Source organism: Helianthus annuus, chromosome 14 (assembly GCF_002127325.2).
Source record: "Helianthus annuus cultivar XRQ/B chromosome 14, HanXRQr2.0-SUNRISE, whole genome shotgun sequence".
NCBI classification, from domain to species: domain Eukaryota; kingdom Viridiplantae; phylum Streptophyta; class Magnoliopsida; order Asterales; family Asteraceae; genus Helianthus; species Helianthus annuus.
Genome location: NC_035446.2, coordinates 54,670,672 through 54,814,850, shown reverse-complemented (window position 1 = coordinate 54,814,850; position 144,179 = coordinate 54,670,672). Strand labels below are relative to the sequence as shown.

At 38.4% G+C, this 144,179-nt stretch overlaps 3 protein-coding genes and 1 non-coding gene across 7 annotated transcripts; 2 read left to right on the top strand and 2 right to left on the bottom strand.

Annotated features, from left to right (window-relative positions):
• The first annotated feature begins 61,164 nt into the window (after positions 1 to 61,164).
• On the top strand, positions 61,165 to 65,214 carry LOC110906677. 4 transcript variants are annotated; one of them, XR_004879260.1, is made up of 7 exons: positions 61,165 to 61,312; positions 61,483 to 61,558; positions 61,839 to 62,047; positions 62,220 to 62,341; positions 64,373 to 64,438; positions 64,548 to 64,642; positions 64,718 to 65,214. It is a non-coding gene; the product is annotated as an uncharacterized LOC110906677 (transcript). The 4 variants fall into 4 exon arrangements; XR_004879259.1 differs by having other exon boundaries at positions 61,167 to 61,345; XR_004879257.1 differs by having other exon boundaries at positions 61,168 to 61,320.
• Positions 65,215 to 101,432: 36,218 nt separating this feature from the next.
• On the top strand, positions 101,433 to 103,518 carry LOC110908378 (cucumber peeling cupredoxin). The gene is made up of 2 exons (XM_022153311.2): positions 101,433 to 101,711; positions 102,885 to 103,518. Exons 1-2 carry the CDS (start codon positions 101,528 to 101,530, stop codon positions 103,385 to 103,387), a joined length of 687 nt encoding a protein of 228 aa, XP_022009003.1. The 5' UTR covers positions 101,433 to 101,527; the 3' UTR covers positions 103,388 to 103,518.
• On the bottom strand, positions 103,443 to 114,445 carry LOC110908377 (chaperone protein DnaJ). Its single transcript, XM_022153310.2, has 11 exons — positions 114,168 to 114,445; positions 112,741 to 112,809; positions 112,371 to 112,466; positions 112,173 to 112,297; positions 110,944 to 111,139; positions 110,571 to 110,746; positions 106,065 to 106,194; positions 105,788 to 105,948; positions 105,099 to 105,157; positions 104,428 to 104,521; positions 103,443 to 103,659 (listed from the first exon to the last, which is right to left on the bottom strand). The coding sequence occupies exons 1-11, from the start codon at positions 114,363 to 114,365 to the stop codon at positions 103,500 to 103,502; spliced, it is 1,464 nt and encodes a 487-aa protein (XP_022009002.1). The 5' UTR covers positions 114,366 to 114,445; the 3' UTR covers positions 103,443 to 103,499.
• Positions 114,446 to 130,969: 16,524 nt separating this feature from the next.
• Positions 130,970 to 133,661, bottom strand: LOC110908379 (pentatricopeptide repeat-containing protein At3g26540). Its single transcript, XM_022153312.1, has one exon. The coding sequence runs from the start codon at positions 133,634 to 133,636 to the stop codon at positions 131,570 to 131,572; it is 2,067 nt and encodes a 688-aa protein (XP_022009004.1). The 5' UTR covers positions 133,637 to 133,661; the 3' UTR covers positions 130,970 to 131,569.
• Positions 133,662 to 144,179: the final 10,518 nt, after the last annotated feature.

Below are 144,179 nucleotides of genomic sequence, written 5' to 3'. Positions count from 1 at the left end.
CAAACTTTACCATGTCTCTCTCTGCATAACCACTGATGTCCACCACGGTGTCCATCTCGTCGAACCAAGTCATACAATCTACCGCGCCCTTCTCCCCAGTGAAGTCTCGGGGTTTACAAGATACGAAATACTTGTAGGTGCAACCCCTGGCGCGAGATGCATCGGTAAACACTTTTTCCTTAGGACGAACACTGTTTTCATTGGATGAGTGCTTATCATCGTCCTTTTTAGGCTTAGACGGGGTCGAGGGTGGTTTGCTGTGATATTTTGAGTGGGTTTTTGGCTTTGAGTGTGGTTTAGATATGGTTCTGCTCCGGGACTCGGTGTATTCTTCATACTGTCGATCCAAGGCTGCCTTAACAGCACCGTCGACAAGAGCTTTCAATTCCGCGCCCGTTAAATGAATCTGGGCATTATCATTTTCATCTTCTTTCGAATGACTATTCACTTCATTTGGATCAGCCATTGTAACTTGAATCTGCTACAGAAGATAATTACAAAGCTTTATTTAGGAGTTTATTATGGAATTGTCTTTTATGGCAATTCATTAACCATGGTAACATAGACCATATCTGGTTAATTTGTTTCTCACTTTTATTTAGGATTTGAATATAACTTATCCTAATTACAAACAATATTGTTAGTGGCACAGAAGCCTAGTCACAAGGACGTTTTTATAATATAAGCCGGGATTACAGAGAATCAAGGCATGAAGGTTTGAACCGTAGTCCTTTTACCTTTTCTGACAGGGAGTCATAGACTACAACTGTCTTTTGTCTTATATGACAATAAGTATGGCCCGTAGGCACTACATCACTAATGGATGTTTAATAAGTTTGGCCCGTAGGCACTACATCGCTAATAGATGTTTAATAAATGATCATCTTTATTGACGATTTAACCCATGATTTATAAATCATTACTTTGGGCTTTGGAATCCTTAGAAGGATTCTTATATACGAATGACGCGTGCGATTTTAACGAATCACATCTGCCAAGAACGTTAACATGTTTACAGCGGTTAACTGGAAATCTGAATCTTTTAATTAGGTCTTACCATCTTGGCCGGGTCTTATAATGACACCTGGCTAGGTTTCACCATTAAGATTCTTTATTTAGGCAGATTATTTTAAAAGGAATGATTTTTGATTTATTTCATATATAATAACAAAAATGAAATTTATAACATAACATTCCATTAATTATAATAATGATTACACGCTGCCCTAAACGGGACTTTTGAAACAAATAAATATCTACGCAGAGGTTTACAGAAAACAAGTCCACGCAGGGACCAAATACATAGATAGATGTCCGCACAGGGACTAAAAGATAAGTCCACGCAGGAACTGAAAGTAATTGTCCGCGTAGGGACTAAACACGTTAAATGTCCACGCAAGGACTAAATTGCAATAGAAAATACAACAATACATAAGGAGGCTAATGATCTCGTTTCTTCCTCCCTTTCAGTAGGTTTGCTAGGCCTTTGAGGAATCCACGATTACTCTTACGTTCTTGTTCGAAGTCTCGTTCCACTCGGTTTAGACGGTGGAGGATTTCTTCTTGCTCCGGTGGAGAAAAACGTGGCTGCTGCGACGGTTGCTGAACCGGAGGTCTAGGAGGTATTGGATACCCATGAGCTGAGTAATCTGGTCTCCAAGAGGTTCCATGGAGAGCATTGTAATTAGCCGCTACCACGTATGGATTGGGATCATAGTTATAGTTGTAGTGCGTGTGAGTCGGCTGCTCAAACGGATTGTATGCGGTGGAGCCGCCGTACGCTAGTATCGGATTGTCATATCCGAATGGTGGCGGAGGTGGTGCAACTGGTGCAGAATTCACCTCTGCAGGGTGACCCGAAGGTTCCCCTAGTTGTGGTTCTTTAGGCACTGGCGGAAAGTGACTCGCACTCGAGTGGCGAGGGGTGCTGAAATGGAATTCCCATCCTCGGGTGGACATCCGCGCGCCTGATCTCCTACGCCTTGGCGGATCAGGAAGTACTTGTTGAACTGGTGGCGGAGGCGGTGGAGTAACTGACACGAACCGCGAATCCTCGGAAGGATCCTGTTGTTGTTGATCATGAGGCGAGAAATGATGGGAAGGTGTGAAGTACCAATCACATTGGTCAAACCTCGCCTGATAACTGGCGGGACCTTGATAGGGTGTTCCATGAAAGGATGACCCATCAGAGATCTCGATTGGATGGTTGGGAGTACCCCTAGCAGGCTCGACGGGATCTGTATCCTCGTCCATATCTACCACATTATCTTCAGAAAAGTGATCCTCTGGTCCTAAAGGGTTGTACCCTATTGGTTCTTGGACATAATCCGCCGGGTTAAATCGGCCTTGAAAGAAAGGTGTAGGATCGCCATAGGAACGGTGCGATGCAATTCGCTGGAGAGGTATAAACGAAGGTTGATGGTTATTGGGTTCATTTTCTGAGTTTGGTCCAAAAGAATGACGGTATGAAGGTGTCGAACTGTGCGAGGTAGAATGTCTTGCAGGCTCAAAGAGGTTTCTTCTACGTCTCTGAGGTCTTCACTCCTTGTACTGGAAGGAGCTCGCATGTTCGAAGGTCCGGCCTCGTGATCATTGTGAGTAGTGATCGGCCCTTTGCCTCTTCCTCCTCTTCCTCTTCTAATTGCTGGCGGCATATTTCCTGCTTTCAAAACTTTAAATCACAATAAACAATAAAAGACAAACTGGAATAACAAGTTCGAATTTGTCCTATGTTCTTGTCTAGACTCAAGTATTCGCAATTGTGTCATTGAGATTAAAAACTTAAGGATAGTGTTTAATTCACTCAATGTTGGCTCTGATACCAACCTGTCACACCCTATTTCCATGTGTCTCACCGGTGGGCCCGGTGGGGGATTACCGTGACGTAGTTGGCAACAATATAGTCAAACCACATAATTATATGAATGCACAGCGGAAGCATAAAGATAAATATATTTCAACATTTAATGTAATATCAAAGTATCACCATTGTTGAAATAAAATCCACATGGGATCAATAAAATGATAAAAATAATTGTTCAACAGACGTAGGCATCTTAAGCTTGCGAGGCCCTTTATTGATGCTAAGGAGAAATATCCAGCCGATTACGCTTAGTACCTGCATTTAGTCTTTTTGGGAAAATACGTCAGTTTACACTGGTAAATACATTCAACCGACACTTTGGTAAAATGTTTAATAAAATTGATTTGAATGCACAAGGCACAAACTCTTTATAACTTGGGATAATTTATAATTAAATCTTGTAAAGAATTACATATTTACTATGCGTTCGGTCGCCCGGGTCGTGTCGGGTTAAAGATTAATTGACACACCACATAGCATAAAACCGTGGCGGGAAAACCAACGGCTATACCTTCATAATTATGGACATAATGCCGGGTGTACGCCTACACCCGGATGTCAAGGTCGTGGCCATTTCGTAAAATGCTGCCAAGGATATCCAGGACATGGTCATTAAGTTCCCAAAGGCGTAAAGCCAACAAAACAAACTTTAAACGGGTCACATTGATAATACCCAACTACAAATGAGTTGGGGTCAATTGCCCGACCAAGCGGTAATTTAAATACCGTAACCCAAGCCCGTATAACGGAAAACAAGTTAAAAGTATTTACCTTTGCAAGTTTAAATCCTTATTTGAATAAATGCAAATATCTTTTACTGGCCTCCTATTCTGGAATGAAGGTTTTAAAACAACCTATTAGAATCCTAACAGGTCTTTAATTTAGCCGTAGCTTAGACCGGTCAGTTTCAAAGGATAGTTACGGTTTAATCGCGTAAAAGGCGAAAACCGGGAATGGAATGTGATTTGGACCCAACAAGTTTGAAGACTTGTTTTATACGGGTATAATAACCACACTCTGGATTTTGGGGTCAAAACAATATGGTTTGACCCGTTTCGGCTAGTTTATGTAAACTAGTTACATAAACCGAACTGTGCGCGCTAAAGGCGTAACGGGTAACCGTAAGAGTCCTACACTGGTTTCCTAAGTCAATATGCTTTAAAGTGGTTGTGGTATCAGTAGGATACCTTCCATAATGCCCGTAACGAGTTTAAGTTCATATTATGCCTCGTCGGGGTATTTCGGTCTTTTTAAAGATTATAAAAGAGGTTTCTGAGTTCTATAGGAAATCTGAGGTTTTCGAATAGTTTATAAAGTTCAAAATACTCTATTTATTATTTAAAATCAGTAGCAACTGGAATCGGGTCAAAAGACCTTGTAGAACTCAAGTTATGTCCGAAAAGGGTATATTCGGTAATTACCGAACCGATGCCATAACCGCAGGTCATGAGCAGGCTAAAAATAATTAAAAATCTTTAAAAATCCCAAAATATTATTTTACATCAGTGTGTAAAAGGTTGGTGTCAAAATCTGGGTTTTGATAGGCGTTATGCTAACTGCGCTATTTAATTACTAAAGTTTCCGTAATTTGCGCTATTTAGCATAACTCCTATTCTGGACCTCGGATTGACGTGAAATTTTAGGGACATGTTTAGAAATCAGTAACTAAGGTTATGGTCCTTTCACATGTCCGAAATTCTCGTTTTATATTAAAAAGGGCGTTACGGTCAACTTTTAAGCATTTAACGGAAAGGTGTAAAAGACTCGGACAAACAACGAACCGGTCACAGAGGGTCATACCATCATGTAACCTGGTCCTAAGAGAGTCCTAAGGCATATCTATATCACACCATAACGGGTCAGAACTGAAGTCAAAGCAAAAGTCAAAGTTTTGCGACTTTCGGCTCCGAACCGGGTCAAAACAGTAAATGGTCGGATCAAACAAGCGTAGACTAGTTAATATACTTATTATCAGGTTTTATGAGTGTTAAAACAGGTTACACACCATCTACATTACTGATTATGCATAAAATCGCAAAATAGCATTTATGTTGACTTTTTCTAAGCACGTTTGACTCGACATTCGGACTAGTTAGAGTGGGAATCAGAGGGTGCCCTTTTAGGGGTTTAAAGCCCACATGATTACCAACATATAACTACCTTTGATTCGACAAACCACTGGACCATTTGTGATTTATCGCAAAGTCAATCGTTAATTACGACGGATTGACTTTTAAGCTAAACTATGCAAAAACTAAGCCACAAAGGGTTGGGCATACTTACAGAAGCTTGGTGCACGACTAGTGATGTTAGAAGAATGCTTGAGAGCTCCAGAAGTGAACTAGAAAGCAAGTTTGAGGTGTGTTTCAAATGTGTGCAATGCATTGCCTTTTATAGTGAAAATTTTGGCATAAGATCATTACAACTCACCCTATAATTGCTTATGGATGATCAGCAGGTGTCCCTGAGTGCTAGGGGACATATAGGGGGCGCCCATGCTTCAATTAATGCATCCAAGATCGTTCACAATCTCAAACAGTGAATCTGTCCAAGTTTTCTGCATCTGGGACTGTCACGCGGCCCGCATTAAGATTCAGGCTTGGCTAACGCGGGCCGCCTGAATCCTAATGTCAGTAACCGTATCTACAGATGGCGCGCGGCCCGCCTGAACTTCCTTGTTTCGCTAATGCGGGCCGCCTAAGGCCTGTAATTCAAGATTTTCAAATCTTTTGTAATCATTAACCTGACCTTTCGGTTTCGAAGGGGTAACTTTGCGATTTGGCCCTCGATTATTTACGAATAAGGGCCTCGTGACTATTACCCGCATTGTTAAGCCCCCGATTAGTTTAATTACTATCTGAGAAGCCTTAACTTTTATTGTTGACGCTTTTAACCCCTCGCATACGAATTTGATCATAACTTTCTCGTTTTGAAATGGAACTTCGCGAAATTTATATCGTATATTCTAGTGAGCGTATTTTACTGTTACAAAGCCTCGGGTTCGTCAAAGGGTCACTCAGAGGTATAAATTAAGCATGTTGACACAATTAACCCCTGTAGTTTGTAATCTCTCACTTTCTTCCGCATTTCGCTCCGTACGATCCATGATTTATTCGTCTGAAGGTACGAGCATCATTTAGGGTTACTATACAGTATATTTACCCCTCGTTGACATTTTTAACCCTCGAATTTACATACTTTCAAGGTTTGTCAACTTCAGTCCTTTATTTAATATTTAATGCCTCGTGTAACTCATGACAAAGTGTCAACACATTATTGGACACAAAATTTCGAGGTGTTACAAAAGGTGACGTTACCCTCGGCTAAGTGGTTTGAGTCAGCAGGGATACAATCCCAAGAAGCCGGGTTAACGTATTAATAGTAGTTTACATATGAGGGGATCAAGCCATTCACACCCCCGCCATCCAATACTAGTGGGTATTGAAGGAGGTCCAAGTAAGCTTGACCAGGTCCTTGCAGGATCTATACACTGATCAAGGCAAAAACCTTACTAAACCATTCCCTTAACCTCCGACCAGGTAGCCAACATATCTCTATATAGACTATAGAGATATGAATGGAGAAAATCTTTTACTTTATATAGACAGTAAAGTAATGCCAAGACACCACGGACAAATGATAAAGAAGTTTCACCTTCAACATAAGAAACTAGTTATTAAAGTCATTAATACAAAACCAAATAAAAAGTGCGAAAAGATTAAAAATAAAAAGTAATGCATTAAATGCTTGTCTTCACCAAGTGATGTAAGAGACTTAGCCACACATGGCCTTTGATTGACAAGATCTCTAACGATCAATCTTGGATCCCGAGACTACTACACACACTCTAAGGTGGATGATGGATGATGGTGGTGGATGTGGGTGTTGTAGTGGTGGTGGAGTGGTGGTGAAGTGGGAGAGATGTGGTTTGCCAAGGGATGCCTTTGAAGTGAACCAAGCACCCCTATTTATAGCCTGAACAGTAACCCGGCCACGGCCCCGTGTCCGCTGGACACGCCCCCGTGGCCATCTCCTTTCTCTTTCTTCATTAATTTCAATTGTCTGCATTAGGCTCCACACGGCCCCGTGTTCGCTGGGCACGACCCCGTGTGAAGAAGCGTATTTGTACTATCAAGATTTGCAAGATTCTGCGAATCTTAGCGTTGACCACGCCCCGTGCTGAGTTGGGCACGCCCCCGTGGTGGGAATAGAAGCTTCTACAGCTTTATCCCACTCTGCAGATACCTGACCACGCCCCCGTGTCCAGTGGGCATGGGCCATGGTCAGCCTTCTGTTCCTTGTTTTTTATTGGGGAGATGCTGTCGAGGGGTCGGGCATGCCACATTTATTCATTTTCTTTGTATTTATGTTAGTTTTTGCTGCATATTTGTTCCTTTTGTTCATTTAAGCTCATTTGGTCCTAAAAATACAAAAGGAAGACAAAAGCACACTTTTTCCCACATTAGTACTAAAAAAGGGTTAGTTTTACGCCTCATTTGATGTAATTTATATGTTGCATTTTACACACATCAAATACCCCCACACTCAAGTAAAACTCTTTATTATGTGGCTTACACACCCAAATGCATAGGGTAGAAGAGAAGTTTTGGGCTTGTCTTGAGTGTCGGGAATCCAAGATCTTTATTGGGTTTTATTTTTATACTATTTACAATCCTATCCGTTATGATTTATTTAGAACGTTTCATAAGAGAAATTACTTATTTGGGCATAACATGCCTTTTTAAAATTCCATTTATATACAAGTTCGCATACCTCACGGGAGATTACTCAACACTCGGCCGAAAATGTATTTTTGTGAAACACTCGAGACCGGCATGGAACTTACTTCTACCATATGCTATCCAAGCTTTTAATCCTCCTCCTTTTTAACTATAAACCTTTGTAAATATCAAGAGGACTTGGGGAAGGGTTAGGCTTGGGCTAAAGGTAGGTGGTTTTGGGTTAGTGGGCTAAAAGCGTAAAAAGCGTCGGTCATCGTTAAACTTTTTGTTTTTGTGACCTTTATTCAAACTAAGCATTTTTAAACAAAGTTTCTTTGAGGAACTTGTTTGTTTATTGCTAGACCTTCATTTTTCTTATAAGGAAACGTCACAAGAAATCTGAGTTTTTTACTAAAATAAAGGGCTTAAAAAGAAAAAGGTTTTGGTGGATAAAGGGTGTCTGTTTTGTGGGTTTAGAAATGAAAAGGTTTAGGCTCAAAGGGGTTAACTAGGGGGATTTTGGGTAGGTGGTAAAGAAAATGAAAAATAATGGTGTTGAAAGGAAAATGGGTTAGTCCTAATGCCTCTATCATTTACTTACTTGGGTTTAAGTGGGTAAGGGCCGTGAATGTATCGTCGTGGCAAGTTCTAGAGTCTTAAGAACCAAGCGGCTACTCACACAAGAAACGAAAAATGAGCATTTAGTTTAAAGATGTATGCTTGTATGCTCAATAAAGGCTCAAAACTCACTTATTTGGGGTGATTAGCGGTTCCAATAGAGTTTTGTGTAAGGCTTGTTATTAGGACTTGCAAAATTCAAGGTTTTAGCGTCCCCCACACTTAAATTACACATTGTCCTTAATGTGTCCTAAAAATAACTTTTTAGGTTGATTGAATGTGTAAAAAGGGTAAAAAAAAAATAAGGTTTGGTATTACTGGGCATCTGGCCACGGCCTCGTGCTAGGTGAGCATGGCCCCGTGGTCAGAGTGCCGGTAACAAAAACTTACAGAAGGTGGCCATGGGGGCATGCCTAGTGGACACGGCCCCGTGGCAGACATTTTTAAGGTAATCAGCAAGTGCAGGGTGGTGGACACGGGGCATGCTGGCTGAGCACGACCCAGTGGGGATAGTCTGCAAACAATGAAAACAGGTTTTTGGCTTTTGGTTCTGGTTTTCGGGCTCATGTAGCACTAATACTTAGTGCCTCCAAGCTTCCTGGGTACCTGTTTTGCTTAAATACCACACCACATAACAAATAACAAACATCCTAACATACCAACGTTATCATCCACATCACAAACTAAAAAAAAAAAACAAAGTGCAGAAAAGTAAAAGTGTTAAAGGAAGTAAATTGTTCAAACTTTGGCACGCAGGCCAGATGATTGTTCATGAGAATAAGGGTTAACCTGGTAGAAGCCGCAACCGTGTCACATCACCTCCGACGCCTTTGCCTCAATCCATTTCTTCATCTTCATCATCTCCTCCTCAGACCTTTACGAAATCCACCTTGCCCGACCATGGACCTTTACGAAAAGATTTTGGCATTCTTTGAACAAAATTCTTGTAAAGGCGGTAAATCCATCCCCCAAAGAAGATAGGTGTCAGGGGATTGGCCAGTTGGTTCAGATGCATGTTTCGGAGGAGCAGGTGTGGGACATCAAAAGGGACACAATTGTGGATGTAGTATAAGACAGTTAGATCACGTAGGCCAACAACACCGGTACTGTCACGCCTTTGGTTGAGGGAGTTGCTAAGGATCCTATGAATGTAGCGGTATATGTGACATCTGTGTTTGTAATCATTGTACAAACATTGAATAGTTCAATTATCAATAAAACAATGTGCTTTGGCCCCAATGTTTATTTACGTTTGACAATTTGCATGTTTCGATTTTTATTCAATTTCAAACTCGATATCGCTTTCTTGAAAGTTATACGCAAACTGGTGCGTAAACGTAATCAGTTTAATGCAACAAACACTCCGGAACATCAACATATGCTTAACATACCTTAAATAACCTTTGCATAACCTAGAAATAAGTTTGAAGGGTTTAGTATGGCAAATTCAAGTTTATTCGCTTACATGGACTATTTACATCAAACTGCGAAACTATGCCGATTCGTATAGTAACGAACATTATGGAACTTGATCATAAGCAAAACATACCCTAAATATCCTTTACATATCTTAGAAATAGGCTTTGAGAGGTTCGGTATGCTCAAAAAACTTATTGGTCAATCAGGGACTAAAAGCGTCAAAAAGTGTATAAGTTTGCATTTACGCGCATATCATATGTTCTGAACATATCCGGACATCCAAAAATTTTTGAAATCATTAAAATATTCTATTTTAGTGATTGGAATGTTAAAATTCCATTCGTCGCACAATTTGGATCGTTTTTCGCGTCCGTTCGTGTTTCGTCATAATTAACCGAATATTGCAACCGTACGACCAAACGAACCGACATCCGTGATATTTTCAAGCATATTTCATGCCTCCTATACTTTGACATCATTATTGAGCCTTGAAAATGGGTTAACTAGGCTTAAACGTGTCAAAAATCAAATTTTAAGCTTTAGGGGCCTGTTCTGCCAATTTTTGAAAGTTGCTGATCTGGAAGTCTAGGAGGGGCGCGTAAGAGTAGGCTCCAGCCGACGCGGCCTGTGACAGACCCCCAGTTCTGCAAAAACCCGTTTTCTACAAACAGCAGCTGGTTTCTGGCTTTTGTACATGGTTTAATCAATCAATGAGCTGGTTTTGGACACCTGGTTTTGGACACCTGGTTTTGGACACCCATAGCATTGTAAAACAATGGGTAACACATGGAGGGTTAGGATTGAAGCTTGAAATCCAAGAAACGATCCTAACGGTTGTCCAAAATTTATAAATACCCATAAGATTTTCATTCCAGCTTGCTCAAATCTGATCTTTCTCTCATTTCTGGACAATTGGGACTATCCCTTCTGGTTAAAGGTCCCAATCTTCAAGTTTTCTTCTTATTTCTTCAAGCATTGGACCTCTTGTAAGTTTCTTTCATGCTTTTATGCATTTTTATGCATGAAAGTCAAATAGTTTTTGACTTTCTTCTTTAACCAATCTTTGGTCAACACAAAGTTTGTTTAAGCTTTGCAACGTGAGCGTAATCACGATGGTTATAGTCCCTTGTGACTATACCTACTGATTACCACGTTGATTAGGTGTAGTGACAAGTCATAGTTTCGGTCAAAATACGTGTTTATGCGTATTTTGCAACGAAGCTATCTTTGGGTATCAAAACACTTTGTTTTGATATCAAACTTGTTTTCTAACTTAGTTAAACATGTTTTAACATGTTTAACTCATCACTTTTAGTTTACTGCTTATATTGGGTCGTAAGATAAGTGGTCTAAACAACCGCTTAGACTTTCGAACCCGACCCATTTGGTCGATCATTAGGATCCGAACCAAACACATTTTGTGACCACAGTTGTATAGGGAATAACCTTCCGAGGTTATAGCTTATTGTCACTTCGTTTAGTTAGTTGTATGATAGGTAGTTTATATGCCTTAGGAAAATAACCAAAATGCCCTTTTTACGCATAATTTCATTTTAAGCATATGTAACCTAAATTTTGACATCTAAACTAATTAGGCAATATTATTAGACATGTTAAGGCATATAATACTTAACATAGGACTAGTTAGGCGGTCCAAACGCGTTTTGCACGAATGACGCGTTAAAGTAGCGTAAGCTACCTAAACGAGTCGTAATGGGTCGTAAGCACTTAGGATAGGTTCCGATTTAGAATGTAGGCTTTGTTAAACCATGTCACATAAGTTCCAATACTCATTTGGTTTACGAAACCTCATTTTATCCGATCTTCTGATTTAGGACCGGTTTATTAATGTAGTTACCTATATTAGGTGCCGATTGATTCCGTGATCCTTCTAGCTTTACTTGATTGTTATTCAAAGACTATTGAGCATTATCAAGTGAGTACATAGTCCCCTATTTTACAGTTTTCAAATATTTTGGGGTGATACACATGTGCCTACTTGTTTACTTTCGTGCTTTTCATGCTTTTATAACATATACTTGCTATGTTCATATAGTACACGTATAGTACATGATTTCATCCATGTTTATGCTATGTATGTTTAATTAACATGCTAGTACACTGATTTCATAAACACATTTATTTCATATGTTTATTTCAGCGTATGTACACATTGATTTACATTACATTTTTGCTATGTATGTTCATTTTGCATACTTAGTACATTGTTTTCACATAACATGCTTACATTGGGTATGACATTTGGTTTATTTAACGGCTCAAAAATACGTTCATTAACATTGATCACGCCGCTCGGTAGTATGTAGTGGTACCATAGGAATTGACAACTCCCATTCCCAGCTTCCTAGGTTTGTTTGGAAGTAAGGAATGACGGAATCCGATATACATAATTTTGATAAACCTTTAATTTGTTTAAGGGTTTGTCTCCACAGTCGCAAGGCTAGAATGTATGCGATAAACATTACCGCATAGATGTTTGTATCGATAAACCATTGATTTTACAAAACATAACTTCTGATTTAAACTATGATTTACTCAAATACATTGTTTTATACATTTTACATATGGTTTGAGTAGATACTTTTTATTTGCCATACATAACATTTGATTATACATGAACATTTTTACATTGGTTTAAACAACACATTTCGGTGGTTTATTTTGGTAAGTGACTTAAATAACGAGGCAACGTGTAATATGATAAAAGCATGGTGGATACACCGCTGGTACTTCCTATATATAAGTGCTTTTATGATATTACATATCGTAGCGTTATTTAAACCACTTCAATTTATACCAAAACATGATGCATCTCACATAAATGACATAATTTGTGCAAATCCTTTCTACTTGGTTATTCATTTAACTTCACACCTTTCTTTTATAACATCTAATTTCCTTATCAAGTTTCATATGATTTATAAAAGAAAACACTTTTAATAAGATTCATGACTAACTTTTTGTTAAACATTTCTTTCAACTACAAGTCATGAATCCTAAATCAATAAACCTATGTATCTCACAGGCATTTTTATGCTGACATACCTATTTCCACATGTGTTTTCAGGAGCTGATGCATAGGGTTGTTCAAGATACACTTAGGCGGACTTGGGCCTTAGTGACAATAAAAGAAGCAAGAATAGTTTAATTACGTTGTGTACTCTTTGTTTTCTTTGTTTTCTTTGTTTTAAGACAATGTAACCACTTTGTTAATAAATAAAATGAAACTTTAAATACCATGGTTGTGAAACAATAATTCTGCCACTCCACTCCCCGACGTTTCTGCCGCGGATTGTTGTTTTACGCGGTCGGGGTGTGACAGAAGAGTTGGTATCAGAGCCAATGGTTATAGGGAATTAGGTTATTAGTAATGCTTTGACCTAGACTATAACTTTTCTAGGACCCTAACACAAGTTTTCTTGTGTTTAGATCTTAAAACAATTTTCCAAAACGATTTTGAAAATCAATCATCTATTCTTAGATGATTTATTATAAGGTTTTGAACCCTCCAATTTTCCAAAACGATTATGAAAATAATTACCCACCCTTTTGTAACACCTCGAAAAATTTCGTCCAATAATGTCTTGACACGTGTCATAAGGTTCCGGAATGTGAAAACAAACTTTAGAGGGACTAAAAGTGACAAACAATGAAAACTATGGAACGTAAGGGTCCAAAGTGTCAACAATGGATAAATAGACTCTATGATAACCCTACATAATGTTTATAACCTTAAACGGATGGTTCATGGATCATACGACGCGGAAATTGCACAAAAGTGAGGAATTACAAACTATAGGGGCCAAAAGTGTCAACATGTTGAATTTATACCTCTGAGTGAACTTTTGGCAGACCCGAAGCTTTTTAATGCTGAAATATACTCATTAGAATGTGTGGTAAAAATTTCGTGAAGTTTCGTTAACGTATGAGAAAGTTATGGCCAAAACCGTACTTGAAGGACTAAAAGCGTCAACGTCGAATTTCATGGCTTTTCGGTTGAGCGCAAAGTTATCCGAGGACATTACCATGTTGGTAAATGTCCCAAGGTTCTTAAAAACCAAGTTTGGGGGTTTACGAGTCAAAATAACTAGCCGAAACCTCGTATACGAAGACCAAGGACCAAAACTTCAATATTAAAGAGATTTGAGGATCAGATGGGGCTAGGTGTCACACCTAGGACCCTAGGCGTGACGCGAGACCTGCCCAGGTCCAGAATTCGCGAAAATTGCATTTTGGGTCCGAATTTGAAGTGCATAACAGCTGCCATCACCTCCTTTTGCTCCAATTAAATCCCATGCATGCCTAGTGCAACAGTGTGCTACCTCCAACCTCTGAATTCATCTTTAAATCAGATCAAAAGCTCCTTTCTTGGGCATTTGCATTGTGATCAAGAAGCTCTCAACTCTCAAGAACACTCTCAAGACTTTCTGGAGCAAATCTGAACGACAAGGCCACCTCCAAGCGTTAGCTAAGCTTCATTAGGACCTTGGTAATCCGTTATATCAACCTCTAATTCGTTCTAGCATAGATTAATTGCTAAAAGTCAAACTGTTGTTCTTATACTTTGACTTTTCGATTAAACGAGTTTTACTCAGTCATTTCTCCAATTGAAACCACAAATATGTTGGTATTTATGTGGGAAACAAACCCTCAAAAGGGTATTCTCTGATTCCCACTTTATGCATGCTAATTGTCGAGTCAAACTTGTTTCTAAAAAGTCAATAGAAGTTGTTTTTGCAAAAATAAGATTAAATGGTAATGTAGATGACATGCAATCCGTTTGATCATCAAAAATAACTTATAATGGATATAAGAATGTGTTTTATCATCATCAACTCGACAATCTTTAGTATAAATACGAATCGGAACCGAAAGTCTTGTAAAACGACTTTTTCGTAGACTATCGATTCGGATTCGTACATGCATGTTTGAGATCTGTATTAGAGAGTATTTTTGACCATTTTTATTTTGGTTAAACTTTCTGGAATTTTTATTGCTTGAGTCTATGTTTAGCCGATTCATTTGCATGTTTCCGATTTATGCTTAAAGTTGACTATTTTGCCCTTTTTGATATAAAACGTGATTTTTGGAAAGGTAAGAGAGTAGAAATCTTTATATCTAATATATAAACTTGCACCGAAAATTTGAGATCAGTTAGTGGTCCAGATTTTGAGTTATGGCCGATATCGTAAAACTATATCTTAAAGTTACATAAACGGCGCATTTCGCGTATAACCTATTTCAGGCCACGTTTTGATACAAAACTTTTTACCCACTGATGTTATATAATATTTTGGGATTTTTGATGATTTTTATTTAATTTTTGGCTGATCGTATCTTAGATCGCTTAGTCGATTCGGTTAATGCCGGTTTTGACCGTTTAAGCCATAAAATGAGTTTTATACATCCTTTTGACCCGAAACCTTTTTCCACTGATTTTATATGTTAAATAAATTATTTTGAGCATTCTGGAAATATAAAAATCTCAGCTTTCTTTTGAAAACCCGGAAACGGCCCTAGATCGCATTTTTAGCTTTTCTAACGCATAGTAAGCGTTATACTCATTTTAAACATATAAAACTCATACCTACTGATGTAATTAGTATATTTTCATATAATAACAGTAAGTATAAATGTTTGAACTCAGATTTCCAGTTTTGGCAGTTTTAGCCCTTGTGAAATTACTAAAATACCCCTACGGTGCATAATTTGATTTTAAATGATAAGTTTGGTATATGGGTCATACCCTACTGTTATAATATGTTAAATGAAGTATATTTACTGTATAAACCAGACCCGAAACTCAGATTTCTAAATTGACTCTTTTATAATCTTTTAGATGACCAAAATGCCCTTCTAAGGCATAAATTGAGTTTGAAATTATTCGGGGCATAATAGAACATAACTTACTGATATTATATCATATTTAAAGCATATTATCTCAGGGAACTTGCATTTGGCTCTTTTGGCTACCCGTAACGCCCTTTTAGCATTCGGTTCGGTTTACGTAACTAGTTTGCGTAAATTGACCGAAACGGGTCAAACGTTATCATTTTTGTCTCAAAATCCAGAATGTATTTAGTATACCCATATTACACAAGTATTCAAACTTGTCGGGTCTAAATCACATTCTATCCGGTCTTTCGCTTAATCGTGCGCTTGTACCGTATCATCCTTAAAACTAACCGGTCAAAGCTTAAGCTTAAATAAAAGACCCGTTAGGAATCTAATAGGTTATTATAAACCTTTGTTCCAGATTAGGAGGCCCAGTAAAAGCTACCTACACTTACCATTTGTGATTCATACTTGCTCAGGTAAATACATTTTGACTTATTTTCCCTATACGGGCTTGGGGTACGGTATTTAAAATACCGCTTGATCGAGCGCACAAATCCTGCACCCTATGGGTGTACAGTCTTGAATAGTTTGTGCGACTCGTTTAAACAGTCTTGTTCTTACTTTAGGCTTTGGGGGGTTATTGACCGTGTCCCAGATATCCTTGGCATTATCTTACGAGATGGCCACGACCAGAGCACGGGGTGTAGGCGTACACCCGGCGTGTATAACTCTTTAATGTGGTGTGTCATTTAATCTTTAGCCCGAACAGCAGATCCCGGGCCACCAAATGTACGAGTAACATGTAATTCGTTCACAAGTTTATATTGCATAATTATCCCAAGTTAATAAAAATATTTATGCCATGTGCATTTAAATCAATTTTCAATCATTTTCAAAATGAGTCAGTCGATTTGTATTTACCAGTGTAAACTGACGTATTTTCCCAAAAGGTTAAGTGCAGGTACTATACGAACTAGGCTGGCTGTTTCCTAAGAGCGTCCACTATAGTCTCGCAAGCTCGGACGACAAAATAAACTGCTGAACAATTTTATCTTATTTTTATTTGATCCGCCTATGGATTCGTTTCAACTACTTATGATGTTATTATTACATTTAATTAAAGTTGAAATGTATCTATTCTGCTTCCGCTGTGCATTATTATATTGTGTTGTTTGTCTATGACGATGCCAACCACGTCACTGTACCCCACACCGGGCCCACCGGTGACACGTGGAGATCGGGTGTGACAGGTTGGTATCAGAGCCAACGCTGAGTGAATTAAACACTAGTCCTTTGTGTTTAATCTCAGTTACACAATTGCACAATCCTCGATTTTCGAGTCTAGACAAAGAACTTAGGAAATGCTCGACGTTTCGTTTATTTTATCTTTATTTTTATTAGCTTTGTCTTATATATTTTGTTGTGCAACTTGTTTAATTTTTGACAGGTTCATCATGCCGCCACGTATGCGAGGACGAGGAGCATTCGCCACATCACATGACCACGAGGCAGGACCCTCACACAGGCGAGCCCCATCAGCTTCGCACAACACTGCAGCCCATGATCTTTGGAGATCATTCGCCGAGCCAGCCAGGCACTCGGTATCTTTGAGCACCTCGCCATCCCTACCTCACTCCTTTGGGCCACATTCTGAAAATGGGCCCCATGACTCCCATGGATCTTTCATTCCACTACACCAGTCACCACACCACTACCCAGCACCAGTTTATCCGGGCCTGTATAACCCTGATGCCTATTTGGATGAACCAGTGGGTCATAACCCACTAGGACCTGAAGACCACTTCTCTGGTGGTAACGAGATGGAGGTCGACGAGGACACTGACCCTTCCCTGCCACCGTCCGGCACGCCTAACCATCCCATTGAGATATCGGATGGGTCACCATACAGGGGATCACCATTCAATGGTGTTAACAGCTACGAGGAGAGGTTTAAACAGCATGATTGGTTTTACACCCCCAGCCATCACAACTCTCCCATGCACCAGTCTTACCACGGTTCTCCCGTGCATTCGCAGCACCACTCTCAGCAGCAGCAGCTTCAGCAGCCGCCTTTGCAGCAGGACCCATCTGAGGCCTTCTGGCGCGACGTGATCACTCCGTCGCCACCACCACCACCGGTTTTGCCTCCTCCGCCTCAGAGGCCAAGGAGGAACGCGCGTATGTCTACGCGAGGAAGGATTCGCATTGCCACCCCTCGACATTCAGGTAGCGGCCGCTACTCGCCGCTCCACGAGGAGTCAGAGATGGGAGAGTCTCAGCATCCCGTCTCAGAGGTTACTTCTGCGACTATTGCACCACTACCACCGCAGAACTTTGGAGAGCCCATCCCTGCGTATGCTAGCGCAGCACAGTTCAACCCTTTCGAGCCGACTTTTCCTCCCGGTTATGATTATACGGGAGATCCCTACTGGTTAGCTTCAGGCTACAACCCTCTCAATCAGGAGAGTACTTTTGGAGGTCCCTGGGTTACGGGACAATCAGCTTTTGGATTCCCACCGCAGGGATACCAGCAGCCGCAGCCTCCACAGCCACCGCAGTATCAGCCACCGCCGCCGGCGCCGATGATGTCGCCACCGCAAGTCCAAGAAATCCTGCAAGGGATACATGACGTGCGACGGGAATTGCAAAATGATCGCCGACACAACCGCGGTATGTTCAAGAAGATGGTTGACTTGATTAAGGGTAAGAGTAAGAAGGATTATTGAATCCTGTGTTGTTAGCTCTTTTACTCATGTCCCTGCGTGGACATTTATTCCTGTATTCTACCCCTGCGTGGGTATATTTCTCTTATTCTACCCCTGCGTGGGTATGTTGTTCTGTTAACCCCTGCGTGGGTTTGCTTTGTTTTATTTGTTGTTGTTGTTATTGGTTTAGCCCCTGCGCGGGCATGTTATTCACGTTTTTTGAATTAAAGTCCCGTTTAGGGAAAAGATGTACTAATTACTTTATTTAAAATTTAAAATGGTTAATTAGAATTTCTCGTTTTATTTATGTGCATGAATATAATATTCAAATAAATGGAAAATATCAAATTTTATTTGATTTGCCATTCTAATAAGAATCTTAGTAAGGTAAAACCTAGCTTGAATGTCTTATTAACAGACCTGGCCAATATGGTAAAACCTGGTTGAAAAGATTCAAATCTCTGTTAACATCTGTAAACATGTTAACATTCCTGGCTAAACGTGATCTGTAGAATCACACAAGCCACCCTTTTTAATAAATTATCTACAGATTATATCTGTATACAAGTCTGGTAATGACTTGATACCTACGGGTTATGACTATGTCATATAGTGGCAGTTGTGGTTTATGACTCCCTGCCTAGTAAAGGATTATTTGTTTAATTATACAATTTCTAATCCAATAAAAATCTAAATTTATAATTTAGTAATTGTCCGAAGTGACTAGGCCTATTGTGCCAATATACATTTCATTCCATAATATAGTTGTTAATAAAAGCCCTGAATGAAATTAAATAAATTAACTATTATGGTTCTTAATACCATGGTTAATAAATCGTCTAGAACGATAATATTGTTAGGTTTCTAAATAAGACCTTGTCCTTTTATGTAGCTTAAAGCTACATGGCCAAATCGGAGGAGACCAACAGTCATTCTGGAGAACACCCAGATAATACCAGGATTCACGTCACTGGTGAAGAATTGCAAGCACTGATAGATAACGCTGTTGCCAAAGCTATGGATAGGCAATTCAGGGAATCTAGCGGTACTCGGAGTAGGACCCGAACAGTATCGCACGTAAAGCCTACCACAGTTCGTCAGGCAGTTGAGTTGGCTGCGACTTTAACTGAGTCGCAAATTAGAAAGGATAAGCTTCATAGGAAGGGTGATAAGAAACAATCGTCTGAGAAGAGTGAAAACAAGAAGGGTAAGAAAGTTGGATCTTCAAAGAGGTCTAAGAAGCGCAAGGCTTCTCAGAATTTCGTTGTTACCGTGCAAGCCAATCAGGCAGCTCCCAACCAACCTGCACAATCACCAGCAAAGAAACAGTATGCTGGCAAAGCACCATTGTGCAACAGATGCAATAGTCACCATCAACCGCAAGTTCAGTGTTGTGTTTGTGCTAACTGTGGAAAATCGGGTCATCTTGCCGACGTTTGTCTCTTTGCTCATAATCAAGCTGCACAAAACCCAGCTCAGCACGCTGCCCAACAGCCTGCTCAACAACAAGCTCAAGTTGCATGACCTCACTATCCGCCTGGATCTTGCTACAATTCTGGGGATCTGACCCACTACAGAAATCAGTGTCCAAGGTTGGTTAATGCAAATCAGGTGCAAGCTCGTGGTCGAGTCTTTAACATGAACGCAAATGAGGCGCGTGCAGACAACGAAGTGGTCAATGGTACGTTCTTTGTTAACAATCAGCCTGCATCTGTTCTTTTTTATTCGGGTGCCGATAAGAGTTTTGTGACATTATCTTTTGAACCTTTGCTTCGCATGTCTAGAACGAAACTAGGAAAGCCCTTGACAGTAGAGGTAGCTAGTGGTGAACCCATTGTTCTCGATTCTGTTCTTTGAAATTGCCAGTTGAACCTTAATAACCATCTTTTTCCCATCGACCTCACACCGATGCAACTTGGAAGTTTTGACATTGTAGTGGGAATGGATTGGTTAGCCAAATACCATGCAGAGGTAGTTTGTTTTGAGATAATTGTTTGTATACCGCTTTCGTCTGGTGAGATCTTAGAGGTTCGTGGTGAGAAACCTGCTAGTAGTCTCAAACTCATGTCTTGTACTCAAGCTCAGAAGTATCTGCGAAAGAACTATGTGGCCTTCTTGGCACATGTTGTAGAGGAGAAAGGCAAAGGTAAGTCTATTCAAGATATCCATGTTGTTCGGGATTATCCTGAAGTGTTTCGTGAAGAATTACCTGGTTTACCCCCAGCACGCCAAGTCGAGTTTCGTATTGATCTTGTACCTGGTGCAAATCCTATCGCTAGATCTCCATATCGTCTTGCACCGTCTGAGATGCAAGAGTTATCTAAGCAGCTTCAAGAGCTTTCTGACAAGGGTTTTATTCGTCCTAGTTTTTCACCTTGGGGTGCTCCTATTCTTTTTGTCAAGAAAAAAGATGGCTCTCTCAGGATGTGTATCGATTATCGTGAGCTTAACAAGCTTACCATCAAGAATCGATATCCCCTACCTCGTATTGATGATCTCTTTGATCAGTTACAGGGTGCTACTTGTTTTTCAAAGATTAATCTACGTTCTGGGTATCATCAACTTCGTGTGCTTGAAGAAGATATTCCCAAGATTGCTTTCCGCACAAGATATGGGCATTATGAGTTCACAGTTATGCCATTCCGTTTGACTAATGCTCCTACTGTTTTCATGGACTTGATGAATAGGGTTTGTAAGCCTTATCTAGATAAGTTCATCATCGTTTTCATCGACGACATTTTGGTTTATTCTAAGACGCGAGCAGATCATGAACAACATTTCCGTCTTACTATGGAACTCCTAAAGAAAGAACAACCTTTTGCCAAATTCTCCAAGTGTGAATTTTGGCTTAAGGAAGTTTAATTTTTGGGACATATCGTAGACGAACAAGGTATTCATGTAGATCCCGCCAAAATCAGCGCAATAAAGGATTGGGATACGCCTACTACTCCTACTGAAGTTCGTTCATTTCTTGGTCTCGCAGGTTATTACCGCCGCTTCATCAAAAAGTTCTCTAAGATTGCAGTTCCTCTAACTGCCCTAACTCAGAAGAATAAGCCCTTCGAATGGGGATCCAAATAGGAAGAAGCTTTTTAGACCTTGAAACAGAAACTGTGTGATGCGCCTATTCTATCTTTACCTGAGGGCAATGATGATTTTGTCGTGTATTGTGATGTATCCAAATTGGGTCTTGGCGGTGTTCTCATGCAACGGAACAAAGTCATAGCTTATGCATCAAGGCAGTTAAAGATTCACGAGAAGAACTACACGACTCATGATCTTGAGTTAGGTGCAGTTGTATTCGGTCTCAAAATCTGGAGACATTATCTCTATGGTACAAAATGTGTGGTTTTCACTGACCACAAAAGTCTCCAGCACATCTTCAATTAGAAAGAACTTAACATGACGCAACGACGTTGGGTTGAACTTCTAAACGACTATGATTGCGAAATTCGCTACCATCCTTGTAAGGCGAATGTCGTGGCTGACAGATTGGGTCTTAAAGAGCGTGTCAAGCTTCACTGTGTTCAAGTTCGATCTGATATTCAAACCCGCATTTCTCAGGCTCAACATACTTGCGTTACACAAGACTTTATGTGTAAGGAGTTACCATATCATATTAAGCCTGATCTTGAACTGAAGGACAATGGATCATACTATTTCATGGACCGTTTGTGGGTCCCAAGTCAAGACAATCTTCGCACCTTGCTTATGGATGAAGCTCATAAGTCTCGTTATTCTATTCATCCTGGTGCAGATAAAATTTATAAGGATCTTCGAACCCAGTATTGGTGGCCCTGTATGAAGAAAGACATTGCCTTATACGTATCCAAATGCCTTACTTGTCTTAAGGTTAAGGCTGAACATCAACATCCCTCTGGATTATTGGAGCAACTAGATATTCCAGTTTGGAAATGGGAAAACATTGCTATGGATCTTATTACCAAACTTCCACGCACTAAGATAGGTCATGATGCCATCTGGGTAGTTGTTGATCGTCTTACAAAGTCAGCACATTTCTTGCCGATCCGTGAGGATATGTCTGCTGACAAGCTGGCTAAAATCTATGTGGATGAGATTTTATCCCGTCATGGCGTTCCTTTAAACATTATATCTAACAGAGATGCTCGATTCTCATCTCGTTTTTGGAGAACCATGCAATCTGCTATGGGAACCCAAATTCATTTGAGCACAGCTTATCATCCGCAAACGGATGGTCAATCTGAAAGAGCAATCCAGACATTGGAGAATATGCTTAGAGCTTGTGTGATCGATTTTGGTGGTAGTTGGGATTCGTATCTTCCGTTGATTGAATTCTCCTACAATAATAGTTATCACTCCAGCATCAACATGGCTCCTTTCGAGGCTTTATATGGTCAAAAATGTCATTCCCCAGTCTGCTGGAATGAGATCGGTGAGGCTCAGCTTACTGGACCTGACATCATTCTAGAGACAACAGATAAGGTTAAGAAAATTCACGACAACCTTCAGACAGCTAGAAGCCGTCAAAAGAGTTACGCGGATCGATGACGCAAGCCCTTGGAATTCCAAGTCGGTGATCACGTTCTAGTTAAGGTTTCACCTTGTATAGGTGTGATCAGATTTGGAAAGACAGGAAAACTTGCACCTAGATATGTTGGACCATTCAAGATCGTCGAAAGAATCGAAAAGGTAGCCTACAGACTTGAGTTACCTCCTGAACTTGGAAATGTTCATCCAACCTTCCACGTGTCTAATCTCAAAAATTGCTTAGCTGATGAGAACCTCCACATACCACTTGATGAAATTCGTCTTGATGACACGATGCACTTTGTTGAGAAGCCTATGGAAATCATGGACCGTGAAGTCAAACGGCTCAAATGCAAGCGCATCCCACTTGTCAAAGTTCGCTGGGAATCTAAACGTGGTCCAGAATTTACTTGGGAACGTGAAGATCAAATGAAGGCAAAATATCCACATCTATTCTCACAAGTTTCCTATAAATAAATTTCGGGACGAAATTTCCACAAGTAGGGGAGACTGTGACATCTGTGTTTGTAATCATTGTACAAACTTTGAATAGTTCAATTATCAATAAAACAATGTGATTTGGCCCCAATGTTTGTTTTTTATGTTTGACATTTTGCACGTTTCAGTTTTTATTCAATTTCAAACTCTATATCGCTTTCTGGAAAGTTATACGCAAACTGTTGCGTAAACGTAATCGGTTTAATGCAACAAACACTCCAAAAACATCAAAATATGCTTAACATACCTTAAATAACCTTTACATAACTTAGAAATAAGTTTTCAAGGGTTTAGTATGCCAAAATCAAGTTTATTCGCTTACAGGGACTATTTACGTCAAACTGTGAAACTATGCCGATTCGTATAGTAACGAACATTCCAGAACTTGATCATAAACTAAACATACCCTAAATATCCTTTACATAGCTTAGAAATAGGCTTTGAGGGGTTCGGTATGCTAAAATAAACTTATTGGTCAATCAGGGACTAAAAGCGTCAAAAAGTGCATAAGTTTGCATTTACGCGCATATCTTACGTTCTGAACATATCCGGACATCCAAAAATTTTTGTAATCATTAAAATATTCTATTTTAGTGATTGACATGTGAAAATTCCATTCGTCGCACAATTTGGATCGTTTTTCGCGTCCATTCGTGTTTCGTCGTAATTAACCGAATATTGCAACCGTACGACCAAACGAACCGACATCCGTGATATTTTCAAGCATATTTCATGCCTCCTATACTTTGACATCATTATTGAGCCTTGAAAATGGGTTAACGGGGCTTAAACGTGTCAAGAGTAGGCTCCAGCCAATTTTTGAAAGTTGCTGATCTGGAAGTCTAGGAGGGGCGCATAAGAGTAGGCTCCAGCCTATGCGGCCCGCGACAGACCCCCAGTTCTGCAAAAACTAGTTTTCTGCAAACAGCAAATGGTTTCTTGCTTTTGTACATGGTTTAATCAATCAATGAGCTGGTTTTGGACACCCATAGCATTGTAAAACAATGGGTAACACATGGAGGGTCAGGATTGAAGCTCGAAATCCAAGCAACGATCCTAACGGTTGTCCGAAATCTATAAATACCCATAAGATTTTCATTCCACCTTGCTCAAATCTGATCTTTCTCTCATTTCTGGACAATTGGGACTATCCATTCTGGTTGAAGGTCCCAATCTTCAAGTTTTCTTCTTCTTTCTTCAAGCATTGGACCTCTTGTAAGCTTCTTTCATGCTTTTATGCATTTTTAAGCATGAAAGTCAAACAGTGTTTGACTTTCTGCTTTGACCAGTCTTTGGTCAACACAAAGTTCGTTTGAACTTTGCAACGTGAGCGTAATCACGATGGTTATAGTCCCTTTTGACTATACCTACTGATTACCACGTTGATTAGGCGTAGTGACGAGTCATAGTTTCGGTCAAAATAAGTGTTTATCCGTATTTTGCAACGAAGCTATCTTTGGGTATCAAAACACTTTGTTTTGGGTGTTTTGATATCAAACTTGTTTTCTAACTTAGTTAAACATGTTTTAACATGTTTAACTCATCACTTTTAGTTTAGTGCTTATATAGAGTCGTAAGATAAGCGGTCTAAACAACCGCTTAGACTTTCGAACCCGACCCGTTTGGTCGATCATTAGGATCCGACCAAACACATTTTGTGACCATAGTTGTATAGGGAATAACCTTCCGAGGTTATACCTTATGGTCACTTCGTTTAGTTAGTTCTATGATAGGTAGTTTATATGCCTTAGGAAAATGACCAAAATGCCCTTTTTACGCATAATTTCATTTTAAGCATATCTAACCTAAATTTTGACATCTAAACTGATTAGGCAATATTATTAGACATGTTAAGGCATATAATACTTATCATAGGACTAGTTAGGCGGTCCGAACGCGTTTTGCGTGAATGACGCGTTAAAGTAGCGTAATCTACCTAAACGAGTCGTAATGGGTCGTAAGCACTTAGGATAGGTTCCTATTTAGAATGTAGGCTTTGTTAAACCATGTCACATGAGTTCCAATACTCATTTGGGTTACGAAACCTCATTTTATCCGATCTTCCGATTTAGGACCGGTTTATTAACGTAGTTACCTATATTAGGTGTCGATTGATTCTGTGATCCTTCTAGCTTTACTTGGTTGTTATTCAAAGACTATTGAGCATTATCAAGTGAGTACATAGTCCCCTCTTTTACTGTTTTCAAATATTTTAGGGTGATACACATGTGCCTACTTGTTTACTTTCATGCTTTTCATGCTTTTATAACATATACTTGCTATGTTCATATAGTACACGTATAGTACATGATTTCATCCATGTTTATGCTATGTATGTTTAATTAACATGCTAGTACATTGATTTCATAAACACATTTATTTCATATGTTTATTTCAGCGTATGTACACATTGATTTACATCACATTTTTGCTATGTATGTTCATTTTGCATACTTAGTACATTGTTTTCACATAACATGCTTACATTGGGTATGAAATTTGGTTTGTTTACTGGATCAAAAATACGTTCATTAACATTGATCACGCCGCTCGGTAGTATGTAGTGGTACCATAGGAATTGACAAATCCCATTCCCAGCTTTCTAGGTTTGTTTGTAAGTAAGGAATGACTGAATCCGATATACAAAATTTTGATAAACCTTTAATTTGTTTAAGGGTTTGTCTCCACAGTCGCAAGGCTTGAATGTATGCGATAAACATTACCGTATAGATGTTTGTATCAATAAACCATTGATTTTACAACACATAACTTTTGATTTAAACTATGATTTATTCAAATACATTGTTTTGTACATTTTACATATGGTTTGAGTAGATACTTTTTATTTGCCAGACATAACATGATTATACATGAACATTTTTACATTGGTTTAAACAACACATTTTGGTGGTTTATTTTGGTAAGTGACTTAAATAACGAGGCGACGTGTAATATGATAAAAGCATAGTGGATACGCCGCTGGTACTTCCTATATATAAGTGCTTTTATGATATTACATATCGTAGCGTTATTTAAACCACTTCAATTTATACCAAAACATGATGCATCTCACATAAATGACATAATTTATGCAAATCCTTTCTCCTTGGTTATTCATTTAACCTCACACCTTTCTTTTACCACATCTGATTTCCTTATCAAGTTTCGTATGATTTATAAAAGAAAACACTTTTAATAAGATTCATGACTAACTTTTTGTTAAACATTTCTTTCAACTACAAGTCATGAATCCTAAATCAATAAACCTATGTATCTCACATGCATTTTTATGCTGACGTACCTATTTTCACATGTGTTTTCAGGAGTTGATGCATAGGGTTGTTCAAGATACACTTAGGTGGACTTGGGCCTTAGTGACAATAAAAGAAGCAAGAATAGTTTAATTACATTATGTACTCTTTGTTTTCTTTGTTTTAAGACAATGTAACCACTTTGTTAATAAATAGAATGAAACTTTAAATACCATGGTTGTGAAATAATAATTTTGCCACTCCACTCCCCGACGTTTTCGTCGTGGTTTGTTGTTTTACGCGGTCGGGGTGTGAGAGTATAGAGGGTCCCGCAACTGAGAGCTCTCTTGGTTTGGCTTGGATCATATGGTCCTTCCCCGATTTAAGACCACACCGATTGACGCATGTTTTGCCAGATTTCACAGAGACCTCCTGTGTTTTCTTCGTCTCCTGCGTCCTCTTCGGAAAACAATCCAATAATCGCCCCAAACCGTGCAATGGAGATTGAAAGTACATTTCCAACACAGCAAAACTCAACCCCCTCCTCATCAAATGGCTCTGCTTTAGCTTTGAAGGCGAAAGTGCTATAGAACTCCATGTTGTATTCGTGGACCGAATGGAGTCTAATGCAGAGGGCCGCCCTGAGTGGACCCGTGACTAGGTTGTTGAAGCGATCTATCTGCCCCACTGCTTCCAGGGTCTCGAGGCATACTTGTCTTGGATTTTCCTCAGGCCTTGTCTGAAGAATTTCAAATCGGGCTTGATAGTTCCACTCATTCTGATTGAAGCGTGTGAATTTCTTGGCTATCTGAAAGAAAATACAAAACAATTAGCACGAAACAATAAATTTTCGAAGAAAACTGAAAACAACAAGCTGAACACGGCCCCATGGCTCGGCTGAGTTTTGCTGGCCACGCCCACGTGCTCGCTGAGCACGACCCCATGCTCAGGCGTCGGGTTCCCAAAAATCCCATTTTTCGACCCGGTTTCGAAAACTCGAAAATTGTTGGTTCAGTAGGGGCGGTTTTCCCTGAAAATGAAACCCCAAGTGCCGTTTTTCCAAAAACAAACTGTTTACCCTTTCAATTTCATCTTTTTCGGTTCAAAAACAAGGGTTTGAGGTTTTTGTTTGAAATCGGACAAATCTACAAATAATTCAAGTTAATTTACTTCCTATAACATGCAACTAAACTACTACTAACAGATCTAAGCAAAAATTTGAGGTTGATTTGGTTCAAGTTGAAGAACCCTAGATTTTCCCCAAATTTTTGATGTTAAACTACATGCAAATCATTAATCTAACTAACTATGATAATAGAATCATACCTTGACGTTGTTGAACGATGGAAGAACGTGAAAATCTGCAGAGCTTCGCAAAGGAACCAAAACTTGTGCACAAACCTTGGTTTTAGAAATCTTACCGATTTTTGAAGCTTTCCCGACGTTTATTACCTTACAAGATATGATGTTGATGCACAAACCTTTGTTTATTCGTCAGCCGCTTGTAGCGAGATCTCCTCCTCTTCATCCTCAATGAATCCTTGATAAAGCTTTACCCATTGGCCATTGACTTTGAATGGAATTCCATTCCGAGATTTAATATCAATTGCACCGTGTGGAAAAATATGGTTGATAGAAAAAGGTCCCGACCACCTAGACTTTAATTTACCAGGAAATAATCGAAGTCGTGAATTAAACAATAGAACTTGGTCTCCTACACGAAATTCATTAGGTTTAATGCGTTTATCAGGCAAATTTTTCATTCTTTCCTTATAAATTTCGGAGTTATGCGTGATTCCTTAATTCGTCTAATTCATTTAATTGACAAAATCGATTTTTACTTGCAATTTCTATGTCTAAGTTCACGTTTTTATTGCCCAGTAGGCTTTGTGTGCTATTTCTATTGGCAAATGACAACTTTTTCCATAGACAAGCTTATATGGGGTGGTTCCTATGGTTGTTTTATATGCAGTTCGAAAAGCCCATAAAGCGTCGTCTAATTTATCGGCCCATTCCTTTTTATTTAATCCTACAGTTTTTTCAAGTATTCTCTTTAAACCTCGATTAGTCACTTCGGCTTGTCCATTTGTTTGAGGGTGATATGCGGTTGAGATCCGGTGACAGACCCCATATCTTGTTAAAAAAATTTCAAGTTGATAGTTACAAAAATGGGTACCCCTATCACTTATTAATGCTTTTGGAGTTCCAAAACTAGAAAATAATCGTTTCAGGAATCTTACCACAACTCTTCCATCTTTTGTTGGAAGAGCTTCGGCTTCGGCCCATTTTGACAAGTAATCTACTGCCACAAGTATATATTTGTTTCCTTTCAACGGTGGGAAAGGTCCCATAAAGTCGAGTCCCCACACATAAAAAATTTCACAAACAAAAATGCCATTTTGTGGCATTTCATTTTTGGAAGAAATATTACCTAGGCAAGCGTCACATGTCTTGATAATACTTTGGGCGTCTTTGTAAATGGTTGGTCAATAAAAGCCTGAATTAAATACCTTTCGTGCGGTACTAGCGACACCATGATGTCCTCCGTATGGACCTTCATGACAATGGTGGAGAATTCTTCTTGCTTCACTACCATGTACGCATCGTCGGATAAGTTGGTCGTCACACATTTTGAAAAGATAAGGATCTTCCTAAAAATAATGTTTTACATCAGCAAAGAATTTTTTTATTTGATGATGTGACCATTCTTTCGCGACTATTCTACTAGCTAAGTAGTTGGTGTAGTCGGCGTACCATGGCTCTTCTTGGTATTCCACCATGTCTAAGGACTCCGTTGGGAAAGTTTTCATTGATTAGCTCGTCCCTAGTTGCCTCCAAAGCTGGATCTTCTAAGTGAGATAGATGATCTACAGCGGTGTTTTCTGCTCCTCTTTTGTCTTTTATTTCAATGTCAAATTCTTGGAGGAGTAGAATCCATCTGATTAAACGTGGTTTGGCATCCTGTTTTTTAAAGAGATAACGAATGGTTGCATGGTCTGTGTAAACTATCGTTTTAGAAAGAACAAGATAAGAACGAAATTTATCAAAAGGAAATACTATGGCTAGTAATTCCTTTTCAGTTGTTGTGTAATTTTCTTGTGCATCGTTAAGTGTTTTACTAGCGTAATATATTGGGTGAAAATGTTTATCTTTCCATTGTCCCAAGACGGCTCCAACTGCAAAGTCACTTGCGTCACACATGATTTCAAAAGGTAATTTCCAATCAGGTGCTATCATGATATGTGCATTGACTAGCATTTCTTTTAGCGTTAGAAATGCTTGGTTGCAATCCTTGTCAAAGATGAAAGGAGCATCGTTTTCAAGTAATTTTGTTAAAGGTCTTGAGATGTTAGAAAAGTCTTTGATAAATCTATGACAACTGTCAAAATTCCAGGTATCCGTACAATTATTAAACAATAATTAGTGCTTAATGACTGTGCTGAATTATAATTAATGACTTGAATGGCTTTCTGATTATTGTTATCATACATACATGTGCATCACATATTGCTTAATGTCATACCATTTTTGCATGCAAACTTTGTTGACTCAAATGATGCACGAAACACAGTTAGCACAGTTATCAGATGAATCAGAAAAATGCTGACGGAGTTCAGTACATAGACAGACATTGTGTTGAGACACAGAATGAGCCAGAAACCAAGAGTTACACTAGTATAGTGTGTAGGAAAGTAAGGATCACAAAACTGCCTTCCTAGTGATAGTTTAAGTGCCGGAAAGTGCCTAAAACTCACATAAACTGCAGAATTCTGCAGAAATCAGCAAAATTCAGCATTTAAACACTTTAATATCATGCAGAATTATGGTTAAATGGTCTTGAATGCTTTCCTAAGTGTCGGGAATCAAAACTGTCACAAAGGGTAACATAAAGCACAGTAAACTGCATAGTTTAGCACCTTAACGAACCGGTAACCAACCGGACACTACCCGAAACATCAAATTTACGCTAGAAGCATTATTTTAACATTACCAAGCTAGTTATGGTCCCCAAACATCATAACACATTATATAACATCTAGTAACTAACTAACCTAACTAAATACTTGATTTTCAACTAACTAAACTAACTATTGGTTATCACCTAGTCTAGACCCCCCCTACCTATAATCGGCCAACATACATGGCCCACCCAAGATTTTATTTGAATATTAAATTAGATTATGTTTTCCTTTACTAAACACAAAAACCATTAGACTAAACTTGTGTGGTGGATTATAAGAAGACCTTGGAGTTCATAACATTCATTCTTTCACACACTTCACACTTGAAGCTCTCTTCTTCCCTTTCTCTTGCTTACGGCCGAACACAACCACACCCACATCCATCATCATCTTTCATTCTTCAATCATTCTACATATATACAAAGGTGTAAGAAGGTGGATAAGGAAGCTTGGAGCCTTTGGAAGCTAAAGGACCACTCACATAAGCTTTTATCCACTTCTTTTTCATCTAGTGATCATCCCTAGCCTTGAGCTAGTAGTAAGATCATTCTACTCTTCATTTTACATCATATTTTTGTGGTTAAAAGATGATACGAGTTGTTAATCATAAAGAACACTATGAATCTTGAACATGAAACTTGAACATAAGACTAAAATCATAAGAAACCAAGTTGTTTAAGTGTTGTTATGTTTGTTGATTGTTGATTGCTCATGTTATTGATGTAGATCATCATGTGATCTTGCTAGATAGTGATTAAAGACATAATCTAGCAAGATGAGAGGATGATTATGTTAAGAATCAATAGATCATCCTTGTGTAAATCATGAACTTGAAGTGTAAATTGTTTTTCTTGTAAAATGATGATCAAAGTTGACATAAAGTCTTGTAAATCTATGATTTCAAGAATGATTTTTCAAGAAACCAAGTTAAAAATACAAAGTTTACTTAAGCTTGGTTCTTAAAGAAATTAACCACATTTTTAGTGGTTAAACAAGTGTAGAAATATATATGTAACAAGAAAAAATCAAGAAGAAACATTTTTTAGAAAATTTAATTACAAATTGTAAAGAACTAATTCCTTCCAAAATGAAGTTTTTAAATAAACAACCACACTTTAAAGGGTAACTAAGCCTACTAAACACACTAGTAAGTTACTACAAATTTTTGTAAACTTTCAAGTTCATGAAGTACTAATTTATGCTTGATTTTTGGCAAATTGGTAAGTGTTGATTGGTTTATTGTTGATTGTGTTGATTTATAAAAGAAAATGATATGCTTTGAAAGCAAGGAAACCTTCATTTTTAGGGGAAACTATGGCAAAATTTTTCTAGAAATTTAACACTTAGAAAAATATTTTAAACAAAAATTTACAAGAGTATTTTAAACCATGAATTTTTATATAAAGTTTGCCATAATTTTTGTTAAAAAAATTATAAATATTGGAGGTTGGTTTTTGTAAATAAAAGTGACTAAATATGTATTTAGGAAATATATATTTAGAAGTCACCATGTGTGTGATTATTTGTATATTATGTGTATTAGTTATATTATTTTAGGACTTGAAATAATATAACTCACCAAAATACCAAGAATTTTCAATCCAAAATATTACCAAAATTCCAAGAATATGAATATATAAATTATACCCAAAATATTGGTGAAACCGAACAAGGAATATAACTTACATAAATATTCCGGAAAATTAATTCCTAAGTATATTTTGGTAATTAGTATTTTGGACATCAAGAAAACAAAAATATGATTTTTACAATTATTACAAAATATATCATATTTTTAACAAGGAGAAAATATATTATTTTTGGTAAGAAAAAATATATTTTCTTGGAATTATTAGAAGATATATTATTTATAGGAGAAAATATATATTTCTTGAATAAACATGAAATACATTATTTTTGGGTGAAAAATAAGTTTTTATATATATTTTCCAAGTTAAACTTGAAAAGATATTATTTTTGAGACTTATATGAAATTTATAAATATTTTTGCCAAGGGAAAATTATAAATAATTTTTCTATGTAATATTTCTTAAATATATATTTTGAGAATATATATTGATGGATTTTTATTAGAAATATTATTCCGGAAAAATTAATACAAAAATTAAGTGTAAGATACTTAATAAACACAATAAAATACGTATCCTCGTACGTATAAATATACACCGGAATACGCCACTGAAACTTGACAAAAATACACAAGTATAAGCGTATGAGTATAAATACACCCATCCTTGGGAAGTTATACATGTACAAAAACATAAATGTGTCAAAGTTAAAATATATTATTTTAACAATTATTCCAAAACAAAATAAATATAATTTAAGTTAAAATATTTATTATTTTAACAAATAATTATATAACTTGGAATAATATTAAGGACACAAAGAAACGTAACTCAAAGACACTAATTAATACTAAGTCAAGGCACGGCCCGTTCGTCTAATAGACCGTAGTACGTTGTAGGTAGTCGTGCACACGAGTATCAGCTGTGAGTTACGTTGGACTGAAGAACGCAAAACTGTGAGTTCATGTCCCCCTTTTCTTATAACTGTTTTCGGTTTTATAACTTCGGGGGTGAAGTACATGTTACAAACTATTTACGAACGTTTACATGTGGTATGGTTAGCTAAGGAAAGGTACTGCTAGATCATGTCAGTGGTGGGTACAACGCTTAAGACCATTAATCCTCGTTGTAGGACCGAGGGACATGAGTGATAGATCTATTTGGGTGTAGCGAGCCCCACCCATGTGGACCGGGGTTTGGCCCATGAGGTGACAATGTCTTACAGCCGGAAGCCCGGTGCAAAATCTGCTAGGTTTGAGCCTTCCTGCATCACGTCACACATATTAATGGCCTTGTAAATCATTAATGATCTGTTTCCTTGTTTGCTTTCATACCGGGTTTACAAAACATACATACTTATAATGATTACAAAGGTTTATTTGTGCACACTTACAAAAACACATGAACTCGCTCAACTTTTGTTGATGTTTTCCAACTACATGTATTTCAGGAAATTAAATGTGGATCTGGCGGGCGTTTGGAAGTTACAAGTGTGGTTTGAAATAAAAGATGTCATCCGGGGTAGAAGGGTTTGGATTGTGTGTCTTATCCCGGATAAGATACATAATTCAAAGCCTGTTTTTATTAATGACTTTTGTCGAATCCTTATGGAACTCTAAAACAATTTGCATGGTTTGTAATTCGGATTTGAAGTCTGTGTTTGGAGTTTAAGACAATGTTGTTTGTGATGTTTTAAACTTAATCAATGGACGGACATCTTTGGTTTTATCATATAGTTGTTTGTTATGGTTGAACGCAATGATATTAAGCAAGTCACACATAATCACGCTTCCGCAAAAGTCAGGGTGTGACAAAATCGTCTATAAAATCCGGCATGCCCTAGGAAACTTCTGATGGCTCTAACGGAGGATGGGGTGGTAATTGAGAAATAGTGTCTATTTTAGCCCGATCAACCTCTATTCCTTCGCTTCAGATTTTATGACCGAGTACTATTCCCTCCGTTACCATGAAATGGCATTTTTCCCAATTAAAGGCGAGGTTAGTTTCCTCACATCGGGATAGCATTCGTTCAAGGTTATCGAGGCATTGGTCATATGAATCTCCAAAGATAGAAAAGTCGTCCATGAAGACTTCCAAAGTCTTTTCTATCATATCATGGAAGATGGCCACCATGCAACGTTGAAAACTTTCAGGGGCATTACATAGACCAAAAGGCATGCGTCGATAAGCAAAAGTTCCGTAGGGACATGTGAATGTTGTCTTTTATTGGTCTTCGGGTGCTATCGGTATTTGAAAGTAACCTGAAAAACCATCTAAGAGACAATAAATTTGTGACCGGATAATCTTTCTAACATTTGATTAATAAAAGGTAAAGGAAAATGATATTTCCTTGTTGCCTCATTTAATCGACGATAATCTATACACACTCTCCATCCTATGACGGTTCTTGTTGGTATTAATTCATTTTTCTCGTTAGTGACCACCATCATACCTCCTTTCTTAGAAACTACTTGGACGTGACTTACTCAAGGACTATCGGAAATTAGGTAAATGAGTCTGGCATCAAGTAATTTGATGACTTCATTTTTAACCACTTCTAGGACGTTTGGATTTACTCTATGTTGTGGTTGTATTACCGATTTATAGTCATCATTCATTAAAATTTTATGCGTGCACATGCAAGGGCTTATTCCTTTAATATCTACAAGCTTCCAAGCGATCACATTTTTGTGTTTTTTCAAAAGTGTAATTAATTTTTCTTTTTCTACACTAGTTAATTTTGACGAAATAATTACAGGTAACTTACCATCCTTGTTGAGAAAAGTATATTCCAAACCTTTTGGGAGTTCTTTGAGCTCAAGTGGTGGGTCTTTAGGAGACTCCTTATTTGGTTGCTCATGTTGGTCAAGAACCAAAAAGGTTTGTTCAATGGCGACCTCTTCTTCAACAAAGTGGTCAATTTCTTCTTTTGTATCGGGTGGCTCATCTTCATCTTCAATTAGGGGGTCATCATTGCCTATCGGATATTTCATTGAACGCTCAAGATCGACACTTCTTTTGAATGCCCCAAATTGAATGGTTAGATTGTTGTGCTTCCGATTTTTCAAAGCTTCGTGGGTTTTCACAAAAGGTCGTCCCAACACTAGTGGAGCGTCATCAAGGATGACGAAGTCGGTTGGTATTACCATTTGATTGGTTTGAACTAACACATCTTCAACTACTCCCATTGATTTTATTGTTTTTCTATTAGATAGAAAAATGGGTATTTGAAGTGGAGAAATATCACCAATACTTAATTTTTCGAAAATGTAGTTTGGCATTATATTAACACAAAGATCTTTATCAATTGTAATATTACTAATAAAGGAATTTTGAAAGAAACATGGAACCAGTGTAATGTTAATTTCAAATGGATCATTTTTTATTAGCGTAGTTTGATCATTTGTTAATTTAATGCTTACCATTCGTCAATTTTAGTGTTAGTGTTAAACTCTTTTAAAAACTTAGCATGAGTAGATATTAAACAACGATTTTCGAAAGAAGGTGATAAGAGATTAATTTCTCGAAAATTAGACTCTTCTAGAATTCTAACGTTGTTGGACTCACCTTTTTCGTTGTTTAGTTCATGTGTCGGTTTTTCACTTACTTGTTCTTACATTTTTACCTCTTCAACTATCACTTCTTTAGTACATGTTACCTCTTCCCTTGCGCGGGATTCCTCTTCCCTTACGCGGGCTTCTTTTATATAGCGCTCGATAGTTTTAAGGTGTTCTATTATCTTTTCGCCTACAGGTGAGATAGTTGGTGGTTCGTCAAAGCGATCGGAATAAATATCCCCACCGCTTGAGTTCGGAAGTTCGATCCTTGGTTCCTTATAATACTCATATGAGGTAGATGGTTGATACCATTGTTCCTCATTGTAAGTAGATGATGGATAAGGGTCGTAACTTGGTTCTTCATAACACTCATATGAGGTGGGTGGTTCATACCATTGTTCCTCATAGTAAGCATATGCATATGAAGGAGACGGCTCATACCTTGGTTCCTCAAAGTATGAGTATGAAAGCTCATACCTTGGCCCATCAAGATATGAGTATGAGGGAGAAGGTTCATACCTTGGCTCTTCATAGTATCTGTATAAAGTGGATGGCTCGTACCTGGGCTCCTCATAGTATGTGTATAAAGGGGATAGTTCAAAGAGGTCACAATATTTTACCGAAGGCGGATTACCACAAATGGTACAATACTCTTCTTCATAATCATCCTCCTCATAGTGGTAGTTGTAACCTCCTGAGTATTGATCCACGAGAATCACTCAGCAGACCACAATAGAGTCTCGGGACCAGAAAACAAAAATAAAAACGGAAACAGAGGCTCACCACGGCCCCGTTTCGCTGAGCACGGCCCCGTGGTCTGGTTCTGTATCTGGGCGTTTTAAAAAATGTGACTGGTTTGGATCAACACGGAGGTGTGTTCAGTGAGCACGACCCCGTGATCAGACTCTGTATATGGGAGTTTGTTAATTTTTATGCAGCACGGGGCGAGTTCGGTGAGCACGGCCCCGTGTCCAGACTACTGTAATACAAAAACTACCTAAAAATGTAAAAATGTCGGCGCAGTTTTAAAAAGGTTTCGAAAAACGATTAGGCCGTCGATTTTAAGCTTTCTTAAAATCCTTGTGTCCCTGGCAACAGTGCCAAAAACTTGGTGTGTGTAAGGTGTGTTATGTTTTTATTGATAATTTAAGCCTATTTTACACATTAGTCAAGTTTTAAATTTATAGAACACGATATTTTACTAACACTAAACACGCACATGGGCAAGCGCACCCATCGTGAGCATAGTATAGCGTTGGTAAGATACCGAGTTCATCCAAGGACACAAGAGCTTTTAATACCGGTTTATCCTCAACGTCTAATCAAACTAAAATTTTTAGAAAAAGGTTTTAAACATGAAAAATAAAAACTAAAAATGCTGAAAACAAAAATAAAATAAAACAGATATGTAAGATGAATCACTTGGATCCGACTCGCTTTAATGTATCTTTTAAGGATTTCCGCACTTTTGCACTTTTTAAGAGATTATCTTAGTTATAGTAGTAGGCCCCTCTTTTGAAGGTGACGTTACCCTCAACCTAGTGGTTTGAGTCAGCAAGGATACAATCCCAAAGGGCTGGAATATTGGAAGATAATTAATTAAGTGATTAATGTGTAAAGTGATAGGCCCCTCTTTTGAAGGTGACGTTACCCTCGGCTAAGTTGTTTGAGTCAGCAGGGATACAATCCCAAGTAGCCGGGTTAATGTATTAACAGTAGTTTTCATATGAGGGGATCAAGGCATTCGCACCCCCACCATCCAATACCAGTGGGTATTGAAGAAGGTCCTAGTAAGCTTGACCCAGGTCCTTGCAGGATCTATACACTGAACAAGGCAAGAACCAAACTAAACCATTCCCTTAACCCCTGACCAGGTAGCCAACATATCTCTATATAGACCGTAGAGATATGAATGGTGAGAATCTTTTACTTTATATAGATATTAATGTAATGCCAAGACACCATGGACAAATGATAAAGAAGTTTCACCTTCAACATAAGAAACTAGTTATTAAAGTCATTAATACAAAACCAAATAAAAAGTGCGAAAAGATTAAAAATCAAAAGTAATACATTAAATGCTTGTCTTCACCAAGCGATGTAAGTGACTTAGCCAAACATGGCCTTTGATTGACAAGAGCTCTTACGATCAATCTTGGATCCCGAGACTACTACACATACTCTAAGGTGGATGATGGATGATGGTGGTGGATGTGGGTGTTGTAGTAGTGGTAGAGTGGTGGTGAAGTGGGAGAGAGGTGGTTTGCCAAGGGATGCCTTTGAAGTGAGCCAAGCACCCCTATTTATAGCCTGAACAGTAACCCAACCACGGCCCCATGTCTGCTAGACACGCCCCCGTGGCCATCTCCTTTCTCTTTCTTCATTAATTGCAATTGTCTGCATTAGGCTCCACACGGCCCCGTGTTCGCTGGGCACAGCCCCGTGTGCAGAAACGTATCTGTACTATCAAGATTTGCAAGATTCTGCGAATCTTAGCGTTGACCACGCCTCGTGCTGAGCTGGGCACGCCCTTGTGGTGGGAATAGAAGCTTTTACAGCTTTGTCCCTTTCTATAGATACCTGACCACGCCCCCGTGTCCAGTGGGCACGGGCCTTGGTCAGCCTTCTGTTCCTTGTTTTTGCTTAGGGAGATGTTGTCGTGGGGTCGGGCATGCCACGTTTATTCCTTTTCTTTGTATTTATGTTAGTTTTTGCTGCATATTTGTTCCTTTTGTTCATTTAAGCTCATTTGGTCCTTAAAATAAAAAAGGAAGACATAAGCACACTTTTTCCAACATTAGTACTAAAAAGGGTTAGTTTTACGCCTCATTTGATGTAATTTATATGTTGCATTTTACACACATCAACTGTATACAAACCCCATAATACTGGCAGCAATTGTAGAATTACAAAGACTTAATCACTGTAATTGGAATTGAAAACATTTGAGGTTTTGGTAAAACAATTTGGTAGAAAAAGAGAATGACTCAAAAAACGAGTTTATAAAAGGGGAATGACTCACATTGTTGACTTAGGTGATACTACCATAGCTTCCTGATGATTTTCCTGGTTATTATCTATTAAAATTAAACAATGCACACGTGTTAGTAAGATAACCCAAATCACATTAACCGTACAACTTGAGACAGAACTCCAATGACTGAGTCAGGCAGATCCTTGACAAGCATTATGGAGTCCTAGATCAATCGGGTGTAACTCGAGACAGAACTCCAACGACTGAGTCAGGCAGAGCCTTAACATGCGTTACGGAGCCCTAGATCGATCGGGTAGGGTAACAGATATGTGACCGGGGGTTATAATACTTACAACGAGTCAGAGCTTTGCTTTTTAGGGGTATTATATCCCGAGGGTTTAGACTATCAGAGAGTTTGAGAGAGAAAAGATTTCTGAACGATTTGCAAATGAGGCCTGAAGCCCCTTTTATAGGTTGGTCAAGGTGTCCCTCGCGCCCCGCGAGGACCACCTCCTTCTCTGTCGCGCCCCGCGAGGGCCTTAATGGCGGCTGTAGGGTTGTCGAGTTACATAGTAGGTTCCACACAGAACCAGACACGTGGCCGACCAGGGTTTCGCCCAGTGTCACCATGTCGCGCCCCGCGGCAGACTTAGGGGGTCCGGGTCGCGGCCCGCGACAACCCCATATATTTGTTTTTATTTGATTTTTATAATTATTAAGGTATTTTAGGTCCGTTAACGAGTATTCGCGATATAATAGGAACGTTTAGGGGTGTCAGGGGTGTTTTAGGAGGGTTGTTATATGGTGATTGTATGATAACTGGATTACAACTCTGTTTGTGCTCAATGATAAGGATGATAGAGTAAATGATGTAAGAATGATAAACATGACTTATTTGATCTAAAAATTTGTAAGAAACAAACTGTTTGTTGATATTTGACCGTACACTAAGGGGGGTACAAGTCAAGCTGCATAATGTACAATCACCCACTGCAAACCGTACACTCAGGGTCGCACATTGCTAAGTGTACAACCCACTGTTGAAGAGTGAAGAAGGGGACCCAGCTGAGTCGCACACTCAGAGGGTCACACACCTTGTTCGTACAACCTCTATAACCTAATTTAAAAAAGATGACTTCATGTCGCACACCATGCAAACCGCACACTCATCTCGTACAACTACCACTGCACATCGTACAACCTATTATAGAATGACCGCACACTTGTTAAGCAGGCCGCACACTTAACAAGTGGGTCACACAATCTTATAAGATTGGGCTTATTTCAGTGGGCTGCACACTCTCCCTTTGTACCGCACACTGATTAAGCCCAATCCCTTATAGGTCCGCACACTATCACAATCCACCATGTATGTGCCAACTATATAATTGTATGATAATTGTGGATACACATATTTGATATTAATTGGTCCATATACGTTGCCTAACTATATACGTGTGTTATACGTGAATTACTTTGTATACAATCCTAATGAATGGTAAGGTTAACAGAATTAGGACAAGGTTAACCGAATAAGGACAAATACTCTATCTAACCGAGCAATTGAAGGTGAGTTCAGACTATCACTTAAAGCATGTATTCTCGGTGGATTTGGGAACCTAATATTCCAGTGGCACAGAATAGTAAATAAAAATACTCATAAATCATGTTTTAGTGTACTAAACGACACTCTATCATGAAGTCTGGTGTGTGTAAGGTGTGTTATGTTTTTATTGATAATTTAAGCCCATTTTACACATTTGTCAAGTTTTAAATTTATAAAACACGATATTCTACTAACACTAAACACACACATGGGCAACTGCACCCATCGTTAGCGTAGTATAGCGTTGGTAAGATACCGAAGTCATCCAAGGACACAAGAGCTTAATTAGAAAAGGTTTTAAACATGAAAAATAAAAACTAAGATGCTGAAAATAAAAATAAAAGTAAAAACAGATAGACAAGATGAATCACTTGGATCCGACTCGCCTTTAATGTAACGTTTGATAAATCTCCGCACTTTTGCACTTTTTAAGAGAATATCTTAGTTATAGTAGTAGGCCCCTCTTTTGAAGGTGATGTTATCCTCAACCCAGTGGTTTGAGTCAGCAAGGATACAATCCCAAAGGGTCGGAATATTGGAAGATAATTAAATAAGTTATTGATGCGTAAACTGATAGGCCCCTCTTTTGAAGGCGACGTTACCCTCGGCTAAGTGGTTTGAGTCAGCAGGGATACAATCCCAAGTAGCCGATTTAATGTATTAAAAGTAGTTTACATATGAGGGGATCAAGCCACTTGCACCCCCGCCATCCAATACCAGTGGGTATTGAAGGAGGTCCTAGTAAGCTTGACCCAGGTCCTTGCAGGATCTATACACTGAACAAGGCAAGAACCTTGCCAAACCATTCCCTTAAACCCCGACCAGGTAGCCAACATATCTCTATATAGACCGTAGAGATATGAATGGTAAAAATCTTTTACTTTATATAGATAGTAAAGTAATGCCAAGACTCCACGACAAATGATAAAGAAGTTTTACCTTCAACATAAGAAACTAGTTATTAAAGTCATTAATACAAAACCAAATAAAAAGTGCGAAAAGATTAAAAATCAAAAGTATTACATTAAATGATTGTCTTCACCAAGTGATTTAAAAGACTTAGCCAAACATGGCCTTTGATTGACAAGAGCTCTTACGATCAATCTTGGATCCCGAGACTACTACACATACTCTAAGGTGGATGATGGATGATGGTGGTGGATGTGGGTGTTGTAGTGGTGGTAGAGTGGTGGTGAAGTGGGAGAGAGGTGGTTTGCCAAGGGATGCCTTTGAAGTGAGCCAAGCACCTCTATTTATAGCCTGAACAGTAACCCAACCACGGCCCCGTGTCTGCTGGACACGCCCCCGTGGCCATCTCCTTTCTCATTCTTCATTAATTGCAATTGTCTGCATTAGGCTCCACACGGCCCCGTGTTCGTTGGGCACGGCCCCGTGTGCAGAAACGTATCTGTACTATCAAGAGTTGCAAGATTCTGCGAATCTTAGCGTTGACCATGCCTCGTGCTGAGCTGGGCACGCCCTTGTGGTGGGAATAGAAGCTTTTACAGCTTTGTCCCTTTCTACAGATACCTGACCACGCCCCCGTGTCCAGTGGGCACTGCTTAGGGAGATGTTGTCGAGGGGTCGGGCATGCCACGTTTATTCCTTTTCTTTGTATTTTTGTTAGTTTTTGCTGCATATTTGTTCCTTTTGTTCATTTAAGCTCATTTGGTCCTTAAAATACAAAAGGAAGACATAAGCACACTTTTTCCAACATTAGTACTAAAAAGGGTTAGGTTTACGCCTCATTTGATGTAATTTATATGTTGCATTTTACACACATCAACTGTATACAAACCCCATAATACTGGAAGCAATTGTAGAATTACAAAGACTTAATCACTGTAATTGGAATTGAAAACATTTGAGGTTTTGGTAAAACAATTTGGTAGAAAAAGAGAATGACTCAAAAAAAGAGTTTATAAAAGGGGAATGACTCACATTGTTGACTTAGGTGATACTACCATAGCTTCCTGATGATTCTCCTGGTTATTATCTATTAAAATTAAACAATGCACACGTGTTAGTAAGATAACCCAAATCACATTAACCGTACAACTTGAGACAGAACTCCAATGACTGAGTCAGGCAGATCCTTGACAAGCATTATGGAGTCCTAGATCAATCGGGTGTAACTCGAGACAGAACTCCAACGATTGAGTCAGGCAGAGCCTTAACATGCGTTACGGAGCCCTAGATCGATCGGGTAGGGTAACAGATATGTGACCGGGGGTTATAATACTTACAACGAGTCAGAGCTTTGGTTTTTAGGGGTATTATATCCCGAGGGATTAGACTATCAGAGAGTTTGAGAGAGAAAAGATTTCTGAACGATTTGCAAATGAGGCCTGAAGCCCCTTTTATAGGTTGGTCAAGGGGTCCCTCGCGCCCCACGAGGACCACCTCCTTCTCTGTCGCGCCCCGCGAGGGCCTTAATGGCGGCTGTAGGGTTGTCGAGTTACATAGTAGCTTCCCCACATAACCGGACACGTGGCCGACCAGGGTTTCGCCCAGTGTCACCATGTCGCGCCCCGCGGCAGACTTAGGGGGTCCGGGTCGCGGCTCGCAACAACCCCATATATTTTATTTATTTGATTTTTATAATTATTAAGGTATTTATATCCGTTAATGAGTATTCGCGGTATAATAGGAACGTTTAGGGGTGTCAGGGGTGTTTTAGGAGGGTTGTTATATGGTGATCGTATGATAACTGGATTACAACTCTGTTTGTGCTCAATGATAAAGATGATAGATTAAATGATGTAAGAATGATAAACATGACTTATTTGATCTAAAAATTTGTAAGATACAAACTGTTTGTTGATATTTGACCGTACACTAAGGGGGGTACAAGTTAAGCTGCATAATGTACAATCACCCACTGCAAACCGTACACTCAGGGGTCGCACACTCCTAAGTGTACAACCCACGGATGAAGAGTGAACAAGGGGACCCAGCTGAGTCGCACACTCAGAGGGTCATACACCTTGTTCGTACAACCTCTATAGCCTAATTTAAAAAAGATGACTTCATGTCGCACACCATGCAAACCGCACAGTCATCTCATACAACTACCACTGCACATTGTACAACCTATTATAGAATGACTGCACACTTGTTAAGCAGGCCGCACACTTAATAAATGGGTCACACAATCTTATATGATTGGGCTTATTTCAGTGGGCTGCACACTCTCCCTTTGTACCGCACACTGATTAAGCCCAATCCCTTATAGGTCCGCACACTATCACAGTCCACCATGTATGTGCCAACTATATAATTGTATGATAATTGTGGATACACATATTTGATATTAACTGGTCCATATACGCTGCCTAACTATATACGTGTGTTATACGTGAATTACTTTGTATACAATCCTAATAAATGGTAAGGTTAACAGAATTAGGACAAGGTTAACTGAATTAGGACAAATACTCTATCAAACCGAGCAATTGAAGGTGAGTTCACACTATCACTTAAAGCATGTATTCCCGGTGGATTTGGGAACCTAATATTCCAGTGGCACGGAATAGTAAATAAAAATACTCATAAATCATGTTTTAGTGTACTAAACGACACTCTATCATGAAGTCTGGTGTGTGTAAGGTATGTTATGTTTTTATTGATAATTTAAGCCCATTTTACACATTTGTCAAGTTTTAAATTTATAAAACACGATATTCTACTAACACTAAACACACACATGGGCAACTACACCCATCGTGAGCGTAGTATAGCGTTGGTAAGATACCGAAGTCATCCAAGGACACAAGAGCTTTTAGTACCGGTTTATCCTCAACGTCTAATCAAATAAAAAAAATTTAGAAAAGGTTTTAAACATGAAAAATAAAAACTAAAATGCTGAAAATAAAAATAAAAGTAAAAACAGATAGACAAGATGAATCACTTGGATCCGACTCGCCTATAATGTAACGTTTGATGACCTCCGCACTTTTGCACTTTTTAAGAGATTATCTTAGTTATAGTAGTAGGCCCCTCTTTTGAAGGTGATGTTACCCTCAACCCAGTGGTTTGAGTCAGCAAGGATACAATCCCAAAGGGTCGGAATATTGGAAGATAATTAATTAAGTTATTGATGCGTAAAGTGGTAGGCCCCTCTTTTGAAGGCGACGTTACCCTCGGCTAAGTGGTTTGAGTCAGCAGGGATACAATCCCAAGTAGCCGGTTTAATGTATTAATAGTAGTTTACATATGAGGGGATCAAGCCACTTGCACCCCCGCCATCCAATACCAGTGGGTATTGAAGGAGGTCCTAGTAAGCTTGACCCAGGTCCTTGCAGGATCTATACACTGAAAAAGGCAAGAACCTTACCAAACCATTCCCTTAAACCCCGACCAGGTAGCCAACATATCTCTATATAGACCGTAGAGATATGAATGGCGAAAATCTTTTACTTTATATAGATAGTAAAGTAATGCCAAGACACCACGGACAAATGATAAAGAAGTTTTACCGTCAACATAAGAAACTAGTTATTAAACTAATTAATACAAAACCAAATAAAAAGTGCGAAAAGATTAAAAATCAAAAGTATTACATTAAATGCTTGTCTGCACCAAGGGATTTAAAAGACTTAGCCAAACATGGCCTTTGATTGACAAGAGCTCTTACGATCAATCTTGGATCCCGAGACTACTACACATACTCTAAGGTGGATGATGGATGATGGTGGTGGATGTGGGTGTTGTAGTGGTGGTAGAGTGGTGGTGAAATGGGAGAGAGGTGGTTTGCCAAGGGATGCCTTTGAAGTGAGCCAAGCACCCCTATTTATAGCCTGAACAGTAACCCAACCATGGCCCCGTGTCTGCTAGACACGCCCCCGTGGCCATCTCCTTTCTCTTTCTTCTTTAATTGCAATTGTCTGCATTAGGCTCCACACGGCCCCGTGTTCGCTAGGCACGACCCCGTGTGCAGAAACGTATCTGTACTATCAAGATTTGCAATATTCTGTGAATCTTAGCGTTTACCACGCCCTGTGTTGAGCTGGGCACACCCCCGTGGTGGGAATAGAAGCTTCCATGGCTTTGTCCATTTCTGCAGACACCTGACCACACCCCCGTGTCCGCTGGGCACGGGCCTTGGTCAGCCTTCTGTTGCTTGTTTTTGCTTGGGGAGATGTTGTCGAGGGGTCGGGCATGCCACGTTTGCTCCTTTTCTTTGTATTTATGTTAGTTTTTGCTGCATAATTGTTCCTTTTGTTCATTTAAGCTTATTTGGTCCTGAAAATACACAAGGAAGACAAAAGCACACTTTTTCCAACATTAGTACTAAAAAAGGGTTAGTTTTATGCCTTATTTGATGTAATTTATATGTTGCATTTTACACACATCAAATACCCCCACACTTGAATCTTTGCTTGTCCTCAAGCAAAACTCTTTATTTTGTGGCTTACACACCCAAATGGAATGGGCAGAAGAGAAGTTTTTGGGCTTGTCTTGAGTGTCGGGAATCCAAGATCTTTATTGGGTTTTTTAATACTATTTACAATCCTATTCGTTATGATTTATTTAGAACATTTCATAAGAGAAATTACTTATGTGGGCATAACATGCCTCTTTAAAATTCAATTTATATACAAGTTCACATACCTCACGGGAGATCACTCAACACTCGGCCGAAGATATATTTTTGTGAAACACTCGAGACCGGCATGGAACTTACTTCTACCATATGTTTGCCAAGCAATCAATCCTTCTCCTTTTTAACTATAAACCTTTTGTAAATATCAAGAGGACTTGGGGAGGGGTTAGGCTTGGGCTAAAGGCATGTAGTTTTGGGTTAGTGGTTAGTAAAAGGGGTTAAAAGCGTAAAAAGCATCGGTAGTCGTAAAACTTTTTGTTTTTGTGACTTTTATTCAAACTAAATATTTTCAAACAAAGTTTCTTTGAGGACTTTGTTTGTTTATTGCTAGATTTCATTTTTTTTATAAAGAAGTGGCACAAGAAAACCGCGCTTTTTACTAAAATAAATGGTTGAAAAGAAAAAGGTTTTGGTGGGTAAAGGGTGTTTGTTTTGTGGGTTTAGAAATGAAAATGTTTAGGCTCAAAGGGGTTAACTAGGGGGATTTTGGGTAGGTGATAAAGAAAATGAAAAATAATGGTGTTGAAAGGAAAATGGGTTAGTCCTATTGCCTCCATCATTTACTTACTTGGGTTTAAGTTGGTAAGGACCGGGAATGTATCGTCGTGGCAAGTTCTAGAGTCATAAGAACCAAGCGGCTATTCACACAAGAAACGAAAAATGAGCATTTAGTTTAAAGATGTATGCTTGTATGCTCAATAAAGGCTCAAAACTCACTTATTGTGGGAACGAGTTTATTATGTGATCAAGTATATATAATCAAATTTTAACTAGATTTGTCATGCCGTTTCATAATTTTCTTATGTTGGTTCTTTTTATCACGACGCTATCGGTTGTAAATTTATAAAAGTATAACCTTTTGGAACTTGTTATTCCCAAATTAAACCAAGACAAGTAAAAAAAATGAAAAGTTTTCGAAAGAATTTGGGGTGATTAGCTGTTCCAACAGAGTTTTGTGTAAGGCTAGTTATTAGGAGTTGCAAAATTCAAGGTTTTAGCATCCCCCCATACTTAAATTACACATTGTCCTCAATATGTCCCAAAAATAAGTTTTTAGGTTGATTAAATGTGTAAAAAGGTGTTTAAAAATAAAGTTTTATGTTACTGGGCGTCTGGACACGGGCCCGTGTTGGTTCGGGCACGGCCCCGTGCTCAGATCGTCAGTATCATATTAAACAGAAGGCTGGGCACGGGGGTGTATTCAGTGAACACGGCCCCGTGTCCAGTTGCCTGTACTGGGCATTTTCTGCAGAACCACGGGCACGGGGGCGGGTTGGGCTAAGCACGGCCCCGTGCTGAACTTGTTGTACTGAAGAAAAATTGTCGGGAGGCTCTGTTTTTGTGCATGTGGTGTGGGTTATTCTTTCCCTTGGTAACCTCCACCATTTCAAGTGTATTCAACCATTACAACATCATCCAAACACCATTTAATACTTAGAAACCATCATTCATTCAATAGTGAATTACATAATTCTTAGGAAATAACAACTAAATACTTGGATAAGTAGGTCATAAAAGTCAAGAAATCTTAACCCACAAAGAAGTCCTAGCCTAAATGTTTTTATTATAAGAGCAAAATTTTCGTAAAGATGATTCTTTCGGTTGAAAAGGCATGTAGAACTTCTTCTTTGGAAGGGGCTCCTCACACATCTTAAGCCACTCTTCTATCCCTCGGGGGAGAAGGAAGGCTGACTCATTGTCTTCCTCATGTTGAGGAGGTGCGACTTCTACCGGAACCTCTTGTAAGGCATCAAGAGGAGGCTCCGGTGGGATTAATAATTCTTGTGCCAAGTTCCAATCTTCTTGGGGAAAGATTGGTTCCATAGGATGCATCGCAAGAATGTTCGAAGGCCTTCTTCTACGGATGTCATCTCGTCGAGTGCCTCTCTTAGCGGCATTACATAACGCACAAGGGTTGCTTCGATCGAAGGCCTTCGTTCCCTGTGACTGTTCCTTGAGTGAGCTGAGGATGTTCCGCTATTCTGGCTCGACATTCAAAGAAAACAAGCCGAAAAAATTCAAATTAATGGAACAGTAACCCCGGCCATGGCCCCGTGCTCGATGAGCACGGCCCCGTGGCCACCAATCTGCAGATTTTTAAAACAAGGAATCTTGAAGTTTTAAATTATTTTTCTAGCTTTTGAAACATTTCTGAGCAGAAATAACTTAAAACAGTGTTGTAAAACTTATTTTTGATAAGATTCCTTGATTAAAAACCTAACAAATACCACAATAAAGCTTGAAAACATGGAGATTTCAAGCTTTAATGGAGGTTTTGAGGAGTTAGAGAAGAAGAAGGCAATACACAAAAGTAGTAAAGACAAGATGGTTGTTGAGAACCTTCTTTAGAATATACCTTATAGGGTATATGTGAAGATCCCACCAGATCTTTGTCTTTGGAATGAGTCCAAGTGTGCAGGAATCTTGCTGCATTTATAGAAAACGACAGCACGCTGACCACGGCCCCGTGTCGGCTGGACACGGCCCCGTGGTCAGACAAGAATCTTACACATTTTGTCGTTATTCTGACTTAAAGTCAGACACAAATCTTCAGGTGGGCACGGGGGCATGTTGACCTAGACACGGCCCCGTTGCTAGAGGATTTTATGAAGTTTTGTCTATTTTTAAGGAATTTATCCATATTGGGTGGTTCCTTACTGGACGGAACAACACCGAAGTGCCTGAGGTACCTTAATTGCCCTAGCTTTAGACAAGAACGCAAGAGGTTATCGGAAAGGGTGAATCCTAAGCTAAATACCGGTGGGTGAGACCAACCTTTCTTTCCCTTATCCGGGCTCTCGTTAAAGAAGGTATATGTCGAATCGCTCAGGTCTATGTATGCATCGGCGGAGACTGATGGAGAGTCCTTCACGGCACAATCGACACACGGACAACTATCGCTCATGTCCTCATAAGAGTTAGAGGTGCTTTCGGGAACTACGATGGTGTTAGATTCCGAATGCGATCTCAATAATTCTCCTTGATCGTCATCTTGAGATGAATTACTTATTTCCATCTCAAGCTCTTTATCAATTGGAGAATTACATCTTCCATTTGAAATAATTCTTCGAGAATCATATCATCTAGAAGAGATGATTGAGAGCATTCGAGGGAGAGATAGGGATTGTTTTTACTTTCGCCCATCTTAAGGTTACAGGAAAACAATGGGTCTATATAGTGGGGAGTGTAATTTAAAAAATAACATTTTAAATTTTCATGAGTTCCGCCACATATTTGACACCACGCACCATAAGAGGAGCGAAAGTAAAAATGATCAGTATCACTCATGTTTGTGTCAGAAATCACCAACCGTCGGGATCTTACGGTTCTGTTTTCAGTATCTGAAACTTGGGCACAGGTGCGTGTTCAGTGGGCACGGCCCCGTGTTCAGCTACTGTCTGACTTAAAACAGGATTACCAGTACCAAAGATTGGGTACGGGGGCGTGTTCAGCGGGCACGGCCCCGTGCTGAGCTCTGCGGAAGCTGAAAAATTTTAGAGCTAGAATTAATAGCTATATAGGTGAATACGATGCAGACATGGTGATTAATAGGCTGACCGATAAGAAAGAATATTTAGTTGATTATTCGTTTGAATATTCAGTTGAAGAGAACAAGCGGTTAACTGGTTTGTTCTAGCCGGATGGATTATGCAAGCGGAATTTCATTAAGTTTGGGGATGTAATATATTTTGATGCTACCTTCAAAACAAATAAGTAAGCGTTGACCAACATTTTCGCATGTTATGATTAAGAATCTAATATTCATTTTAAATTATTGAAATCACGTGTTACCAAAAAGTACATTACAATATATCGCATGTTATATGAAGCAAGCATTGCAAATCACATATTAACAGATTTTTCACAAAGTTTTTGTGTGAAGTGTTCATTGTACCATTTTTGTATTAATGTTTTAATTTCCATGTGTAGGTATAAGATGGTCTTTGTACCATTTACAAAGATAGACAACCATTGTCGAAATGTAACACTTGGGATCGGGTTGTTAGCTTCTGAAAGTACTGAATCTTATAAATGGCTTCTTAACTCGTTTGTGAAGTCATTTGGATATCAGCCCAAGGTTGTGGTGACAGATCAGGACCCGGTGATGAAACAGGCTATTGAGAGTGTTTTTACCATTAGTAGACATAGTTTGTGCATGTGGCACATAATGAAAAAAGTGGCAGACAAGGTTAGTTGTGCAATGTTGTGTGTCATTAAGTTTTTCTTATTTACATTGTACATGGGTTATATATTGATATTAAAGGTGTCATTTGTGTAGGTTGGACATGAGTTGTGCAACAACGAGGATTTTAAAAGGAGGATGTGTGATATTATACGGGCAGATTCTATTGAGCCAGAAGTATTCGAGAGAGAGTGGAAATTGGTAATGACTGAGTTCGGTCTTACCAAAAACAAATGGATAGATGATATGTTCGTGTTGAGATCCATGTGGATTCCTGCTTTTTATCGTCATGAGCCAATGTCTGGACTTATGCGTATAACTTCAAGATCAGAGAGCGAGAACCATTGTTTTTGTCAGGTGGCGAATTCACAACTCACTCTTATAGAGTTTTGAATCATTTTGACGGTTCGATGGATGTCTAAAGGTTTAACCATCGAAAGAAAGATCATATATCAAGATATACAGAGCTCGACAATTGGACCAAATCTATCTAGAATTAGATGTTTCCAAAGTGTTCACGAGGTCTATATTCTACGATCAACAGACGGAGATATATGCAACTATTAATGAATGTTTTCCTATGGAGACCAAAATCGAGGGCGACCTATTAAGGATATCTATGAAAGATTTTAAAGCCCGCGGAGAAGGTTGGCTAGAGGTAATAAACAACAAGTTTATTTTCAAAAAAACATATGTTTTTTGATAACATGCGATTTTATAATCATTCATGCGTTTTTATTTTTTTATTTTTGTAATGTTGTATGTAGTTGTGCTTCAAGAAACTTGAAGATGTAATTGTACACTGTAGTTGTATGCGTTTTGAACAGTACGGGTTGCTATATCGCCACATCTTTTTTTGTTTTCAAGATGTTCGGTGTTAAAGAAATACCTAACAAATACATTATGAAGAGATGGACAAAATATGTGGTTCCAAATGAACTAAACTCCACGTTTGATATAAAGGTTGATGCAAAGGACGAGCAATACATGGCTAAATAGATTGATCGTGAAATCATGAACACCGGGGAGTATCTGGTTAATAATTTTAACCTTGACCAGCTTGTTTTAGTTAGAGATCAAATGAAGGAGCTTAAAGTAAAGATGGACGAGAGTCGCATAACTAAGCCACTTGATCCAAAGTTTGACAGGTTCTCAAAGCTAATTAGGTATCAACAACCAACAACTGACGCACCACCTACTGTCCGTGTCCTGGCCGGTATTAGGAACAAAGGTCGTGGCTCAAACAAGTGGGTAAAATCAAAGAAGGAACAAATGATCAGTCGTAAAGGGAAATGAACAAGGACTTGTAGTGTATGCAAAGTAACAGGTCACGATATTCGGACCTGTGAGGTATTGAAGGGTAAGAAACAAAAGAAAAAGAAGGGAGAGAAAGACCCTGGCTATGAAGATGCTGACGTGGAAGTTAATGAGGTTGAAGATGATAGCGGAGAGAATGATGATGACCTCAGATTGTATGATGATGATAGCGATGATGATACTGATGAAGATTAATGGGAAGAGGTTTCAGAAGATGAAGAAAAAAAACATAACGTGCGATTTTATGTTTTAAACATGCAATTTTCTGTTTTAAACATGTGATTTTATATACATATGGTTTATATTTTATAACATGCAATTTTATGCTTTTTTACGTTATAACATGCGATTTTTACTCAAATGTACATATGGTTTATGTTTAGCAACATACGATTTTTATAAATTTTTTGATGTTATTTTTATAACACATTTGCAAGATCATGCAATAAAGAAGCATACAATAAGCATAATATGTACATTAAACAAGTTAAAAGTCTTCAAAACAACAAACTTAAACTTAAGAACCATCAAAAGTCATCAAAACAACCACAATATCAATATCGGTCTTGATTAACATACCAAAAGACAATATAAAGATGAAGATAACCTGAAGCTACTTTCTTGCAGCAAAGATCTTGTCATGCTCACTCGAGCTGAACTTCATCTATATGCATGGCATGGAGCGATCAATACAAGTGTAAAATGCTATTTTGGACTCCATTATTATAAACATCATCAAGCAAGAGTTGATCTTTAATGACATGCCACCAAACAAGAATATCACACCAAAAAACAGGATGCCACTAACAAGCTTCATCTAAAAAAGACGGAGTTTATGTAGGAAAGTTGGCATCTAGCTAAGGTATTCAAAGGTTCAAAACGCCAAAACAAATTCAAGAAGAAGAGGCTGATGACAGTGAAGATTTAGATGAGAATTTAGATTACCATTTTTAGTTTTTTTTCTTTTTCATTTTCTATTGTTTTGTTATATAATTATTTGTTGTTTGTTATCTAATTATCTACTAATAAAATACATTATTATATACAATGCCAAAAACTACAAATACCAAAACGCTAATAGTATGAAAACTGTGAGAACGGATGCTGGTAAAGCACCTTGTCAATATATTAAACGCCAAAAAAATGACTAAACGCCATAAAAAACATTTGGTCTTGTTGTAATCTTATGAAAATATTAATGACTCATAGTGAATTATTATACAACGCCACAAAACGCAAAAATAAATCAACCAGGGAAACGCTATAACGCCAAAAGAATTATCTATGTGACACGAAAACAATTAATTCAACGTGACAGATCTAAGAAAAAAATAAAATACCATTTAGTTAATGAATATAATTAACGCCAAAATAATCTTAGACGCCAAAAATGAAGTAGCATGTTACGCAAAATTGGGAAATAAAAGAAGATTGAAAAGACAAAAAAAACCCTCACGCCCTGATCATATCCCGCGCCACATGTTGGGCCAGGATGCGTTCTCACCGTTCTCACATTTTAGGGCATTTTCTCCTGATCCCGTACCTATGTATCTATACTATATTATAAAGCATTTCATAAGGGTACCAACCAAATTTAAGTAATTACAATATTTTCAGCTTATAATTATAAATCTTAATCTGTTACATTCTATTTCAAATATTACCTATTCAAAATCACATAAATAATTTTTTTTTTTTTTGGTAAAGGGTTACCCCGGTTAAATTTTATTTCACACAACCAAAACAAAACAAGTGAGGGCCTAAAATGAACCCCCAATTCTAAAATATGACATGCCACATTTGAGTTTAACAAGCAATAAAGCGCAAACAAACAACCAGTCACGCAGGACGTTACACCTCATAAACACAAAACATATACGCCCACTTTAGCCGCAATCATCGTCGTCCATCAATAGTCCACGAGGTAATCTCCATAAGTGTAAAACTCTCGTCGCCTGGGTTGATCTCTTGAACTTGATAGTATGAAGTTTCATCCGAACCATGTTCAGAATCACCTCTATGAGCTGCCTTTCATTCCTTTTCTTGCTAGAAAACAGCCGCTGATTTCGCTCTTGCCAAACAAAATAGACCGTCGCACCAACAACCAGACGTCCAATGATATGATTAGCCTTATTCGAATCCGCAAACTGAACTAGGTAATCATAAATCGCATCCCAAGAGGAATCAATAGCTCCCATATCCACTTTATCTCCAACACTATGCCATATCTGAGCTGCATATGGACAATCAAAGAAAAGATGCTCGTGAGAATCTGGACCTAACGTGCACAAGGAGCAACACATGAGATTGAAGTTCATATTTCCCGAGGAACACCATCTACTCGTAACATCCTGCGTCTTTAGTTTCTTGTTTATAAGCAGCCACAAGACAAACGAATGACGAGGAATGGCTTGAGGAAACCAAACAATATTGGCCCAAGGAACACATAAATAAAATTTGCAGTACTTGAGTGAATACCTTAAATTGTCAAAGTTTCATAGATATAAAATTTGGATAGAAGTTCATAAAATTATTGAATGTTTAAACCTTTATTCATTAATATTAATTTTTGTCTTGAGGAAGCATTATCTATGTTTTCTCATCTACATATGATTCTCCTTGAAGAATCAAATAACATGCCACTTTTTAAAAGATTGTTAAAGTTTTCCAAAAAAAAAAAAGATTGTTAATGTTTTAACTCAAGTGAACGAAAATTGACATAATTAACAAAAATCTGTTTTTTTTTCTTTTTTTTCTTTTTTTTTTTTTTGCAGGTTGTTAATAACCAAAAGCCAGATTTGTAAGGCAAATCACCAACAATTACAAATTTTTTGTAACTAAACTTTTTGTAATGGATAATGTAGGTTTAAATATGCCAATACAACCGAATTGGGCAATGTATTGAATGATTATGTTTTGGAAGCAACAGGAGTTCAGATAAGAAATCAAGAGTAAAAGTTAGAATTTTCATTGTAAGTGTTGTAAATGCACTTTGAGTAAAGTGTGGCTACAATAAATATTTTTCTTTAGCTTACTTGATACTATTAGACCATCCGTAGTGGAGCGTGTTTTTTAAAAAAAATAAAAAAAAAACGCCCCAAAACGCCGTCCCCCCCTACACCGGGCGTTTTGGGCGTTATATTTCACAAATTTGCATGTTTGGCGTTTTCATTAAAACGCTTCATTGTCTGACATCCATGTTGGTCCTCCAATCACTTTTGCCCACCCACACTTTTCAACCTGACATCTTTGACTTTTTTTTTTTTTTTTTTGCATTAAAAATAATATGGGCATTATAATTCTTCACCACTACACCACTTTATGCTATAATGCCCCATGCTGACTAGGATGACACGTGTCGAATAATGCCCCATAGTGAGGGCATTATAATTCTTCACCACTACACATGGTCTTAGCATTTATCGGAATCATGAGTTCACATAAATCATGCATTGTACTGTTTGACTATTATCATGACATTTATATCTTGCTTTGAAGGTTTAATTGCTGATGCACGAGAGGGTAATAGAGGAATCAATAAACTACTAGGTGTCCTTTTAGTTTATGCATTTGTTCACCATGGAAATCTAGCACTCCGTTGTCATGTTTTGCTTAATAGAGCATTTTGGGGCTAAATTTCCGTAGTTAAGGCTGTAAGAGCATTCACATCCAGCCCTCTAAAATTATACATACATTCCACTAAAAAACAACTCCTATATCAATATATTTTCACTAAAAACAAATACTTTTTCCTCTCTCATTTTCAATTAAATAATATTTTTATACCTTTATCATTACATTTTTCTCTCTCATTTACTCACAACCACTTTCAATATATATTAAAAAATTATAGTGGGTGAACAGTGTCCCCCCAAATATACAGATGAACAGTAACATTTTCTCTCTCCTCCACTCACAACCATTTTTTATATTCTTTATATTTTAAAAACCCCACACTCACAATTTAGTTCTTTGGATGTGAATGCTCTAAGTAGTCTGCCAAACAAAATGCGACACTACGGTGAGCTAGCATTCATATCCTTATCATATTTTGCTAAACTTATAACCATTTCTAGCATATGTTATCGACTCCGCCGCAACGCACGGGTTTCCCATGAGTGTTTATATATAGGGGAGGGTTAGATAGAAAACCCTAAAAATTTGAGAAAACCCTAGAAAACCCAACCTCATGACTTTTTTTTTCTTTGAAAAAAATAACACATGTAATATACATGTTTTTAACAGTTTTGAGCCAAAAAAAAATCAAAAAAGCGCCGAGTGGCTTTTTTTTTAAAAAATAAACAAGTTTCAGCAACTTTTGTCTAACACATGTTAGTGATGGAAGTTACTGAAACTTGTTTATTTTTTTTAAAAACATCCACTCGGCGCTTTTTTGATTTTTTTGGCTCAAAACTCTTAAAAACATGTATATTACATGTGTTATTTTTTTCAAAAAAAAAGTCGGGAGGTTGGTTTTCTAGGGTTTTCTCAAAATAGAGGGTTTTCTCCCTAGCATTATCCTATATATATATATATATATATATATATATATAGAAAAAGTTCAACGTACAATAGGGCTTATCGTACGCAGCGTACACGATAACCCCAGCTGTCAGATCTTCATCTCCCATGCGATTTCACCTCATAAACAACAGCGTACGCGAGCACAATTCACATATTATAAAAAGGCAAATGAAATCGCATGGCTTGAAAATGCAATGAAATTGCATGTTTTGAAATCCCATGCAAATGAAATCGCATGTTTGAAATCACATGCAAAATGAAATATCATGCAAAATGAAATGGCTTGCATGAAATCGCATGTTTTGAAATCCCATGCAAATGAAATCGTATGTGAAATCCCATGCAAATGAAATGGCTTGCATGGGGAATGTGAAAAAATGGCAAGGGGTGTGTAGATGGTGAAATCGCATGACGTAAACACGAAATCGCACGTTGTTTTTTATGGGGTGAAATCACATGGGAGATGAAGATTTGACGGCTGGGGTTATCGCGTACGTAATGTACGATAAACCCTATTGTACGTTAACTGACCTCTATATATATATATATATGGGAAGGTTCATTGGGGAACACTAAAAAAGTGGGGAATAGCGGGGAACCGACTCAAACGAATTCCGATTGTACTAATTCCAGCGGCGTTGGAACCGTCTCGTCGAACCCTAACTAAGATCTCTTAACCCTAAACCCTAAATCCTAACTCCTAAACTCTAAATCCTAAAGCTAAAAAATAAGGCTAAAACCTAAGCTAAATCGTAAAATCTAAACTATAAACCCTAAAAGCTAAACCCTAAAGGCTAAACCTAAAGCTAAACCCTAATACTAAACCCAAAAGCTAAACACTAAACCCTAAAGCTAAACCCTAAACCCTAAATCTAAACCTTAAAACTAAACCCTAAAGCTAAACCCTAAAAGCCAAACCCTAATATATTTAAGGTTTAGGGGTTGTGATTTAGGGTTCAGGGTTAAAAGATCCTAGTTAAGGTTCGACGAGCCGGTTCCAACGTCGCTGGAATGAGTCCAATCGGAGTTCATTTGAGTCGATTCCCCACTTTTTTAGTGTTCCCCAATGAACCTCACACTATATATATATATGTATAGAATCAGGTTTTCGGGATCTATTATCGGCGGATGTTACAGTGATGGTGAAGGATCTAGAGAGTACTCCTCTCTAAATTCTATAAAATTTTGTGACAAAATAATTTCTCTGGTATCTCTTCTTTTTTCTCTTCGCTATTTCACACATTTTTTCCTTTTTGTCTAAAAATAAATCATAAGGTTATTTTTATACTTAAAATCAAAGCTTCATATTTAATTTATATTTTTTAAGATGGTTATATCGATTTTATTAGTCAAACAAAACATTCATTTGATTTGTGGCAGGTTAATAGCATTTTAAATAAAATCATAGCCATAATCCGAAACCCTCATAATGATTTTGAAAAAGTCATTACAAAATAAGTCTTTTATAAAAGTGATAAAAAAAAATTGTAGTAGAGTTATCAAAGTTTAGAAATATTCTATTCAGTTATTTAGCTTTAAGCATCGATATCTCATTAGTCTTAACTCTAATTTAGACGTGGGTTAATTCGTTTGTGAAACTCTCACATCATAAAATACAAAATCATAAATAACTATCTATATAAGTGAAATATGAATACAATTATTTATTTTTCTTCCAAAATTAATGAAAAGGGTATTTTTTTTCTAATACATTTTACACAATTTTAGCTACTTTTGAGCATGGTTATGACATTTGATGGATTTTATAGGAGGAAATATCTTTTTTTTTTTTAAATAAAACTTCAAAAAGAGATAGGATGTAGAAGTGGAACTTGAACACTATAACGTGGGACAGTGGGTATGCATTGATGAAGTTTTTTTGTCTGTGCAAGCAAGTACACCGAGAATATCACATTATGTGGCAATTATTATCGCCTCCAATCAGATGTTTCCAATGAGTATCTCACATTGCAACAGAACAGAACTTGATTGAGATAACGAAGTTTACTTTTATTAAATAAATTAAGTATTTTAATTAATAATGTTTCAATAATTTGTTCTTTCTTAAAATGATGGTTCTATATATTTTGTTTATTATTGATTCATATACATTGATATGTTATCATCATTGAGCTTTTTTTATTCATGTGTTTTCTATTGAACAACAATTTATTTAAACAAGAGGAAATTACATTGAGGTGTGGTAATCTTGAAATTACGTTGAGGATTTGTAATCATGAAAGTGAAAGGGTAATAGATTATCGAGGTCGGGTATAAAGAGCCTCCGTAACGGATAAATCCTCACTTTCATGATTACAAATCCTCAACGTTTAGAGTTAAAAGGTAACATTCTCTTCATGTGTTTTCTATTGAACAACAATTTATTTAAACTTTATCAAAATGCTCTCATTACTCTGGATGTGAAACACTCATAACTCTTTGGATCCTAGGATCTGGATGGAATTCAAGTTCCAAATCTAAGCTACTCCTAAGCTACAAGTTTAGAGTTACCACCGGAGGAACGGAAGTCACCAGACCTAAAAGTATATATCTAATTTTTTTTATAAAACCGAGGGGTCGAAAACGTATATACCTAAAAAATTCTATACGAAACGTACATACATAATACTACTTAGCGAAAAGTTTGGAGGGTCGGGTGCCCCCCGGCCCCTTCATAGCTTCGCCCCTGTCCCTACAGGTCTATGACTTCTGAGTGAATGAATATTTATGCAATTGATGACATTACTAGACTCTTCCTTAGGGTGTAAGGGGTGCTCACCTAAGAGGTGAGTCCCCTCTCTTACACATAACCAACCAATTAGTGCCACGTCCCCTTTTTGATGGCGGCACTCCCCTCTTAGGTGAGTTCGATTTTTTTTTTAAATTATGCATGTTTATAAATTAAATAAAAGACATTTCATTAAATTTAAAAACAAATACATTCAAACTAGAAAATAAAAATCACATTCAAAGTAGAAAATAAAAATTACATTAAAACTAGAAAATTAATATTTTAGAAATCGCATGGCCACCCGTATTTGTTAGCGATTTCGCGCTTTCGGGCGAGGATGAACGGCAACATACTTGGCGGAACATCGTCGTGCGGCTTAAGGAATGTTTTCATATCTCGATCGTAATTGTAGTTTTTCATTGTCTCGCGTTTTTCCGATATGAGCTCGCGAGCCTCCGACTCTCTTTTTTCCTCAATTCGATCGCCTCCAATTCTACCGCTTGCTTCGCTTCTTTCATGGCGGTGTACACTTTGAATTGTGCCGCCAACTCGGCCGAGCTTCCCTCGGACGATGTAGCTTGACGCTTGTCTCGCCGTTGTGGTCTTTGTGGCGAGGGGTCTTCGTTCATATCCGGTATCGAAGGGTCCACGTCAACGGGCTTTCTTTTATGTGCCGAACCTTCACCTTCCTCACCCAACAATGGGACTTGGGCCCATTTCTCGTGTCTTCGAACGACCTCCCACGCCTCGATGTGTTGAAAACCGTTCGGAAATCTATCTTTAAATTCTTTTAACGCGACTTTCATCACGTCGAGATCCTTACATCCGCTTCCTCGTGTGCGATCCTACATGTTATAAAAAAATATGAACTTAGAAAAAAAATTAAAAATATACAATGTTAAAAAATATAATTTTTACCGCTTGTTGGTATAGGCCGTTGAAAAAGTTTATTTTCGTCATCATCGGGTTCCATTTAAACCGTACTTGATGAACGGTCCGGTTACTTCCACTGACAGTTTTGTTAAAATGCTCTAAAATCTTACGCCAAAAACTATCGCGGTTTTGTTGATTGCCCTTTTTTTTGTTGGTAGAGCAATGTACCCACGCCTTCGCCAATGCCTCTTCTTCGAGCTTTGTCCAATTCGTGCTCTTCGTTTTTCCCTTTTTTTCCCGAGCGTCATCTTCTTCGTTGCCCGCGTCTTCATCCACATTATATTCATCGTCCTCGTCATCGTCGCCCAAATTTTGAGTTTCCGGCACTACCTCATCGTCTTCGTCATCGTAAAGAGGTAGAGGACATTCGACATTTCCTCGTGTAGATGGAACTTGTGGAGAACGAAAAGCATATGGGTCGAAGGCGGGGGATTGAGGAGGAGCGTCCATTGATAACAAATTTTGAAAATAGCCGAAATTGGGTTGTTGGGTGTTGTAAAACGAGGGGTGTGAAGGTTGTTGGAAAAAAAACGGGGGTTGTGAAGTGTATCCGAAAGGGGGTTGTGATTGAGCACTTGCACCGCTCGAACCACCACGAGACGGTTTCGAGACCCGTCCCTTAGTTTTTTTCTTGGCCTCGCGGGGTTGGTTCTCCATTGCTCGGTGTGAAGGGGGTGTGGTTTGAGAGTATAAAAAATAAAAAGTGAAGTGGGTGTGGTTGGAGAGTATAAAAAATGTGTGAGAATGATATGGTTTGAGTATAAAAAAATGGAGTGAATGAGATGGTTATTTATATATGTTTTAGAAAAGTGAATTTTTTTTTTTTAAATCTGACCGTTGCCTTCATGACCGTTCCTCTTTTCTCGTGCAAATTAACGCGGTGACTCCATGCCTAAACCACCCCCCGATTCGGGTTCCCGCATTGATGGCGGCGGTGTTCCCGATCGGGGACAACCCTCACCGCACCCACTCCTCGCGAACACCCCGTACACCCTTTGAGGAAAAAAAAAAAAAAAACTAGAGCGTGCATTAAAGATAGACTTGCATGCATATAACTAATCAAAACATATCATGAAACCTTAGGGTGTAAGGGGTGCTCACCTAAGAGGTGAGTCCCCTCTCTTACGCCCAACCAATCCTCGTGTGCCACGTCAACTCCCCTCTTAAACTCCCCTAACACCCTAAATTGATGGCGGCACTCCCCTCTTAGGTGACTTGGTTTTTATTAAAAAAAAAAAAAAAGTTTTGATTGGTCCACTCATCCTCTCTCCTCCCCCTCTCTCCTCCCCCTCTCTTCGGTGAAGCCCCACCGGTTTCACTCCCTCTCTCTACCTCACCGATATGTTGGCGGTGCCATCCCCGCTCGGCAAGAGGGGTCCCCGCGTGGGTTTCGGTGGGTGCCCCGCCCACCCTTAACGCGATATAAGTAGGTACATTATCAAGCCTAGGTTAAGGTTTCTCTAAACTGACAAGAAAATTATAAACTCGAAATTCAAAAGTCAATTCTAAACATTAAAAGATAAATCCTATTTAATAAAAAGAAAATTCAAAAGATCCTATAAATCTAAGTCAAATCTATCTCCTCTAATAAATAACTAACCCATGTGGACACTTGGCAAAATTCTAGACTAGCCACACCAACAAAATCCTATGTGTCACTCCTACACCTTTCTTTCACGTGAAGACAAATAAAGCCCGGGTCCTTGGTATCTGACCCGGATCCGCTCTCACCAACCCTATCTCCTTATTCTGCCCTTCATACCACCGTCTCTCTCTCTCTCTCTACCAACAATCGCTCTCACCAACCCTATCTCCTTCTCGCATATGTCATTCAGCGTTCTCTAACCCTAACCCTCACCATTGGCGGAAGATACCAACGATTTGATCCGTAATACAGTATTTTTTCATTGCCAATTTCTAGGTTTTCAATTTTTCCTATTTGTATGGTTGTGGTTAAAAGAAATTAGGGTTTTTCAACAACAATTTCTATTCACTTCATTACGTGTTCGTATGGCTGTTTGTTTGTTTGATTTTGATTTTTTTTTTTTTGTTTTTCAGTTGCAACGAAGCCGAGATTCAGGCTGAGGGTGTTTTTAATCAAAGGATTCAGAATTTGGCTCTTAACCTCGACAAGGTATATAACTCGTGTTTTTAATCTTTTTAATTTTCTCTGTTTTGTAAACTTCGCTGATATGGAATTAACACAATACAGTGTAAGCATTCATAATTATGAAATTATGATCCTTGGCGGATCTTGAACTTAATTTTCGGTAAAATCAGGGGCGGACTCAATACATATTTTTCGGAAAATTTAGACTACTTAGCGAAAAAAACAAGGGGGTATGATTTGTAAACTGATAATAACATTCTTGATATTTGTAGTCATATTTAGTAAGTTGCTTTGATTTTTGAAGGTTTTGATGGTTTCAGAAGTGAATTCTACAAAATTAAACAAGACAATTATGACCCAGTTGGTCAAAGTTCATAGAAACATAGATTTAGGGATGAAGCTTCCTGTTTATGATGAAAGAAGAGCTCTTTACACAGCTGGAAGACTTCCCTTTATAGCAAAAGAATTCACTGTTACAATTGAAGATGATATAGAATGGATTGGCATCACAAAGTATGTGTTTATATCTATTGATAATTTCCTTTTTTTATATATTTTTGTCTAATGTGCAGAAGCCCATCCGTTTCTCCTTTTTAATTATTCTTATTTTTAAATTAAGAGTTTTTACTAGAAGCCCATCCGTTTCTCCTTTTGATAATTTCCATTTTTTATATTTTTTTGGAAGATGGACACCTAAGCGAAGTACGGTCCAGCATTCGGGCTCACGACCCATCTTCTTCCGATGACGTCCTAGGGGCTCTTCGAAAATCCTTAATATGGTAAACAATGTTGTTCCTCCCAAAACGGGTTAGTTCTACCATTCATCTTTCTTCTTATTGGTGCTATTAGTGTCTTAAGTCTTAATTGTTAGTGTTAATTATTTGTGTTTTAAGTCTTAATTAGTTCCTAAGTGCTACAATAGTTAGTGTTTTGCAAGTTGCAAAAGGTTAATTTGTTAATGGTAGGAGGGTATACTGAATTGTTGGTGTTAAATTGCTATATATATAAATTCTGCACGATATCCCACCGCGATAACCGATATCTCAAATATCGGTCCTTGACCGATATCCGATTTTTTACCGCATATTATTAAAAAATGTGCTCAGACAGAAATGGATCAAGTGAGTTGAAAGTTGTTCTATTCAAAGATTTAGATTATCATTGTAACAATATCGTCTTTGTCATAGTTATTAAAGGCGCGAAGCGCACTCTAGGCGCATAGGCTCCGATTAGGGCCTAGGAGATAGGCGCAAAAAAAGCGTGGGCCCGAGAAAAAAAAAGCGCAATTAAATAAAAAAATTAAGAAGTTTATTAAGGGAATAAAGTACTCAAAACCAAAACAATAATGTTCATACTAGCACTTAAAAAGTATAAGATAACAAAATACTTAGAAACCAAATCAGAAATAATAAGCTGATAGTGAATACGAACAAAACTAAATAAAAAAAAATACTGCAGAATATGTAGAATTAAATCAGAAACATACTAATTTGGATTTGAAAATTTCAAACTGAGATCTGGATCATTAGTGATATAATCGGATGGTTATCCCTATAAATACTGCAGAATATTAGGGATTTGTGAATTAAAAGAAACTTTTGATTCGTATTAGTTGTGCGCTATATTTACATAGGAAGTAGGAGCGTAGTTAATTCGCATCGCTCTAAAAAATCGCCTAAGTGCCAAAAGCGTGCGCTTTTGATAACTATGGTCTTTGTAATCATATTTAACGCACTAGACATTCTATTCTAAAAATTATAAAATTAGACAGAAGAAGAGTTAGCGGGACAATCCAAACCAACCCACCCAGCCCATTTCGACCGATAAGAAAAATGAGCCATAACAGAAACCTGTTTTGACCTATTACCCAACCCGCCCGTCTTGCCTGGCTATTGTAAAAAAAAACATATTTCTTCTCGAGAGTTGTGGAAATTCTTCTAACTGTAATATTTGTTTGCAGGTTATTGAAACTCAAGGTGACATGCCGGTTGTTGGAGCCATTACTTTGTATGTTTCTCTTCTCACATTTACTCTTCGTTTTCATCCTGATCGGCTTGATTATGTGGATCAAGTGCTGCTGGTATGTTGTTTCACATCTGGACAAGGTATTGAACGTTTTTTTATCGTCTTACTCATCATTTTGTTGAATCGGGTTGGTTGACTCACTTAACACTTTTCGTGTTCTCTTTTTTATATTTTTTTATAAATAATTATTGGATTAATTATGATAAAAAAACCATTTTGTTTTAAAGTTTCAACCCATTTGACCCTCTCCCCTTTTAGGTATATATATTTATTTGACCCATTTGAACCATTGGAGATAAAACAGTAGGTCGGGTAACAGGTAGGTTTGGGTCAAACGAGTGGCTGATGTGCAAACACTTTTTTTAGATTGTTTACAAATAATTAATGACTTAACTATGGTGACAAATGCAATATTATTGTATAATAATAATAGAGTCCTTAAATAAAAACGATATAGGAGATTGTATGCATCAAAATAGACTTCGGATGACTTTCAACCTGTTTGAACCATTTGACCATCTCTTATTAGCCAATGTTTTTTTATATTGAAGTCACCTATAACTTTTTGAGATCATCCACAAGGCTTAGGTAACGGGTAGGTTTGGGTCAAAACGGGTTGTTCTACCCACTAACGGTTTATTGTCACTTAAATTGTTTTAAATTAATAAATGCATTAATTTTAATCACAAAATCAATATTATTACAACACGACTCTACATTTTTGAATAAAACTATTTAGACTTTGAACAGCTTTCATCTTGTTCAACCAATTTTGTTTTTTCTTTTATAACGTACTTGGTGTATTTGTTTCAGGTTGACGCTCTTTTTGAATTAACTAAAGGGCTTATTAAGGATCTGGAGGGAGATTCAGACGATGAGGTGCATATGCAAGTTTCTTCTTTCAAATTGTAGCCTGCAAAATTACCAATAGCATAATGATTGCTTTATTTCTTTAACTTTCTGCATTCCTAATTCAATATTTTTGCAGTTTTTTACTACCTTTTCAGTGGCAACGAAGTCGAGATTCAGACTGAGGGTGTTTTTAATCAAAGGATCCAGAATTTGGCTCTTAACCTGGACAAGGTATATAACTCGTGTTTTTAATCTTTTTTAATTTTTTCTCTGTTTTGTAAACTATACTTGTCGTTTTGTTTATAGGTGAGATATGTGATGACAAACGTGTTTGGAGATCCAAAACGCGCACCACCGTTATTAGAGCAGCTTAGTCCGAAAAAAGTAGTTTCTCATACCTGGAAAGGTGAGGGATCGTTTGTCAAGGAACTTATTCAATGCATTGCACCTCATTTGGAAGATGGACACCTAACCGAAGTACGGTCCAACATTCGGGCTCACGACCCATCTTCATCTTCTTCTGATGACGTCCTAGGGGCTCTTCGAAAATCCTTAATATGGTAAACAATGTTGTTCCTCCCAAAACGGGTTGGGTTGACGGTTTCCCCATCAACATTTTTACCAAGTTATTTCTGTCTTACAAGTTGCGGGATGAGGTGCGGAACCTTCCTTGCTCACCAAAATGTCGACATGATGCTGCTGCAGACTTGATACTCATTTAAACTGTTTTGAATATAAAGTTATATGTGTTTTCTTTTTTTAGCGTTCAATCCGTGTGATACACGGGTAATAACCTAGTATGATGAATATTTATTAAATAATAGTAAAAATGAAGTGACAAGTGTATGTTGCCATTTTTTGAACAGCCAATAACACCTTAGTTCACATGGTTTTTAAGAAAAGGCAGGTAAGCAATAGGGGTTGGAGGCAAAGGCACGTTGTACAACATGTTAAACCTCGGAGTTTCAAACTGTGAGCCTTATATTGTTTCTTTAACACAACTCCACCTAAGAGAATCATGACCATATAGAACCATTTCTTTTAATGGCCAACAAACTCAATCCCGAGTACTCTGGGGGCACCCACTGGACAAACGGAGTACTCCGAGAATAACCCGAGTCCACCACCAATTCCGGAGAAAACTCGGTAACCCACCCGCCCGTAGGCACGACGGTGAAATTACCGGTAAAACTCGTTTGGCTCAAGGATCCAACCCAGGTTTCCCTGGGTCTCCTATCATTACCCACCAGTGCCTCACTCTGCACAAAGTGGGAGTCAAACCCGCATCTTTCAAGAGAAATGCAAGTCCTCCACCACTTGATTCAGAGATCATTGACATATATAACCATTTGATAAAGTTATTAGCCGGGTGATATTTTTCTGAACCTTACATACTCTGATACTCTCTAATCAATCGGAAAGTTTATGGTCCCATATTTCAGGAAAATGATTTAGATAATACTTATTACTTATAATTGGTTGGGGAGCTAATTTGTGTTAGTAATCTGAACACCAAAGAGAATCGGCAGAAAATAAAGAAAGCAAAAGAAAACAATAACAATGAACCGGGCTTGTGTTTAACACAATTCTTTTAAAAAGATTCGCGGTCTGTTCTCAAGATACGCCGGTTCAAAGCAGCAACAGTGCACTGCCGGACTTGAACACTTGCCTGAAATGTAAATGTAACAGGAGATGCTGCAGAGATTGAGAGAGAAGAAGATTGTTGTTGGTGTGTCTTAACTGTGTTGGTTTGATCTGATTTTATAGTCACAGAACCCGTAACCGAATTCTGGCCATTATTACAGCGAATTAAAACCAAATAATGGTCATTAATATATCAGTTTTAAAACTGATAATAATAATCGTTTAAAAACTGAAAACTAAATAATGATCATCATCAATACTGAATAATCGTTTCAGTTTTAAAGCTCATTAAAAAGACCAATAGTTATTCAGTTTTAAAACTCATTAAAAATTAGTCTCGAGTGTAAAAACTGCCTCACGCAAGCCCGGGTTTTCGGACCTGCATTCGTGTCCGCAGGACGTGCGGACACGCACGAGTTCAACCAAATTCCAGTTCCGAAACTCAATTTTTCCGCACCCCCCTGCGCGCGAGGGTAGGACTTGTGGTAAAACATGTCATAAAGATACAATTGTTTGGTAAATGTTTTACCTTATAAACAACCAATGCCTTTGTTCCCACACCAATGTGGGACAAGGCGTTTTACCATTTGAGATTTTATTCACACACACCCAAAACTTCTAACAATCCCCCACATTAGGGCTGTAAACGAGCCGAACGTTCAGCGAACAGTTCGTGAACCGTTCGGCGGGAAGTTCGTTTATGTTTGTTCGATTAGCTTAACGAACGAACACGAACAAAAAATTTCGTTCGGTTAGCTTAGCGAACGAACACGAACACATGTCTCGTTCGTTCGACTGCGTTCGTGAACGTTCGGTAATATGCTCGTTTGATTATATTAAAAAATAATAAATAATAAACCTTTTATCTAAACATACTGAAAACTTGAAACCCTATTTTTTTCTAAGTTAGCTAAAATTTGGACATTCTAAGACATTTTCGGGATAATTATGTCTAAGTTAGTTAAACTTTATTCATTGTTTGGTGGTGTGGTAGACTTCTTGTGTTTTGATTTATCATTTGATGGTTGTATTTAACTACTTATATCCAATGTTTAAGGATAACAATGTTTTCATTTTTTTTATTTTCAAGTTAAATGTTCGTTTGTGTTCATTTTTATTTGCTTGCGTTCGTTTGTGTTCGAGACCAGTGTTCATGAACTGTTCGTGAACAATTGAATTTCCTTAACGAATGAACACGGACATAAACTTATGTTCGGTATGCGTTTGTGAACAGTTCGCGAACATGTTAATTTCCTTAACGAACGAACACGGACATGGCCTTGTTCGTGTTCGTTCGATTCGTTTACAGCCCTACCCCACATGAATGGAGGTCGATCTCAGTAACAACATTATTCTAATTAGATTTTAGCAGTTGAGTTTTGCATACGATAGGTAGATGTTGCCCTTTGAACCTTAGCTCATGAAAAACACTTAGCCCAATGGCTCTGAGTAGACATCGATGTCTTTGAACTTGTCTGCCGTTTGTGTGGACGACAATACACTTCACACAAGACTCTCCCTAACAAAGTCAAGTCCTCATAGTTATGTTCGTTATGGTCATGAACATGAGCCTGGTTCTGCGAGAGCCATTAAGTATTGTGCCCCAACAATACCCTTCGAAGCGACCCCACTTCTCTCTCACATAGGTGATTCACTATGTATGATTACCTTAGTCGAATCATTAAAAGCCAAAGGCTTAGCCTCACACTTGTCAAATTTAGGAATGGACTAGGAAGTTTACTAAGCTTTTAATAAACTCCCTTTTAAATATGTAGGGTTATCCCCCACAGTGACCTCACTAATTTATACAATTAGGTTTTCCTATTGAACTCGGTTCTTGAGATCTCTAGTCTATTGAGTTAGGTTTCCTTCATATGAACTTAATTTTTCAAGGGCTTCAGTCCCATTCCCATGGACGACTTCTGAACTAACTCTCTGCTTAGGTCTTTTGTTAGCGGATCCGCGATATTATCCTTTGACCTCACGTAGTCAACAGTGATAATTCCTGTAGAGATTAGTTGTCGTATCATATTATGTCTACGTCTGATATGTCTGTTACTACCATTATACATTATGTTACGAGCTCTGCCAATTGTCGATTGGCTATCACAATGTATACAAATGGCCGATGCCGGCTTAGGCCATCTTCGTATATCCTCAACAAATTGACGTATCCATTCTGCCTCTTCACCTACTTTATCTAAAGCGATGAACTCTAATTCCATCGTGGATCTAGCAATAACCGTTTGTTTTGACGATTTCCACGATATAGCTGCACCTCCAAGTGTGAATACATACCCACTTGTTGCTTTGGAATCATTCGTGTCAGATATCCAATTTGCATCACAGTGTCCTTCTATAACTGCTGGATATCTGTTATAGTGCAACCCGTATTCCCGAGTGTATCTTATGTAACAAAGCAACCGAATAATACAGTTCAATGATTTGAACTTGGGTTGCTTCTGTATCTACTTAGCTTGCTCACAGCATATGCTAAGTCTGGTCTAGTACAACTAATAAGATACATCAAGCTACCAATAATTCTTGAGTATTCCAACTGGTTAACAAGTTCACCTCTATTCTTGGCTAGATGTTGACTTGTGTCAATGGGAGTTCTAGCGACATTGGAGTCATTTGCATTAAACTTCTCAAGAATTTTGTCTACATAGTGGGATTGACTTAAAACAAGTCCACTTTGAGTTCGTGTGATTTTAACTCCCAGAATCACATCCGCCAAACCCATGTCTTTCATGTCAAATCTTGCTTTTAGCATGTTCTTTGTAGACTTTATGAGTTTGTCAATGATTTTGTCATCAAATCTTGCAATTAGGCAGTGGTGCAACCAAACTGCTTGTGACAACAACAGCAGAAGTCATGATCGCAGAAACAACAGTGTTCATGGGTTGGGATTCCATTCTGAAATGTAATAGTGCAGGAACTGTGACAACCCTCATAATTACATATATCCGTACGATTTATTAATATTAATTAAGTGCTTAATGACTGTGCTGAATTACTTAACTGCTTTCTGATTTCTGCGTCATACTTACATGTGCTTGTTAACATACTAGTCTTGTGCAGAAAATTGACTAAATAGTCCTGTATGCTTTCCTAAGTGTTGGGAATTAAAAGTGTTACAAAAAGATACATAAAAGACACTAAACGGAATAACTTAGCACTTTAACGGAACGGTACCCAACTGAACAACCGGACATTACCCGGAACACTAAAATATTGCAAGAAGCATTGTTTTTATTTTTCTGAGCTAGTTATGGTTCCCGAACTCTTAAACTCCCTATATAAAGCATCCTACACACTAAACATTAGATATTACCTTTGAACTCCCACTAACTAAGTTAGTTACCATCTAAACACAATTTACCACACCCCCTTGTATTGTAACCGTCCCCTAGGGACCACCACCCCAAAGATTTGCCTAAATCTTACAAAAATCCCCATAATCTTGCATTGGGATTGTTTTGATATTGTTTTGTACTATAGGGGACAAGAAAACCAAAGGATAAAGGGTTATTTGGATATAAGAACCATCATAATCACCTACCATCTTCAACATCACACTCCTCTCTCTCCCTCTACAAAGCTTCGGCCGAAACCCCCCTATATGCCACCACCATTTTCCAATTCAATCCAACTAACCCAAGTGCACTACAAGGTGATACAAGGTGTATAACGAAGCTCGGTGTTCTCGGAATTTGGAGGACCTCTACCACAAGCCTTTATCCACTCATTTTCTCCATTGTTTCTTCCCTAGCTTTAAGCTAGTTGTAAGCTTCTTGTTAATCCTTATTTACTTCATGTTGTTTGTGGTTAATAGATATATTATGATGAAACATATGAACACTAAAAGACTTGAATCTTGAATCATGAAACATAAGCTTAAAAAAGATGAAACATGATGTAATATTGTTAGTATGATGTTGTTTGGTATATGTTGATGCTTGCTTGTTGGTTACTAGTAATATGATGATTGGTCATCATATGGAACTTGTTAGAGCATGACTAAAAGCATGGTTTAACAAGTTAGGAATGATTATGTGCTTTCATGAAATAATCATCTCCTAGACTAACATGAACTTGAAAGTAAAAATGATTTTTCTTACAAAGTAATAAACCTAGTGAACTAGTAAACTTGTAGATCTAAAACTTGTGAATGATTTTCCTAAATAAACCAAGTTTAAAAGACGGTTTTTGAAAGATCATGATCCTTACACTATTTTGGAAATAAAGTAAGTATATGGATACTAGTGACACGTGAAAATGTTGTAAATACATATTTTTGTAAAATATGTTCACAAGTTGTGAACATCTAAAAATCCCGAGAATGAGATTTTAAATAAAGTAAACACACTTTGGAGGGTAACTAAACCCACTAAACGCCTCACCAAGTTACTACGCGTTTTTATGAGACATCAAGTTCATGTTGGCTTGTAAATGGAATAGTTTGCTCTTGGTAAATTGTTGTTGATTGTTGAATGATTTTTTGGAAAAGAAAATGATATGCTTATTAGCATGGATGCCTCCTTTTACAAAGGAAACTATGGCGAAATTTTCTAAAAATTCCAACACATAGAAAATATTTTCTAACAAGTGTTACAAGTGTATTTTTAACTATGATCTTTCCACAAAAGTCAGAGTGTGACATTGAATTGTGTGGTATGTGATAGAAGTAGTGAGTAGATAAACCGTACGTAGGATACGTGTTATGCATGCACGAAAAACTGATTGTTATCTGTACCTTATTAGGACGTGCTTGATTTCTGATTATTAGAGTAACTAATCTAACCGAGCAAACCAAGGTGAGTTCACACTCTCTACAAGGCATGGGATTCCCAGTGGTTTGGGAATGGGTTAAAGAACTAAAATGGAACCTGCATATCCTCCATAGGTAGGATATGTACCGCCATCCTCCATAGGTAGGATGCCAATATTAATCCTATGTATTCTCTTTGGGTAGAATACGTACGTTCGTCCTCCTTATGTAGGACAATAACCTTAAAACTTACTAGACAAAAACTCTATCATTAAGTCCCTCATATTTATATCGACTTGATCGTCGGGCCAATGGCGAGCGAGTCATTAGTTAATAGCGCTAGTAGGGTTGACAAGCCTCACACCGTGCCGGTAGGACGGGCGTGTACATTGACTTAGGTCACAACTTACTTTCGTCAGTTGTCGATATGGTAACGGTCTAGTGGTTCACAATGGGAAGCCCCCACTGATCATGGGTATGGTTTGGGGAAAAACAAAGATACTGGTTAACTCGTGGTTTACGAAACAACTTATGGTTTTCAAACAAACTTTTAAAATTAAATAACCAACTGTGAACTCGCTCAACTTTGTTGTTGACTCCTTGTTACATGCCTTGCAGGTCTTTAGATGTTTATGGAGCTTGCACGAGGAGGAGAGGTCGTTGTGGGATATGGACTGTTATGTCCCATGCTTAACATTTGAACTTTATGAACTTATTGAACTTACGTTTTGGATTTACGTCTTATGCTTCCGCTGTTTAAATTTGAACTTGGTTAACTAGTTTTTGAACACCAATTATATTGCGTAGTTGGATTTTATCTATTTTAAATACATTGTTCAATATGATTGGTGGCTTGATCCTGGTCAGTCACGCCTCCACGCGGTGACACTCCGCTTGTGAATTTTTGGGGGGTGTGACAGATTGGTATCAGAGCCATTGGTTATAGTGAACTTGGTTTAAAAAAGGGAAAAGCTTTTTGACAAAACCAGACTATAACCTGTACAGTGCTCAACGATCCACAATGACGCTTCGCTCCACGTGCAAGACTCGACACAATAGGTGGTATGATTTATGTTTATATTGTCTGTTAGATAGTTCACATAGTGCATTAGTTAACGTGATAACTGCTATTTGAACCTTGTGTGTTTACTCTCTTCTGCCGTCCCACGCTTACGCACTTTCGCGACACTTTTCTCACTTACGTTGCTTCGTTGTGAAGATCATGAACGGATGCGGAGGACGTGGTGGTATCAACCTGACTCAAGCCCAGTTGACGGCTTTGATCAATGAACGAGTTGCTGAGGCACTCGCAGCAGCTCCAGCAGGAGGTCAACCTGCACAACCTCCTGTGTGCACGTTCAAAACATTCATGGATTGCGGACCTAGTACTTTCAGCGGCACAGAAGGAGCTGTTGACCTTCTTCACTGGTTTGAGAAGATTGAGTCTGTTTTTGAGATGTGTGAATGCCCTGAAGATCGTAGGGTGAAATTTGCTACTGGAACACTCGAAGGTGTTGCGTTAACCTGGTGGAAAGCACAGGTTCAACTGCTAGGGCTGGCGGTTGCTAATGCCACCCCATGGAACGACTTCAAAGATTTGATCAAAGAAGAGTACTGTGGTCATGACGACATCCACAAGCTAGAGGTGGAATTTTTCAATTTGAAGATGACGGGGTCTGAGATCGAGGCATACACAAAGAGATCGAACGCACTAGCTATCTTGTGTCCTACTATGGTGGATCCTCCTATCAAGCGTATCGAGCTGTACCTTAAGGGTTTGGTGCCAGAAATTCAGAGCCACGTGACCTCAGCTAATCTTGGCACCATTCAGCAAATCATCTGGTTGGCTCATCGTCTCACTGATCAGGCAGTCGAGCAGAACAGGTTGCCCAAGCGTATTAGCACTACTACTGCTTCTGATGCTCCCAGTGATAACAAGCGCAAGTGGGATGGAAATTCGGGCAAGGGTTCTACTTCAGTTCAGTCTCAGTCCCAGCAGCGGAAGACAGATGAGTACAGGAGTCCCAGTCAGCAGTCTTCTGGGAATCAAGGTCAGGGTGGATACAAGGGAAATCACCCTAAGTGCAATCGATGTAATTTGCACCACAGCGGGCCGTGCAACAAGGGTCGTTGTAAGAGATGTAACAAGCTAGGTCATGAAGCCTAGGATTGCAGGAGCTCACGTCCTGCGAATCAGAATCGTCAACAGCAGCCACAAGTTCCACAGAATCAGCAGCAGCAACAGCAGGGTAACAAGGGATGCTATCAGTGTGGTGCTGAAGGTCACTTCAAGAGAAACTGCCCCAAGTTGAACAAGAAACAGAACAACAACAACAATCAGGGGAACGGAAACAATAATGGAGGAAACAATGATGGCAATGGTGCCAAGGGGCGTGCGTTCGTGATTGGGCAGGGTGATGCAAGGAATGATCCCAACGTTGTGATGGGTAAGTTTCTTCTGGATGATTTCTTTGTTACTGCTTTATTCGATTCGGGTGCCGATACTAGTTATGTGTCCTTAAAAGTTAGTCAAATGCTTAAGCGCACCCCGACACTTTTGACCACCAAACACACGGTAGAACTAGCAAACGGTAAATGTCTTGAAGCCACACACATAGTTAAGGGTTGTAATCTTGTTCTCGCTGATCAGACCTTTTCTATCGACCTCATTCCTATCGTTCTGGGTAGTTTCGATGTTGTTATTGGGATGGATTGGTTATCTCATCAGCAAGCGGAAATTCTTTGCAACGAGAAGATTGTCCGCATCCCTCGTTCTGGTAAAGAACCCCTCGTATTTCGTGGCGACAAGAGTGGTGCTGTTGTGGGCATCATCTCTTTCCTTAAGGCCCAGAAGTGTTTACGAAAGGGCCACACTGCTATTCTAGCCCTCGTTTCTGATACATCCTTGGAAGAAAGGAAGATAGAAGACATACCTATTGTACGTGATTTTCCTGAGGTATTTCCTGAGGAATTACCTGGTCTTCCGCCTCATCGTCAAGTTGAATTTCAAATCGAGCTCGCCCCTGGAGCAGCGCCCATAGCTCGGGCACCTTATCGTCTAGCTCCATCAGAACTTGAAGAACTGTCCACGCAACTACAAGAACTCTTGGAAAAGGGTTTCATACGTCCTATCTCTTCGCCTTGGGGAGCTCCGGTGTTATTCGTGAAGAAGAAAGACGGTACCTTCAGAATGTGTATTGACTACCGTGAACTCAACAAGGTGACCGTGAAGAATCGTTATCCTCTTCCACGCATTGATGACTTATTCGACCAGTTGCAAGGGTCGAATTTCTATTCCAAGATTGACCTGAGGTCAGGTTACCATCAACTGAGAGTCCGAGACGAGGATATCTCTAAAACATCATTCAAGACTCGTTATGGGCATTACGAGTTTCTGGTTATGCCTTTTGGATTGACGAATGCACCCGCGGTCTTCATGGATCTCATGAACAGAGTGTGCAAGCCTTACCTGGATAAGTTTGTTATTGTATTCATCGACGACATCCTGATCTATTCTAAGAGTCAGGAGGAACACAAACGACACCTGAGACTTATTTTGGAACTCCTTCGAGCGGAGCAGTTATATGCCAAATTTTCGAAATGTGACTTCTGGCTTTGCGAAGTCCATTTTCTAGGCCACATGGTAAACGAGGATGGAATTCATGTGGACCCATCTAAGGTTGACTCGATCAAGAACTGGCCTGCACCCCGTACACCAACAAAAATCTACCAATTCTTGGGTTTGGCAGGATATTACAGAAAGTTTATCAAGGATTTCTCAAAGATTGTGCAACCTCTCACTTCACTGACTCAGAAGGGTGTCACCTATCGTTGGGGTGATGCACAGGAGTCCGCATTTCAGCACTTAAAAGACAGACTTTGTAGCGTGCATATCCTCCCATTGCCTGAAGGCACAGATGATTTTGTGGTTTATTGCGACGCTTCCATCCAAGGACTTGGTTGCGTGTTGATGCAACGTGACAAGGTCATTGCCTACGCATCGCGCCAACTTAAAGTTCACGAAAGGAACTACACTAGCACGACTTGGAATTGGGAGCAGTTGTTTTCGCACTTTTGATATGGAGACATTACCTGTACGGTACCAAGTGCCCCATTTACACCAATCACAGGAGTCTCGAGCATATCTTCAAGCAAAAGGAGTTAAACATGCGACAACGCCGATGGGTCGAGCTCTTGAACGATTATGAATGCGCTATCAAGTATCATCCGGGCAAGGCCAATGTTGTGGCTGACGCCCTCAGTCGAAAGGATTCTACACCTAAGCGTGTACGTGCGTTACAGCTTACCATTCACTCTAGCCTTCCCGCTCAAATATGAGATGCTCAGGTTGAAGCGTTGAAAGCAGAGAACATCGGGGCTGAGTTCTTACGAGGATCGAGGCAGCGGCTAGAACAAAAGGAAGACGGTGCCTACTATGTAACAGGGCGCATCTGGGTCTCACTTTACGGAAACTTACGTGAACTTGTGATGGATGAAGCGCACAAGTCTCGTTACTCAGTACATCCTGGTTCGGATAAGATGTACCACGACCTAAATACTACATACTGGTGGCCTGGTATGAAAGCCAACATAGCAACCTACGTCAGTAAATGCTTGACTTGTGCTAGGGTCAAGGTCGAATACCAGAAACCATCAGGCCCACTTCAACAACCAGAGATACCTAAATGAAAATTGGAGCAAATTTCCATGGATTTCGTTACTGGTCTGCCTAGATCTCAACGCGGAAATGATACCATTTGGGTGATCGTGGATCGACTGACCAAGTCTGCACATTTTCTGGCTATCAAGGAAACGGATAAGTTTTCCACTCTAGCAGACGTCTACCTAAAGGAAGTAGTATCAAGGCACGGAGTGCCAACCTCCATCATTTCTGATCGTGACTCATGTTTTACATCTGAGTTGTAGCGAGCTTTGCACAAGTCCTTTGGTTCTCGATTAGGCATGAGCACGGCATATCATCCACAGACGGATGGGCAATCTGAACGCACCATCCAAACCCTTGAAGACATGCTTAGGGCATGTGTAATCGACTTTGGTAATGGCTGGGAGAAGCACCTCCCGTTAGTGGAGTTTTCGTATAACAACAGTTACCACACCAGTATCCAGGCCGCTCCGTTCGAGGCATTGTACGGACGGAAGTGCAGATCACCTCTTTATTGGGCAGAGGTTGGCGACAGTCAAATCACAGGCCCAGAACTTGTAGTAGATACAACCGAGAGGATTGCTCAGATACGACAACGAATGGCGGCAGCTCGTGACCGTCAGAAAAGCTATGCTGATAAGCGAAGGAAACCACTCGAGTTCCAGGTTGGGGATCGAGTGCTACTTAAAGTCTCACCTTGGAAAGGTGTAGTTCGTTTTGGCAAATGAGGCAAACTCAACCCGCGATATGTTGGACCCTTCGAAATCATTGAGAAAATTGGCAAGGTGGCCTACAAGCTTGTCACACCCCGATTTCCACGTGTCTCACTGGTGGGCCCGGTGGGGGATTACCGTGACGTAGTTGGCAACAATATAGTCAAACCACACAATTATTTGAATGCACAGCGGAAGCATAAAGATAAATATATTTCAACATTGAATGTAATATCAAAGTATCACCATTGTTGAAATAAAATCCACAGGGGATCAATAATAAGATAAAAATAATTGTTCAACAGACGTAGGCATCTTAAGCTTATGAGACTCTTTTATTGATGCTAAGGAGAAATATCCAGCCCATTACGCTTAGTACCTGCATTTAGTCTTTTTGGGAAAATACGTCAGTTTACACATGTAAATACATTCAACCGACACTTTTGTAAAATGTTTAATAAAATTGATTTGAATGCACAAGGCACAAACTCTTATTAACTTGGGAAAATTTATAATTAAATCTTGTAAAGAATTACATGTTTACTATGCGTTCGGTCGCCCGGGTCGTGCCGGGTTAAAGTTTAATAGACACACCACATAGCATAAAACCGTGGCAGGAAAACCAATTGCTATACCTTTATAGTCATGGACATAATGTCGGGTGTACGCCTACACCCGGATGTCAAGGTCGTGGCCATTTGGTAAAATGCTGCCAAGGATATCCGGGATATGGTCATTAAGCTCCCAAAGGCGTAAAGCCAACAAAACAATTTTTAAACGGGTCACATTGATAATACCCAACTACTAATGAGTTGGGGTCAATTGCCCGACCAAGCGGTATTTTAGATACCGTAACCCAAGCCCGTATAACGGAAAATAAGTTAAAAGTATTTACCTTTGCAAGTATAAATCCTTAATTGAATAAATTGCAAATAGCTTTTACTGGTCTCCTATTCTGGAACGAAGGTTTAAAATAACCTATTAGAATCCTAACGGGTCTTTAATTTAGCCGTAGCTTAGACCGGTCAGTTTCAAAGGATAATTACGGTTTAATCGCGTGAAAGGCGAAAACCGGGAATGGAATGTGATTTGGACCCAACAAGTTTGAAGACTTGTTTTATATGGGTATATTAACCACACTCTGGATTTTGGGGTCAAAACCATATGGTTTGACTCGTTTTCGGCTAGTTTATGTAAACTAGTTACATAAACTGAACCGTGCGCGCAAAAGGCGCAACGGGTAACCGCAGGGGTCCTACACAGGTTTCCAAAGTCAATATGCTTTAAAGAGGTTGTGGTATCAGTAGGATACCTTCCATAATGCCCGTAACGAGTTTAAGTTCATATTATGCCCCGTAGGGGTGTTTCGGTCTTTTTAAAGATTATAAAAGACGTTTCTGAGTTCTACAGGAAATCTGAGCTTCCCGAACAGTTTATAAAGTCCAAAATACTTTATTTATTGTTTAAAATCAGTAGCAACTGGAATCGGGTCAAAAGACCTTGTAGAACTCAAGTTATGTCCGAAAAGGGTATATTCGGTAATTACCGAACCGATGCCATAACCGCAGGTTATGAGCAGGCTAAAAATAATTAAAAATCTTTAAAAATCCCAAAATATTATTTTACATCAGTGTGTAAAAGGTTTGGTGTCGAAATCTGGGTTTAGATAGGCGTTATGCTAATTGCGCTATTTAATTACTAAAGTTTCCGTAATTTGCGCTATTTAGCATAACTCCTATTCTGGACCTCGGATTGACGTGAAATTTTAGGGACATGTTTAGAAATCAGTAACTAAGATAATGGTCCTTTCACATGTCCGAAATTCTCATTTTAAATTAAAAAGGGCGTTACGGTCAACTTTTAAGCATTTAACGGAAAGGTGTAGAAGACTCGGACAAATAACGAACCGGTCACAGAGGGTTATACCATCATGTAACATGGTCTTAAGAGAGTCCTAAGGCATATCTAAATCATACTTTAACGGGTCAGAACTGAAGTCAAAGCAAAAGTCAAAGTTTTGCGACTTTAGGCTCCGAACCGGGTCAAAACAGTAAATGGTCGGATCAAACAAGCTTAGACTAGTTAATATACTTATTATCATGTTTTATGAGTGTTAAAACAGGTTACACACCATCTACATTACTGATTATGCATAAAATCGCAAAATAGCATTTCTGTTGACTTTTTCTAAGCACGTTTGACTCGACATTCGGACTAGTTAGAGTGGGAATCAGAGGGTGCCCTTTTAGGGGTTTAAAGCCCACATGATTACCAACGTATAACTACCTTTGATTCGACAAAACACTGGACCATTTGTGATTTATCGCAAAGTCAATCGTTAATTACGACGGATTGACTTTTAAGCTAAACTATGCAAAAACTAAGCCACAAAAGGGTAGGCATACTTACAGAAGCTTGGTGCACGACTAGAGATTTTAGAGGAATGCTTTGGAGCTCCAGAAGTGAACTAGAAGGCAGGTTTGAGGTGTGTTGAACATTGGTGCAATGCATTGCCTTTTCTAGTGAATTATGGTGCCCAAGATCATTACAACTCATCCTACAATTGCTCATGGATGATCAGCAGGTGTCCTATAGTGCTAGGGGACATGTAGAGGGCGCCCATGCTTCAATTAATGTACACAAGATCGTTCACAAGCTCAAACAGTGAATCTGCCCATGTTTTCTGCATCTGGCACTCTCACGCGGCCCGCATTAGGATTCAGGCTAGGCTTACGCGGGCCGCCTGAATCCTTAAGTCAGTAAACGAATCTGCAGGTGGCTCGCGGCCCGCGTTAGCTTGCTTGATTCTTTAACGCGGCCCGCATTAGACTTGATTTTCAAGATTTTCATATCTTTTGCAATCATTAACCTGACCTTTCGGTTTCGAAGGGGTAACTTTGCGATTTGGCCCTCGATTATTTACAAACAAGGGCCTCATGACTTTTACCCGCGTTGTTAAGCCCTCGGTTAGATTAATTACTATCCGAAAAGCCTTAACTTTTATTGTTGACGCTTTTAACCCCTCACATACGAATTTGATCATAACTTTCTCGTTTTAAAACGGAACTTCGCGAAATTTATATCGTATATTCTAGTGAGCGTATTTTACTGTTACAAAGTCTCGGGTTCGTCAAAGGATCACTCAGAGGTATAAATTAAACATGTTGACACATTTGACCCCAGTAGTTTGTAATCTCTCACTTTCTTCCGCATTTCGCTCCGTACGATCCATGATTTTCGTTTGAAGGTACGAGCATCACTTAGGGTTACTATACAGTATATTTACCCCTTGATGACATTTTTAACCCCCGAATTTACATACTTTCAAAGTTTGTCAACTTTAGTCCTTTATTTAATGTTTAATACCGCGCGTAAACTCATGACACGTGTCAACACATTATTGGACACAAAATTTCGAGGTGTTACATCCTCACCCCCTTAAAATAAATCTCGACCCGAGATTTACTGAAACAAATAAGGGTATTTTTCTTTCATCGTGGATTCAACCTCCCACGTGAATTCGGGACCTCTACGGGCATCCCATTTGACCTTCACAATAGGTACATGCTTCCTTCGAAGATTCTTTACCTGTCGATCTTCAATCGACAAATGTTTTTCCACAAATTTTAAGCTCTCATCTATATGCACATCTGTATGGGGTATTACCAGTGATTCATCGGCGAAGCACTTCTTCAGATTGCAGATGTGGAACACGTTGTGAATTCCATTGAGCTCTTCAGGTAAGTTCAACTTATAGGCAACTGACCCGACACGTTCGATAACCTCGAAAGGTCCTATGTATCTCGAACTTAGCTTGCCTTTCTTACCAAAACGCATCACTCCCTTCCAGGGTGATACTTTAAGCAACACTTTTTCACCTACTTCGAAGTGAAAATCTTTACGCTTTGGATTTGCGTAACTTTTCTGCCTATCTCGGGCAGCTTTGAGACGGTCTCAAATCTGGACAATCTTGTCCGTCCTTTCGAAGACTATCTCTGGTCCTGATAATTGGACATCTCCAACTTCCGCCCAACACACGGGCGATCTACACTTTCTACCGTATAATGCCTCGAAGGGCGCAGCCTTAATGCTGGTATGGTAGCTATTGTTGTAGGAGAATTCGATTAATGGCAGGTTCTTATCCCAACTACCACCCAAATCGATTGCACATGCACGTAGCATGTCTTCCAACATCTGAATAGTACGCTCACTCTGACCGTCTGTCTGAGGATGGTAAGCCGTACTAAAATTCAAACGTGTGCCCAAAGATTGCTGGAAACTCTTCCAAAAATGTGACGTGTATCTAGTATCTCTGTCAGAGATAATAAACATAGGTATGCCATGCAAGGCTACAATCTTATCAACGTATAACTGGGCCAACATGTCGGAGCTATAAATCTCCTTGATGGGTAAGAAATGTGCTGACTTAGTCAGTCTATCAACTATAACCCATATTGTATCATTTCCTTTCCTCGTCTTGGGTAACTTGGTAATAAAATCCATAGTTACCATTTCCCACTTCCATTCGGGAAGTTCATGCTGTTGTAGCAAGCCTGACGGCTTTTGATGCTCAGCTTTGACTTGCGCACAAGTCAAGCATTTGGCTACATAAGCGGCTACAGACTTTTTCAAGCCTATCCACCAATAATTTGCCTTTAGATCCTGGTACATTTTATCTGCTCCAGGATGGACGGAGTATTTAGAACTATGGGCTTCCTGGATGATGACATCTCGAAGTCCTCCGTAAATTGGAACCCATATTCGTCCATTTAATCGTAAAATTCCGTCCTTGCTAAGAGTTAACTGCTCCTCAGTTACTCCTAGCTTTTCTTTAGGATAGTTAGCTTCCAACACAGCTTCCCTCTGTGCAGCTAACAACCTTTCAATCAAATTATTCTTCACTTCAATGCTCTTGGCATTGATTCGGATGGGTTTCACCCTTTCCTTTTGACTCAAGGCATCAGCGACTACATTCGCCTTGCCGGGATGATATCTGATTTCACAATCATAATCATTTAAAGTCTCCATCCAACGGCGCTGCCTCATGTTTAAATCCTTCTGATTAAACAGATGTTGAAGGCTCTTATGATCAGAATAAATCACAAACTTGATACCATACAGATAATGCCTCCACAGTTTTAGTGCGAACACAACGGCACCCAATTCCAAGTCATGGGTGGTGTAATTCTTCTCATGCACTTTTAACTGTCTTGAAGCATAGGCAATAACCTTGCCTCTCTGCATAAGCACACATCCCATGCCAGTGTGTGATGCATCGCAGTAAACTACGAACTCTTCGGTACCTTCAGGCAAAGTCAGTACAGGAGCGTTGCTCAACTTTTGCTTCAGAATATCAAAGGACTCTTGCTGCTTAGGGCCCCAAACGAACTTTACTTTCTTCTTGGTCAAGGAAGTTAGGGGCGCAACAATCCTTGAAAAATTTTCAATGAAGCGCCTGTAATATCCTGCTAACCCCAGAAAACTACGAATCTCTGTAGGCGTCTTTGGCTCCTGCCAATTCGTGATGGCTTCCACTTTAGCGGGATCCATTGGATACCACGCTCGCTGACAACATGTCCAAGGAATTGGACTTCTCGGAGCCAGAATTCGCACTTAGAGAATTTGGCATAGAGTTTCTCATGATGCAGGAGTTTGAGAATACAGCAAAGGTGTTTCTCATGGTCAGCTTGGTTCTTAGAGTAGATAAGAATGTAGTCGATGAAAACGATGACGAATTTGTCTAAGTACGGCTTGCAAACGCGATTCATGAGATCCATGAACGCAGCCGGTGCATTAGTGAGCCCAAAAGGCATCACTAGGAACTCATAGTGACCATAACGAGTCCTAAATGCTGTTTTATGTACGTCTTCATCTCTGACTTTCAGTTGATGGTAGCCTGACCTCAAGTCAATCTTCGAGAAATAACTTGCCCCTTGTAACTGATCGAACAAATCGTCGATCCTCGGCAAAGGATACCTATTCTTTATCGTGACTTTGTTAAGCTCGCGATAATCGATGCACAGACGCATCGATCCGTCCTTCTTCTTGACAAACAGGACTGGTGCTCAACAAGGAGACGAACTAGGCTTGATGAAACCTTTAGCTAGCAGTTCATCCAGTTGTGTCCTTAACTCTTTCATTTCGGTTGGTGCTAACTTGTAAGGTGCTCTAGCAACAGGTGCTGCTCCAGGGATGATATCAATCCTGAATTCCACTTGCCTATCTGGTGGCAAACCAGGTAGATCTTCAGGAAAAACTTCTGGGTATTCAGAAATGACGGGGATGTCTTCTATCTTCGGCTTAGGCTCATCAATAATCACTTGTGCCATGTAGATGACACAACCCTTCTTTAAACATTTTGAAGCTTTGAGCATAGCCACATGCTCAGGTAATCCATACTGGGTATCTCCCCGAATGGTATGCGATTCACCAGACGGAGTCTTTATCACCACTTGCTTTCTGTTGCAGACGATTTGGGCCTGGTTGTGAGATAACCAGTCCATACCCAATACTATGTCAAAACCGGCCAATTTAAAGGGAAGTAGAGATAGAGGAAAAGAGTGGTTCTTAATGGATATAACACATCCATCTAACACAGTAGGGACAGTTTCTATGGTGCCATCTGCTAACTCTACCTCATAGTTTACACTCAAGGTTTTGACAGGCATATTCAGCAATTTGCAAAATTTATGATCTTCGAAAGACTTATCAGCGCCTGAATCAAAAAGTACTCTTGCAAAGATATCATTTACAAGAAAAGTACCTGTGATCACGTTATCATCTTGCACAGCTTCTTTCGCATCCATCCTAAAGACTCTTGCATTAGTCTTCTTGGCCTCTTCAGGTTTCTTGGCGTATTTAGGGTAGCTGGTTTTAATGTGCCCCTTCTCATTGCAACTGAAGCAAGTTGCATCCTTCAGCATTTTGCAATCCAAGGTCTTGTGGTCCTTGGACTTGCATATCCCGCAGGCAAATGACTTTGACTGAGTCTGCGAGTTCGATTCGAGTCTACACTTTCCAAAGTGTTGTTTCTTGCAAATCTTGCACTTGGGCTTCTCACCGGATTGTTGCCCATCTCTCCTTGACTCAGACCGTCTCTTGTTGTCACTGTTCCCACAGTGCTTCTTGCTCGACCTTCGTGAAGTATCATCTTCACGTTTCCTCTTCTCAGCCTCTTTGTTCCTCAGAGATCTTTGTCTGACCGCATCCAGAGTGAGGGACAAAGATATGTCGGCTACAGATCTAAAGGTCGCTGGCCGAGAGGCCTTCACGCTTGCCTTTATTTCGGGGGCTAAACCACCGATAAAACGAGCTATTCTCTTTGGTTCCGGGGTTACTAGATACGGAACCAACCGGGACATTGTGTTGAAGCTCGTGAGGTAAGCTTGACAGTCAAGGTTTGTCATAACCAACGATAGGAAGTCGGACTCGATCTTTTCAACCTCATGTTGAGGGCAGTAATTTTCCTTGATGAGAGAAATGAATTCCACCCACGTCATGCTATACAAAACAGCCTTCCCCGAGGCCTGAACCAACGACCTCCACCAAGCCAGGGCTTCGCCCTTGAATGATTGCGAAACAAACTTTACCATGTCTCTCTCTGCACAACCACTGATGTCTACCACGGTGTCCATCTCGTTTAACCAAGTCATACAATCTACCGCGCCTTTCTCCCCAGTGAAATCTCGGGGCTTGCTAGATACGAAATACTTGTAGGTGCAACCTCTGGCGCGAGATGCATCAGTAAACACTTTTTCCTTAGGACGAACACTGTTTTCATTGGATGAGTGTTTATCGTCGTCCTTTTTAGGCTTAGACGGAGTCGAGGGTGGTTTGCTGTGAGATTTTGAGTGGGTTTTCGGCTTTGAGTGTGGTTTAGATATGGTTCTGCTCCGGGACTCAGTGTACTCTTCGTATTGTCGATCCAAGGCTGCCTTAACAGCGTCGTCGACAAAAGCTTTCAATTCCGCGCCCGTGATATGAATTTGGGCATTATCATTTTCATCTTCTTTCGTATGACTATTCACTTCATTTGGGTCAGCCATTGCAACTTGAATCTGCTACAGAAGATGATGACAAAGTTTTAGGAGTTTATTATGGAATCGTCTTTTATGGCAATTCATTAACCATGGTAAACATAGACCATATCCGGTTAATTTGTTACTCACTTTTATTTAGGATTTGGATATAACTTATCCTATTTACAAAATAATATTGTTAATGGCACAAAAGCCTGGTCACAAGGACGTTTTTATTATATAAGCCGGGATTACGGAGAATCAAGGCATGGAGGTTTGAACCGTAGTCCTTTTACCTCTTCTGACAGGGAGTTATAGACTACCACTGCCTTTTGTCTTATATGACAATAAATACGGCCCGTAGGCATTACATCACTAATGGATGTAAAAATAGTTTGGCCCGTAGGCACTACATCGCTAATGAATGTTTAATAAATGATCATCTTTATTGACGATTTAACCCATGATTTACAAATCATTAATTTGGGCTTTGGAATCCTTAAAAGGATTCTTATATAAGAATGACGCGTGCGATTTTAACGAATCACATCTGCCAAGAACGTTAATATGCTTACAGCGGTTAACTGGAGATCTGAATTCTTTAATTAGGTCTTACCATCTTGGCCGGGTCTTATAATGACACCTGGCTAGGTTTCACCATTAAGATTCTTTATTTAGGCAGATTAATTTAAAAAGGAATGATTTTTGATTTATTTCATATATAATAACAAAAATGAAATTTATAACATAACATTCCATTAATTATAACAATGATTACACGCTGCCCTAAACGGGACTTTTTAAATACATAAATACCTACGCAGAGGTTTACAGAAAACAAGTCCACGCAGGGACCAAATACATAGATAGATGTCCGCGCAGGGACTAAAAGATAAGTCCACGCAGGGACTGAAAGTAATTGTCCGCGTAGGGACTAAACATGATAAATATCCACGCAGGGACGAAAATACTCTAAACAAATGTCCTCGCAGGGATTTTGCTTGTATTAGTAAATACTGTAATACATAAAGAGACTAATGATCTCGTTTCTTCCTTCCTTTTAGTAGGTTTGCTAGGCCTTTAAGGAATCCACGATTACTCTTACGTTCTTGTTCGAAGTCTCGTTCCACTCGGTTTAGACGGTGGAGGATTTCTTCTTGCTCCGGTGGAGAAAAACGTGGCTGCTGCGACGGTTGCTGAACCGGAGGTCTAGGAGGTATTGGATACCCATGAGCTGAGTAATCTGGTCTCCAAGAGGTTCCATGGAGGGCATTGTAATTAGCCGCTACCACGTATGGATCGGCATCATAGTTATAGTTGTAGTGCGTGTGAGTCGGCTGCTCAAATGGATTGTATGCGGTGGAACCGCCATATGCTGGTATAGGGTTATCATAGCCGAAAGGTGGCGGAGGTGGTGCAACTGGTGCAGAATTCACCTCTGCAGGGTGACCCGAAGGTTCCCCTAGTTGTGGTTCTTCAGGCACTGGCGGAAAGTGACTCGCACTCGAGTGGCGAGGGGTGCTAAAATGGAATTCCCCTCCTCGGTGGACATCCGCGCGCCTGATCTTCTACGCCTTGGCGGATCAGGAAGTACTGGTTGAACTGGTGGCGGTGGAGGCGGTGGCGTAACTGCCACAAACCGCGAATCCTCAGAAGGATCCTATTGTTGCTGTTGGTCATGATGCGAGAAATGATGAGATGGTGTGAAGTACCAATTACATTGGTCAAACCTCGCCTGATAACTATCGGGACCTTGATAGGGTGTTCCATGAAAGGATGACCCATCAGAGATCTCGATTGGATGATTGGGAGTACCTCTGGCAGGTTCTATGGGATCCGTGTCTTCATCCATATCTACCGCGTTATCTTCAGAGAAGTGATGCTCTGGTCCCAAAGGGTTATAACCTATTGGTTCTTGGACATAATCCGCTGGGTTGAATTGTCCTACGAAGGAAGGAGAAGGATCGCCATAAGAACGGTGCGAAGCAGATCGCTGGAGAGGTATAAATGAAGGTTGAGGGTTATTGGGTTCATTTTCTGAGTTTGGTCCAAACGAGTGGCGGTATGAAGGTGTTGAACTGTGCGAGGTAGAATGTCTAGCAGGTTCAAAGAGATTCCGTCTACGCCTCTGTGGTTCTTCACTCCTTGTACTGGAAGGAGCTCGCATGTTCGAAGGTCCGGCCTCGTGATCATTGTGGGTAGTGATCGTCCCTTTGCCTCTTCCTCCTCTTCCTCTTCTAATTGCTGGTGGCATATTTCCTGCTTTCAAAACTTTAAATCACAATAAACAATAAAAGACAAACTGGAATAACAAGTTCGAATTTGTCCTATATTCTTGTCTAGACTCAAGTATGTGCAATTGTGTCACTGAGATTAAACACATATAGATAGTGTTTAATTCACTCAATGTTGGCTCTGATACCAACCTGTCACACCCCGATTTCCACGTGTCTCACCGGTGGGCCCGGTGGGGGATTACCATGACGTAGTTGGCAACAATATAGTCAAACCACACAATTATTTGAATGCACAGCGGAAGCATAAAGATAAATATATTTCAACATTGAATGTAATATCAAAGTATCACCATTGTTGAAATAAAATCCACAGGGGATCAATAATAAGATAAAAATAATTGTTCAACAGACGTAGGCATCTTAAGCTTGCGAGACTCTTTTATTGATGCTAAGGAGAAATATCCAGCCCATTACGCTTAGTACCTGCATTTAGTCTTTTTGGGAAAAATACGTCAGTTTACACTGGTAAATACATTCAACCGACACTTTTGTAAAATGTTTAATAAAATTGATTTGAATGCACAAGGCACAAACTCTTATTAACTTGGGAAAATTTATAATTAAATCTTGTAAAGAATTACATGTTTACTATGCGTTCGGTCGCCCGGGTCGTGCCGGGTTAAAGTTTAATAGACACACCACATAGCATAAAACCGTGGCGGGAAAACCAACGGCTATACCTTTATAGTCATGGACATAATGCCGGGGGTACGCCTACACCCGGATGTCAAGGTCGTGGCCATTTCGTAAAATGTTGCCAAGGATATCCGGGACATGGTCATTAAGCTCCCAAAGGCGTAAAGCCAACAAAACAATTTTTAAACGGGTCACATTGATAATACCCAACTACTAATGAGTTGGGGTCAATTGCCCGACCAAGCGGTATTTTAGATACCGTAACCCAAGCCCGTATAACGGAAAATAAGTTAAAAGTATTTACCTTTGCAAGTATAAATCCTTAATCGAATAAATTTCAAATAGCTTTTACTGGTCTCCTATTCTAGAACGAAGGTTTAAAATAACCTATTAGAATCCTAACGGGTCTTTAATTTAGCCGTAGCTTAGACCGGTCAGTTTCAAAGGATAATTACGGTTTAATCACGTGAAAGGCGAAAACCGGGAATGGAATGTGATTTGGACCCAACAAGTTTGAAGACTTGTTTTATATGGGTATATTAACCACACTCTGGATTTTGGGGTCAAAACCATATGGTTTGACTCGTTTTCGGCTAGTTTATGTAAACTAGTTACATAAACCGAACCGTGCGCGCAAAAGGCGCAACGGGTAACCGCAGGAGTCCTACACAGGTTTCCTAAGTCAATATGCTTTAAAGAGGTTGTGGTATCAGTAGGATACCTTCCATAATGCCCGTAACGAGTTTAAGTTCATATTATGCCCCGTAGGGGTGTTTCGGTCTTTTTAAAGATTATAAAAGACGTTTCTGAGTTCTACAGGAAATCTGAGCTTCCCGAACAGTTTATAAAGTCCAGAATACTTTATTTATTATTTAAAATCAGTAGCAACTGGAATCGGGTCAAAAGACCTTGTAGAACTCAAGTTATGTCCGAAAAGGGTATATTCGGTAATTACCGAACCGATGCCATAACCGCAGGTTATGAGCAGGCTAAAAATAATTAAAAATCTTTAAAAATCCCAAAATATTATTTTACATCAGTGTGTAAAAGGTTTGGTGTCGAAATATGGGTTTAGATAGGCGTTATGCTAATTGCGCTACTTAATTACTAAAGTTTCCGTAAGTTGCGCTATTTAGCATAACTCCTATTCTGGACCTCGGATTGACGTGAAATTTTAGGGACATGTTTAGAAATCAGTAACTAAGGTTATGGTCCTTTCACATGTCCGAAATTCTCGTTTTAAATTAAAAAGGGCGTTACGGTCAACTTTTAAGCATTTAACGGAAAGGTGTAAAAGACTCGGACAAATAATGAACCGGTCACAGAAGGTTATACCATCATGTAACCTGGTCCTAAGAGAGTCCTAAGGCATATCTAAATCATACTTTAACGGGTCAGAACTGAAGTCAAAGCAAAAGTCAAAGTTTTGCGACTTTCGGCTCCAAACCGGGTCAAAACAGTAAATGGTCGGATCAAACAAGCTTAGACTAGTTAATATACTTATTATCATGTTTTATGAGTGTTGAAATAGGTTACACACCATCTACATTACTGATTATGCGTAAAATCGCAAAATAGCATTTCTGTTGACTTTTTCTAAGCACGTTTGACTCGACATTCAGACTAGTTAGAGTGGGAATCAGAGGGTGCCCTTTTAGGGGTTTAAAGCCCACATGATTACCAACGTATAACTACCTTTGATTCGACAAAACACTGGACCATTTGTGATTTATCGCAAAGTCAATCGTTAATTACGACGGATTGACTTTTAAGCTAAACTATGCAAAAACTAAGCCACAAAAGGGTAGGCATACTTACAGAAGCTTGGTGCACGACTAGAGATGTTAGAGGAATGCTTTGGAGCTCCAGAAGTGAACTAGAAGGCAGGTTTGAGGTGTGTTGAACATTGGTGCAATGCATTGCCTTTTATAGTGAATTATGGTGCCCAAGATCATTACAACTCATCCTACAATTGCTCATGGATGATCAGCAGGTCTCCTATAGTGCTAGGGGACATGTAGAGGGCGCCCATGCTTCAATAAATGCACACAAGATCGTTCACAAGCTCAAACAGTGAATCTGCCCATGTTTTCTGCATCTGGCACTCTCACGCGGCCCGCATTAGGATTCAGGCTAGGCTTACGCGGGCCGCCTGAATCCTTAAGTCAGTAAACGAATCTGCAGGTGGCTCGCGGCCCGCGTTAGCTTGCTTGATTCTTTAACGCGGCCCGCATTAGACTTGATTTTCAAGATTTTCATATCTTTTGTAATCATTAACCTGACCTTTCGGTTTCGAAGGGGTAACTTTGCGATTTGGCCCTCGATTATTTACAAACAAGGGCCTCGTGACTTTTACCCACGTTGTTAAGCCCCTGGTTAGATTAATTACTATCCGAAAAGCCTTAACTTTTATTGTTGACGCTTTTAACCCCTCACATACGAATTTGATCATAACTTTCTCGTTTTAAAATGGAACTTCGCGAAATTTATATCGTATATTCTAGTGAGCGTATTTTACTGTTACAAAGTCTCGGGTTCGTCAAAGGGTCACTCAGAGGTATAAATTAAACATGTTGACACATTTGACCCCAGTAGTTTGTAATCTCTCACTTTCTTCCGCATTTCGCTCTGTACGATCCATGATTTTCGTTTGAAGGTACGAGCATCACTTAGGGTTACTATACAGTATATTCACCCCTTGTTGACATTTTTTACCCCCGAATTTACATACTTTCAAGGTTTGTCAACTTTAGTCCTTTATTTAATGTTTAATACCACGTGTAAACTCATGACACGTGTCAACACATTATTGGACACAAAATTTCGACGTGTTACAAAGCTGAATCTACCGGCAGAACTCAGCGGAGTTCACAATGTTTTCCATGTGTCGAATCTGAAGAAGTGTCTGTCGGATGAAACCCTCATAGTTCCTCTCAAGGAGCTCACTATCGACGATCAGCTGCGATTCGTCGAGGAACCTGTAGAGATTACTGATCGAGATGTTAAGGTTCTCAAGCGTGCCAAAATACCTCTTGTTCGAGTTCGTTGGAATTCCTGTCGTGGCCCAGAGTATACCTGGGAACGAGAAGACCAAATGAAACTCAAGTATCCCCAGTTGTTTAGGAAAAGTGCAACCACTACTGAGGCTGAAGCTACTGCAGAATTTCGGGACGAAATTCTAAATCAACGGGGGGATGATGTGACACCCCAGGAAAACCAGGAAACCACGCAACTTAACTAGCTTCCTCAGTAACCACGCGCTAAATTTCGGGACGAAATTTTCTTAACAGGGGGAGAATGTGACAACCCTCATAATTACATGTATCCGTACGATTTATTAATATTAATTAAGTGCTTAATGACTGTGCTGAATTACTTAACTGCTTTCTGATTTCTGCGTCATACTTACATGTGCTTGTTAATATACTAGTCTTGTGCAGAAAACTGACTAAATAGTCCTGTATGCTTTCCTAAGTGTTGGGAATTAAAAGTGTTACAAAAAGATACATAAAAGACACTAAACGGAATAACTTAGCACTTTAACAGAACGGTACCTAACCTAACAACCGGACATTACCCGGAACACTAAAATATTGCAAGAAGCATTGTTTTTATTTTTCTGAGCTAGTTATGGTTACCGAACTCTTAAACTCCCTATATAAAGCATCCTACACATTAAAAATTAGATATTACCTTTGAACTCCCACTAACTAAGTTAGTTACCATCTAAACACAATTTACCCCACCCACCTTGTATTGTAACCGTCCCTTAGGGACCACCACCCCAAAGATTTGCCTAAATCTTCCAAAACTCCCCATAATCTTGCATTGGGATTGTATTGATATTGTGTTGTACTATGGAGGACAAGAAAACCAAAGGATAAAAGGGTTATTTGGATATAAGAACCATCAAAATCACCTACCATTCTTCAACATCACACTCCTCTCTCTCCCTCTACAAAGCTTTGGCCGAAACCCCCTATATGCCACCACCATTTTCCAATTCAATCCCACTAACCCAAGTGCACTACAAGGTGATACAAGGTGTATAACAAAGCTCGGTGTTCTCGGAATTTGAAGGACCTCTACCACAAACCTTTATCCACTCATTTTCTCCATTGTTTCTTCCCTAGCTTTAAGCTAGTTGTAAGCTTCTTGTTAATCCTTATTTACTTCATGTTGTTTGTGGTTAATAGATATATTATGATGAAACATATGAACACTAAAAGACTTGAATCTTGAATCATGAAACATAAGCTTAAATAAGATGAAACATGATGTAATATTGTTAGTATGATGTTGTTTGGTATATGTTGATGCTTGCTTGTTGGTTACTAGTAATATGATGATTGATAATCATATGGAACTTGTTAGAGCATGACTAAAAGCATGGTTTAACAAGTTAGGAATGATTATGTGCTTTCATGAAATAATTATCTCCTAGACTAACATGAACTTGAAAGTAAAAATGATTTTTCTTACAAAGTAATAAACCTAGTGAACTAGTAAACTTGTAGATCTAAAACTTGTGAATGATTTTCCTAAATAAACCAAGTTTAAAAGACGGTTTTTGAAAGATCATGATCCTTGCACTATTTTGGAAATAAAGTAAGTATATGGATACTAGTGACACGTGAAAATGTTGTAAATAAATATTTTTGTAAAATATGTTCACAAGTTGTGAACATATAAAAATCCCGAGAATGAGATTTTAAATAAAGTAAACACACTTTGGAGGGTAACTAAACCCACTAAACGCCTCACCAAGTTACTACGCGTTTTTATGAGACATCAAGTTCATGTTGGCTTGTAAATGGAATAGTTTGCTCTTGGTAAATTGTTGTTGATTGTTGAATGATTTTTTGGAAAAGAAAATGATATGCTTATTAGAATGGACACCTCCTTTTACAAAGGAAACTATGGCGAAATTTTCTAAAAATTCCAACACATAGAAAATATTTTCTAACAAGTGTTACAAGTGTATTTTTAACTATGATCTTTCCACAAAAGTCAGAGTATGACATTGAATTGAGTGGTATGTGATAGAAGTAGTGAGTAGATAAACCGTACGTAGGATACGTGTTATGCATGCATGAAAAACTGATTGTTATATGTACCTTATTAGGACGATTTCTGATTATTAGAGTAACTAATCTAACCGAGCAAACCAAGGTGAGTTCACACTCTCTACAAGGCATGGGTGGTTTGGGAATGGGTTAAAGAACTAAAACGGAACCTGCATATCCTCCTTAGGAAGGATATGTACCGCCATCCTCCATAGGTAGGATGCAATATTAATCTTGTGTATTCTCCTTGGGTAGAATACGTACGTTCGTCCTCCTTAGGTAGGACAACAACCTTAAAACTTACTAGACAAAAACTCTATCATTAAGTCCCTCATATTTATATCGACTTATTCGTCGGGCCAATGGCGAGCGGGTCATTAGTTAATAGCGCTATTAGGGTTGACAAGCCTCACACCATGCCGGTAGGACGGGCGTGTACTAATGGATCTGGGCACTCAGTCAATGATGATAGACATTGACTTAGCGCACAACTTACTTTCGTCAGTTGTCGATATGGTAACGGTCTAGTGGTTCACATGGGGAAGCCCCCACTGATCATGGGTATGGTTTGGGGAAACACAAAGATACTGGTTAACTCATGGTTTACGAAACAACTCATGGTTTTCAAACAAACTTTTAAAACTAAACAACCGACTGTGAACTCGCTCAACTTTGTTGTTGACTCCTTGTTACATGCCTTGCAGGTCGTTAGATGTTTATGGAGCTTGCACAAGGAGGAGAGGTCGTTGTGGGATATGGACTGTTATGTCCCATGCTTAACATTTGAACTTTATGAACTTATTGAACTTACGTTTTGGATTTACGTCTTATGCTTCCGCTGTTTAAATTTGAACTTGGTTAACTAGTTTTTGAACACCAATTATATTGCGTAGTTGGATTTTATCTATTTTAAATACATTGTTCAATATGATTGGTGGTTGATCCTGGTCAGTCAAGCCTCCACGCGGTGACATTCCGCTTGTGGATTTTTGGGGGTGTGACAGCAACAATCAGTGATATAATATGTTTAAGTTTGTTAGTAATCTGAACACGAAAGAGAATCTGTAGAAAATAAAGAAAGCAAAAGAAAACACTCAATGCACCAGCTCACGTACATGGGATTTACTACGCAAACCGTGAGTATACTTGACCCTTTTTCCGCTTTAATGCACTTTTGGGTGTAACACGTATAATCTATCAAAAATCACAATACACACAATCAAACATATTAAATCACTTAATCCACAAAACATGCTATTTGTTGTGCTTAGGTTGTTTATGCTAGAATACTTTCATGCAATCTATTTATCATTAACTTAGCTAGCCCACCTTAACAATTATAGTGTTATAGGAGTAGCACACCGCCCGTAGGGGTACTGTTAAGTTATTATACTTTACAGTCTCGATCACTTCGGTGTCGAGGGATGCACATTATACTTTACGGTCTCGTTCACTTCGGTGACGAGGGATGCACATTATTCAGTGGACACTCGGGTTTGGCCTATAGTTATGCATGCTAGCTTCAACTTAGCATATAAATTACCATGTTGGATTTGAAACAATCTTTTATACGTATGCTATGTAACCAAACTTGTATACTCGTCAACTTTGTGTTCATATTATTTTAATACATGTTGCAGGAAACGTATATCGATGCTTGAAGAAATCTATTTAGCATGGATTTAGAAACGCACTTAAATTCTTTATTTGTAATTATAATGTTGTATTTGTTTAAGTTGTAATTGTTGTACTTTTCCATTTCAAGATAATGTAATCCTCTTTTAGTATGAAATGAAACATGATTTATTTAAATATTGTCACATTAACACGTTATGAAGTGTCGAGCAATCTCGTTTTCGTCTCACCCCGATGTTTCCACCATCGGTTGGGGTGTGACATCACCAACTTTATGTTGACCCTTTACTTTCACATATGTTTCAGGTACAAATCCATAATACTATTCAAGTATGCTTCACATAGGGGACGGACTTGGGCCTTACTTACTTTAAATTAAAAAGAACTACTTGTAATGTTATGTTTTGTTTTTAAAAACAATGTAATTCAATAAATTAAAGTAAGTTTAGTGCCATGTGTTGTGAACAATCTTGTAACGTGACTTCCCGGCATTTCAGCGACATGTTTCACGTGGTCGGGGTGTTATAACTTCATTTTTGGTTTTCATGTCCACATACGTCACAACAAAATGGTTAATCTGGGCGCATGATTCGTCACTTAAATGTAAGACCCTTATCATCATTTGATATTTCACATAACATATAGTGCATTTAAAATGCCATTATTCCAAAAACATCAATAAATCGACATTTACATACGTTTCATAGCCTTAAAAAAACGAGTTTACAACGTTTTAGAACCTTCTATTTTTACTCACACATACTTAAATTGTAAAGCATTAGTTCCATAGTTACAAAATTGGGCAAAACAACCCTAAAGAGTTTGGTAACTAAAGTCTTGATTTAGTTGCGGAAGCTTCATATACGTGTGTATTCGGTTCGTTCATTTGCTTGATCGCCACCCGTCTCTTTACAGAGTTACCTATAATAAAAAACACCCAAAAATGGTTAGTTAATGATAGTTTAGGCTGAATTGTATGAGTTCATGAGATAAATTCACACTACCAGCAACAAGATTCAACCAGTTAACCTGTCGCGTGCCGCGACGGGATGGTCTCTTTGGTGTCGCGTGACGCGACAAGGGTCGCGGGCCGCGACGGCTTAACCAGTTCAGCGTCGCGTGACGCGAGCACTATATTTCGATAGAATGTTCAGTTCCAGACTTGCATTGTCCAGCCTAACCTACTTTTACGAAAATGATCATAACTTGTTCATATTAGATCCGTTTTACGATCCTTTTCTTCCTACGTGGCCGTAATTCGACCCTCTATAACATGAATTCAAAACCCGACATCTGAATTTACAAAATTCTTAAACTTATGCTCTCAGCGTTATAATTAATTCCAAATTATTCGACCCGTTCCAATATAGGAACATTATATTTGGTTTATGACCTTCAAACTTTTATGAGAATGACATATATGAACATGTATATAATTATGAAGCGTTATACAGGAAATTTATACGATGTTATATATATGTGTATATATTTTATTCGACCCGTTCAACTTTAACTAGTTAAACGCATGTATCACGAATCCTTTAAATTAAATTCGCCATTTTCTTAGTCATACTCAAACCTGAGTTTATGACTCATACTATCAATAACCGTCTTTCGGCTAACGGCTATAACACATAATTATTCAAGTCGGACATGAATTTGATGTCTTTTTATTGTGCGACCTTCTCGGTTCGCATCAAGACAACAATTTGACCCGTTTCATTTCCTAGCGACATCCATCGCATTATTTTACCAAAGTTCATTTCTTTGGTTGTTTTGACCCGTTTGGTTTTCTTAACGACATCCGTCGCTTTATATTACCAAACAATCACCATTTGGGTCAACTTGACCTGTTTGACTATTATAGTGAAATCCATCATTTTTATTATCTTATCATAACTTCAACTCTTATTAATTTTGTTCGGTTTGTCTATACGGAATCCACCGTTTTGACACCCTTCAAACTTCATAATGATACATTTATCATTCAATAACAATTGACGTAATTTAATAACGAAATCTACGAAGCGCATAGCCACGTACCTTTAGAGCTTTCCTTTCAACCGATGGTCCATTCCACCTTGGTTACTAGACGATCCACCCAATTGCCTATAAAATCCAACTCAGACATATCGCTTAATATCCATAGTTCTATATTCAACTTTTAAATGCTTTCAACTAGCCAAATAAGTAATTATTTCATTATTCTCACTTATTTCAAGTTCATTCAAGCATTTTGTCGAACATCTTAAGGGCGTAATCCTTATAAGATTATTATCATGTTCATGGTTTACTAGTTAACCATATCAAAACATCAATTTCATACTAATATGACAAGAATACCATAAACGACACTTGAACTTGCATCATAACAATCAACTAACATCAATTATCACTATGATTCAAGTATCTATCACAAAACCCATATAACCCACTTATGATAAATCTTCAATTCACCAAGTTATAACATGAAATCATAAATTTCTCATCTAGGATTTGTTTCTAGACTTGTACTCATCATAATTTAGCCATAACACCTATCAATCTTTCAAGAATTTCATTCATGAAACTTCATAACAAATCAAAACTTCACCAAAGATCAAAATTGAGCATACCTTGTGTTCTCCTAAGTTTGGTGATCCCGATTTTAGCTAAAAATTGATTCCAAATCGAATTCCTTCTTTGATTTTAAGTTGATTTGGTGGAATTAGGGTTTTGTGAAGGAGACTCTGTTTTCTCCTGATGTTGATCGAACTGGGTACACACACATGTGTGTGTTTTTGAAGTTTATCCAGTGTTTTAAAGCAACTTTCAATAATTATCCAATTGGTCCCTCTACTTTTTAGAATAGGTAATTTGATTAGAAACCCTTGATTCCCCATATTTTATATCTCATATTTAACTAGGTTAATATTCCTTGTTTTGTATTTTTACTATTTTGGTTTTTATATTAATAATTATACATGTACACATACATATATAGTTTAATATTTTAGGGGTGTTACATTAAATGGAATCATACTTGATCTCCTCACCCATGCATCCCTTCCCCCAAACTTTTGGGCTGAAACGCTTCACATTGCATGCTACCTACATAACCTTCTCCCAACCAAAGTGCTTAAATTTCACACACCTATCAAGGCCTTATACCAACGTAAACTGTCCAATGACCACTTGCGTGTCTTTGGTTGTATATGTTACACAAACACTACTGCCACTCGTGGACACAAAATTAATTATCAGTCAATCGGGTTTTTATTTCTAAGATATCCGCCAAACTTTCAGGGATACCGTTCTCTTTACGCATCCTCGGGAAAGGAAATTTTGTCAAGGCATGTGACATTTGATGAAATGTGCTTCCCTTTTTATCAAATTTCTAAAAATTCAAAACCTGACTACACAATCCTTGATGACCCCTCTCCTTTTCTCCACCAACCCACCCAATCCGCCCATACCACCCTACCATTCCACCAACAATCACTCACCTCCCCAACAACACACCTTAGCCCAAAACCCATCTAGTGCCTCAAGCCCACTACCGAATCTCAATCACCAACCCACGACCCAATCAGCCACCACACATCAATCCTCGTCACACCCTCACTCTTGCAGCCCACAACCTAACTAGTCCACCTAGCCCAATGTAACACCTTACGTCCCAAACAAAGGCCCCAACTCCCTTTCCACCTCTACCACCCCCACCACCTCCACCAAAGCACCCAATGGTTACTCGATCTCGTGTGGGAATAACCAAACCTAGACAGCCTCTAAACCTTCACACTATCTCCATCTCACCTATTCCCGTATCACACCAAAAAGCTCTCTCTGATCCAAATCGGCATGCGGCTATGACCTAGGAATATAAAGATTTGATGGACAATAGTCATGGAAACTTGTACCTAAACCCGCAAATACCAACATCATTAGGTGTCTATGGCTATTTCAATACAAGTGTAATGCAAATGGGTCAAGACTAGGTTCAAATGGGAAAAGTCAACAAGTTGGGATTGATTATGACGAGACATTTAGCCACGTGGTCAAACCAACTACAATATGAACCATCTTGAGTCTAGTCATCTCACGAAGTTGGCGAGTACACCAACTAGATGTAACAAACGCATTTCTCCACGGAGACTTGGATGAGTCGGTTTATATGTTCCAACCGACAGGCTTCAATGACCCATCTCGTCCCAAGAATGTATGTCGTCTAAGAAAGTTTCTATATAGATTGAAACAAGCCTCCCGGGCATGGTATGAGCAGTTTGCAAACTACATAGTCAAATGTGGGTTTAGAAGCACCGTTAGTGAAACATAATTATTTGTCTACAACAAAAGGAATAAAGCTCTGTATTTACTCCTTTATGTAGACGACATCATTCTAAGAGCCTCAAATACAACTCTTCTTTGTGACTTAATCAATACTCTATCACGGCAATTTGCCATGTCGGATCTTAGAAGTTTGCATCATTTTCTTGGTATCCGAGTTACTCAATAGAATGGGGGTTTATTTTTATCTCAAGCGAATTATGCAAGTGACATCCTATCGCGAGCACATACGATGAATTGTAAACCATGCGCCACACCAGTTGGCACATCCTCAAAACTAAATGCACTAAATCAAGAACCGTTAATCGATGGCACTTTATGTTACCAACTTGTTGGGGCGCTTCAATACCTCACAATTACTTGCCCTGATTTACCTATGTGGTGCAACAAATTTGCTTATTTATGCATGCCCCTAGAGACACCCATTTACAATTCATGAAAATGGTGCTAATGTATCTCAAAGGCACTTTAGATTATGGTTTATTCATAACTCCATCCAAATCCAATCAACTAATTGCCTGCGGACGTCGATTATGGTGGATACCACAACTCGAGATGGTCCACTTCAGAATATTGTGTCTTCATTGGGGACAACTTGGTGTGTTGGTCGTCAAAATGTCAACCAACCATTTCTCGATCAAGTTCTGAAGCCAAATATCGTGGTGTAGCCAATGCGGTTGCTGAAACGACATGTTTACGTAACTTCCTCATTGAACTATCAATTCCAGCAATGAAAGCAACTCTAGTCTACATGACAACATATCAGCGGTCTACCTATCCAAAAATCCAGTTCAACATCAACGCACCAAACATGTTGAGCTAGATATCCATTTCGATCGTGAAAAATGTTCGTATAGGGGCAGTTCGAGTTCTACATATTCCGGCCGATTTCCAATACGCGGATATATTCACGAAGGGTCTATCTGGATAACTCTTTACTCGTTTCTACTCCAGCCTCTACCTTCGGTCCCCTGCGCTATCGACCGAGGGGGTGTATTAGTTTACATATGTATAGAAAATATAGTTTTGTTATTTATTGTATAGCCAAAGGGAGTATTATCCCTTATTTGTTTCAATACTTGTTTAGCATAGATCGCTCATGTGCTTTAGCCTTTGTTGTGTGTATGTATCTTGAGTATCAATGAGAAGATCATCAATTCAATCACGTTTGTTTTTAGACAGGAAGAAAAGCATTGCTTTCCTTCCCTAAATAACTAAAGTGGCGTGGTTTGTTCTTTATGCTTGCATTCTAACTAAATCATCCCATATGAACTAAATCAATAACTATTTAGCTGGAGCCAAAGTATAGGTAATCATAATTTAGTTAATCTAAACTAGTTACTAATTTAGCAACTTTTTCTAAATCAAGAAATCATTTAATTGGTTAAAAATTAAATATGTTAAAAACTAAATATGTTTGAAAATTCTGGTGCTCAAATCGTGACAAAAAAAATCAAGTTTTCTTGATTTAATAATATTGTGGGAGTTGACTATAAATTTATGTTCATTTAAGTATCGATTGGAAAGTCATATACACATGGTTGCAAATCATCCATCTGAACTAATTGAGTCAATAAATATTAAGTATGAACTAAGTCGATAAGTATTTAGTTGGAGCCAAAGTATAGGTAATCATAATTTGGTTTACCAAAATTAGTTACTAATTAACTAACTAGATGAATACACAAAAAAAAATCAACATTTACACTTCATGTTAATTTATCATATCATCGATATTCTTTATTATTAGTAGTAGTAGTATCAGTTTTATATTATTTCACCGAAGAATAGTGTATTTAGTCTTGACGTGGTTTAGTGTTTATATTGTATTAAACGCACAGTTGATAACGTTTGATAATGTGGAATAATGTGTGACCTTTTTAGCATTATATATTAAAATTCACATTATTATGTATCAAGCGTATATAGATCCAACAAAAAAACTTAAATAATTTTCCTATCTTAGATGTAGACGTTTTCTAGCATAAGATAATTGTGTGCGCTTATGTTACGTACTATTACTTATTAACAACATCAACATTGAATTACTTATTAAAGTAAACTGCCATTTTGGTCCCTGAGGTTTGGTTACTTTTGCAACTTTAGTCCAAAACTCAAACCTTTTGCATCTGGGTCCATGTGGTTTCAGTTTTATTGTCATTTTGGTCCAAAAATGAAATCAGGTCATACTTGTCTTATAAAATCCTGCAATTTTGTCATTTTCCTCAGAGGCAAATCAGGTCATATTTGTCTTATAAAATATGGTATTTATTTATAAAAAAGAAATGATCATTTTGCCCCTGCGGAAAATGACAAAATAACAGGATTTTATAAGACAAATATGACCTGATTTCATTTTTGGACCAAAATGACAATAAAACTGAAACCACAGGGACCCAGATACAAAAAGTTTAAGTTTTGGACTAAAGTGGCAAAATTGACCAAACCACGAGGACCAAAATGGCAGTTTACTCTTTTTTTTTTTGAACGGTAGATCAACTGGATTTCCAGCTTACTCCAAAGGGCCAACATATGCTGTTTAAACCCTTCACCCCAAGTTCGAATCCCTCCCAGAAGTGTTCTCCCATATTAACAACATCGACATTTAAACACGACACCTATTTTAATTATTATGATATAAATAGTCCGCATTGGTTGAAAACGAGGTAGCATGTGCCTATCCATTATATTATATTAAATAAGAAAAAGTAAGTTTCTCAAATTTTTTTTTTTTTAAGAAAACTTTATTAAAACACACCTACGACCCAAACAGGTAAAATGCCAAACAATATCCCCGACCTAAACGGGTAAAGTGTCGAAAATTACAACATATACATAGGGTATTTACACCACTCTACCCAATTAATATAATTAAAAGAAGATTTATTTTTAACCCAAGCAAAATCTCTCGATTAGATATCGAGTTTCTCAATATCTAACACATACAATCCCATATTTACCAAGTTCAGTTCTTACGATTTTTGACGTACCGTACAAAACCTCATTTGTAAGAATAATGTAACATGCAGAAAATTTATCTAAAATTATTTATCACTATCAGATTCCCGAGTGAATTAAGTGCTTAAGAAAGACAGAAATTAAAACCTCAGCTGTAAAAAAAAATAAAAAATGTAACAATACTAAAAGTAAAAATAAAAAAGAGACATGTTCTCTGGAGAATAAAGGATAGAAATTCTCTCTCCTCTCTCTCTCTCTCATCTTTATCTGTATATATATAGGGACATACATATAGTAAAATTAATGAACATCGAACAGGTGGTAGTTTACAGAACAAGAAAGCGACCCTATCTTGTTGTACACTCAGATCAAATCAGAGAGAGAGAGAGATGAAGACGGTGGTGGTGATGGTTGTGGTTGTGCTAGCAGCAGCTGCAAACACAAAGAAAGTTTCAGGTTACAAGAACTACACCGTAGGAGACGATCTGGGCTGGTTTGACAAACTCGAAAAGTCAACCGTCGATTATCAAAAATGGGCTTCTTCCAAAACCTTCTCTCTCGGTGATTTCCTCAGTATGTTTCATCTTCCTTCATTTTTAGATATTACTTTGTGTGAACGCTAAGGGTATAAATGGAAAACAGTACCAATCCTTTTTTTTAACGGCAAAACACTATATATTATATCTATCTATATATAAACAGCCTATAAGCGGAATGAAGGTATCACTTTATATCAAAAATGTGCTTCTTCCAAGACTTTCTTTTCTTGTTTGTGATACCTTCATTCGGTAGGTAATCAGATCTTTGCCGACAGACAGATTAGTGACTGTTTCTGGATTTGATCATTGATAAGCCGCAATTATTCACCAGGAGAATTTTGTGATGATTATTTTTTTTTTATTGCTCTAAATCAAGAAACCATTTTAATTGGTTAAAAATTAAATATGTTTTAAAACAGATCGTGACAAAATAATCAGGTTTTATTTGCGTGTAATAGTCGGTGGTTAATACACTTATACACATATCGTGTTTATTTTAATCATTTTATTAGTTACTGTTTTTTTTTTATTAATAAAGAGGACCCAGCAAGAGCTAGAAACCAAATTAAAATTACACTAACTAGGGCAGGTTATAAATTTAATTTATCATGTTGGCATACAACCTATATTAGTTTTTAATATATATAAATATCAACCAACTCATTTATTCCGAAACTTGATTAATAACCTGGTTTTAACTTGACACCTGAGTCATAAGGCCGGTTAAGGTTAATACCTTAAAGGCTTATTCACAAAAATATATTCAAGGTGTCTATATGAACACTTGAGATAAATTTGGATCACTTCCCGATCATATCCCTCTCCACTAGACATAATTCAGAAGGAAACCCAATAAATGGGAAAACCCCATTTGTGGGCATCGAACCCAAGACCTATTGATCCCAAAGCCTTATCTCACCCTAACATGCAGTAGCCTATAATTCCTACATCCAAATTTTATTAATTTCTATAATTCGTCGTTTAACCAGTCAAAAATCCAAGTGTCACCATGTTAAAAAAAGTTTTGGAGATAGCATGTCATGTGTGGTTAGTTATTGCCAGCTATAAAGTATAAACTGCATGCATGGTAGCTTGTACGACAAGCAGTAGTGATTGTACATCCCTTTATTATTGGCGTTTGCTTGCAGATTTGTTTACATGTCCTTTTCAAACATTTGTTTTTAATCTTTCCGGATTATCTATGCAGTTTTCAACACCGACAACAATCACACAGTTGTGCAAACATACAATTCCACCATCTACCACCTCTGCGATGACAGTGATGCTGTTGGTAACGACACCATCCTATACGCATCACCCGACCCATCCGCCTCTGCAGTCCACCCGGTCTCTGTAGCCGTCCCGCTCACCAGGGTCGGTCCCAACTATTTCTTCTCCAATGATTACGATGGTGAGCAATGCGAAAACGGGCAACGCTTCAGTATCAATGTGACCCAAGGGCAGGGGTTGCCACCAAGTTTAAGGACTCCAACGCCTGGAGCCCCTGGTCCGGTCAGTCAAGAGTCTGGTGACGATACAGTGCCCGACACAAACGTCCCGGCTAACTTTGATCACCCTAAAGATATCAGTGATGATGATGACGATGATGATGATAACGGCAAGAAGAAATCAAATGGCATGATTACACAAGCGTGGGGCGGATTTAGCAGGATTTTGATTCTGTTGGGATTGCTATACAGCTGCTGGTAGATCTAATTTTTTTTTTTATACTTGTATGTTATTGTTTGTAAGTTTTATAAGGGAGTGATGAGTCAGCATAGAAAAGATTTTATAAAAATAGTGAATACATGTTTGGTTTTGTTTAAGGTTTTTTTCTGTTACGTGTGGTGTTAAACATACATGTCATGATAATAACTATGGCGGTAAGAACCATGGCTGGAGAATTTGGTGACTGATACTTCAGGTACACCGGCAGGGGGCACATGCTTGTTGAAGCAAATCTATCCTCAGATTGTCCGCGCCTGTCACGAAAATAGAAATATATGATAAAGCAGTTAGCATTTATGAAATTACATTTTTAAACACACAAGCAGAGATTTGGATGACATCTTCACAAGTATAGCGTCGACATGACAATTTTAACCCCTTTAGTGATAAAAAAAAAATGTTTAATCTCTAAAGGAATCAGACATTTCCCCTTGAAGGTTCCCGACTAAAATTTTGAATAAAGTAAAAGGAAATAAGACAAGAAATACAAAATCGGATCATTTTAAGAGTAACCCTTTCTCCGATATGTACTTTTTCGAGGAAGGAAAACCAACCATCTTTCTGATAAAGTCTCTGTATATATAACATCCAACATGTCATACCAACCAATATTGTCTATTCTGCCCACTAGCTCACATATTTGTTTTGGTTACTCGAGCGGAGCTACCCAAGTGGTTACCCATCCTTGACTATAATGCGTCCAAAACATGTTAGTGGTATCTAACTAATAGCCATTAGCAAGCCTCTTGTGATATGAGCTTTGCCTAACAATTTTGTATAAATCTATAGGATAGGCAAATTCGTAAGAGGATGCTGGATGAATAAAGAATTTATTCCAAATAAAAGCTCTAATTCCTAGTCTAATTTTAATAACAATAAAATATTATATGCCTTATCATATTATAACAACATTTATGTAACCGGTCTAGTTAGGGTTTTGACTTTCGTCTATGTCGGTCCCATAGGCCACCGAGTGTACCTGAAAAGAGTGACTAACAATTAACAAGCACATGAGAGCTTACCCTAATATGGCCCAGATCGAGTTCCATAAAGATGTAGTAGGCCTTTTGCTGGTGTGGCTTGAAGAATCCTTTTTGTGCTTATCATCCTGTCCTCCTGAACAAGTACAATGCATATCTTTCAAAATTTAGTTCTATTAGTGTCATTATTATTCTAGAATTATTTGGGATCATTATTTTGTGTGGGTAAACAGCAACACTCTGTCTAGCTGAATTAGCTTTCATGTGAAGACAGGTACTAATAGTCTCGGTTGACATCCAAGGGTAAAGAGACATGGAAATTTATTGCATATGCTTGTGGACCCCACATATCGTTGCACCTCACCTTTTCTGCGTATTAAATGGGCGGGTTGGGTAACAAGTAAAATCAGGTTCATGCTGATTTTAGTTGAGATCAAAACGTGTTGAGCTGACCCACAAACATTTGTTTGTCCAATTTCATAAACAGTTATCTTAGAAAAACCATGTTGGTACAAAATCTATTAAGAAAACTCAACCAATACCACCCGTTTGATTCTTTTTCCTTTTGGCTAAAACAACTATTTGACCCATTAGGGATAAACCATGACCAAATCAACCCATTCATAAGTAAATGGGAGAATGATGTAAACTCAAACTAAGTAATTAGTACGAAAAAAATAAACTTGACAAGAAAAAAAATAATTACACCATACCATAAATTGTGTGATTTCGTATCGCCGCCAACTTTTCAACCAATTGGCGTTCCTCATTGCTGACATGGCAAGGACGTTGGGTTACTTTGTTAGTAAATTCAGAACAATATGATAGAAGAAACAAATATCATTAATTTGCTAATCATACAACAAATGACTTTGACAATCAGAAGTCAAAGTATCTTGATATATCAGACACTATTAGCGGTTACGCTGCTAACCAAGTTCCTTTTATATAATTTAGTTATAGCTTTAGACCCGTAAATATTACTTCTAAAAGTATGATCCCTATAATGTAAACTAAAAGTATGTTCCTTATTGATGTCATTTGCTTTAAATAAATCCAGAAACTTTCCAAGATAAGACCACCCGTAGTGGGCGTCTTCTCCCCTCAAACACGCCCAAAAACGCCACCGCCCCCACCCCCGCCGGCGTGTTTGGGCGTTTTCTTTCAAAAAATGTCCGGCCGCGTGTTTTGAATCCCGCTGAAATGGTATTGTATGAAAGAGAATTGGTCAATAGCATTTTTTGAAGGTTTTTTTTTTTTATTTTATTATATTTATACCCCCTTTAACATAATGCCCCTTTGCTGACTGGACCGCCACATGGCGCAAAACGCCCTAGGGTGGGGGCATTATCTTCCCATTCCACTACACATGGTCTAATAATGATTAGGTAGAAAAATTCACCTGATATATTTTGGGATCTGGACATTCACAATAAAGTGATGATGCCCTCTAACAGACGGTTTATTGACATCTGGAACTCCCATTTTTGAAAGTTTTATGGTTTCTCCAGGCTGAACCCCAGAAGGAACATGAAGGTCTTTTAGACCTTCAACCGTTTCAACCTATATCAGAAACAACTTTAAACTCAGAATTACAAAGCAAAAGAAATACAGTCATCTAAAGATTACCTATCATAAGTAGCATAAATTACATTAACTGGCCTAAGATCACACGTTACCTTAATAACAGTACCTAATATTGCCTGTGAATAATCAATTTTAATATCTGAGTAAAGATGAAGACCCTCCCTTCGTATTCCTTGTTTTTGGTTGACGTGAAGGACTAAATACAAATCACCAACTCTATTCCTGCATTAAACATCGAGCGTATTAACAGCTAAGTCTGTGAAAGAACCAAGCAAAAAGAAGTATACATGACAAGAAGCTTCCATTTTGTCCTGTTTAACCTTCTAACGTGACGCTTTGAGTATGCAGTTATGGCGCTCCAAAATCAAATAGCGGACAAGGTCCGCTATATGATATATAGGTTATAGCGGTGGTATAGCGGTAATTTCTATATCATGCATAATTTATGTATTTATATATATATATATATATACAAATATATATTTGAAAAATATTAATAATATTAATAATAATATCAAAATACATAGTAATATCATATTATCATGCAAAATATTAGTAGTAATATCAAAATCCAAAACATGAACTGAGGAAGTCCAGCGATTTAGAGATTTAGGTTTAATTTTGTTGAATGATGAACTAATGAAGAACCAGCGAATCCAGTGAATCTAGCGAATGAAGACTTTGGACCTCGATTTGGGTTTAATTTTAGGTTTGGGCCTTTACTTTTGGGTTTATTTCAAACAAAAAGTTGAATAAAGGCTTTTTACCTTACTTTTGGTCTGAAATAAAAAAACCGCTAAAAGCAGTGCCATGACCGCTAAAAGCATCCAAGATTGACTCAAAAAATCTTTTTTGCTCCTTTGTTTATGCGAAGAACACGTATCAGGAACGAAGAGTGCTTTGGAAGGAATTGGGTAAATTCAAGCAAGTTACGTATGATAAACCGTGGATTGTTATGGGGGATTTCAATTCTGCTCTATATGCGGATGATTGTCTCTATGGCACATCTACTCCTTCCATAGGTATGCGAGAATTTTTTGAGTGTGTCCAATACAATGAACTTTTAGATATTCAAGGTCATGGTTTGCATTTCACTTGGAGTCAAAAGCCAAGGAAAGGGGTGGGAATCCTAAAGAAGATTGATCGGGTTATGGGGAATGTCAAGTTTTTAGATTTGGTTCCGAATGCTTATGTCCTATACCATCCGTACCGTATTTCGGATCATACCCCCTTGCATCCTCAAAATGAATGGTGCTACTCGTATGAAACCTAAACCTTTCAAGTTTGCTAACTTTCTTGCTACTAAGGAGGGTTTCAAGACGTGTGTGGCAGAGGAATGGAGTAAAAGGGTTGAGGGTGTCAAAATGTTATCCGTAGTCAAAAAGCTGAGGGATTTAAAGACCCCTTTAAGGAAACTTCTACTTCAACAAGGAAATTTGCATGTTAAGGTGACTGAGTTAAGGAATAAACTGGATGATATTCAGAAGCAAATTGACTTAAACCCTTTGGACGCTAACCTGAGAGATTTGGAGGCAAAATTCATTAAGGAGTTCCATAGTGCAGCGTATGATGAAGAGTCCTTCTTGAAGCAAAAAAGCTAAGGTGGAGTCGCTTTGTGCAGGTGATAGTAATACATCTTATTTCCACAACTGTGTTAAGAGCCGAAATGCTAGGAGTAAAATTCATAGCATTAAAGACACGAGTGGGAATCTTTTTGAGGGCATGGATGTTGAAACTGCTTTGGTTAACCATTATGCCATGTTCTTAGGAAAGGAGGATCGGGTGGAGGATTTGAATGTAGACAGTCTTTTTATTAATGTTATCCAACCAAGTGAGGCGATCCAAATGACTCGGCAGGTAACCCGTGAAGAGATTAAGGCTGCCATGTTTAGTATTGGTGAAAACAAAGCCCCGGGGCCGGATGGTTATACATCGGCATTCTTCAAGAAGTCATGGGAGATAGTTGGAGAGGAAGTGACAGCTGCAATTCTCCAGTTCTTTGAAAATGGTAAACTTCTTCGGCAGGTGAATCATACAATACTTGCGCTGGTTCCTAAGGTTCCTACGCCGAGCTCAGTTCTGGAATACAGGCCTATATCGCGTTGCAATGTCATTTTAAAATGCATTACCAAGATTTTGACGGATAGAATTAAGGGCAGCTTGGGGAACTTGGTTAATATAAACCAATCAGCTTTTGTCCCGGGTAGAAAGATCTCTGATAATATCATGTTAACTCAGGAGCTCATGCATAATTACCATCTTAATAGAGGTAAACCACAGTGTGCGTTCAAGATTGACATCCAGAAAGCTTATGACACGGTTAGTTGGTCATTTCTAAAAACTATCTTGATTGCTTTCAGCTACCCTCAAAAAATGGTGACCTGGATTATGACTTGTGTGACCTCTGTGTCCTATTCATTAAGTATCAATGGTAATTTGTGTGGATATTTCAAAGGTAAAAGGGGTTTAAGGCAGGGTGACCCTATGTCTCCATATTTATTCACTTTGGTGATGGAAGTTCTTTCGTTGCTATTAGACCAAAATGCTGATTTGAATCCAGCGTTCAGATATCATGCTCAGTGTAAACAACAAAAGATCATTAATGTCTCGTTTGCGGATGATTTATTCCTTTTTGTCAATGCTGACACGGTTTCGGTTAAGGCCATAAGGGATGCTTTACGTCTTTTTTCTCGGGTTTCGGGTTTAAAACCGAACCTAGATAAAAGCACAGCTTATTTTGGTAGTGTTGATCAACTGGTTAAGCAGGAAATCTTGAGTCTGATGCCTTTTAATAAGGGAGAGCTTCCAGTTAGGTACCTTGGGGTTCCCCTGATCTCGTCCAAGCTGATGTACAAGGATTGCAAAGTCTTGGTGGATCGTCTGGATAAGAGGGTAGATAATTGGATGACTAAGTCTCTTTCATTTGCAGGAAGGCTTCAATTAATTAAGTCAGTAATGTCTGCCATGCATATTTATTGGGTGTCTGTTTTCATGCTTCCAGCTCGTATTGTTAAGGATATTGAAAAACGAATGCGCAATTTTTTGTGGAGTGGAGGTTCTAAGCAGGTCTCTAAACCGAAAGTGGCTTGGAAAACAGTTTGCTTGCCGAAGTCTGAGGGAGGGTTGGGAATTCAAAGTATTTCTGATGTGAATAAAGCACTTCTTACGAATCACATTTGGAGTCTTATCACAAAGCGGGAATCTTTATGGGTTAGGTGGATTCACTCTTATAGGATTAAAGGCAAAAACTTTTGGGATCTTCCGTGTCGTGGTAGCCCGAGTTGGGGTTGGAGGAAATTGCTTGCTATTCGATCTAAGGTTCGGCCTTTTATATGGTATGCTATAGGTGATGGCCGTCAAACTAATGCGTGGAATGATAATTGGTGTGAATGTAGCATGTTAAGTGATTTTATTACTCCGAGACGGATTCATAATGCAGGTTTCTCTATGAGTTCTACCGTGTCGGATATAGTAGATGAGTTGGGTGCTTGGAAGTGGCCGATTGTTTGGTTTGATTTATACCCTGTTTTGAACAATTTGGGTCCTCCTAATCTCGAGCAGAATGCTAGGGATAAGCTGTTTTGGAAGGATAATCAAGGTTATCAGCAACAATTTAGCTCGAGTGAGGTTTGGAATAGTATACGAAACCGAGCCAATGTTGTGGCGTGGATGGAGCTGGTGTGGTTCGGTCAATGTATTCCTAGGCACTCTTTTCATTTGTGGTTAGTAATCAAGAACAAGCTTAAAACGCAAGATAGAATGGGTGTTTGGGAGGCAGGAAGTGCAACGAACCTGAATCTTATGTGTTGTCCTCTATGTAGACATGACAAGGACTCGCATGATCACCTCTTTTTCCTCTGCCCATTCGCTATGCAGGTATGGAATCAGGTTAAGGATATGGCGTATATGGAGAATGTTAATGCATCTTGGATCTCTATTATGGATTGGTTAGAGCAAAACGCATGTTCAAAGAGTGCTCAAAGTATTGTTAGTAAGATGGTAGTGGCCGCTTCTACTTACTTCATTTGGCAGGAGAGGAACAACAGACTTTTTTCTCAACGTCAACGCAGTGCTGCTATGATTGCTAATGTTATCCTTCATACGGTCAGACTAAAACTTTTGTCGTTCAAGGTGGGCAGGAATTCCAAGAACCCTTTGACGCTAGACAGGTGGAAGACCCAAGTGGTGAACAGGGATGATGATCCGGGCTAGATAATTTGTCTGTTTGTTTGTGTTCTTTAGCCATTGTTTAGGCTGGTTTTTGGTTTGGTAGTTTGTTTTGGCGTCGTTGGGATTTTTCTTTGGTTTGGTCTAGTCTTGGTATGTCGAGACTAGCTCTAGTGTGTCATCCAGGCGCACTCGTGTATGAACTTGTTGATTTATAAAATTCACCGGGGTAACCCTTTACCTTTACCCGAAAAAAAAGACTGAACTCGAGGGTCAGGCAAACAGATGTTCAAGGCAGGTCATATGCCAGTAAAGAACAATCTGAAGTTCATTTAGCTAACCACTAGAGCTAAATGTGAGTCAAACCCATGTAAAAGTTGCTAACAAGTAACAATATAGAAACATAAAAATACGATGGCTATTGTGGACACCTGTTTTTGTCAACATTACCCTCTCCTTCCATTCGCATGGTGGCTTCATCATACACGCCCGGTGGGATCACCACTTTGACACGTCTCAGTGACTTCACTTCACCTTTGCCTCCACAGTACTTACAGTGTTCGGTTATAATCTTACCATCACCACCGCACTTTGAGCAACTAGATACCTAGATTAAAAAAGGTATTACAAATGTGCACCCATCAAGTCGTCAAAAGTATGCCATGATAAAAGAAACATCAAACTGAAAAAAAATTGTGTATATGTTTAAAAGCAAGACAACTGCTACATAAAAACTAAAAACAAATATACTGATTATTATAAAGTGGTTGTTCATAGTACTTTACTTTTTTTTAAGTAAATTACCTGAGACATGACCCCAAATGGTGTTTTCTGAGTTTCTACCACTGCTCCTCTACCTTTACAACGGCTACATGATATTATACAATTGCTTGATTTAGCTCCTGTTCCACCACAACGATCACATGTCTCAAAGCAGGAGACTTCAATGTCCCGTTTTGCTCCGAATATTGACTCTTCAAAGCTCAAATACACATCTTGCCTGAACAATAGCGAATCAATAACTTCATAAACTTTAGCTTGGCAAACCGACATCAATGATTGTCATTTAATCAGTATGGTGTAAATAAAATAGAACCGATGCCTTACGATCATGTAGTGACAGGAGCATAAAGCAACAGTTTTTTTCTCATATAGGTAGTGGACATGTAATTGGTAAAAAAAATAAGTTCTTTCTCAAGAAGAGATTTGTCAGCATGCTGAATGGACAAAGATAAATGTATCTCTTTTTTGTTTAACAGAATGACCAGAAATTAATGATAAAGAAAGGTAATAATGTGACAGATTACAGTGGAAATATGTCTTCTTTATCACAATTTTTCTTCTTAACAAACTCTTCTTCTTGGTTTTAAAAAGCGCGCCCTAGGCGCAAGGCGCAGGGCCTGGGGCTTTTTTGCTTCTCGCCTTGTGTAATTACAGGAAGCGACCAAAAGGCGCATTTTTTGATGTTCTTTTGTGGGCTTTTTGGCCTGAGGCGCGCGCCTCATGTAACTTAGGCGTTTTACTACATAAAAATGTTGTACCTTGGGTTTTTTGACTTGTACATGTAATTAAAATGGTATAAAAGCCTTACTTATAGCTATATTTTGGTTAAAGGAAGCTAAAAACCTATGGGATATGTATGGGAATATAAAAAAAAAATTATATAAACATCTTGCGCCTCGGGTACGAACATTGGCGAAGGATAAAAGGGGCGGGCGCCCGACCCCCGAACTTTTCGCTTAGTAGTGTTATATATGTAGTTTTCGTATAGAAATTTTTGGGTATATACGTTTTCGACCCCCCGGTTCTATAGAAATTTTTTGGTATATACGTTTTTGACCCCCCGGTCATTCGGGTCAAGCTTCGCCACTGGGTACGAAAAGCCCACCGCTTTTGCGCTTCGCGCCTCAATTTTAGACCTCGTCGCTTTTGTGCGCCTCTCGCTTTTTAAAACCAAGCTCTTCTTATGACTTAAAAACATTACCACATTGGTTAAACAGCAGAAATGGTAACCTTGTAGGTGGGATGATTACCAAATGTTGAGGGCACGGGTTCCCTTGCTTCTGAAATTGAAATTATTTCCTCCTGACTCGTTCATACCGCCAAAAAACCCATTTGAATCCCCAAAAAAGGTGCCAAACACATCAAACGGGTCCACCTACAAAAAAAATCATAAGATTTAAAGAAAGATCTTATACTCATATTGTTATCTCATTGTGATACAATCTTACCTCCTGAGAACCAGCACCTGATCCATCATATTCCCCTCGTACCCCAGCCTCGCCATAACGATCATATAATGATCGTTTCTCTTCATCAGATAAGACCTACACAAGAAAAACACAAAATGAATAATAGAGAGAAAAACCACTTTTATTATTTGAAAATATTGGGTAAATTTTCCAGGTTTTAAACATTGTTATCATAATTACAAGGTAATGTTAACATGAAAGAAGACAGATACATGCAATTCAAGTCTTCTGAAACGTACAAAATACAGTCCTGGACGATGGGTATTAGACTCTTTAAGTGTTAGTAAATATAGTCCAAAAGTGAGTAGACAATCATGAAGAGATTCAATGTGGGAGCCGTATAAGATACCTCATATGCAGCACTTATTTCTTTGAACTTTTCTTCTGCCCCATCACTCTTGTTCATATCCGGATGATACTGTAGCAACAGAAGTACACAACTATGTTACAAAATAATTTAATGTATATTATACATCATGGTACCTAAAAAATACAAAGACTGTTGCAAAATAATGAATTAAATATAGTTAACTACACATAAACAAACTTTTAGTGAGAAATTACAGAGTAGATAAAAACATATGATGGGGTTCACTGACCATAGCAAGCATAAGATTTGAACATGGTTGTGCTCTGTCTGTTATTTAGGGATCAATCAAGATTAATATTCCTATTATTTACTGACGGTCACATCCTCAAGAACCACTCATGATAATCTTAAGTGACTGGTGTTGAGTGGATTACGTACATTTCCTACTTCAAGATAGGAATATGGTTTGTAGCACAAATTACACAGATAAATGCACATGTAATCCCTTTATAATATAATATAATATAACAGCTACAAAATAGAACCCAAATCATCAACAGAGTGTTATGAAACATATGACTTCATCTCCACTCTTTTGTCAGGTGCAGGTTGTTGAATGTATTGATACTCCTCTAAGACACTTATTTTTGTCAATTCAAGAAAACTCACTTACTTTAACAGACCACAAGACTCCATTTTTTATTCAAATTAGGACGAAAGATTTGCATTCCCTTAAGAGACAGATCCATGGAGCTATTACAGTATAAAACCATTTAATTTTGGACAATTGACCATTTATTTTCAAATAATGACACAAACGAGATTTTGGAGTAACCACTTGGGGTGTCCCAGTGGGCAGTGGCCAGCCTCACCCACCTCTTCCTAGAGGACCCGGGTTCGAATCTTGGCAGGCACACCCTCCAGGCTTTCGCTTCCGGTTGGGTAGTAACCGCCAGGCAGCTATGGGGCTAAGCTAGCTTGTGGAGTGAGATCACTCCAGCGGTTGGGAGGACCGTGCAATATCCCCCCCCCCCCCCCCAACGAGATTTTGGAGTCGTTTTAAGCCTTTAGCATAAGTTATTGTTTATATGATTATCATCGTATGTGATTCTTGAGCCCGCCCAAATCGGACGTTAGTATTGAAATTTTGGTTAATTCTGGTAAAAAGAGTTCCTCTAACATCCAAATACCAAAACACACATAAAAAAAAGTCTAGAGCTGCCACTGATTCCATTGTGGCCTACCCACTCTACCTTTATTCTACTTCCAAACTTGTCAACAGGAGCAACTGAATTTCCAGAAATAGCAACTAACTTCATTTTGGTTCCATAAGCAATATTTAAAACAAGTATAAGCCAAATGAAAATGCACATGATCTTCTATTGTATTGAATGGTAGGTATTACTTCTAATTGACTTGACTTGTTGCATAACATAATTCTGCTAAAAAACTGTTATATAGCTAACCTTCCGAGCAAGAGATCGATAGGAGGATTTAATCTCCTGCAAAGTAGCGTTTTTAGGAAGTTTAAGAAGTTTGTAGTAGTCAGGAGTGGCAGCGGCGCAAATGAGTCGCCGACGGCGCGAAGATGCAGTAGTAATTCTGACAACTGGAAGTGAAGAGGTGGAGGCGCTGGGAAAGAAAGAGGGGCATAAACAAGCCATGGCCTTCCTTCCGGTACTTTCTTTCTTTCCGTTTCAGAGGGAGGGCTTTTGCTTCTCTTCTGGATGGATGGGAAAATATTAGGGTCCTCTTAGTACTTTTCTTTTGCGCTCAAACATAAGACCATGCGGTGTGGGGCGTGGGTTAAAACGGCGGAATTCCCTTTAACGCTGGCTAGACTACACGGGACTAGCATGAACGGGGCAGGGTGACATGGCTGGTTCAATGTAGTCGTTGGGAGTTGCGGTTATGGTATGGTAAATCAAAATTTTAATTTACCTATAAATACCCAACCCAAATTACATATTTTTCCATTCTTCTTCAACTAATACCCAACACAAATTACATATTTTCCCATTCTTTTTCAACCAATCCCACACCCAAAAAAACGAACATGGTGCATAGACCGAAGAGGAGGAAATAGCACTAGTTATATCGATTGTTGACACACAACGTACTCTACAACACGATCAAACCGCGTTGTTAGTGCATTAATGTCTGATTGACTTCGTCTTGAATCGAGTCTTATAATCAGATAGGATAAACCAATGATCGAGATGCTAGAAATTAGGATTTGTGTGTGTGATAGCTATTTCGCACGAAATGGCCAAAGACCATTTCGCACGAAATGGCCAAAGACCATTTCGCACGAAATGGAGAAATCCATTTCGTACGAAATGAACTAAAGTCATTTCGCACGAAATACCCATGCCTATATATATCAGAGCATAGGTTGTCATTTGTAACGATTGGAATTTGGTAGCGAAGCTCTGCCAAATTGTCTCCAGGTGCTGTAATACTATTAGATCAATATAAGAGACATTTAAAGTGAATCAAGCTGTTATCAAATCCATTTCATCGAATTCCGCCTTTGATTCGGATCAAAACTCTTCTGAACGACTCGTTTAGGTTGCACAACGATCCTACAAGTGGTAATTCAAGAAGTTCACGTCATGGCTGAAGAATTTTACAACACATTTTACAAGGCATTTACATCCGAGTCTTCTGAAACCTCAGTTGTTACACCAAAAACTATAACAAAAGCGATCAATGAAAACATTAAACATGATAATTTCTACGGAACACATTCTAAACCACCAACACTTGAAAGTATTGAAGACTACACATGGTGGAAAGAACGTTTCATCAACTGGGCAAAAGCTTACGCTCATGAGAGCTGGTTCTGTTTGGAATTTGGTTATAGTAGACCAGTAAATGATAAAGGAGAAGATCTCCCACTCAAAAGCTTATCCAAAGAAGACAAATCCGAATTGCAGCCGAACAGAGAATGATTGCTTTAATTCAATCATCAATCAGAAATGACATGTTTGCTTTATTACAACATGATGGATCATCAAAATCTGTTTGGGAAGCTTTACGGGTTAAAGCTGAGGGGGGTAAACAAATCAAGAAAAATAAAATTGCTTTATTAAAGAAAGAATGTGATTTGTTTGATAGCTTGAAAGGTGAATCAGTTCGACAAATGATAGAGAGATTTGGTCATTTAAAAATTGAACTTGATCGTTTTGGAATTATTAAAACTCGAGAAGAAATAATCGATAAAATCATAGAAGCGTTACCACGAGCTGATCAGTGGCAAACGTTTGTGTTTATATTGAAAAATGATGTGTTATATGATACAATTTCTCTTGATGTCTTGGTAGAAAAAATTGAAAGTCATGAAGTGGAGTTGCAAAAACAAAGTAAGATGAACGATTATTCACATCAACAGAATGTGGGTCTTTATTACAAAGGAAACATACCCTCGGTGAAAGTTGGTGATTCACCAAAGACAGCATTTAGTGGTGAGAAGATAAAAGAACCTCAGACAAGTTCATCAAGTTACAATCCAGGATATCATTCGTCTTTTCCAAAAGCAAACTCCGAAGAATCAGAAGAAGTTCTCTATAACATCGCTCTTAAATTGAAGAATTCTCCAGCAATGAGCATCAACTCTGCTAAGCAGCAAATGAGTTTCCTTGCATCTGTCCTGGAATCATATGAAGGTCTAGTTGCAGGCAAAATTGGAAATTCTGAATTGAGCAAAGAAGACTACGACCAGATCGATCTGGAAGAAATGGAACTCATAGATATTCGCTGGTGTTTGGAAAGTTGCATTCGCAGAGCTCAGAGATATATGGAGATTACTTGGAAGAATTCAATAGGTAGTCCATCAACAAAACTTGGATTCGATAAGTCCAAAGTGACCTGCTTCAAATGTAAGCAAAAAGGTCATTTCAAGAGAGAATGCAACAATTCTGCAGTTGATGGAAATGAACATCCTTTCAATGATGATTATTACCTAAAGGCGATTTACCACCGAAGCAAAGAGGAGCCGAAAATGATTGAAAATAATCCCAAAGAGAAGTCAAGAGCATGTGCAGTAATCCATGATGATGAAGGGTATGATTGGAGTCAGATTCTTCCAGAAGAAGATCGTGTTGATAATCGAAGTACAGCTCATGGCAAAACTATTTCAAAGAGCAAACATTATAGTTTTGTTGCTGAAATCAAAGAGAAAACCAGAGAAGAGATTCTGAATGAGAAAACATACAGAGAAAGAAGCATTGCTGGAAACAGAATTGATGAAATGCAAGAAGAGTATGAAGATGTTGTCAGCTATAAAAGATGGGACAAGAAGCGAGAGTGCTATGTCAACAGAAATGGTGAACCTGTTGTTCCCAAGAAGGACATAATCTATGATGATGTTCTTTTAGTAATTCCTCGATCTGTTGAATATTGTTCAAATGCTGAAAGAGATAAAACATATGTGAAAAGGCTGGAAAAACTCATAAGAGATGTCATGATATCAAGTTTGAAGAAGAGGGATGAAGAAAGAATGAAGAAGAATGTTGAGTGTATGATAGAAGAGTTGAAGAAAGTTGTTGAAGAGATCAAAGTTGAAGAGGTTAAAGAAGAAGATGTGAGGGAAGAAAAGGTTGAGAAAGGTGTTATTGACAAACAGCAAGTTGTTGTGAATGAAGAAACTGTGAAAGAATGTGCTATTGGAGAACAACAGATTGTTGAAGAATGAATGAAGAATGAGAATTTAGTTGCAGGTGATGTTAGTGGTGATGATGGTACTGGTGGAGAAAAGAAGGAAGATGCTGACCAAACAAAGACTGCAGAGAAAACCGAAGTGCCAATCACTGAGGTAAATTCTGATTCTGATATCTTAAACAAAAATGTTGAAAAGTGCAAGAAATGCATGGAAACGTGCAGAGCTTGTACTGAAAAAGATGAACAATTCAGAACAAGAAATCTTGAATTCAATAAAATCGAAGAAGTTTTCAAAAATAAATGCAAAGAGATGTTAGAAAATGAAAAAGTTTTGAAAGATAATAATGAAAATATAACACAAACATGTAAGAATTTAGGAAAAGAAAATGAAAATTTGAAAGAAAAGGTTTTGAAAATGACAGAAGAGTGTTTACAAAAGGAAAATGCATGTCAATAAATGAAAAAGAATACGACTCAATAAAATTGGCTTATCACATTACTAAAAAGTCATATGAAGATGTGAAAAGTCAAATGAAGCTTGTTCAATCACGATTAAGATACTGTTCTGAAACAACTGATACGTTTAAGCGACAGTATGAAATAAAGCAACAAGTAGTAAATTCTTACATTGAAGATGTTGCTAAGCTGGTAAAGATTCTGAGCAAAACAAAAAGGGCATTGGCTCAGAGTTTCATCAAGTTCCACCACCGGAAAAGTTTGCATTTTATGATGATGAAAAGGTCGAAAAAGCTTTCAACATGGTAGATCAATTGCCAGATAACATTGACGTAACCTAATCCAAATCTGATGATTCTAGTGATTCAGATGTGGTAGGTAAGGTCGTTGAAAGTGTGTTGAAAGAATAGTCGGTTGATACAGGTAAAGCTGAATCACAAGATGAAAATGAAGGTAGTTTTCATGAAAAATATCTGAAAAACTCAAAATCCGAGAAAAATTTGAATGATGATTCAAAAGGATTGGTTTATACCATGATTGGATCGGACAAATTATTCTTAGATATTGTATTCCCGATTCAGAATGTGATTTCAGAAAAGATTGACAAAGTGTTCAAAATGGTTGAGATTGAAAAGTCTGAGATTTCAAAATTTACTGGAAAAGGTCATAAAACTTTTTATAAAAAACCTAGTTTCAAGAAGAAAAATATGAAGGCTGGGTTGGGTAATAAGAAGAAGCAAAGTTGGAATAAAAATGAAAAACCAAATTATCAGACAAAGATGAATTTTGTTCACGGAACAAGTTCCGAAGAAGAGAAAGAACTCAAATTCAGACGACAGTCTAATGAAGAGTTCTATGCTCAAAAGAAAAAGCAACAACCACAGGTCAAAGATGTCTAAAAAAGAACATGTTTTAAATGTGATCAAACAGGACATCTTGCACGCAAGTGTCCAAATCTGAAACATGTTGATGTTGAAACAAAAAAGAAGTTAGATAAGGTTGAGAAACAGAAATCTGAGAATGTGAAATAAAGGTCAACCAGATTTGATTCAAAACAAACTTGGAGGTACAACACAAACAAGTTTGCTTCGAATCAAACTTGGAAATCAAACCTGAACAGGTTCGATTCTACACAGACCTGGAATTTTCACATACCCAGATTGAGAACAACACAAAGTTGGAAAACAATTGTCGATGCAACAAAACCAAACGAGTTTTGGAAACCAACTGTTGTTCAAAATCAAAATGTTCAAAAAGAGTCACATTTTTACAAAAGACGGACTCCAAAAGGTCAAACATGGTCTGCTAAGAAACAAATCGCTTCGGTAAATGATGAAAAAGTTGAAATCAAAATTGAAAAAGTCTTTGTTCAAAATGACAAAGATTTTCCGAAATTGAATGAAGCATATTGTGTTGAAATACCTAAGTCAAAAAGACCTGGGCTAAGTTGTTCAAGTAATTCAATTATTCAATGTGCAGGTGCTTCCGAAGAAATCTGAATGTCAACAAGAAGAATGTAGGAGCAGCCTGGCACGAAAGGAGGAGGCTGTTGAACCCTGTGTTGGTTGAAAAAGGGAGTTTGTTTGATTTCTGTACATAAATAAACAATATTTCAAAAACCCTAAAAATTGAAAAATTTAAAAACCAAAAATATGTTTTTATTTTGTCAAAATTTTGAAAAATAAAAAATATGTTTGTTTTTAAATTTGTCAAATATTCAAAAATCTAAAAAAAAATAATATGTTGATTGAATATGCCGAAACCCTCACGGCGGAACAAACATGATTAATTTCACAAGATTGAAAAACGGTTTTCAAACGGTAAAAAATCAATGTGTTGTAAATCATGAGGGTACGTTATACTTTCTGCAAAACAGAGCATGTGAAGCAGAAAATGGAAGGCGAGACAAAGCTATCAGTGTCGGTTATCAAATTTTCTTTAAATGGTTTTGCATTTTAGTGGGAGTAAGAGATTTCAGAAAATACAAAAACATTTGAAAATTTGAAAAGCCAAAAACATGATAAAATCTAAAGAGCAAAAAAAAACTTGAGAAAATGAAAAATAGTTTTTGTGTAAAAAGAGGAAATGATAGTACATCAGTAGACAATCACAGTACCCTAAGGAAATGGAATGTTAAAATGTGATAAACGGTCTCACTTATGATATGCCAGTAGGTTTTTACACGCTTAGTAGATTGTTTTCGAGATATAAACTTAAATATCAAATACTTGCTTATTTCATGGGGAACATCTCTCGGATATATAGGTAACCCCCAAAATCTGAAGGGCTTTCTATTTCTGATATACTAGGTCTTTGTACGTGATGATATCTGGGGTATTATACCTGGACTTCTGATTTTGCGGGAGCAATAGCCTAGTCCTCGTATAATGCTCTGCACTGCTTTAATCTTAAAGCTCACCCTCAGCATAAAAAATGATGAAACATTGCAAAATGCTAATCATGTGCTGTTGAAGAAAATATCCCCAAACGGGACACACCTAAAGTCGAGCCATCATCTCTTTGTCTGAACAAAAGCTCTAACCTGAGCTCTCATGGTCTCGCATTACCCGTTTACAGATATCATTAGTGTACATTCACCTGTAAGACTGAATATAGGAGTCTGGATACGGGAGTATATTCTGAGGTGGGACACGCGAATAAGTTAAGTCCTTAAAACACTAAATCCGTATCTCGAATCGATTGAAGTTTGTGTGAAAATTTAAGTGGATCAGTATACTGACAATCTAAGTGAATTGTTTAGAACTTAAAGTGTTTTAAAGCTCAACGGTACTAGTGATTTGTCATAAACTGATATGATCCTCTGACACGAACTCAAACAAAAATATTGTCTGTAAATATGTTTGTAAATATTTCTTTACTGCTTTATGTTTCAGAAAAATTCCAAAAAGATTTTGATTTCACTTTATTTTTGACAACCGATGTTTAAATGCTGAATTTCAAAATCTAAGTATGTTAATCGTGTTTCTAAAAATAAATCAAGTTCATTAATTTGAAACTTGAATTTTTAATCAAAAATCAAAAACAGTTTGTGATATCTCCAAGGTCATTAAGTTGGACTTGGATGATTAACTGTGAGGGATTTGGATGCTTATACTGTTAAAATATGCAAAAGAGACAGTTTTCGATTTTGGATACTTAATACTGCCAAATCTATAAAGATTGTTGATAGGGGGAGTTTTTTAGAAAGTTGAAAAGAGCCAGTTTACGAATTCTGGACAATTGAATGTTTAAAACGTTGTTACTTATAAATGTTTGAGTGTTGCAGATGTGATTCCAGATTACGATCCCGACAGCCGAGTCTAGGGGGAGTCTGAAGATGAGCTCGAAGCAAGGGGTAGCTTGTAACCGGAAAGCCAGGTGTCAATCCCAAAAGCACAGAAGCTTAACGAAAGGGGGAGCCTGAAGGAAGTAATTTTGATAGAGAAAAGAAGTTAAAGATTGATGGATACTTACAATGTTAGACAGTTTGGAAAGAGCAAGAAGATAGATCAAGAGTGAAGATTATCGAAGACTCGATGCCAAAGACTTCGTCAACATCCAAGGGGGAGTCTGTTAGTGCATTAATGTCTGATTGACTTCGTCTTGAATCGAGTCTTGTAATCAGTTAGGATAAACCAGTGATCGAGATACTAGAAATTAGGATTTGTGTGTGTGATAGCTATTTCGCACGAAATGGCCAAAGACCATTTCGCACGAAATGAACTAAAGTCATTTCGCACGAAATACCCATGCCTATATATATCAGAGCATAGGTTGTCATTTGTAATGATTGGAATTAGGTAGCGAAGCTCTGCCAAATTGTCTCCAGGTGCTGTAATACTATCAGATCAATATAAGAGACATTTAAAGTGAATCAAGCTGTTATCAAATCCGTTTCATCGAATTCCGCCTTTGATTCGGATCAAAACTCTTCTGAACGACTCGTTTAGGTTGCACAACGATCCTACACGCGTATTGTGGTCGAGCATTTCAACAGTACCAACAACACGTCGGCAACACGCGTCACAACTTAAACGCGTGTCAACACAAATGGCGTGAGCTCAAACCGAAGTTGGACCGGTTTAAAGTTTGCTTCGACCATGTCCCTACGGGCGACTTGACCCACGACGACCGAGCCGAGATCGCGAAGATCAAGTACAAACATGATGGGAATACGGATTTTAAGTGGGTTCCCCACTATAATATTACCGTACTTTGTAAATTTTTTTTTATTTTTTTAGGATTTAATAAGTAGGGTTTTTTAGGATTTAATAAGTAGATTTTTTTTTTATTTTTTAGGATTTATTAAGTAGGTTTTTTAAATTTTTAGGATTGTCTTTTATGTAATTTTTTTTAAATTAATATAAATTGTGTTTTTTATATCATTATCAACTTTAAAAAAAACGACATGGCACCCCACGCCAGCCTTGCCATGCCGCTTCCACCCCCCACTTTTTTGGGTGTGGACTGTTGGAGTTCACATTTGCCACGTGTCGAGCAATGCCCCCAACCCAAGCCCCTCCACAAAATAAGGAGTGGTCACCTCAGGTAGAATCCATTTTTTTTCTTTTTCTTTATTAAATTATGCAGTAATAATTAAAACATATTCTAAACAAAATAAAATCACACTAAACTAAAAAAACATTACATTAAATTAAAATTAAAAAAAACAATACATTAACTTAAAATTAAAAAAAAACATCACATTAAATTAAAATAAATAAAATTATTACTCTTCATCGGAATCCATCAATAGGTGGGGTAAAGCTAGTCCTCCAAGATGCTCCACGAGATTGTGTTTTAGTCTTTAATGCTTATCTTCATCAATGAGATCATTTAACAGAGTGTCATCGAAAACGTGCCCGACTAGAGGATCCTGGATGTGCACCGGTGCTATTGCGTTCCCGTCGTCTTTTAGAAGCATGTTATGTAAAATAATGCACGTATATACGACATACCTAATATTTTTCTGTTGGTGCAGTTGTCTGTCGACTACATCTTCGTTCGAGTCTTAGAGTTTTAGAATAGGAATGATCGTAAATGATTGTAAATATGAGATAGTGTAATTGTATAGTTGTATAATGATTGGATCGCTCTTAGGAACATGGGCCGCTCGAACGGACATGTTGGTCCGCTCGAGTGACAAAGGTCTGAACCGCTCGAAAGGTTAGTTGCTGGACCGCTCGAGTTGCATGTTAGTTGGACCGCTTATGTGTCAACTACATGGACCGCTTATTGGGCCTGTCCAATAAGCGGTCCCAGCTGTCTATAAATACCTATGAGCGATCTGACTTGAAAAAAGAGAAACAAGTTGTAAAAATCGTGCCGAAGTTCTGCCAGTGCGAGATTTAAGTTGTAACCAGTGTCAAATCAATACAACAAGTAGTTAAAGTGATATTTGTGCTGTTTCTACCTTAGTTTCTTGTTATTCCGCACCTGAAACCAAGGAGAAAGCCTCTGATTGACTCGTTCGGGTCACGAAACGATCCTACAAGTGGTATCAGAGCTCAGGAGGAGGTTCTCTACAGAAATCAGCCGGATTTCGTCACTTTTTCTTACTTCTACACCTTCTTTTTCTGATTCGAGAAGATTTCACGGTCGGAATTTGCTCAATTTTTCACAGATTGTGCGAAATAGTATCGAGATAAACCCTAGAAAGTTTCAGATCTAAATTCAAAGTTTTAGTGGATCAAAATTGGTACTGAAGTTGAACCGCTCGTTCGAACAAGCTCTTGGACCGCTTATCCGGACGAATCAGGAACCGCTCATTCGGTCGGATCGACCTTGAATCGCTTATCCGGACATTGTGAATCGCTCATCCGGACAAGTGTGGACCGCTTATTCGGACGGATAGTAAATCGCTTATTCGAACATAGTTTGGAACCGCTTATTCGGTCGGTTAGAACCGCTCATGCGGACGAATTGTTCCTGGATCGCTTATTAGAACTGATTTGGATCGCTTATTGGATCATTTCTGGATCGCTTTTTCAGACAATTTCTGGACCGTTTATTTGTCATCCAGTTTGTGTATCTGGACCGCTTATTTGGATCAACTGCTGTTTGATTCGCTTTTCTGTCACATTTAGATCGCGTATTCGTCAACAAACACGTGCCGTTCTGTTTTGCGAAACATGGCAATGATGTTCGATGAACAGGAGAATTATTATTTCGAAAGATTTAATAACTGGAATAACGGATTTCTAAATGAGGGGTATAGAAAAGTGAGCAAAGATGGTTGGGCAAAAAGGTTCAAATATTTCGTGTGTCTGAAAGATGAAACGTTGGATGATCTTAAAGACCAATATGATGTTTTACTGAATTATCTGAAAGATCATGAGATATATCCGTCAACTGCTGAAAAATTGGAGAAATTTGCAGATGCATTACCAATTGAATGGAGTGAATGTTTAAAAAATTTAAGAGAGGACTCAAATTTTTCAAAACTACCTCTAAATCAATTCATCAGCAAACTTAAAGCTCATGAACTTGAAGTCAGTAAGAAAAAGAAAGAGATGATTAAGGTTTTGGAGTATAACATGCTAGATTTGGATACAGATGTAATTGAGGAAATGTACAAAAGAGTTGCTAAATGTGTCAGAGCAAAAAACGTGCTAAAATACGATTTCAAACGAGGTTGTTATATTGATAATGTTGGTAATCCTCTTGATTTCGTTAAACTCTTTTGTGCAGGTAAATTTATGGAAAATGGAGAAAAAGCTCCAAAAGCTGAAGAATCGGTGAAGAATGAAACAATGTGCTCAACATGCGATAACTTTAAGACTGATAATGACAAACTCGTGAGAGACATAGAAAGTTTAGCATCTGAAGTCAAAAAGTTGAAAGACGAGAAGCACGTTGCTGAAAAACAGATTCTTTCTTTGGAAAAAGATTGTGAGAAGTTGAAAGCCGAAAACGACAAACTGTTGATTGATTTTAACAGTTTGACTTTGAAAAATCAAGAATTTGAGGGGCAAGTGAAAATTCTTAAAGATGGGAAAAATGTGTTTAGTAAAAACAACATTGAAAAACAAAAGATGATAAATTCCCATCTTCAGAAAATTGTCGAACTTGAAAAAGAAGGTGAAAGCGCTCAAAAGAGAATCAAAGAGCTTGAAGACAAACAGAAATCTTCAGAAGATTTAGATTTCTGGATTAAGCTTGAAAATAAGAATCTAAAAGCCAATGAATCAAAATTTCAGGAACAGATCAAAATTTTGATAAATGAAAAGTCTGTTCTTGAAAATTTGAAGGTTGAAAATGAAAATTCCATCAAGTCTCATCTTGAGAGAATATCTCAGCTTGAGGAAGAAGCTAAGAATTCCAGGACCAAGATAGATAAACTTGAGAAGAAATTGATCAGTTTTGCGACTAAATCTGACAAGTTGAATATTCCTTGTCCAAAACCGATCAATTCAGTTCCGATGAGTGAAAAGGCTACAAACTTTGACAAAGTCAAAGTCAAAGATTGTGATGATAAAACTGATGACGAAAATGAGAAATTTTATTCAGCAGATGAGTCTGTGACAGAGTCTGATGATGAAAATGTTAAGAAAGAAAAACAAAAATTGTTTTTAAAGTTGAAAGAAAAATTTCAGAAAACTGTTCTGCAATCAACTGAAAAAGGTGAATGCTCTAAACAAAAACCTGTGAAGAAGATTGTAAAACAGAATCAAAACTTTAAAAATGAAGGAAAAAACTCATCAGTACGATCATCCAATCAAAAGAAAAAATTACAAAAAATTGAAAATGAAAATTCAAAATTTGTTGTGTGCAGAACAAACCACAGTGCAAAAGCGTCAAAACCAGCACATTTGAGGAAGGAATATCACCAAGCCAGACAATGCTATGATCTGAGCGTTTGGTGTGAAAATGGTAACTGGTATGATAACAGGGTGTGCTACAGCTGTGGATATCAGGGGCATATTGCTGTTAACTGCCAATACTGGAGTTATGAGACCAGGAGGTGCTATAATTGCAATATCAAAGGTCACATTGCCCGAGATTGCCCAAGGAGATCGTATGAAAGATTGAGGGCCAATTCTCAGAAAATGGCAAAGAAGAAACCAGTCGTTGTCAAGCCCAGAGAATTGAAAGTTTCGGACCAAAATGTCAAAGAACAGAAGGTCAAAGAATCTAAAGTTCAAGAAACAAAAGTGAAGCTGTCTCAGGGGCAGAAAGATCGACTGAGGAAAAAGAGAAAGAAAGCGAGAGAATATCTCGAAAAGATTTTGTCCTCGGGTTCATCCGTTGGTAAGAATAAAAGTTCTGATGAATCTACTACCTCCGCTGTAAAGACAAGCAAAAAGAATTCATCAGATACAAATTTGGGGACAAAAGAGGATAAGAAGAAGAAGAAAGTGAAGTTTTCACTTCCTAGCGATGAATCTGTTTCTTCAAAAACAAAGGAGCCACATGTCGGCGATGAATCTGACAGATCAAAGTCAGACAAGCCACATTCAGGCAATGATTCTGGTATGGTAAAACCAGAAGAGCCATGTGTTGAGGTAAAGGTCAAGAATTCTAGTTTAACAATGGATGAGAAAAATTTTCCACCATTGTTGAACAAGAATTCAAAATCACCCAAGGCTGGTCAGGCTTGGGTGAAACTATTCAAATAGAAAAAACCTGACTTGCCGGAGCTCCCAGGTTTGTAAGCGTGGAGCATGAATCGGCATCTTTTTAAATCTGTGTTTGAAGATTTTGCAGGAATTGCCGGAGATCCCAAGATGGTATCGTGGATCATGAATCGGCATCTTTCTTCAATTTTATTCGGTAATGTCAATCATGCAAATGGTAAAGAGGTTTGGTTGTGTTTGTGAATGTTTTACAAGTGGTACAGAGGATTCTGGACTGCATATGGTAAATCAAGGACATTAACTTGTACTTGGATTTTCCTACTTTTGTGTAGAAAACAAGATGATGAAGTAACCCCGTACCTAAACTGTTTGGTAAACAAACTAAGTTTTTCGGAAAAGCCATTTTGATTAAAACAAACTTAAGTGTTTTGAAATCACAATGGGAAAATAGTTTGTTGTGAGGGGGAGTTCTGATTGTTTATGCCAGGTGGATAGAGAATTGAAGTGATTCTCATCAAGTTGTCAATTTTTGTACAGTTTGTTTCAAATTTTCCCAGAAAATCAAAATTGAAACATATTTTGATTTTAGGGGGAGAAAAATTTTAAAAAAAAATTAGAAAATTTGAAAATGTCAAAAACAATAAAAATTTAAAAATGAGTTTTGTTGTGAAAAAGAGGAAATGATTGTAAATCAGTGGACTATCACAGCACGCTAAAGAAATGTAATGCCAAATGTGATAAACGGTCTCACTAAAGATGTGACGATAGGCTCAGCTAGACTAGTAGATTTGCGATAACGATACAAACTTAAATGTAAAAGCCTAGTTCTAGTGGGAAACATGGTTGAAAGCATAGTACTTAGTTTTGTCCTTCTTGACTGTGTGCCTACTCGGTAATCGCTGAATGCCAAAAAGCATAAAACTGGTTGAGTTTGTGAACTTTCACAACTTTGCTGAAAAGTCGCTGTGATTGTGCATTTCTTTTTGCAAAGATTTAAACTTGTTTGATTTTTTTATTTTGTTTAAGCATCGGACATCCTCTGCGTATACGTGAGTATCGACCTGGATGTTGTTGCCTAAACGTTCTGCTTTATTTTCTTTGGTGTTTCGTTTAAGCTTTGGACCTCCTCTGCGTATACGGAAGTATCGACCTGGTGGTTAAAGCCTAAAAACCTTCAACTTGTTTTATTTTCTTATTTTGTTTAAACATTGGACTTTCTCTGCGTATACGGAAGTATCGACCTGATTGTTAATGTTTAAACATTCTGTTTTATTTTCGCACATATCACAGTTGATGAAAGTTTAAAGGCATTACTTGAGTTAGTGTATTGCATGATGAGGGGATATGCTGAGATCGTGGGGTCCATAAGAACTTAGTGCATAATTAATATACCTTAAACGTATCGGTAAGCATTTCGAAAGTTGTTAGATTGAGCTTAAGTGGACAACAATATCGTCAATCAACATGAATCGTTTAGAACTTAAAACGATTAGAAGCTTAACGGTGCTCGTGATGTGTCTCAAAAACTGATATGATCCTCTTACACAAACTCACAAAAATATGTTTGTACATATTTCATTTTCTGCATTTAAATTTCTGTTTTTGCATTTATGTTTCATATTTTCAAAAATCCAAAAAGATTTTCGACAACTGATGGTGAAGAGCTGATTTTCAAAATCTCAAAGGCTAAACTTGATGAACAGACAGTTTGGTTTGGGAGAGAGTGTTAAATTGTGAAGATTTGAAATGCAAATTTGGTTCATTAACTTGATGAATAAGTTGAATGGTAACCTACAGTTTGATCTTCATAATTTTTCTTATATGATTTGTTGATTCATTAAGTTGAATTGCAAATTGTATTAGTTTGTAATAGTATGGTTGAGTTTTGCAGGTTTCTGATTCTGTTGCTACAGATAGCCAGGAGACATATCAGAATCAGAGATGATGAGCTGAACAGAGAGAAGCCAGGATATAATTTCGATGGTGGTAACAAAATCCCAGACGTCTATCCTAGCAGAGTGATAGAGGGAGTCTGATGAAGGTTATAGCCAAAGAAAGTTAGATCCAGGCAGAATTCTTGAAGAAGACCGAACTATATCCGAGAAATGTCTTGTTGAAGACTCTCACTAAAGATTCCGTCAACATTCAAGGGGGAGTCTGTTGGTGCAGTTGTCTGTCGACTACATCTTCGTTCGAGTCTTAGAGTTTTAGAATAGGAATGATCGTAAATGATTGTAAATATGAGATAGTGTAATTGTATAGTTGTATAATGATTGGATCGCTCTTAGGAACATGGGCCGCTCGAACGGACATGTTGGTCCGCTCGAGTGACAAAGGTCTGAACCGCTCGAAAGGTTAGTTGCTGGACCGCTCGAGTTGCATGTTAGTTGGACCGCTTATGTGTCAACTACATGGACCGCTTATTGGGCCTGTCCAATAAGCGGTCCCAGCTGTCTATAAATACCTATGAGCGATCTGACTTGAAAAAAGAGAAACAAGTTGTAAAAATCGTGCCGAAGTTCTGCCGGTGCGAGATTTAAGTTGTAACCAGCGTCAAATCAATACAACAAGTAGTTAAAGTGATATTTGTGCTGTTTCTACCTTAGTTTCTTGTTATTCCGCACCTGAAACCAAGGAGAAAGCCTCTGATTGACTCGTTCGGGTCACGAAACGATCCTACATTTTCACAATCCTAGAACGCATTGGTCGATTCACGGTACCTCATTTTGACTTTATAACACCAAAAACTCGTTCCACGTCTTTTCGTGCTGCCCCGTGTTACCTCTTGAACTTCTTTTCGTCCGGAAGGTGAGGATATAGAAATGTATTCACAAACACGGACCAAGTAGTGTAGATTCCACCGGTAAGATAGTATCCACGTTTGTATAAGTGGTTGTTCACGTAAAATGGACATTTTGGCGCAGTTCCATGTCATTCAGTATGAAATAATGGAGATTGTTGGAGCACATTGATGTCGTTTTATGAACCCAGTGGACTGTAAAAAGCATGCCAAGCCACAAATCTTGAGAGGCCACCGCTTCGAGCATAACTGTCGAGTACATGTGATCTCCTCTCATATATTGGCCTCACAACTCTGTGGGACACATTCTCCAAACTAAATGCGCGTGCAATCAAGGCTACCCACCATTCCAGGAAGGTGATATTTCTCCTCATGAGCTTGGTACAAAAGCGCCACGTCGTGGCTCGTTAGTCTACATAAGAACTCGGGAGCATATAATTTACATACCATTTCGCAGAAATATTCTAGACCTACATCGGTAGCGATGTTGTCTAGACACCATCGGTTCGCTTTGGCACGATACTCGACCAAAATGGATATCGACACATGTTTTACATCGATCGAAAACTTTAATTTACTTTAAAATAGTCGTATACTGGAATCTGTTTCAATAATACCAATAATGGTATCCATTGTTGTTCGATCAAAATCACTTTAGTTTATCATGACTATACAAAAAAGTTACTCTATTTTCAGCAATCCTATCACCTAATAAAAGAAAGCGCTAATGTAACGGTTGCAAATTAGTATAAGGAATAATGTATTTCTGTTTTCTTTTATCTTTTATTTAACTAGTATCTAGGAACCGCGTTTTGCGGCCGGACTGTTAAACTGAACAAAAAAGAAATATAAAACCTTGAACCACACATGCGCATTGCAGCATGTTAACTCGCAAAAGTTAGACTGAAACGCAAAATATTTAGAAGAATAACTAATAGGACTAGCGTTAAACCACAAAAACAAATAACATAACAACGTTGAATCACACACGCACATTACAAAATGCTAAGTCGTAAAATTTAGACTGAAACGTAAAACCACAAATTTATAAAATATGAAAAGTATAAAGGACCAAAGTTGAAAATGGAAAAGTATCAGGGTAAAAAATAAATGAAAATGTTTGTGACAAAGTTGTATACTAAGCAAAGTATAGAGGTTAAATGTGTAAGAAAATTGAATAGTGATTTTGTGAGTACGAAAAAAGTTGATAATTAATATATAGTAAATAAATAGGGAAATTTGACAAATAAAAGGATAAAATTTAATTAGGGATTTCAAAAGCCAAAACATGCTTCTCTGATTATGAAATAAGCAAGTTATGATCTACAGCTCTCCCCAAAAATAGTGTCGGGATCAAACCCTTTACAAAGGAACAGATGATATAAAGCCAAAACATCTATCAGATGTTGATCCTTCAATAACAGAGTTTACAAGCTCTGCTCTACAACATCTGCTCTTGCCTAAAGTCTGCTGTACAAGCACTGTGAAAGACCAAACTCTGCTTGAAGACAAAGTCTGCTGAATGGAACCTCTGATAAAGACTAACAGTGGATAGGCTCATCAGTGTTTTCTCTTTCATGCCAGAACTAAACCAACATTTTGATTGCTACATAAAGTGATCGCTAATCGTGTGAATTGATGACCCAAAACGAAGCTACTGAAAATGATCCTGGATAATCCTATCAACAATAGTTGTTCAGATTTTATAAATTTTTCTTTATTAATAACAATACTCGTTCCGCTCTCAGGAAAAAGTCCAGCCATATGCAGCAAATCAAAAACAAAACGAAAACATTTTAATCCTGTTATGCCACTGGTACAAAGGCTCATTTTCAAAATTCTAATATGAAACGCACACAAGTTACAGAGAATATGATCAAATCAACTATTGTTCATCTCTATTGCAATCAAACTAAAGAGCCCACGGATATTGGACAAATATTGGGCATTGGCGGATAAAAATGTGCACTTGCGAAGTAGGGGTGTTCATAAGCCGTTGTAACCGACCGAACAGTCCAAACTGAAAGAAAGTCGGCCGTTTTGAGATCCCAAATGGTTCGGTTTTGGCAGTCTGATGGTTTTTACAGTTAAGTTTGGAACTTGGAACTGGCCGTCTAACCATTAACCGTTAACCATTTTTCTCATTTTAAAATTTTTAATACAAACTTATGATTTTGAACAAAACTAAGAAAACGGTTTAAATCGCCAAACCATCAAAACCGAACCGTTAAACCGTCACCCAACCCGGCCGGTTCGCTTTGTTGTGACCCAAAACCACAGAATCAGATGTTCTGAGAATCATAATCACCTCCAAACACTCGTTCAACAGGATATTCTGAGAATCAGGCGTTGAACCAAACAGCTCACTGATCCTTCAAGCCATTCTTCTGTGATCCATGAGTTCAAATCTAAACGGGACTGATGGATTCAAATCATTAAGACGATCAGCTGCCCATTTCCCAAACCTCTCATGTTTATAATCAAGACATGCATCAAAAACTCTAATCAACATAGATGCAGTTGGGTCAAACGGCATTTGCTTAACAAAGTTCTCAAGTTCGCCAATGTACCCATACCTAGCATAGAGTTCTATCATGGACTCATAATGTTCCAAACGCGGAATAACACAATACTCTTTATTCATTACTTCAAAATACGCCCTACCCAATTCAACACGACCCTCACATATGCAAGCAAGCAAGACTCCTTGAAATGTCGTATTATCCGGTTTTAACCCTTCACTCTTCAGCATATCAAAAACATCGATAGCCACATCACCCCTTAGATTATGACAACATCCCAAAATCATAGAGTTATAAAGAATCAAATCACGTGGAGTAGTTGCTTTAAAAACCGTGAGTGCGTACATGAGACAACGGCATTTGGAGTACGCATCAATAATGGCTCCTTTCATAACAATGTCTATATCATAACCGTTCCTGACCAAAAATCCATGAATCTGTTTAGTTGCATCGAGTGCAAAAATATTTGCACAAGCAGCTAAAATAGTTGCAAGAGTGTGTTTGTTCGGTGGAGTCTCTTCCAGCATCTTCCAGATGACCATCATCACTTCCTCACTCCGTTTGTGACGAGCATGACTTGTTAATATTGAATTCCAAGATACAGCATCTCGTAAACGGCTCATTTGATAAAACCAAGCTCTGCAACTTCTCAAGTCTCCACATTTTCCGTACATATTAAGAAGACCATTTCCAACAAATATATCAGAGTTGAGATGACGCCTGTAGACATAACCATGAACCTTTTTCCCCAATTCAATGTCTAAAAGACCCGCACAAACGGTCAAAATTAACGGGATTGTAACATGGTCGATATGGATGTTTGCTTTGGAAATCAGATGGATAATTTCTAAGGCCTCTTCCCATTTTCGATTCTGTGTGTAGCCCGCCAGCATCGCGTTATATGAAACGATGTTTCTCTCAGGCATCTCGTTGAAGAGTTCTCTTGCCTCTTTGGTTCTTCCATTCATTGCGTACGCGGTGACGATTGAAGTCCAGTTAACTAAATCTTTAGCATTCGGTTGGTTAAAGACATTGTGAGCACTTTGTAAATCTCCATATTTTGAATACATATCAATGAGAGATCCCGAAACTACCAAAGTGTCTACAACATTTATTTTGATGGCAAAAGCATGAATTTGTAACCCCGCATCAAATGCAGAAATCCTCGAGCAAGCACGAAGAGCATTCGATACCGTAAAGCTTAACGGCATAACCTCATTCCGCTTAACCATTTCAAAAAACAAACCAACCGCCTTCTCCTCTTCGCACATGTCATAATGCCTCCTAATAATTACATTCCACGATACCTCGTTCGGGTTAACAATATCATCAAACATTCTCCTTGCCTCGCTCAAAAACCCGCCCTTCCCATAAACATCTATGATAGAACTCGCGATAATCACATTACCCGAATACCCAGACTTCACAACCACCCCATGTATTCCCATGCCAAACCGAATTTCCAAAAGTGAAGCACAACACTTCAAAACACTAGCAAAACTAACTTCATTCCACGAAAACCCATCTTCCTTCATATCCAAAAACACCCTCAACGCTTCAGCCGCAAACCCATTAAGCGCATACGCTGAAATCAGAGCATTCCAAGACCCACCATCCCTATGAGGCATTTCGTCGAACAACTCACGTGCATCATCCAAACATGCGCATTTACCGTAGGCTTCGATCGCCCTGTTGAGTAAAAAGATTGGTGGTGTTAGAGTGAAGGTCAATAGATGAGATTCGAGTTTACGGGTTTCGATTATAGCACGTCTTTCAGCACACAGTTTGAAGAGAGAAGCGTATAAAGAGTTGTCAACTGGAACCAGAGATTCAAACAAAGTGGAAACTGCTTTGGATAGGCTGTTGAGTTTAAGGTGGGTGTAGATTTTCTTGGTTAAGGTTTTCACATTGGCGCCCATTGAAGAAACAAAGGAGGCAAATCAAAATATACCGAGGTGTGATCATGTTTATTTTATAGCTTACCAGGGATATTAAACACCCTTAATTTAGTTTTTTTTTTTTTTTTTTTTTTAAGAGAGTGCTTGGGGTTGAGTTTTGTAAATAGATTATGCGTTTTGAATAATCAGAATCAGATAATTAACTGTAACAAAACGTGATGTTGAAAGATTGTGTTTGGATTTGATTATATTGCTTGATATCACAATAATCATATAATCAACTATTTGAGTGTTTGGCAAATATATATTTAAAAAAATAAACAAGTGAAAATCCTTTTCTAAACGCAAATAATCAATTTTTGGAAAATTGCGTTTTATTGCAGTGTGGGGGGGGGGGGGGAGCTACTTTTGGAAAACTGCGTTTAGTAACTTTTTAAACGCAAATAATCAGTTATTTAATTTTTTTACCCAAACACTCAAAACTGATTATTTACGATTTCAAAACTCAATAATCTAAAAATCTCCTTCAAAACTCAACCCCAAACACCCTCTAAGTAAACTCATGAATAAAAAATAAGTTTATTCCTTTTTAAAGTTCTAATAAACTTATGACAAGCAAAAATATATGAATTGTTTTACCGAACTTACATACCGCCTAGTGAAAACGTATTATATTTGACCTAACTCGTTTTTTAGCAAAATTGATGACAAAACGTAGACCATTTACATAATAACGTAAATCAACTTGAATCTATACCGACATATCCTTATATACTTAAAAAGAAAAAGAAAAAAAAGTGAATCAGTTTGCTTTAGTGATTTGGTTTTTAAGAATTGTTATATATGGAATTACTGAAAAAAAAATTAGAGATGCTTATGCTTCATATAAAGAAGAGAGTATGAAAAATATCCTATTTTTATGGGTAAGCATAATGGAAGTCTTATAATAATTATATCCATAAGATTTTAATAACACAATATTTATGTTTATGTTGGTGTGTCTTGATGTAATTATATATTTTTTTTACGGTGATTTTCTTTTTGAGTGACCCAATATCATATTAACGGCGGTCCTAGCCAAGATTTGCACAGACAACGTTATCTTAACCGGGCCCACGCTGGGTTGGTCAGACTTGGTTACGGCGTTCTCCTGGAAACCGTACTGCCTCCACACAAGATGTCTCGCTGAAGTAACAGCCGGATGAAAACCGGGGTGCGACTCAGGATCGAACCCCCCTCGGTGGGTTTGTCACCATCATTGCCCAATATCCACCCCAATGTGACAGAAGTGAGAGTTGAACTTGAGTCTCCATTGAAAAACCCAAGTCTCAGATTTACAAATTCTTGTAGGCCTAGTTGATTGGGCCGAGCCCAATGATCTATGGTTGGGGTTGAGTCCAATACGCCTAGCCCGTTATGTATTTATAACCCGTGTTGAATTTTAAAACAAAACCCCGATTTCATAAACCACTTTCTATCTATATGTACCTATAACTCGTGTTGAATTTTAAAACAAAACCCTGATTTCCTAAACCACCATCTACCTATATAACGATTAGGATCAAACAAAATTCTCATTTTCACAACTTCAATAGCCCAACTTCGAGGCGTGTACTAGGCGTATATAAAGGTTTTTTTTTTTACAAACACTTTTATATAATATTTATTTTTAGCAAAGTCTATAATAAGTACTAAAAAAACACGGTTAAGTATTGTGTCGTATAATATAGGTCTCGTATAAGCTATGGATGTAGTAACGTATCGTATAATGTAGTACTAAGTCTCGTATAAACCTATAGGTGTAATATAGTATCATATGCTATCGGATAGTATATTATCGTGTAGTGTAGTATCGTATTGTATTGTATTGTATAGGTGTAGTATAGGCCCCGTATAGGAATATAGGTGTAGTATAGGTCTCGTATATGAAACACCCTTCTAAAAGCTTTCGGAAAGAACATTAATTTCACACTAAAACTTGCAAAAATTTCGGCATGACCCGTTTATAAATATATCGATTCCCTGTTCTAAAACAAATAAGTCCTTAACATAAAAATTTTCGACAACACACTTTAAGTAACAAGTGTGGCTAATGCAAATTTTCCAAATCTTCTAACATGTTTACGTACACAACCATTTTCAAAAACAAAAAAGGACAAGTTTAAAAGATCTAGATACAAATCGACATACTAACTAAGTTTTTGCCAAAATATAAGTACAACCAAGACCACACATGTTAAAAATACATACTACCAAAAAACTAGAACCATACTAAACTAGACATCTTCGGAAGCGTTAGGCGGGCATGAAATCGAGTGTGTTCATTCCAAGTCCCCAAGCTATGAAGCCGAGGATTTACCTACATCAAGCATCAAATTTTAAACTCGTTAGTTATGTTACTTCTAGACTAGTAATACAAAAATTATCCCTTTCGTACATTCATCTCATACATGCATTAACTCAACCCATGAAATGAGTCAAAACATACTACCTCAAAATTGAGATAAAACATGCCATTCTTATCCCGTTGAGACGGGCATTTTCATTCGTACATAACCTTCATTCGGTTCATTTATAACAAACGAATACATTCCATCCAATCAAATACATACACTCAAACTCGTGAGTAACGGATCTAGTTGATTTCATTCATTCATAACTTATCCGTTAGTAACAGATAATATCATTCATAACATGACTTTCATTCGGTTCGTCTTGGACGAACAAATTCATTCCCTTTCATACTTATCTTCTCATTACCCGGTTCTTCCATAAAGGACCAGTCATAAAGCATTTATATTTATAAATCTACGGTTCATGAAATTTGTCCATCACGGATCAAACCATTTACTATTTAACTATTACAAACTATCATGATTATGGTTTTAGCACACACAACAATTTACTAATAGAATTTAGTATGCTCTAATAACATACCTCGATCTTGCGCGTTCTCCGTTTTCCTAGCACTTGAGCTTTCTTCCTTCACGCCTACATTAACATATTCGTTCCATCTTTTAGTTCATTCAAATATCATTTCATTATTTTCATAGTTTAGCATATGGCAACTTTATCATAATTTCTTCCGAATTTCACGAATATGTTCTTTTAGGCATTTTATCGAGCACTTGGCGGGTTTCGCATTTGTAGGACACTACATATAAACTTTCTAAGTATAATTCCTACTAGTTCGCCTCATAACCCGTCAACAATCAATCAAGTTTTAACTGTGGAGAAACAGGCCATGTCCGTCCTTATTGCCCAAAACTAACGAAGGCACCCAACAACAAGGTAGCAACAACAGACGCAACTGAGAAGAACGAGCAAGCATTCGTACTTATTACGCAGGAAGCAGCAATGATTCCAGATACGATCACTGATACGTGATCTCTGAGTTAAGTAATTATTTGACCCCATTACAAATCAAAGTTTATAAATAAATGCATTTCTGTCAAGTACTTCGTCTATTCAGAACCATAATAGACTTGTTTAGTTTTCACCTTCATTGAATCATTTATCTGGTTACGACACCTTGTGGTGGCGTTTTCATTAACTTGAAGCTTGAGCTAATCTCATTTTCACACCTGATGTATGGATTTATTTATTTACTTTTTGTTGGTTCATTATCTTAAACAGTCTTAATACAACTATGTGCATTGAGATAAGAGTACACAAATTCGTGCTATTTTTTAGTGTACCTCTATCGATTCTCTCATCATTTATCGGAAATTCTATGATATTCGTTTGTTCTTTCATCTTCAAATTTAAAATCCTATGAGATTTATTCGAAACAAATATTCAGATATACTCCATTGTGTAACATTTGTGCTTGTAATCATTGTGAACAGTTCAATTATCAATAAAACAATGTTATTTGATCCCAATGATTGTTTGGTTGTGTTTTACATTTTTCATGTTTTGACTTTTGTTCGATTTTAAACTCTACATCGCTTTCTGGAGAGTTATACGCTAACTGGTGCTTAAACGTGCTCAGTTTAATGCGACAAATACTCCGGAACATCAACATATACTCAACATACCTTAAATAACCTTTACATAACTTAGAAATAAGTTTTGAAGGCTTTGGTATGGCAAAAACAAGTTAATTCGCTTACAGGGACTAAACTTGACAAACTGCGAAAGTATGCCAATTTGAACTGTAACGAACATTCCGGAACATGTCCATAAGTTAAACATACCATAAATATCCTTTACATAGCTTAGAAATAGGCTTTGAGGGGTTTGGTATGCTAAAACAAACTTTTGGATCATTCAGGGGCTAAAAGTGTCAAAAAGTGCACAAGTTTGCACTTTTGCGCATAACTTACGTTCTGAATACATCCGGACATCCAAAAATTTATGTAAGCATCCTTATATTATGCCTTAGTGTATGGCATGAGAAAAACCCATTCGTCGCACAATTTGGATCGTCTTTCGCGCTTATGCGCATTCCGTCGTAATTAACCGAACATCGCGACCGTACGGCCAAACGAACCGACATCCGGGATATTTTTGAGCACTTTAACTTCATTTTAGAGCTTTGAAATGAGGTTAACAGGGCTTAAACGTGTCAAAAATGCATCAAATACCAAGTTTAGGGACTGCAGGGACCAAAACTGTAAAACTGCCAAACTAGGGGCTTACGGACCGTAAGCCATAAGCCATACGGTCCGTAAGGGGTCCCCAGTACAGCAGATTCATTGAACCCACTTGCAGTTGGCCTTTCGTTCGTTCAAGGGGCAATGCCCTTTCACCCAATCAAGAGCCAAGGGCCATTATTCAGTAACCACAATAATTCGACAAGTGTACAGGCGAGATCATGGCACGGTATTCGATAAACGATCCTAACAGTTATGCTTTTCCTATAAACCCCCCCCCCATTCTTGCAAAAACCCACAAGAATCTGATCTAAAAAGCTCTAAGTTGAAGTATTGCTTCATACCTGAGTTTCTTTGATCAAGATTAGCTTTCGGGGATCCTTTGTAAGTGTCCCTTCGTTGTTTTATCGCTTTTCGAGTCCGAAAGTCGAACTATGTTTGACTTTCTGCATTGACCAGTTTATGGTCGATGCGAAGTTCATTAGAACTTCATAACGTGAGCGTGATCACGATGGTTATAGTCCGTAGTGACTATACCTACTGATTACCACGTTATCTAGGCTCAGTGACGAGTCGTAGTTTCGGCCAAAATGTGCATTCTTGCATGTTTTGTAACCAAACTACTCGTGAGCATCAAAGCCGTTTGTATTGATGCCAAACCTGTTTTCTAAACTTAGTTAAGCATGTTCTAACATGCTTAGCTCGTCACTTTTAGCTTAGTGCATATATAGGGTCGTAAGGTAAGCGATCTAAACCGTCGCTTATACTTTCGAACCCGACCCATTTGGTCGATCATTAGGATCCACATTAGGTGACCATAGCTATAACCTTCCGAGGTTATACCTTGTGGTCACGATGTTAGGCGTTCCAGACGCGTTCTACGCGAACGACGCGTAAGGTAGCATAAGCTACCTAAACGGGTCGTGATGGGTCGCAAGCACTTAGGTTAGGTTTCATATTAGTATGTAGGCTTTGTTAAACCATATTTCACGAGTCTCCATACTCGTTGGTTTACGAACCCACATACTATCCGATCCTTCCGATTTGGTCCGGTATATTAACATAGCTACCTATTAGGTGCCGTTTGATATCCTGTGATCTTTAGCATTATCTGGTTATTATACAAGAACTCCAAAGCAATCTCAGGTGAGTACATAGAACCCCATCTTTTACTGTTTTCCAAATTGTTTTGGGGTGAAACACATGTGCCTATCTGTTACATTCATGCTTTCCATGTTTTCACATCATATGCCTGCTATGTTGTTAGTACATTATAGTACATGATTTCATTACATTTCATGCTATGTATGCCCATTGTGTGCGTACTTAGTACATTGATTTACATTACATTTCTGTTGCATATGTTTACTCAGCATATGGACACATTGATTTACATGAACATTTCTGTTGCATATGTTTACTCAGCATATGGACACATTGATTTACATGAACATTTCTGTTGCATATGTTTACTCAGCATATGGACACATTGATTTACATTACATTTCTGTTGCATATGTTTACTCAGCTTATGGACACATTGATTTACATGAACATTTCTGTTGCATATGTTTACTCAGCATATGGACACATTGATTTACATGAACATTTCTGCTGCATATGTTTACTCAGCATATGGGCACATTGATTTACATGAACATTTCTGCTTCGTATGTTTACTTAGCATACTTAGTACAATTGTTTACGTCACATGCCTTCATTTTGTTATGACATTTGGTTTGTTTAACATGGGACATTACATTCATTAACATTAGCTACGCCGTTCGTTAGTAGGTAGTGGTACCATAGGAATTGACAACTCCCGTTCCTGAAATTCTGGGTTTGATAGGATTGGAAGGAATGACCGAATTCGATATACATAACTTAGATAAACCTTTAATTTGTTTAAGGGTTTATCGCCACAGTCTCAAGGCTTGGATGTATGCATATTTCACAATACCGCATAAATGTTTATATCAGTAGAGCATGCATTGTTCCACGAAACATAACGTTGATTTAAACCATGTTTTACTTCAACACCTTGTTTTGTGCATTTTTACATATGGTTGAGTTGATACATCTCGCTTACCATACAAGATATATTTTGGGTACACATTACATTATCTACATTAAACATAAACATTTTGACATGGATATACATACTTGGTGGTTTACATTGAACATAGACATTTCGATATGGTTTACACAATAACACTTGACATTTGGTTAATACATGAACAATTTACATGGTGGTTGGTTTGGGTAAATGATTGGAGTAACGTGGCGTATGTAATATGATACAAACATGGTGGATACGCCGCTGGTACTTCCTATATATAAATGTTTGTATAATATTACATGTCGTAGCGTTATCTAAGTCATTTCAGTTTAGACACATTACATTTTACACAAATAACATATTATTCACAAGACATTATTTTCACAAACAACTTATCTTATTCAACTCATTTTACTTGGTTACTCGTTTAACCTTACACTTATCTATACATATCATCTGACATTATCGTTTTTCAAATGGTTTACAAAGCAAGACAAATTACAAGGTTCATGACTGACTGTTATTAAACATTTCTTTAAACTCAAGTCATGAATCCCATTTTCACAAAACCTATGTATCTCACAGGCATTTTTATGCTGACGTACCTACTTTCACATGTGTTTTCAGGAGCTGTTCCATAAGATGTTGATCATGATACTAGGGCGGACCTGTGCCTTAGAGACTAAAAATGAAGATAGAACTAGTATAACTATGTTTTGAATTCTGTACTTCCTTTTAAGACAATGTAACACCCGTGTTTGATAAATAAAATGTAACTTTAATTTCCATGGTTGTATAACAATTAATTCTGTCCACAACACTCCCCGACGTTTTCCGCCGCGGTTGCATGTTACACGCGGTCGGGGTGTGACAGACGAGTTGGTATCAGAGCCAATGGTTATAGGGAATTAGGTTATTAGTAATGCTTTGACCTAGACTATAACTTTCTAGGACCCTAACACAAGTTATCTTGTGTTTAGAGTTTAAAACATGCACATCACCTATCCTTAGGTGATAACCACAACGAGAACTTCGGTTCCGAATCCGCTTTGAAAATTAATCATCTGTTCGAGGATGATTGATTACTAGGTTTTGAACCCTCTGTTATATTGTTTTGAACCTCTTTGGATTTCAAAAATCCCGTCAAAGTCTTGGGTTAATAGTGTGAACACGTGCGAACTGGAAGAGTGAATGCCTGTACCCTGGGTTTTCTGTCTAAGGCTAGAGTGTTTGTACAAATCCACATAATCGGACCAGTCACTCTTACCTGGGAACTCTTGGGGTGAGTGTTCACTTATAGGCGAGCATGTCTTCGCGATACACTAATTCTGACCCATTTACTTTGACTAGACATTTCATGTCGCTTGTTTGCTTTGCGATGCATAACCGCCATCTTTGCTTTTGTTGATTTTGCTTCATCTCATTCTCTTCATCCAATCATCTCACTCGTTTCATTTCATGTTTTTCTCTTCTAGAATGCCTCATCGACGCGACAACCAGATAGCTACTGCCGAGCTGGCAGAAATTATTGCGCAGCAGATGGCTGCTCAATTCCCAAATCTCTTTGCTCAATGGAACCAGGACAACAACAACAACAATGGTACATGCAAATACAAGGATTTTAACTCGGCTAAGCCACTCAAGTTTAGTGGTTCTGAGGGAGCAACTGGGCTTCTTCAGTGGTTCGAAAGCATCGAGAATACTTTTCGCCATGTGCAGTGTCCTGACAATCGCAAGGTCGAGTTTTCTTCGAGTGTGTTTCAGAAGAGGGCTCTTACGTGGTGGAACGGGGTTATGAGAGATCAAGGTGCAGAAGTTGCTCTAGCTCAGACATGGGCTGAACTGAGAGCTCTTATGATGAGGGAGTTTTGTCCTCGTCATGAGCAACGAGCGTTGGAGAAAGAATTTGATGTTTTGAAGCAAGATAGTGGCGAGCACAGGGCTTATACTGATAGGTTTGAGGAGTTGAGTCTGCTTTGCCCGACTATGGTTACCCCACTCGATAAGGCCATCGAAAGGTACATCGACGGCCTACCTGACTCAGTACAAGACATCCTTACTGGTAGCAACCCTACCACACTCCGTCAGGCAATCGAGTTATCAGCGACGTTGACTGAGTCGCAGATTCGAAAGAATAAATTGCACAGGAAGGGTGACAAGGGCAAGAAGCAGTCGGCTGACAAGGAAGATAGCAAGAAAGGTCAAAACAAGAAGGGAAAGGATTCTGGTTCCTCAAGGGGGTCAAGGAAGCGTAAGGCTTCCCAAAACTATGCTGTCACTACCCAAGCTAACCAGGTAGCTCCCAACCAGCCTCCAGCAAAGAAGCCTTATTCAGGAAGTGCACCTTTGTGCAATCAATGCAACAATCACCATCAGCCGCAATATTAGTGCCGTTTATGTACTAACTGTGGGAAGTCGGGTCATCTTGGCGATGTTTGTCGGTTTGCTCAGAATCGCGCAGTTCAGAACCCTGCTCAACAATTTGCTCAGCCTCTTGTGCAGCAACAGGGTCAAGCTGCACGACCACAATACCCACCAGGTGTTTGTTATAACTGTGGGGATCTGACCCACTACAGAAATCGGTGTCCAAGACTAGCCAACCAGAACCAGAATGCAAACCAAAATCAGGCTCAGGCTCGAGGTCGAGTCTTCAACATGAATGCACAAGAAGCACAAGCAGACAACGAGGTGGTGAACGGTACGTTCTTTATTAATAATCAGCCAGCATCTATTCTTTTTGATTCGGGTGCCGACAAGAGTTTTGTGTCATTGACTTTTGAGCCAATGCTTCGCGTGTCTAGAACGAAACTAGGTAAACCTTTGACAGTAGAGGTTGCTAGTGGTGAACCCATTGTTCTTAATTCTGTTCTACGCAACTGCCAGTTGAACCTTAACGACCATATTTTTCCTATTGACCTCACGCCAATGCAACTTGGAAGCTTCGACGTTATTGTGGGTATGGATTGGTTATCTAAGCATCGTGCAGAGATAGTTTGTTCTGAGAAGATTGTTCGTGTGCCGCTGTCGACAGACGAGATCCTACAGGTTCGTGGTGAGAAGCCTGCCGGTGGTCTCAAACTTATGTCTTGTTTTAAAGCACGGAAGTATCTACGGAAGAAATATGTGGCTTTCTTAGCACATGTTACAGCAGATAAAGGCAAGGGTAAGACTATTTCAGATATTCCTGTCGTTCGGGATTATTCTAAAGTTTTCCCTGAAGAGTTACCCGGTCTACCTCCAGCACGCCAAGTCGAGTTCCGTATTGATCTCGTACCTGGTGCAAATCCCATAGCCAAAGCTCCATACCGTCTTGCATCGTCTGAGATGCAAGAGTTATCTAAGCAGCTTCAGGAGCTCTCTGACAAAGGTTTTATCCGTCCTAGCTTTTCACCTTGGGGTGCTCCCGTTCTTTTTGTCAAGAAGAAGGATGGATCTTTTAGGATGTGTATCGATTACCGTGAGCTTAACAAGCTTACCATCAAGAATCGATATCCCCTACCTCGCATTGATGACCTCTTTGATTAATTGCAAGGTGCTTCTTACTTTTCGAAGATTGATCTGCGATCTGGATATCATCAACTTCGAGTGCATGAGGAAGATATTCCCAAGACAGCGTTCCGTACTCGATATGGACATTATGAGTTCACAGTCATGCCATTCGGTTTGACTAATGCTCCTGCTGTTTTCATGGACTTGATGAATAGGGTCTGCAAACCTTATTTGGATAAGTTCATCATCGTTTTCATTGATGACATTTTGATATATTCTAAGACGCGAGCTGATCATGAACAACATCTTCGTCTTACATGGGAACTCCTAAAGAAAGAGCAACTTTTCGCCAAATTCTCCAAGTGTGAATTTTGGCTTAAAGAAGTTCAATTCTTAGGACATATTGTCAACGAACAAG

Coding starts and splice junctions, on each gene's coding strand:
- LOC110908378 (XM_022153311.2), top strand. CDS start 101,528: ATGAAGACGGTGGTGGTGATGGTTGTGGTTGTGCTAGCAGCAGCTGCA. Junction 101,712..102,884: donor CTCTCTCGGTGATTTCCTCA/GTATGTTTCATC, acceptor TTATCTATGCAG/TTTTCAACACCGACAACAAT.
- LOC110908377 (XM_022153310.2), bottom strand. CDS start 114,365: ATGGCTTGTTTATGCCCCTCTTTCTTTCCCAGCGCCTCCACCTCTTCA. Junction 110,747..110,943: donor CATTTGGGGTCATGTCTCAG/GTAATTTACTTA, acceptor TTTTTAATCTAG/GTATCTAGTTGCTCAAAGTG. Junction 105,158..105,787: donor CAGATCCCAAAATATATCAG/GTGAATTTTTCT, acceptor TTGCCATGTCAG/CAATGAGGAACGCCAATTGG.
- LOC110908379 (XM_022153312.1), bottom strand. CDS start 133,636: ATGGGCGCCAATGTGAAAACCTTAACCAAGAAAATCTACACCCACCTT.